The 124,445-nt window shown below is 22.4% G+C and overlaps 1 protein-coding gene and 1 non-coding gene across 3 annotated transcripts; one reads left to right on the plus strand and one right to left on the minus strand.

The window, feature by feature from the left end:
- The first annotated feature begins 31,494 nt into the window (after nucleotides 1-31,494).
- Nucleotides 31,495-31,687, plus strand: LOC122498777. Its single transcript, XR_006301259.1, has one exon. It is a non-coding gene; the product is annotated as a U2 spliceosomal RNA (small nuclear RNA).
- Nucleotides 31,688-41,166: 9,479 nt separating this feature from the next.
- On the minus strand, nucleotides 41,167-121,492 carry LOC122498341 (patched domain-containing protein 3). 2 transcript variants are annotated; one of them, XM_043606036.1, is made up of 10 exons: nucleotides 120,911-121,492; nucleotides 77,182-77,458; nucleotides 76,581-76,791; nucleotides 76,224-76,409; nucleotides 72,659-73,002; nucleotides 56,176-56,376; nucleotides 54,930-55,061; nucleotides 48,387-48,700; nucleotides 43,050-44,410; nucleotides 41,167-42,849 (listed from the first exon to the last, which is right to left on the minus strand). In XM_043606036.1, the coding sequence occupies exons 2-10, from the start codon at nucleotides 77,456-77,458 to the stop codon at nucleotides 42,834-42,836; spliced, it is 3,042 nt and encodes a 1,013-aa protein (XP_043461971.1). In that variant the 5' UTR covers nucleotides 120,911-121,492; the 3' UTR covers nucleotides 41,167-42,833. The 2 variants fall into 2 exon arrangements, with proteins under 2 accessions (XP_043461971.1, XP_043461962.1); XM_043606027.1 differs by having other exon boundaries at nucleotides 41,167-44,410; nucleotides 120,911-121,491.
- Nucleotides 121,493-124,445: the final 2,953 nt, after the last annotated feature.

A 124,445-nucleotide genomic window follows, 5' to 3' on the forward strand; every position in this document is an offset into this window, starting at 1 on the left:
ATGCTTTTTTCAAGAAAATCTTTTTTTGAGTAGAAAAAACTGAATTAGTCAGACAGCGAAATTTTATGGATAAAAAGTAATACTATTGTTAAAATAAAATTGTTTTTTATACAAGAACTTTATTGATAAGTAAAAAAAAAATTGTTTTGTACAAACTGGCGTAAATTGGTTTATAAAGAATACTTTTATTGAAATGAAATTGTTGTTTAAACAAGGAAAATTTAATTTACTATCGAAGAAATATATGGTTTTTTCAAGAAAATATTTTTTTTAATAAGAAAATACTTTTTTGGTGAGACAGTGCAATTTTATCGATAAAAAGTACTATTATTTATTGAAATATAATTGTTTTTTAAATAAGAAATATGCATTTTTCTATTGAACAAAAGTAGTTAAAAAAAATTTATTTTTAAGTGGAAAAAATTTTTTTTGTCAGACATGTGTAATTTTATCGATAAAAAGTATTACTATTGTTCAAATAAAATTGTTTTTAAACAAGAAATATTAAATTTTTTTATTTAATAAATTTAGTTTTTAAAAAAGATCTATCGGTAAGACCTGCGTAATTTTTGGACTATTTGCATATAAACAAGCTTGTATATATATTGTTAAATAGATATTTTTAATTTTCGGGTAAGAAAATGTAGATTCTCCCAGGAAAATCTATTTTAAGTAGAAAAAGCTGTTTTGGTCAGACGGGTGTGAATCTTTCGAGAAAAAATATTTTCATGTAAAGAATATTGTTTTATTCGGAGGAAAAGTTAAATTTTTTCATAAAAAAGTATTTTTTAACAAGGAAATCAATTTTTAAGTAGAAAAACCGTTTTGGTCAGACCGGCTCAATTTTATACTTAAAAAATACTTTTATAAAAATAAGGTTGTTTCTTAAGAAAGATATTTAATGTTTTATTAAAGAAAAGTAGTTTTTCTCAAGAAAATCTATTTTTAAGAAGGAAAAATTGTTTTGGTCAGACCGGCTTAATTTTGTATATTTTCAGATAAACTTGTTATATTAAAAAGAAATTTTAATTATTCTGTTAAAAAAATTATATTTTAGTATGAAAATCTATTTTTAAGTAGAGAAATCTGTTTCGGTCAGACAGGTGAATTTCAGATAAAATTTACCTTCAAGTAAAAAAAAAGAAAAAAAGGGCTGGCGTAATTTGGTCCATAAAGAATACTTTTTCTTAAAATGGAATTGTTTTTTAATCATAAAATATTTAATTTACTTTTGAAAAAATATGGTTTTTCAAGAAAATCTTCTTTTGAGTAGAAAAAACTGTTTTGGTCAGACAGCATAATTTTATGGATAAAAAGTAATAATATTGTTAAAATAAAATGGTTTTTTAAACAAGAAATTTTAATTTTTCTAATAAACAAAAGTAGTTTTTAAAAAAATCTTTTTTAAGTAGAAGAAACGGTTTTGGTCAGACCAGTGTAATTTTATCCATGAAAAGTACTATTATTTAAATTAGGTTGTTTTTTAAAAAACCAGATAATTAACAAAATAATTTTGCAATAAGGAAATTTAGTTTTCGACAAAAGAGTTTTTTGAAGTAGAAAAAAAGTGTTTCGGTAAGACCTGTGTAATTTTTGTAATATTTTTATATAAACAAGCTTGTTTATTATTAACAAGATATTTTTAATTTTCGGGTAAGAAAATGTAGATTCTTACTAGAAAATCTATTTTTTAAGTAGAAAAAACCATTTTGGTCAGACCGACACAGTTTTATCTATAAAAATACTTCTATAAACATAATTGTTGCTTCTTAATAAAGAAAATATTTAATCTTTTTACTAAAGAAAAGTACTTTTTCACAAGCAGAATTAATTTTCAAATAAATAAACTATTTGTCAGGCCGTTGTAATTTTGTTAGTAAAAAATACTTTTTCGAATTTAATTTGTTTTTTATGAAAGAAAACATCATATTCTTCAACAAGGAAATATAGTTTTTTCTAAAAAAGTATGTCTAAGTAGAAATAACTTGTTTTGGTCAGACCTGCTCAATATTGTCTATTTTTCAGACAAGCTTTGGAAAGAAATTTTAAATTTTCTGGAGAAAAATGAATATTTTAGTAAGAAAATCTTTTTTTAAGTAGAAAAAACTGTTTTGTCAGACAGTGTGAAATTGCACTGGTCTGACCAAAACCATTTTTTCTACTTAAAAATAGATTTTTTTGAAAAACTACTTTTGTTTAATAGAAAAATGTATATTTTTAGTTTAAAAATAGCAAATATATTTTAATAAATAGTAGTAGGTAGGTACTTTATATTCATTTAATTACACTGTCTGACAAAACAGTTTTTTCTACTTAAAAAAAGATTTTCTTACTAAAATATTCATTTTTCACCAGAAAATTCAAAATTTCTTTCCAAAGCTTGTCTCAAAAATCGACAAAATTGAGCCGGTCTGGCCAAAATGATTTTTTCTACTTAAAAAATAGATTTTCTAGTAAGAATCTACATTTTCTTACACGAAAATTAAAAATATCTTGTTAATAATAAACAAGCTTGTTTATATAAAAATATTACAAAAATTACACAGGTCTTAACGAAATACTTTTTTCTACTTCAAAAAAATCTTTTGTCGAAACCAACATTTCCTTATTGCAAAATTAAATATCTTGTTTTTCAAAAAACAACCTAATTTAAAAAATACTACTTTTCATGGATAAAATTACACTGGTCTGGCTAAAACTGTTTTTTCTACTTAAAAAAAGATTTTTTTTTAAAACCATGTTTCTTCAATAGTAAATTATATATTTCTTGATTAAAAATCAATTCCATTTTTTGAAAAAGTATTCTTTATGGACTAAATTACGCCAGCCCTTTTTTTTACCTTTTTTTTTACTTGAAAGTAAATTTTATCTAAAATTCACCTGCGTCTGACCGAATCATATTTCTCTACTTAAAAATAGATTTCCATACTAAAATATAATTTTTTTCCCAGAATAATTAAAATTTCTTTTTAATATAACACTTGTTAAGTCTGACCAAAAAAAATTTTTCTTCTTAAAAATAGATTTTCTTGAGAAAAACTACTTTTCTTTAATAAAACATTAAATATCTTTCTTAAGAAACAACTTTATTTTTATAAAAGTATTTTTTAAGTATAAAATTGAGCCGGTCTGACTAAAACGGTTTTTCTACTTAAAAATTGATTTTCTTGTTTAAAAAACCATTTTATTTTAACAATATTATTACTTTTTATCCATAAAATTATGCTGTCTGACCAAAACAGTTTTTTCTACTCAAAAGAATATTTTCTTAAAAAACCATATTTTTTCAAAAGTAAATTAAATATTTTATGATTAAAAAACAATTCCATTTTAAGGAAAGTATTCTTTATGGACCAAATTATGCCAGCCCTTTTTTTCTTTTTTTTTTACTTGAAGGTAAATTTTATCTGAAATTTACCTGTCTAACCGAAACAGATTTCTCTACTTAAAAATAGATTTTCATACTAAAATATAATTTTTTTACCAGAATAATTAAAATTTCTTTTTAATATAACAAGTTTATCTGAAAATATACAAAATTAAGCCGGTCTGACCAAAACAATTTTTCCTTCTTAAAAATAGATTTTCTTGAGAAAAACTACTTTTCTTTAATAAAACATTAAATATCTTTCTTAAGAAACAACCTTATTTTTATAAAAGTATTTTTTAAGTATAAAATTGAGCTGGTCTGACTAAAACGGGTTTTCTACTTAAAAATTGATTTTCTTGTTAAAAAATACTTTTTTACCAAGAAATTTAACTTTTCCTCCGAATAAAACAATATTCTTTACATGAAAATATTTTTTGTCGAAACATTCACACCCGTCTGACCAAAACAGCTTTTTCTACTTAAAAATAGATTTTCTTGAGAAAACCATATATTTCTTCGATAGTAAATTAAATTTTCCTTGTTTAAAAAACAATTTCATTTCAATAAAAGTATTCTTTATGAACCGAATTACGCCAGTCTGATCCAAAAATATTTTTTTACTTATCCACAAAGTTCGACTCAGGAAAACTAATTTTCTTGACTTGAAAATTGAATATTTCTACTAAAAAATATTTCTGTTAAAAATATTTTTGGGCCAAAAATTTACATCTGACCAAAACAGTTTTCTCTCGTTAAAAATAAACTTTCCTGGGAAAAACTACTTTCCTCTATACTAAAAATTTAAAAATCCCTTTTAAAGAAATTGTTACTTATACTTACTTTCATTTTTATTTATCCAATATAGATAATTACACTTAAATAGTAAATACTTTCCTGACAAAGAAACATTATCTCTTGAAAGCAGGCCATGAAAGAGAATGAGAGAGAAAGAGGGAGAGAAAGAGAAATCTACTTGAAAATTAACTATGTCTGACTAAACTACTTTTTTCTACTTAGAAATGTCTTCCTAACATTTTCTACTTAAAAGATGACCTAACACAATATTATTTTCTACTCTAAAATCTGTGTCTGGCTAAACAACTTCTTTTCTACTTAAAGATTAATTTTTTATCAAAAATAAAAATAGGACAAGAATAGCAAAAAAATTATATATTTATCAGAAATTGTAATTTTAAAGAAAGACAATTTTATCAAAAATCAAATATTTTTTTGGTCCAAAAGAAGTAAATACTGCGTACTTTATAAATAAAAATAAATAAAAATTCCTCACTAAAGAACAATGTTTCTAAAATTTTTTAATTTCTATAAAAATGCATAATTTACTCTGACGCGTAAAATTAATGTTGTCATAATATGACATTTTTTTCTACTTAAAAAAATATACGTTGTCTGACGAAACACCTTCTACTACTACTTAAAATAATAGATTTTACTTGAATAGAAATATTTCTCCTATAAAACAGAAATAATTTGAGAAAACAACTTTATCTATTTTAAAAGTAAACAAACGAAGCTATTTCGTCTCTATTTTAAAAAAAGAAAGACAACATTATCTACTTTAGAATAATTTTTTTTATTAATTTTTTTTTTACTTTTTTAATTAAAATTTTTTTTTCCTTTTATTATTTATTTTCTTTATCTCCTTATTTGGAGAATATTTTCTACTTTATTCGAAACATTTCTTTTATTCGAAACCAAATTTTTTTATTATGCAAAACAACACTAGAAAAATTTATTGGTTTCAACTAACTGATTGCTTATCTGTATTATCTAATAAATATTTACTTGAATTAAATAATTTTTAATTTTACTTAAATAAATTTTATTTCAACGAATATTTTTACAAATTGTAACAAATGCCATTCAATTGCTTTAAAAAAATGATTTGATACAAATAAATATTTACTTGATGCAAATAAATGTTTACTTGATACAAATAAATATTTACTTGATACAAATAAATATTTATTTGATGCTAATGAATATTTACTTGATGCAAATAAATATTTATTTGATTATAGACAAGTATTTCTTTCTTTGAATCAAATAATTTTTATTTTAATCGAATAAATTTTATTTCAACCAATAGCTTTAGTATACGTATAGCAAATATCATTTAATTCATTTAAATAGAAATTTGATACAAATAAATTTTAAATTGATACAAATAAATATTTACTTGATACAAATAAATATTTACTTGATACAAATAAATATTTACTTGAAGCAAATAAATATTCAATTGATAATTAGACAAGTCTATTTGAGTCAAATAATTTTTCTCTTATTAAGTAAAATAACCACACTTATAAAAATTGTTCCTTTAGTTTCAATACTACTGAAAAAACAATATTGCCTTGATTTTTTTATTTTCCTCCCTCTCTCTCTGTCTTTCTCTCTTTTTACAAACCTTCAATTTTAACAAACTGATAATCTTAGTGATAATTCAAGTTATATAAAAAGCCATTTCAATGACATTGACACGCTAACGCTCTTACGTTTTAATCTCAACATTTCTTAATCTTTAACTACACAATCGTATAGTTTTATCAGCATCTTTGAAAATCTATTACTCTCTCATTGTGATTTAAGAAAAAAAAAGAATTACAAGACATTTTCTTCCAAAAATAATTATTTAAAGGCCCATATCAACTATATATACAATATATTTTATACATTTTAATAGACACATGACTTATTGTTGCAAATGTATAGATATATACAATAATGCACGTATAATCATTTGACAAAATCAGCAATCAAGTACTTTCACTATCTCGCCATTTTATATCGTCATTATCTTATCGTGTTATATGTGAAAAGGAAAATTCAATCTTTTCTTTGAAAATAATACATTGCGCAAATACGTATAAATACATTCTTATCATTGCACCATTGCAGTGTAATAAATTTATAAACATATCGTACAGCTAGTTCCATATTTATAGAGAGAAAGCAACCTTGAAAACTTTAAATATGTACCTACTTTAAATATAGAAAAAAAGTCTTGATTAATTTTATTTATATTTTTTGGATCTAGAGTGTTTATTTATAGAGTCGAAAGAAAACTCGTATGTTTTTGCAAACCTATTGCAGAGTTTTACCAAAAAATGATACGAAACGAATTTTTTTCACTAAAAGTAATTTTTTTTGCTTTTCATTTTTAAACAAAATTTCCCTTTTGAATTGAATGTGGAAAACATCAGTTTTTGAAAGAATTAAGCTTGATTAAATTTCATAACTAATTAGCAATTAATTAGTAACGAATTTAATTATAGACGTGATGTCTATTATTGAGAGTATATAGTCGCATTTAATTAAATATCTAATTTAATTATTTTATTTTACGAAAAAAATTTACTTCTATATTATATTTTATTTATAGCATGTTGTACATTTTTCCCTTGTTTCCCTTGTATATAAAAAAGCGATATAAAGATAGAAAAATTTTGATATTAAAAAAGTTTAATTAATTTCATTTTTACTGTACATTAAAGTTCATTCAACTTTTCCTGACATGTAATAATTATCATTTTAAAAGGAATATTGTAGTCGTGTTTATTTTAAGTTTCGGGCATTTGATATTATTATGTAAAACGTTCTTATGGAGACATTTCACCCTAAATAATTTAGTAAAAAGAAAATCGATAACTTCTCTAATTATATTAAGGAATGATTGGCATTTAACTGTTTCCCTGAAGGGTGAGAATTACATTTTTTTTAATAAACGAACATTTTTATGTCATGTCTTTCTTTATACTTTTCTTCAATTTTGCTTTTTTGGATTTTTTTCTGAAAATTTTTAATTTAATTTAAATTTTCATTTAACTTAAATTCATTGCCGTAATTTAGAATACATAGCAAAGTAGCATTTAAAGAAAACTACTTTAATGACACAAAAATATTAATATTAAGAAATTATACTTTAATTACATTTTTAATAATTTATTATATTAATTTAATTATGTTTCTAATTTTAAAAAAATTTTTATAGAAAGTAATGATAAAAATTTTTCCTTCAATATAAAAATATTAATTTAAAATTTATACTCTGGCGGTATGTGAGAGAAAAATAAGAAAATGAAAATTCCAACAAGAATTTTTATTAAAATTAAACGAAAAATGAAGTTTTAAGAATGTTTCTTCGGGGTTGAGAAAGGTAAGGGAACTGAGGGAACTGAGGGAAATGTGAGGAAATTTTATCAAAAGTAATGGAAAAATATTAAATTTTTAGAATTTACAAGAAAATTTTAAAGTTTGGTGATCAGCATCTTTTAAAAAAATTATTAAAAAGATTTAATTTTTCTTGAATTTCTTTTTTCTTGCTTTATAAACTTTAAAATCACCGCATGACCTTCAATACAAAACCTTCAATTCTTTTTATTTTTGAAAGTAATTGAACTTTATATATTTCAATTTCAAATTGAATTTATTTTAAATAATTTAATTTTTCAAGAACTAGCATAAGAAGATTACTTGTAAATTATTTAATTACTGATTCATTTTATTTATAAATTTGAAAAATAATTGAATCTTATAAGAGTTGAGTTCACAATTTTACAAATAATTGATTTTCAAAAGTATTCAAATTGAAATTTTAGAAAAAAATTCAATTTTGGAGAAATTACAAATAATTGTAGAAATTCAATTATTTTCAAAAAAAAAAAATTCTTATAAAATTCTACTAGGTTTAAAATTTGAAAAAAATTCTCGTAAAAAACCCAATTATCTTTATAAATAACAAAATTCTTCTCCAAAGTTTAATTATTTTCATAAATGTCAAAAAAATTCTTGTCTTACACACTAAAAAAAAAGTTTTACTTTCAGCCTCTTTTTGAGGCTGAATTTATGATGTAAACGGAGTCAGCCCCGTTAAACAAGGACAGACTTATGTGAAATACATGGGCTGAATTTAAGGTGTAAACGGAGTCAGACTTTTTTTTTCCTGTGTAATTTCAATTATTTTCAAAATAAATTCAAAATTTTATAATTTCAGTGATTTTCAATATACCGTCAACCGGGGCTATTTTGTGCACCAAATAGCTTTTTTTTGATTCAAAGATTTATTTAAATTCAGAATTAAGAGAATAAAGAAAATCAACTTTTGATATATGTTGTGGACATCCTTCTGAAGGTTTCCTATAAATTTTGCAAAGAAAAAAATTTTTTTGTCTTAGTTATAGTCATTGAAAGTCGTGAACACAATAACTCCCGGGATGGGGCTATTTTGTGCATCGAACTTTGTTTTTCTATAATGTTGCGTAAACAATTTTTTTAATCGTTTCTGTTTCATGAAATCCTTTGTGTATATATTTGAGAGTAAATTAAAAAAAGAATGACCTAGTAAAATTTTTTTTGTAGATATATTATATAAAAAATGTAAAATAAAGCACTAAAATTTTGCTAAAATCTGGATTTACTAAAAATTAACAATCTTTCTTCAAATTGTATATTACGCAGATAGTAAATAAATTTTTTTTCTTTTTTAATATATATTTTATATAATAATATACTAATATAATTATATAATGATCGTTTAAACACTTATAAATAACTTTAAAACATCATTTCAATAGGAGCTTTTTTAATGGTTTTGAATGATATTTTTAAAAAACTTGAAATAAATATTTTTAAGGTTAAATAGATAACAATTTAATATCTAATATGATTTTAAAGTAATTTTAAGAGAAACGGGGGTAATAGTTTTAAAACTAATTTGAAAAACTTATAAATATTAATTAAAGTTCATTTTTTGAGGTTACGTTGTGCACCGGTAGAGCTTTTAATCGTTTTAATGATTTTAATTAACGTATTTACAGTTTTTTGACAGAAAAGTAAGACAAAAATGTATAAAAATGATAAACAGAATCTTCTTTACTTACTAAATAAAATATTTATGAAAAATATTTGATTTTTTTAAGTGCACAAAATAGCCCCATGGAATCTTGGTTTTTCAGTTTTTTCCACTTTTCTCTTAAAATAATGAATAAAAAGTTAGCGCATTACGTATGTATCATCACAACACAATTGAAAACAAATATCTAACACAGTTTATGAGACACATTAAAACTCTAGAAGATCTGGTATAATTTTTCCGAACTTTCAAAATTTTTTAAACAAATTTTCCGTTTTTAGGAATTTTTTTCTCTTAATTGCCAAAGAATTAAATAATAACATTTAGTGCTCTCTATTGTCATGTAATCAAACTTTTATTTTACAAAATAGCAGATTAAAATAATTCATTTTAATAATTTTTTTCATTAAAAAACTCGCGTGCACAAAATAGCCCCCGGATGCACAAAATAGCCCCAGTTGACGGTATAGTATTTTAATAAAATTTGCCAAAAAGAATTCAATTATTTAAAAAAAAATTTAATAAAATTGTATGCAAACATTTAATTATTTTCATAAATAATACAAATTTCACAGGAATTCAATTATTTTCATAAATAACAAATTTCTTTAAGGAATTCAATTATTATTTTCATAAAAAATAATTTAAAATTCTAAAAAATAATAATTGAATTAAAATGATGAAAATAATTTTGATGAAGTTACATTAACAATATTTTTATAATATAAAATAATGATTTTATCTCTCGGTCATCTTTAATTATTAGAAAACATGAAGAAATCGATCACTCCACGGAGAAACTTTTAATACCAATAATTCTTAAAACTGGTGAGACATTTTAGTATGTTAGGTTAGATTCAAGGGAAAAACGACATAGGTTATAGAAATTGCTATTGAGACTATCAAAAACACTCATTCAGTATATATTTTACAGTTCTTCATAAGGAAACTAACGAAAATTAGTATGTTGTTTTAGAAAGAAAATAATAATTTTTGCAAAGTTGGGAAAGCCATGAATTAAAAAGAAACACAACAAATTAATTGTCTATAGATACTCATAGAGACGATAGTGATACTTGGATCTGATGGTAGATGGCATTAGTGTATGTCACTGTAACTGTAGGTAAATATATTTAACACGACGTAAGAACCTAACCTATATTATTAACGCACACACGCACACGCAAGTAAAGACTAAAGACACGACGATTGGTCACGGAAACCGAAAGATCGCACGATTCGTTAGAAGTACACAGCTGAATCGTCCTTATATATTAAACGAGTGGAAAAATATGTGCCTTCGAGAGAGAGCATTTTTTAAAATAACTTACTAATCAAATTATGTAAATAAGTAAAAGTCGTGAAAAAAATTATGTTATATTGAGGAACAGTTCTTGAATTTAATTTGGCATGAGGAGACATTCACGTTTATTAATAAAAGGTTTTTTTCTTTCATACACGTGTGAATTTCAACTTCGAAAACATTAGGGTTAGTTCGCGACGTCAGGTGATGGTCTCGGTGATGCTCGGGCGAAATCGGTTAAGTCCGCCCGCAGTCCTTCCAAAATTGGTATGCTACGTTAGAATGTCTGTTATATATTCTATCTATATGTGGAAAAAAGGTTAGAATTACCGTATTATTTCACAAACAAAAACTAGCATTTTATTCTTTTCTAAAGAAAAATAAGACTATTTCTAATGCAGATAGTAATTTTTGTACACCGAAGGTTGCTTAATATATAACGAACTTATCATATTTTCGTATTAATGTTGAAATTATTAGCACAACGCACGAAAAATCCTCACATTCTAACGTACTTTTAGAATAAACATAACCAAATATATTTAATATTATAAGAAAAAGTTTCTCCGTGTCCGAGTCTTCGACTCGGAGCAATCGATATCTTCATGTTTTATAGCAAATACTTTTATAAGTTGTTTAATTTAAAAAAGGTTTGAATTTGAAATTTTTGAATGTCTTAATTCCTGTGGAAAATCCTGTTCCAAAAAAATAAATTTTCTATTTTTTAATAGTTGTTTAATGATAGATCGTCCAACGTCCTTCCGGCAGGACGAAAAAGACTCAGGTGAGTCCCTCCGAAATCACTGAAGAAAATTAACATGGATTCAGATAAATAAAAAATGATATATATCATTGGAAAGGTAACGAAACAAGCTTTCAGCGCATATAAATATCGAGCTTGTAAGTTCAAAACTAAGGGCTGGGTAGTTTGAAGAAGTTACATGTTCCAAAAATTCACATAATTTTTAGTCACAGAATGACGAAGCCCGGTCCTGCCGGCAGGACGCTTTTCGCTTTATTTAAGAGACTACCTAGCCCAGGTTTATAAATTTAAAGACTCCATATTTACATCATTTGAAAGCTTGTTTCATTACATTTCCAACGATATATTTAGTTTTATATTTATCTGCTTCCATATTAATTTTATAGAGCAATTTCGAAGGGACTCGCGCCTGAGTATTACTCAGATATACTGAAAAATATTAAAAATGATTTTTTTTTAATTATAAAATTAGGTTTTATTCTTTGAACGTTTCTGAAGAGAAAGAGACTTGTCCGGTCAAAAAATATTGATTTTTGGGGATTTTACATTAAATTTAGGAAAAAATGTTTTTTTCACTGTTTAAAAACATAGCAAGTTTGAAGGCTTTGAAAAATAGTTTAATATTATTATTTTAAAAAGTCAAAAATATGGATTTTTTCGTCTTTTCGTCTACTTTAACCCCAAAGAGTGCCAGAAAAGAAAAGTTGAATTCCCTTTTTTTAAAAGCTTTTTTTTCGGAACGTCCTTCCGGCAGGATGGGCGCTTGGACGATTTATCATTAACAATTATTTTCTAATTTTGTTTAGAAGTAAAGAACAAAAATCTGCATAATTTCAATTTGACAAAACATATATTTAACAAAATTTTAGGATTCCCTACCAATTGTCCTAATTTGAAATTCCTAATTTCAGAAATTCCTAAAAGTCTTTTTCCTAAAGTTAAAATTCCTAATCAAATTTTCCTAATCTGCTTTTCCTAATTCTATTTATTTTCCTAATTTTTCAAAAAAAAATTATGCATTCAAAAATTAAAAATTTTACACGGAAAAAAAAGTACAACTGAAATAGAGAAATTTTTCGCCATAACAGCTAAACATTTCGTCAAAAACGAGCGAGCGATATTGGCATTATCGCTAGAATCGCGATATTGAATTCTACTTGAAAGACAACCTAACCCTAAAATGATTTTTAATTTTTTTCAATTGTATGTTTCAAATTATAACCATATGAAAGTAAATTATTGAAATTAATACTGTTTTAAAACTAAAAAAACACAAAACTGATATTTATGCTGTCAAAAAAATTTCTGGGTAGGAGCCGTAGGAGCGGCAGGTTTCCATATAGTTCCAATATGGCTGACGAATTGCACTCAACCAAAGCTCACTATCACTGAATTGGCTAAACTTTCGGCTAATGTAGTTAAGCTTAATTCCAAACGTGGGTTATGTTGTTCTTTATTTTAATTATATTCCCAATATTGCTCGTTCGCGTCATGAAATTTTTTTCCGTGTACATTTGATTTTTAAAAAATTCTATTAAGATTGTCGAAAATAATTGAATTTATATTAAAATTCTTGAAAATAATTAAATTTAATTTATATAAATGAAATTGTGTGAAGAAATTCATAAAAAAAATCTGTAAATAATTGAATTCCTGTGAAATGTTTATTATTGTATAAAAATAATTAAAGATTTGCGTAGAATTTTATTAAATTTTTTTTTAATAATTAAATTCTTTTGGAAAAATTTATTAAAATAGTAAATATTAAAAATCATTGAATTAAGGAAATTTTTTGAAAATAATTGAAATTTTGCTAATAATTTTATTAAAATTTTGAAAATAATTGAATTTTGCAAAAGAAATTATTTAGAAATTCAATTTATTAAACAGGTTAAATTGTAAATACAAATTTTGAAAGATGTACGTCAAACTCAACGGTTATTTAAATATAAACATTTACGAATAGAAAGCAATTGAAAATCGAACATCGTGACAGACGAATATCTATTTTCATAATTCAAAAAAATTTGTCTTTTAGGAAAAATTAACCATTAGAAAAATTTATATATTAGGAATTTACAATTAGAAAAATTGGATTAGGAAAACGAAATTAGGAAAAAAAAATTAGGAAAAATGATTTTTAGGAAAATAGATTATTAGGAAAATGCAATTAGGAAAATTAAATTAGGACAATCGTCCGGGAACGAAATTTTAGTCTTTTAATGAGAAGAAGTGAAAAAATTTCTGACGATTTCTATTTGTCATTAAAATTTTGAATTAATTATAAAATAAAAATAATTATAAATTTTTTTTTTTTAAATAAGAAAAATTTATTTGAAACTGGTGATGGTACTTTTTTAATTATCGCCTTTTAAATTATTTTCAACACAAAAAAATTGCTTTCTGAAATTGTATACTTTCTTGCAACTTTTGTATAATTCTTTTTCTCTTCAACTTAGTTTTCGAAATAAAGCACAAAAATAAATTTAAAAGTATTTGACCCACTCTCTTGAAATTTAAAATCCAATAACGATTTTTGCGACGCAATATGCAATTTATAAACATGTATACATGTAAACTATGTTGCTATGTCTCGTCAGCGAGAAAGAAAAAAAAAGTAGTGATTCTTTTGCCATTTTAGTTGCAAGGTTTCTTGTATTTTGGTTTTGTCTGGGACATAAATACATCGACGCGAGGGGCAATGCAAAACGTGAATGCCTTGCGAAAGAGGGAGGGTTGGAACTGAAACAGTAGTTGTAGTGAGACGAGACGAGAGAGTGACCGAAAGAGAGGGGTTGACGAGAGAGCAAAAAACGGAAGGAATGGAGGGAAAAATAAGGAGAGGGACAAGGAGAGAGAAAAAGAGTGATCCGGAGAGGGTTTTTGCTCATAAGAGAGGGTGTGGAGAGAGTGAGAGAGAGAGATTGTTGAGTATGCCAGTTTGAGGGGGTGAGAGAAAGAGTGAGAGGAGGGTTTGGATGGTAGAGAGAGGCAAGAGACGAAACGAGGAAAGCTCTATCGATCGTTAAGTCTGTAGGCCGTCTGCCTCGTGAACGCATAATACATTGAAACAACACCACATACTCACGGATTATAACAATGTATACGTGAGCGTCCAGGTTTGCCCGTTCATTGGCTGAAAATGAACGGTTAGCTCGTGTTACTTTTTTCACAGTCATTTCCGTTTTTATTCTTCCCGGATTTCCCTGTCAGAGGACGTCAACTTCGATTTTCAATTCGAGCCCTCATTTTTCCCCTCTGTTGATTTCATTGCCTTTGATTTTAAAATGAATATTGACATTTTCTAGATTCATTTTATTAATTAAAGGATTACTTTCAAATTATTTCCTTCAGCTACTTTTCTTACGTTTCTTTATTGAATTCAATTTTTTGAATTATAAAATAAGGAACCATTCGTTAATTTAAATCGATTTTGATGAAATCAGAAAAGTTTTTTGTATCTGGGCGGTATGTGGGAAAAAAATTATAGTAAATACAGAGTTGCCACAGGTCAAGGAAGTCAGGGAATTCAGGGAAAAGTCAGAGAAATTAGAATTGGTCAGGGAAAAGTCAGGGATTTTAATTAAAAGTACTGGAAAAAAAAATTAAATTTTTAGAATTCATAAGAAAATTCTGAATTTTTGTGTCTTTTTTGTTTACTTCGTAAACTATGAAATAGCCAATGAATTCTAACACAAAACCTTCAATTTTTTCTATTTCTAACAATAATTTCTTTTTAAATAACTTAATTCTTCAAGAACTATAATAAAATTATTATCTACTTATAAATTATTTAATGAATAATTTTACATAAAAATTTCAAAATTAATTCGATTTCAAAAGAGTTGCATTTACAATCTTCATAAATAGATGAACTTCAAAGGTTTCAATTTGAAATTTTAGAAAATATCAATTTTTAATAAATTAAAAATTTTAAATAGAAATTTTAAGAACAACTGATTACAGATAAATTTAATTATTTTCAAAATTGATAAACTTCTTCGCTTAAATTTAATTATGTTCAAATTTTTTTTTAAATTCTCGACAAAATTTCCATTCTTTTTATAAATAATAAAATTCTTCTCCAAAGTTCAATAATTTTCAAAAAATTTAATAAAATTCTTCGGAAAATTTCAATTATTATCAAAAATTTTCCTCATTTCAATTATTTTTAATATCTACTATTTTAATAAAATTTTCCAAAAGAATTCAATTATTTAAACCAAATTTTAATAAAAATTTCACATGAATTCAATTACTTACGAATTTTTGATAAATTTCTTCGCACCAATTCAATTACTTCAATTCAAAATTTAAATAACATTTTTTTAAAAATTATATTATTTAAAAAAATTGTGACAAAATTCTTTACAAGATTTAGTTAATAAAATTGCAATTTTAATAAAATTTTCCTATACAATTCAATTATTTTCAATACAATTCTTATTAAGAATTCAATTATTTTCATAAATAATAGAATTTTTCTCCAGAATTAAATTATTTTTTAAAATTTTGTTAAAATGCTTTATAAATTTAAAAAATTATAATAAAATTGATCATAGAATACAATTATTTTCGTAAAATATAAAATTCTTCCTAGGAATACAATTATTGTCAAAAATGCTTCTAAAAATCTTTCAAGCAATTCAATTATTTTCGTTAAATAAAATTCTTTGAAGCAATTCAATTATTTAAGAAATTTTAATAAAATTCTTCTCAAGAATCCAATTCTTTTCAAAAATAACATTTTTTACAGGAATTCAATTATTTAAAAAAAAAATTTAATAAAATTTTTTGTTAGATTTCAATTATTTTCAATTTTTGAATGAAATTTCTCGATAATATTTCATTATTTTTAAAAAATTCTGAGAAATTCAATTAGGTATTTAAAAAAATTTAAATAAAATTCTTCACAAAAAATTACTTTTTTTCAGAAATTATAATATTTTTCTCCGAAATTCAATTATTTAAAAAAATTTTAATAAAATTCGTTGCAAAAATTCAATTATTTTCATAAATAACAAAACTTATCGCAGAATTCCAATTATTTTTTATACAATTTTAAATATACTGATAGAAAATTGCATTTATTCTTAAAATTACTTTTTAAATTCGCCAAAGAATTCAATTATTTTTCAAAGTTTTGATAAAATTATTCATAAAAATTCAATTTTAAGAAATATTCAATTATTAAATAAATTATTTATTTTTCCATGTAAATAATTAAATTCTCGGAAAATTTTCTAATAAATTGTTTTTAGAAATAATTTAATTTCGAAAAGAGTTTAAATTAAAATTTTTGAAAATTTAATTTATAGTTACAAATATTCTTATGATATATAAAATAATGATTTTATCACTCTGTCATCTTAAATTTATTATAAAATACGAAAAAATCGATTGCTCCGAGTCGAAGACTCGGAACAATCGATTTTTTTGTTTTATAACAATTTTATGTTGTTTAAATTCAAAAAAGTTTGAATATTCTTCAGCGTCAGGGAAAAAGTCAAAATTTTGACTGGAAATCAGGGAAACGTCAGGGAAAATCAATATTTAAATTTTTGTGGCAACCCTGAAAATTAGAAAATTAGAAAATAACAAATTCAAAAAGTTTTTTTTTTAAATTTATTAAAAACAGAGTAAAAAAATTGTTCTTCGATAAGAATATTAAATGAAAAATCTACGTGGGCGGCATATAAACAAGTTAGTATTACCTAATAACAAATTTAACAAGATTTTTGATTGAAAGTAACTGAAAACAAAAAAAAATTCTTTTCATTAAAATAAATGTGAAATTAAAAATTGTCCTTTAAACGTGAATAAAAATGAGTAAAAATAAAATTATGAAAAATATTTCTTTCCACAAAAATAAATATTAAATCAAAAATTGTATACTTGAGCGGTGCGGTATGCGAAAAAAATAAAAAACAGAAAATTTAACAAGTTTGTTCATTAAAATTAATGAACAGACAGCAGTTTAAATATAATTCTTTCGATAATAATAAATAAAAAAATGTACGTTGCTGGTACGTGAGGAAAAATTAGTAAATTGCAAATTCAACGAGATTTTCTAATGAAAGATGAAACTAATTAAGAACGGAAAATAAAAAATTCCTCTTTCGATAAATATATAAAATTGAAAATTGTACTTGAGCGGTATGTGAGAAAAATATTTAAAAATATAAGAATTCGAAGAAAATTTTCTATTTAAAATTAAATAAAAACGAATATTAAAAAACATTTTTGATAATACCCTTAACTTACTTATAATGAGCAATTTATTTAATTAATGTAAATCGATTTCAATAAAAAGTTACAGATTAAAATAGTTCAGCATTGTAATTTTATGCATCTAGACGGTATCTGAGAGAAGAAAATATAAAACGATATTCTATGAAAATTAAAAATTGAAATTAAAAAGTAACTTAAAAAAAATATTTTCTCCGATAATACTTCTTAATTACAAAAAATGTATAAATTAACACAATGAATTTAAATCGATTTCGATGCAAAGTTACAGATTACAGTAATTAAGTTAATGCTAAATAATTAGTGAGTTTGTCATTAATAAATGCTGAGGGGACAAATAATGAAATGCAATTACTCAAAATAATTAGTCACAAACAGCAATTAAATCCATTAATGAGTGAAAATGTTTAAATATTAAATGTAATTACGTTTACTATGATTAACTACAATGAATTACATTAATTATATTAATCTAAATTTTTTAAAAATGCCAAATAGAACTAGATTTTTAAACCAATTAATATCGACCATTATATTATTTTATTATACATTATTCAGGGTGTCTACTAACCGGAAAAACTGGGAATAAGCCAGGAATTTTATGTCAAACCGGGAATTTTTTCACCAAATTAAAAAAAGTTTTATTATTTTAATTTGTTTTTAAAAAATCGTTTTTTATTTTAATTTTTATAAATATTTATACTGTTCTCTAAATTTGAATTAGTTGAAAATTATTAATTTCATAGTAAAAAATCAGTCACTGATTCAAATATAGTATGTAAATAAATTTAAAAAAAATTATCATATTAATAAAAATTTTGTGAAATTCAACTAAAAATAATTAAATTTGTTTAAGAATTTCATTAAAAACTTTTTAACAAATCGAATTTTCAAAGTATTTTAATATAATAATTGATAAATAATTGAATTTTATAAAAAGTCTCATTCTAATGTATTCATCTTTCTTAGTGCGAAGATTAATAATTAAAATGTTTATTAGTTAATTTTAAAAAATATACACACTTAAAATTTTTTAATAAAATTGAATTTTCGCAAAGTTTTTTTGAAAATTCTGAAAAATAAGATTTTTGAAATTTTTCATTTCTGTTGTTTCAAGATAATTGAATTTTTATAAACAAATAATTGAAAATTTTTTAAATAATTGAAATTTCTTTACATTCTATTAAAAATAATTTAAATTTCTTCGCAATATATTCAATTATTTTTATATAAATAGTAAAACTTATTGCAGAATTTCAATTATTTTTTATACAATTTTAATCGAATTCCTCCAAAAATGTAATTATTCTTAAAAATTTTATTAAAATTCGTCGAAAGAATTGAATTATTTCTAGAAACTGGAAAAAAATTCTAATCAAGAATTCAATTATTTCCATAAATAGCAAAATTCTACAGATTTACTAAATTCTTTTGAATATTATTTTTAAAAAAACATTCTTCACAAGAATTCAATTATTCTCATAAATTTCCATAAAATTCTAGAAAACAAATTCAATTATTTTCAAAAGTAATAAAATTCTTCGCAAGAATTCAATTATGTTTAAAATTTTTTTTAAATTCTCCTCAAAATTTCAATTACTTTCAAAAATTTTAATAAAATTCTAAGCAAACTTTTAATTATTTTCATAAATAATAACATTCTCTGGAAGGATTCAATTATTTTTCTAAATAAGTAGTAAAATTCTTTGCTGAAATTCAATTAGTATCAATAAATTTCAATAAAATGGGATTAATCAAATTTTCAATTATAATTATGAACAGACAAGATTATTTTAAAAAATTGAAAAAATTCTTTGTTTAGTTCAATATTATTTTCCAAATTTTTAATTAAAATTATTATAAATACTTATTTTCATAAATTATATAATATTTTTCTCCGGAATTCAATTCTTTAAAAAAATTTTATAAAATTCGTTGCAAGAATTTAATAATTAGTTTCATAAATAACAAAACTTATCGCGCAGAATTCAAATTATTTTTAATAAAATTTTAAATAAACTGCAAAATTATTAAAAATACATTTAAAAAAAAAAAATTTAAGAAACTCGTCAAAAGAATTTAAATATTCATAAAAAAACCGGGAAAAATTAGGACAAAGCCGGGAAAATACTGGGAATTTGATGAACGAAAATAGATAGTAGACACCCTATGATTATTGTACCATTATATATTAATTACAAAAAAATTGCCGAAACAAAAAATAGTTTAAAAGTAGAATCAAAAAACTTGCGCTAAAATTTAACAAATATTTTATTAATTTGTTAATGAACTTGTATTAGCAACAAGTATCCGACTAGTTACATCTATTAATTAATAGGCGTGTCGAAAGGATATATCCGGGAAATATTGAAACAACTTGGATAAAATTAATAAGTGATGAGTGATTGACAGAATTTAATTATGTTAAGAGATGCTTGTTGGTGAAAAGCAAAAAAAGAAATAGAACGAAATAGAGAATGTTGAAGAGTGTGGGACGTTGTACTGCGTCATAAGGAAACAGTGTTGTGGGTGACCCAAAAGAGAGAGAGAAAGAGAGAGTGTGTGTGTGTCGAGAAGGCGCAAATGATGCAGAGCAACAGAGGGAAACAGGAGCAGCAAAAAGCTTCAAGGCTGGCGACACACTGGCACCGCGGTTGCAGCAGCCGAAATTTAGTCCGGAATACGGTTACTTGGTAACCCGGTGTCTGTCGACAACTGATATACCATCGGATATTGATCGGCGTTGCAAGCTGGGCCACAGCTGGCCGGGATTTCCAATCTCGATTTACTTTCATATTTACTCTCTAATTTCTGGTTAATTCATTATTATTATTATATGGATACAATGTTTGTTAATGAATTCGATATTTAACGAGTATTTTTAATTGGATAAAGGGAAAGAGAGGGTATTAATATTTCCTATAAAATTTATTATTGCTACAGTGGATTATAGACATTCGAGGGGCGAGATTCTATTTATAGGGTCGAACTTTTTTTGTTGGATTCTTGATTAGATTATTGATAAATGTCAACGAATTAGTATAAAAGCATTCATATGCGGAAATATTTTTTATTTCCTAATTGTTATCGTAGTGTCTTCAGGTCAAAGGGCTATTCACTCGATCGTCTGACGAGACTGCAAGGGATCCGGAACTGACGACCAGCGGTCCTAAATAATCCGCTGAGATAATTTTCTTAAGCAAGACTTTTTTATGACTTGTAGATACTTATGTGCTGTCCCTTCCGGTTTGTTACACCTTTTTGAAAACTGTGGTATTTCTATCACAACCGTTTTAGTTAATGACTAACATATGATATAAATTTAAAGTAGGATTTTAACCCTTTTCGGTTTTTCCCCTATGAAAATATAAAAAATTATTGTTTTCATTCAAATGTGACTCGAATCTTAAGAATGCAAAGGAACATTAAGAATGAACATAGAAGGAGCAGTCGGTAGCATAAAAATTTAAGAAGAGTTAGCGTAACAGTGAAAAGGTGCACAGTAACAAAGTTGAATCTGCCTGCACGGAAAAAATTAATTTAGTACATTTTACGAAACTAATTTTGGAATAGCGGATACGGAGAGGAGTTTAGTATAAGATAAAACAGAATCAATAGTAATATATGATGACTGCGTTTCTCGAAAACTCAAAAAAAATTCTATGGAATTCACAAATGATCGGTTGGACGTTCTAATTCAAGAGTTTTGTAAAATGTTTAGCCTGAAGCGCATGCGCCACGGAAGAAAATATTCACGGAGAAAAAAACGAATAAAGCAGAAAAAAGAATTTCTTAATGTACCAATGAGCTCTCAAGACCATTTTTTCTCGTCTTCTATAGGAGATAGATGATTGGTTCGACACATGTGACTGCACTCTACAACGCAATGGTTCGCTTGGATTGGCTTATTTTATTCTGACACTAACTTAACGGAAATACGCATACATATAAACGAATTCTGACGCAACGCACATACAATATAACTCGCACTTGTAGATGAAAGAATTGAGTTTCTTTATATACTAACTGAGGAGATTAAAACTGCGCTTGTGAGAAATGTCAATATACTGAATATTAATTTTTAAAAAAATCATTTTTTTAAAAGTTATACAAAATATTTTATGGTTTTTAAAATAACATTTTTTGATTATAATTAGTTATAAAATCTCTATAAAATTTTTCAATTTTTAGAAAATAATTTTATTCTTAATTTTAAATTATAAATAAAATGACAAAAAATTTTCAAAATTAAATTCAAACTCAAAAAATGTTTATATTAAATTGTCTAAAATTTGAAGTAATAACAGTTAAAACTTGAGAAATTACACGGAGAGAGAATATATATTAAATTTTGTAAAAATATTTTCAAATTGGGGAAAAAGTGCGACAAAGCGAAATTTTGATATCAAAAAATACTAAACTTTAAAAAAACTTATATGAAATTTAGTAAAGTTATATTAGAATTTAATTAATATTCTTGATATTTGATATAATTATACTAAATTTCACATAAGTTTTTTTAAAGTTTAGTATTTTTTTATATCAAAATTTCGCTTTGTCGCACTTTTTCCCCAATTTGAAAATATTTTTACAAAATTTAATATATATATTCTCTCTCCGTGTAATATATATATTGTCATCGGTAAATATTATGATAAACTATAAAATTTATTGGAATGTAAATTAAAAGAAATTAATAATAATTAAAAGTTTGGATTACAAAAGCACATAAAAAATGTTACGAATTTGGAACAATGAAATGTGAAATATGTAAAAGAAAACAATTATCCAAATGTTACCGGCAGGTAAAGCAGTTCTCTTTTTCCTTCCACATATTATCTCTATATACAGCAGACAAATACCGACGCGACGAGACAAGCTTCAACATATCTATTTATAACGCGACTTTTGGTACACCCCGTATAGAATTTTACGAAACTTTGTATTCGAGAATTCCCCGTGTAGAAATGGTGGTCGGGTTCTAGTGGGGACCTCACCAGTTTACCCCATTTGAAAAAGGGCTCCAACTAGAGAAACTGGTGGGGTTCTAGTCGATTTTGTCACGCTCTAGTTGATAGGGCCCCGACTAGAAGTTCTAGTTCACTTCTACCGGTTTTAAAAATTATTATTTTTCAACTTAACTTATTTATAATTGAATTCTCCATTCATATTAACATTATTAATGATTGTTGCACACGAAAAATCTCGTGCCTATGAGGGTTCGAACCTTGGACCTTGGGGACACCAGACGGATACACATACCTCTCGGCCATGATAGGTTGGATGGACTTCCGCTTAAAGTACATCCCGTTTGGAAATTCCGCCATTTGTCCCTATCTCTAGTAGGGCTCTCGCTAGATTCTGACTAGAATCTCTAGTCGAGAAAAACTAGTCGGGTTCCAATCTAATTCTAGTTAGATGATTCTTACAAGCATTATTTATTAAAAAAGTTTGCATATTATTTGATTACTTAATTTTTTAATTATTTAAACAAAATCTTTTATTTATTAAGTAAATTAAAAAAGAATAAACCATAAATAAATATTAATTATGTGGATATAATTAATTTTTATTAACTAAATATTGTAATATATTATTTATTATTATATTATTTATTATTATTATTATTTATTAAAACAATTATAGTAAATATAAAAATATAAAAAGTAATGTAATAAATTAGTTATGTTTAATTTTTCAATAACGTTATAGATATAATTAATTCATAATATTTTGAATTTTAGGGAGTTATTATTCATCACTCTTATTTAACTCTGCATTCCTAATGATAGTTAATAATAATTAATTATGACATTATTGAAAAATTAAACATTACTAATTGCAGTGCTTTTTATATTTACTATAATTATTATAATTATATTATTCAATTTATTATTGTAATTATAATATTATAGCATCTTTTTAATTATTATTAAATACTTGCATTAATTGTGAAAAACATTTTAAAGTATAATTGCACATACATATCTTTTTAAAAAAAAATTATTTTTACGAATAATATTACAATATTTAGGTAATAAAAATTAGTTATACCCACATAATTAATATTTATTTATGTTTTATTCTTTTAATTTACATATTAAATAAAAGATTTTTATTTAATAAAATTGCTTTATTGGAATTTTTTGTAAAAATATTCTACAATATTTAAAATTTTGTTTAAAAAATGTTAAAAAATTAAATAATTAAATAATATGCAAAATTTTTTAATAAATAATGCTAGTAAGTTTTTCTATCTATTAATCTGAATTATTTATATCTATAGAAAGATAATTTATGTATGTCATACTTGTACACTAGTTTGTCTAGTTTGAAATCGATAAGGTCCTAGTGAGTTTTTTCCAGTCTGAATTATCTAACTAGAATTTGATTGAAGCCCGACTAGTTTTTCTAGACTAGAGATTCTAGTCAGAATCTAGCGAGGTCCCTACTAGAGATAGGGACAAATGGGGAAATTTCTACACGGGTCACGATAGACAGCGAAGTGGAAACTCAAACCACGCGTTTTTAGATTGCACGAAACATTTTTACCATTTTCTGATAAAATGTTCACCAGAAAATACGAAACATTTCTACATTCAAGCTTGTTTTATAAATTACAACACTGGTTGCAGTTTCTCGACAATTGTTCTGCTTAAAGTAGTGAAAGTTTCTGGGTTTTTGAAAAACTTCGTCAAGGAATCTTAAATATCCGCTAGTGCGAAATTAGTTTCGTAAAATCTGCTGAACTTATTTTTTCCGTGTGAGATAATTTATCTAGATACGCCAAGATTCCTCCTGCTAGCAAGGAGACTAAATAAAAAATTCCATTAGTATAAAAAGAACCGCGGCATTTCTCCATTCTTTTCTAACTAATGGAATTTTTTAGTTAATCCACTTGCCACCAGGACCCTTGTCATTGCTATGTGAATTATCCTAGGACCTGCCAATTTCTCTTATAGCTTACTTTTGCATGACGTTTAGGGCCACTTTCACCAACAAAGTTCAAGCCTTGAACTAAGTTTTGGATAATAGTCCACTAATTTGATCGGTAATTTATTATCTTAAACTTGCTTCAACTCATGAAGTTCGTTGATGAAATTGGCCCTTAACGTTATAAATGCTTTTATGTAAGGACAGAGAAATTGCTAGTTGATTTAATATAAGGAAAATTAATCTCAATAAAACTTTCTTTTTGTTTTTGCAGGTTCGTGCGGGTATTTTTCGAAAAAATTCGTTTGTTGCAGAACTACTTCTGGAGGAAATCGGATAGAGCTGAGTGCAGTTAAATGTAAGTTGAATTATTTTTATCGAACTTTCATTTCATAATTTGAAAATAGTATATGGCATAGAAATAAATTTTATTTAAATAAATTATAAATAACAAAAATATTAATTAAGAATCCAGGGGCTGGTAATAAATTACGTCACGATATTTTGCATTTTATTTTTTAAAAACCCTTCTACAACCCTCTAACGTTACAAGTTTTACCATTTTTTACGCCATTTTTTATAAAAGTCATCACACTCGGATAATTCCACCCCCTGCCCCCTTCCAAGGCGTGAATTTGATTATGAACGATCACCAAACTAGAAATATTTTTTTATTTAAATAAATTATATAGGTAAATATAAAATTCAATTATTTTCATAAATAATAAAATTAATTGCAGAATTTCAATTATTTTTAATACAATTTTTATTAAATTTCTCAAAATTGTAATTATTCTTAAAAATTTATTAAAATTCGTCCAAAGATTTTAATTATTTAAAAATTTGTTGATAAAATTCCTTGGGAAAATTGAATTTTAAGAAACATTTAATTGTTCAATAAATTATTTATTTTGTATTTAAATAATTGAATTCTAGTAGAATTTTGTAATAAAAATTGATTTAAAAATAAATTTCAGTTGCAGATAATAATTGAATTGAATATTAAAAGCAATATAGCGTGAATTTTAAGAAATAATTGAATTTTGAAATTAATTTTTTTGAAAATTGTCAAAGAACTTTTTCGAAAATTATTAAAAATAATTGCTTAAAAGAAGATTTTTAGTTAAAAATTCTAGAAAATAGTAATTATAAAACATGAAGAAATCAATCACTCCGAGTCTTCGACTCGGAGTGATTAATTTCTTCCTGTTTTATAGTTATGAAAAAATTTAATTTATAGTTTTAAGTAAAATGTTCTGTTATTTGACTCGGACTGGTTATATTTTGTCAGTAATAATTGGTTAGTAAATGGTCCGTAATTTTTCATTTTTGGTCCGTAAAAATTTTCACTGGTTCGAGACCTGCTACTCTGATACTTTTTTCAGATTCTGACACTAAAAGGTACTTTTTTCTTTTTTTTTCACAAATTAAATTATTTTAAATCCGCTAATAATTGAAATGAAGAAATTATTCTCAAAAATTTTAAAAGAATTCTTAGAAACATTTTAAACAATTTTAATTAAATTCTTGAAAACAATTCAATTATTTTTAAAAATTTTAAGAAAATTTTGTTGTCAAGAATTCAATTATTTTTCCAAATAACGAAATTCTTTGCTAAAATTAAATTATTTTTATTATCTACTATTTTAATAAAATTTCAGAAATGAATTCCATTATTTTAAAAAAGTTTTAATAAAATTCTTTACAAAAACTTTAATTATTTTCATAAATAATATTTTCCCAGATTTCCAATTATTTAAAATACAATTTTTATTCAATTTTTTGAAAATTTTTCTTAAATTAACTCAAAAAATGCAATTATTTCTTAAAAAAATTTTTTTCAATTATTATTGAATTAATATTGAATTATTCAATCCATTATTTCCTATTGTATTCAAATAATAGAATTTTCAATATCTACTACTTTAATAAAATTCTTTGCAAAAACTCGAATTATTTGCTCATAAATAATAACATTTTCTCTGATTTTTAATTATTTAAAATCAGGGACTTTCACGAAAAATTCGTGTCGTGCCCGTGCCGTGCCTAGGCACGACACGAAGTTTGCTTGGTAATTCGTGCCCGTGCCAAGGCACGACACGAATTACACTTACTAAATCGTGTCGTGCCTTAAATATTGCTTTTGAGATTCTACACAATATTCCATACGTGCCTTTAAAACGTGCCTTGGCACAACACATTTCAAAAATTTTATTTGTGTCGTGCCTTGGCACGGCACGAATTACCAAACGTACTTTGTGTCGTGCCTAGGCACGGCACGAATTACCAAGCGTTATTCGTGTCGTGCCAAGGCACGGCACGAATTACAAAACGTTTTTCGTGCCGTGCCAAGGCACGGCACGGGCACGACACGAATTTTCGTTTTTTTTCGTGTCCGTGTCGGCCCCTGTTTAAAATACAATTTTCATTAAATTTTTTGAAAATTTAAAATAAATTTCTCAAAGAATGCAATTTTTTTTTAATTTTGTTAAAATACTTTATAAACATTCAATTTTAAGAAATAATCAATTATTCAATCAATTATTTATTTTTGTATTTAAATAATTTAATTTTCTTGGAACTTTCTAACAAGAATTGAATTAAAAATGAATTTAAGAAACAATTTTAGATAAAAATTGAATATTAGAAGCGTTATAACATGAATTTTTAGAAATAATTAAATTTCAAAAGATTTTTAAATGGTTTGTTTTTGGAAATTTTGATTTTTGTAAAACTGTAATGCTATTTAAATATTTAACATAAAAAATTAATTATTATTTATTATTTTCCAAAAGTCAGTGAAATACTGAATCAAATTTTTGTGAATCGATTGAAACGAGTTTTTTTAATCGTTAAATTTAATTTTTCGATATCTACTTTTTTCAGTCTTAAAGCTACTTTTTCCTACATTTTTAAAAGTAATTATCGAGTGCGAAGCTGTATTAATTAAATTTTACTTATAAAAATAAATTATATTATGTTAAATTAAATACAATATAGTTGCAGTGAATATAAATTAAATTCTATATTTATAAAAATTAATTAAATATTTGTTAAGTATTATTTTAGAAAATTGAATTAAATACTAATTAATTCTTATTTATATAATAATAAATTAAATATTAATTATTATACTGATTTTAGTTGTATAAAAGAATCAAATAATAATTAAATTAATATGTAGATTGAATTGATCACTCGTCAGTATTTAATAATTGAGAATTAAATTAATTTTATTTATAAAATTTAATTAAATTGTGCACAGATTCAGGGTCAATTTCACCAATTCTGATTAAAAGTTAATCAAAGATTAAAACCGCTATACAACTGTTCAGTGTTCACTATTAGCCAGTTAAGGATTTAATGATTGATTAACTTTTATAATCAGACTTGGTGAAATTGGCCCTTAATGATACAATAATTAAATATTTAATCAAATTATTTGAAAAATCTGTTAATATTTTTTTTTGTTTTTACTTTTTCAGACAGTTGCTCCAGGAGTAGAAGAACGAAAGTTAGTGTTTAATGATTAGTGACTAGTGTGTAATTAGTGTTTATTGGTATTAAATAGATAAAAATAAATTAGTGTTTAGTGATCAGTGACTAGTGCAAATATCATCGGATATACTTTCAACAACTTGGAATCAAGAGAGGATCTTTAGGAGACAACAATCATCTAGAAAAGAGGCGCTCGATGGCAAAACGTCCGACAACGTGGGACTTACCGGTGAGTCGATTTTTTAATCAAAACAATTACTTCTTTTCTAACTTTTATTCAAAATTTTTATGCGCTATTGCTGACGCAAACATGAAGAAGAAAAACCTTTCTTGCAGTAAAAATACATTCGATATCTTCTTTTCTATTTTGAAACAAAAAGCCTGAAAATTTTCCCTTAACGGTTAAAATTCAAAGTAAATTCAGTCCATACAATATTGAATTGTAAATTGAATATTTCTTCGCACATTCTCTTTTTGAGATAACTCGACACTTTTACATATATTTTATTGATATACATATATGTATATATAAAAGTATAGTTTTGTGTAAGGAGGTCAGTCGCGTCTGAATGTCTAGAGTTCGTGCTCTATTGCATGCGAATACACAGACATGTCAACTTTAAGACTTTTTTTTGGATTAGTGTGCATAAGCAAAAGCTTTATGTAAAGCTTCTGATCGATACCAATTGGCCGCCCTTACTGGCTTCAGTATAGCAGTTCAGTTTTTCCAGGCCGTATACTTTCGCCGTCGCAATAAAGCTTCGCCATATATCGAGAATGCAATTTGTTTCTTTTAAAACTGCAATTATTATTTTTTTACTATTGCCTTCTCTGTTATTTATCGTAAATGCATTGTCGTAAATATTTTTATTTACACATTTACTTTTTTCGAATTTCCCTTCAACTCTCTAAATAAAAGCGAAATTTCACTTATATATATTCGCAGATTTAGAGAGAATAGTCCGCTTCGACTTTTAGGAAGATTGGTAAATGAGAAAAAAGCATGTAGTTTAATTTTATGTTCCTTGTAGTTATTGTATTTTCAATTCTCTTTAAATTTTTAACATTGTTTTCTCGAAAGTATCAAATTGATACTAATGTGCATCAAATTTATATACCATAAATTTTGATCATTTTTTTAATTGATCCACAATTTTTGTTATCAATTCGTTGCAATTTGATACTTTTAAATTAACAGTGAATTGATATTGGTTGATGAGAATGTAATTTTACGAAATAATATTTATTCTGAAATGGATTTTATTACTTTTATTTGTTATATATCAGTGCGTTCGATAAATTTTTTTTTCAAAATATTAATGAAGCCTAAACGGAAGGAGCGTGATATCTATATAGATTGCCTCATTAGAAACCGATCAGTTCTGTAATAATAATAATTGAAATAAGAATAATTCGTTGCAAAATTCTAAAAGAGGAAAGTAATAACAAGTAATCATCTCTTCGACATGTAAGTGCTCTCTATCGCAATTGTAATAGTAATACAGGGGAAACTTGTTTTAAAAACACGATAAAAATACATATATGCGTTGGAAGCATAATTATTATTACCAGATTCTCGTTAATACTTATACAAGTTTGTAATAAATTCCAATATTTCTTCCCTCCCTTTCTTTTCTTTTTTTTTTTTTTTTTTGCTTTGTTTTTTAGTTCATTATAATGAGTTTCGGGACAAATTTCTACCAATTTATATTCTTTCCAATTTGTACTTCTAGGAAAGAAATAATGATTTACAGTCATTATGGGATCATTACAACTCATCTCATCATTTTGTTTTGTATCTCCGGCTTTGCGGTGATGATGTAGAATATTGATCGTGTATAGGCTTTCAACATCAATAAATTTCATGTTTATTAAAGTCGCATTAGATATTTATTTTATAAAAAAAAGAAGTTTTTTTTTCTACTTTAGAAGCGGAAGGCATTTGTTTGTAGTCAATGAAAAAGGGAGGAAGTTGTTTAGAAAAAAAGTTTTAATTAATGGTGATTAATTATATATATTCAGTGGTGATTGTTATAGTTGTGCATTGAAAAGCAAAAGTTTGATCAATTATAGACACACACTTGAAGAAAATTTTCATTTTTATGTCATATTTAAAGTTCTTTGAGGTAATAAAAGTTGTAGGAGGTTACTACTGGTTATGAACACAACCGCAATTAGTGGGATACGTGACCTTTCAGATTTTCTGGACATTTTTTAAACAAGTACTAAATGATGAATAATAATTTATAAATAATTCGAAAAATTAGAAGTGATCGCAATAATAATTATATTTTATGGTATCTCTTCTCTTCCCTTGTTTCCTTCTTAGCCAGCTGACCGAGAAGAGATGGAACTATTCCTTCTTAGCCAGCTTCCCTTGTTTCTTTTTAAACTTAAATCTCTTCTTAGCCAGCAGACCGAGAAGAGATGGAACTATTCCTTCTTAGCCAGCTGACCGAGAAGAGATGGAAATATTCCTTCTTAGCCAGCTTCCCTTGTTTCTGTTTTAGTTTATAATCTCTTCTTAGCCAGCTGGCCGAGAAGAGATGGAACTAGTTAGTTACTAGTATATTGGGCCTAATATATATAAATTCATATACCTTCTTGTACTTAACTCAAATTTTTTTTATTTTAAATAGAACATTCCTCTGGGTGTAATTTAAAAAAAAAAATTTTTTTTAATTGTTCAAATTTCGCGCAAGTAGAGGTGAAAGTGTTCTCTAAGTGACCTGGTGGTGCCTCCTGCTTGTAGAAGTCGCCACTGCCAAGAGGTAAATCCATATCCTTAGGTAACACAGGGATCGCTCTTCGAAAACTTAGAATGCATAACTTATATAACAAATCATGAATAATTTAAAGAAAAATTATTTATTTTAGTATATAATATTTTTGTTAACCTACATTAATATCAAGACATTTTTTTTTACATATGATAAATTATTGCTTAAACATTTTTTAATCTTACACTTTTGATAAACAGATAAATAGACAACAACATTTAAGTATAAAAATAAATTAATTGAATAAACGACAATTATTTATTTATTATAATTAATAAATTAATTTTAAAAACCAAAGCACTGGTGTAAATAATTAATAATTTTGTAAATTTCTAACGTAAGATAAAGTAGTAATTCCTCGTATGGTAAATAATAAATACACTTCAAGTATTGAATACCCTTTACACTTCGAATATTAAATTAAATATAAAATTCACTTTTATAAAAAAAAATAAAAAAAAAAAAATTTAAGGTTAATTTTTAATTAGAATGTCAAAATAGTATAAATATAATAGCCCTCTTGAAGTAGGTAGCGGAAAGTATAACAATTGCAGGCTGTGCGTCATTTGCGTGTTGTATACACTTTCCGAGCAGTCTACGTGTCTCAACGGGAAGTTAGTTCCCTCGAATTCTGTTAGGGTCGCAGGGCACTGTTTTCTAGCGTTTCTCGCAGGAGAAATGAGCGCGGCACTGTATATAAGGGCAGCGAAAACCATTCTCAATATCGCTTCTCGGCCCTATGGCTAAGATCAAAGTGTAGTATCTGTTCTTATCAGCTTGATATCTGATACGCTCTTCATTGAAGAGCCAGAATATCGAACTGATTTTTGGAAATCGGCGGAGTGTCTGGGGCTTGCTCCGACTCTGCCATGGGTTGTCTCTGCATTGCAGTACCGCAGTGAACGGCCCGCTTAATAGAATTTAAACAAAATTCCCCCTTTTTCCCTCTTAAAAATTAAGGTACAAGAAAAATTGTTCTCTTAATTTAATGCCCTAAGTTTGCTTGTAAATTTAAGACCCTAAAAGTGTCTTAATTTTTCTAAGTTCCTTGCCCTTGTAATGAATCCTTAAAAGATGCAATTTTTTCGTTTGTCGAAAATTCTCTTTTTTTGTTGAACTAAAAGAATAAAAATTTTGGTAAAATATTTCATGCAAGAAGGAAACATTAGAAAATTAGATTTTCTTAAATTTGGAAGTTAATTTAAATTAATATGTACATAGAATTCAAACTTCATTTGGACATGGTGACCTAATTTGAGAAGAATTTTGTATTAAGATTGAATAATTTAGCTTAATGTAAGCAACAAGTTGACTTAATTTAAAGAAAAGTTTATCTTAATTTTGGAAAAATTGATTTAAGCAACAATTAGGATTGAATCTAAGGTTAAATTATTATATATTTTACTAAACAAAAAATTTACTCAAGAATAAACAATAACTTAGCTTAACTTTAGCAGTAGATTGTCTCGTTTTTAGTATTAATTCATGTTAACTTAAGTGATAATTTTGCTTAAATTAAGCAATAATTTGGCTTAATTATAAAATTAACTTAATATATCTGAACTAATAATTTGGCTTAATTTTATTAATTTAACTTGAGTAACAGTTTCTTAATTTTTACAATAATGTAGTTTAAGTTAAGAGATAGTTTGGCTGAATTTTATTAATAATTTACCTTAAATTCAGCAAGAATTTTGCTTAATTTTAGCAATAATTTAGCTTAATTTAAGCAAAAATTGCACATAAATATTTATTTTTTGCTGCCACAATATTTATTTAATGCAAATAAATATTTATTAACAACAAATAATTGTTTTGTGAATTAAATACAAATTATTTGGTGCTGCTAAATATTGCATTAGTGTTGGCGAATATTTATTTGGTGTTGCTAAATATTTATTTAGTTTTTGTAACTATTTACTTTTATGTTAATAAATATTCATTTAGACTTGGTAAATATTTGTTTGAGGCAAATAAATACTTTTATTGTAACAAATAATAATTTTTTTAAGTCAAGAAAATGGTATTTAATTCAAATGCAATTATTGTTTTTTCTTTCAATTTCGATTACGATTTGACTCAAAAATTACTTGATGCTTGAAAAAAATTTTTTTAGAACTAAATTGTCGCAAAATAACAAATAATTTGTCTTAATCATTGCAATACTTAGGTAATAATTTATTTTAATGTACCTATTCAATAATTTTTCTTAATTTCAGTAATAATTCAGCTTAAAGTAACTAATAATTTGGCTTAATTATTTTAATACTCAAAGAATAATTGTTCTTAATTAAAGCAACAATTTAGCCTAAGTTAAGAAAATTTTGTAGTTTAAATCAAAGAGAATTAAGATGAAATTAAATAAAAATTTAGCTTGAATAAAGAAATATTTTTAGATTAAATTAAGCACCAATTTAATTGAAATTTGATATAAATTTACTTCGCACGAACTTTAAATATGTACCGAATAATTTTTTTTTGCAAATAAAATCTAATTTCTTATACAATACTTTATTATTATTAATACTCTTTATAGTCTAAAAATAATTTAATCTTCAACCTATATATTTTCCGCGAAATCTTGTCTGGTGGATGAAAATATTTACGTCACAAAGAAAGGTTATTTGCATGATAATGGTTAGTCTGCGTCAACACCAAAGTTATTAATTTTCCCTTATACTAATTATAGCATCGTACGATTTCTAGTTAAATAAAGTGCATACCTGTTGAGATTGAGTAAAGGGTAATTTGAACGTCATTCATTTAGCCGTCTCATGAAAGGTGAAGCACTGGTAAATCAGTGTGAATTCACATAAAATGAGCTATTAATCGTTATTTATATGAAAGGCTCTTTTATTAATAGTTCTTTTTATTCATAGTTTTTTTTTTATTAATAGCCTCTTTTATAAATTTTTTTTTATTAAAAGTCTCCTTTATTAATTATTGTTTCTGTTGTAAATATGTCTCTTTTATTAATAGTGTTTTTTTATTAATAGTTTCTTATTAATCGTTTTCTATTAATAGTTTTTTATTAATAGCTTTTTATTAATAGTTTTTCATATTAATAAAGTATTTTTTATTAATAGTTTTTCATATTAATAAAGTATTTTTTATTAATAGTTTTATGCAATATTAATAATAATTGCCCTTTCTGTTAGCATTGACTTTAAGAAAGTTGACCTAAAGGGTCGACTTTCAGGTATTTTAGCATTTTTATAGCACTTGTTAATGCGTTTTTGCATTAAATACAATTATCGATGGCGCACCTATTTTAATTTTCGAATATATATGCAATAATAGGTTCAAGGTATTGAATCCCTATGTCGCACTTTGTAGGTATAACGTCCACCTTTAAAGACCTGTTGGTCTTGAAACATCACATCAAATCGATTAAATTATATGTTACCTACTGTTATAAAAAATTGTTTCCATTTATTCTGATTGGAAATACGTTTCCACTTTTTTCGTAATTCTTATTATCATAATTAGGAGGATTATTATTACAATTAAAGTATCAGCAACAATTATTATTTTAATAATACTAATTCTGAATTTTTTTTTTAAACTAAATAGTAATTAGTATTAGTAGTATGCAGGCTTCGCACTCATCTACTAAAACCTACTATTTACTACTTTTTTTTACAATTTGATACTATTTGGATACTTTTTTAAAAATTTATGACACTAAAAGCTACTTTTCCTTTATATTTGGTGTAAATTTGCTAATAGTTGAAATATAAATAAAAATTCTAAAAATTGTAAAAAAAATTCTTTAATACGATTTAATTATCATTAAATTTGCTAAACAGTTGAAATAAAAAAAAATTTTTTAAATTCTAAAAAAAATTCTTTAAAACGATTCAATTATTATTAAATTTGCTAATAGTTGAATTAAAAAAAATGTTAATAAAATTCTTCACAAGAATTCAATTATTTTCCCAAATAATAAAATTTTTCACAAGAATTCAATTATTTAAAAAGAATTAAATAAAACTCTTCACAAAAATTCAATTATTTTCACAAATAATAAAATTTTTAGAAATTCAATTATTTTTTTAAAAAAATGATAAATTTTTGAATTCTTTGTTTAATTCTTCACAATTATCCAATTATTTTTCCAAATAATAAAATTTTTCACGAGAATTGAATTATTTAAAAAGAATTAAATAACATTCTTCACAAGTATTCAATTATTTTCATAAATAATAAAATTCGTCTCAGAAATTCAATTATTTTTAAAAAATTGATAAACTCTTAAATTTTTTCTTTAATAATTCTTCACAATTATTCAATTATTTTCCCAAATAATGAAAAATTTTATTTTTTGACGAGAATTTAATTACCTATTTAAAAAAAAATTAAATAAAATTCTTCGCAAAAATTCAATATACTTTCATAAATATGAAAATTCTTCTGAAAAATTAAATTATTTTTTAAAAAATTGATTAATTAATTGAAATCGTTGAAAATTGTAATTGTTGTAAAACTGTATCTAATAAAATTTAAATTTTTACTTTGAAAAATTATTAATTTATTTTCTTAATTCCTGTGAACAAATTAAATTAAATTTTATTAAATAATTTTATTTGTTTACTTTAAAAAATTACTTTTAGATACAATTGTATTTTTTAGGATAAAAATTTAGAAAATAATTGAATTTTTCAAAAATTTAGAATTAAAGCAGGGTTGCTATACAAAAATTTAATTTTGTTTTTCCCTGATTTCCAGACAAAATTTTGACTTTTTCCCTGACCCTGAAGAATATTCTGATTCACTCCAAAAATTATAAGATACTCAAAAAAATGTTCTATTACATTTATATTTACGAATTTCTTTAATTGTAAAATTATTCGAATACATTAATAACTTCTTTTTTAAATAAATATTTAATCATTATTATTTTTCGCAAAGAATTAAAATTCATCAAAACATTAAAATTCAAATCTTTTTGAAATTTTACAACTTAGGAGAATATTATTATAAAACATTTAAGATGAGAAAATAAGTGAATTCTTGCAACAAATTTAATTAAAGTCTTTTTTATAGAATTCCTTTAAAAAAATTTATTTGGGAAAATAATAATTGAATTCTGGAGAAAAATATTATTATTTATGAAAATAATTAATTTCTTGTGAAGAATTTTATTCAAATTTTTTAAAATAAATTAATTTCTCAGAATTTTTAAACACTTTTTGAAAATAATTAAATCCTATCGAGAAATTTCATTAAAAAATTGAAAATAATTGAAATCTGATAAAGAATTAAAAAATTTTTTTTTAATAATTGTATTCGTAGGAAGAATGTCATATTTTAAAAAAATAATTGTATTCTATGATCAATTTTATTATAATTTTTCAAATTTATATAAAGCATTTTATCAAAATTTTTTTAAATAATTGAATTTTCAAGAAAAATTTTATTATTTATGAAAATAATAAATTGATTTCTTGCGAAGAACTTTATTCCAATTTTTTTTAAATAATTGAATTCTTAAGAAGAATTGTATTGAAAATAATTTAATTGTATAAAAAAGTTTATTAAAATTGCAATTTTATTAACTAAATCTTGTAAAGAATTTTATCAAAATTTTTTTAAATAATAGAATTTTATTTTAATTTTTCGAAATAATTGAATTTTTCAGAACTAGTTTTTTCAATTCTCTGAATATATTTGAATTCTTTCGAGAAACTTCATTAAAAAATTAAAAATACATAATTGAATTTATAAAAAAAGTGGTAAGTAATTAAATTCCTGTGAAATTGGTATTAAAATTTTGTTTCAATAATTGAATTCTTTTGGAAAATTATAATAAAATAGTAGATATTAAAAATAATTGAAATGAGGAAATTTTTTGAAAATAATTGAAATTTTGCCAAGAATTTTATTAAATTTACTACTTTTTCAGTTTAAAACTACTTTTTGAAATTTTTTAAAAATTAATTATTGAGTAATTAGTATTGTTACTAGTATTTATCGAAAGTTTTAATTGTCGAGTGACCTTACTATTAGTTATTAGTATTATTACAAGCATTATATTTAAATACTAATTACTATTGGTAAATAGTATTGCTACTAGTATTCTCTCTAAATACACTCGATGTCTCGATATACAACAGAATATTTATGGAAGAGATGTTTCATCTTTTTTATACAGACAGAGTAATTATTATTTTAATTGTTTTCTCATTTGATGATGGTACGTTTCAATTTGGAAACATCAATTCATCTCGTATACAAAAGCCTTGTAGCAAAGTATCGGGCTACAAATCCGCTTGCTCGTTCGATTCGGTGCATCGAGTTTTAATCCATCATTTGTGGTTCTCGTCAGCCCAGATATCTCGTGTTTCAGAAAACCGCAAATCCCGGTGTATAAGCTTTGAATTTTTTTTCTCGTTTATTTCTCTCCGCTATATACATTTAATAATCTTTTCTGTATTATAAGCTTCTTCCTCAATGTTCTTTCACTTTTATTCAAATTAGCTCAAGTACCAACTGACTTTCAGATTGAGAATCAAACTTTAAGACCAAAATTAAATGAGGTTTCAAATTATACACAAGTCTTTAAATTAAATTTAATTTCGTGTTAAAAATTTAATGAAATGAAAAATTAAACAATTAAAACTGAATTTTAAATTTAGTCTCGAGTTAGTAACTTTGTTTTAAATTAAAAATTTAGTTTTAAATTTAAATTTGATCTCAAATTAAAAATCTATAGTCTTAAATTAAAAATTAATCTTAAATTAAAATTTTCTTTTTACTTTTGTAAAAAGTCTATATTTTTTTGTTGTTTTTATATTATGGTTTGTTAGTTAAAGAGTTAAAAAAAACAAAAGGGATTTTTTATTACTTTCTGGTAGTAAAAGACTATACTAATTTAATATTAGAAAACTATTAATTTCTTGGTACAATACCTATTGAACTTTATTAACTTTTTAATTATTAATTTATATCTCATACTCAAATTAGTAATTTTTTGTTAATAAATTAGTAGTTTTCTTACTTTTAAATTAGTAGTTTTCAGTAGTTTTCTACTAAAATTCAGTAAAATTTCTACTTTTTAAATGATTGAATGAATTTACACTTTCTAATTTATAAAATCTCTCAGATTTATAAAGTATAAATATATTATATAATTTTTTTATATAAATATGTGTTTTTAGGTTTTTACACATTAAATTATTTTTTTAAATTAAGTTTTCAAATCCGAAAAGTAGCTCACTCTGTTGGGAAGAAAGAAAATATTCTCGAGAATCTGTTTAACCGACAAACGGCAGTTTTCTTTGTTATCCAGAATTTTTAGAAAGAATATTCTTTTTATTTCTATTTTTTTTTTAAATTTAAATTTCAAATATTTTGAAAATAGCCCTCTATTCAATTCTTTTTTTTATTTATTTATTAATAATATTTTAGAAAATGTTTAGTAAATCAACTTTTTTAGTTCCTAAAGATTCGAACGTTCAAATCAACATTTTTTAAAATCTTTTAATTTGTATTTTTTTAATGAAAAAAATTATTTTGGATAGTCAAAAATTTATTATAATAAAATCTTTAAATAAATTCTTTAACGTCAGAGTGGTTTTAATAATAAGACAGAAAAACAAAAATTAATTAAATGTTAAAAGTAAATAAATAAATAATTATAAATAAAAATTCAATCTTACCAAAAACTAATTAATAATCCATTTAGTAAAAATAATAAATAATAAAAGACGCACATAATAAATAGTACAACAAACAAAAAAAAAATAAGAACAAATAAAACAAAATTAATAAATAAAATAAATTTATTTGTTTATTATTAAAATAATTATTAAAATCTTTAAAATTTATTCTTAACTAATTAAGTGTTTAATTTTAATTATTTTTCTTTTTTTTGTATAAGAGTTTTGAAAAAACTGGAAAAAAGAACGTTCAAAATTTTAGGAAATTGTCATAATGAAAATATTTAGTAAGACATTTTCAATTTTTATTTATCAAACAATAATTTTTTGGAATACATTTACAATATCCGATTTTTTTTCTTAAACCCAGAAAAAGATTCAACTATGGAATAACTATATTTTTCTCTAGAATAGCGAAAGTTTTAATTGAAACAACTAAACATTTCGCTAATAATGTGAAATTTATGTCTGTTCCAGGCGAAGATTTTTTCCGAGAATAATAATTTTTTAGAAGAGTAATTTAATAATTAATAATTTTAATGAATATTTTTTACTTTTTATCAAAACTGTTTTTTGTAATTATTTTGTAATTAAAGGGCGTAAATACAATACTTAGCCTTTTTTGTTACAAAATAATTAATAATGAATGATTATGGTAATGTAATTTTAATTATTAATGAAGAATTTTTTAGAACTCTTCAATTTAAGGTTAAATTTAAATAACATTTTTTAAAACGTGTCGGCTATTAACTTTATTATCCAATTCTCTCCTAAAAGTGTAAATTGTAAATGTAAGAAATTGTAATTGTAAATTCTAAATTTAAATTCTAATTAATTTTCTAAAATATTTATTTTTCTACATTAATATTTACATTCGAAGTATGTTAAATTAAATATTTTGCATGTAAAAGAAATTAAAAAAGAAAGTTACATGCATTTAACATAAAAATCGTGACAAAAATGAATACGAATGTTTTTTTTTCAAACCAGAAGGAAAGTTGATTTGGGAAATTTTTCAAAATAATGAAGAAACAATGTCGTATAAAATTATTGAACACTATATTTCATACACATGTTAAACATAATTATTCTTTCTCTCATTCTCAAAAGCAAGCTTCTGTCTAACTTTCTCATTCATAAATATACAAGTATTTTTAAACAATTATTAATTTTCTTTTTTTTTTTTTTTTTTGTTTAAAAATTTTTCAACGAACACTTTTAATAATTCTAAATGCTTAGTATTAAAATCGAGATTAAAATTTACCTAATAATAATAATAATAATTACGTAGAAAATATATGTATATATGTATATAATATATTTTTACAGACCTTTGGAAACAGAGATTTATAATTATAATATTCCTTTTTTTTCATTATAATCGGTCACAAAATATTTTCGCATTACTATTATTATCTCTCTGTCTCTCTAAAAATTCATGGATTTTTTATCAAGAAAATTGATCATTTAGTAACACACTTAGAAAGTAATATTTATTAACAAACCTGAGGTGATATAACTAATTTGATGCATGGCATATGTTGCAACCTTACATATTCAAAGTGTTTATTTTTTCTTTTTTCTTTTTTCTTTAAATTTTTCACCATTTTATTTTGTCAGTTTCGACACATTTTTGTCTATTTTAAGAAAAGAAAGAAAACATATTCTCTCCTTTAACTTTAATAACACGCGCACTTAATAATTAAATCTTTATACTTTTAGAATGGCCAAAATGAATTCATTTTAGTAGAATTAATTTCAGGTACCCTAGTATAAAACTAAATATTTGACGATTAAATTATTTCGAAAAAAAATTTATTCAATCGCTAATCATACAATGAAACTTTATTTATTCGCGTAATTTTTTTTTCATCGTCGTAAATATATAGAAAATTAATCAATAAAGTGCCTTGTAGTTTTTTTTAATATTTCTTTTCGAACTTAAAAAGTTACTTAACAATCTGTACACAGTATATATTCATCAGTTCTTTTTTTTTTGTTATGGAATTATTATCGATTTGCGGAATCGACTAAACAATTTCATGCAATTACGATTTGTTTTATAAACTATTTGTTTCGTTGGGGAAGGAAAAAAATATATATAAATGTTCGCTGTCGTACATTTTTTTTTCTTTTAGTGAATTAACAGTTTCTATTAAAATATATTTATGCAAAATATAATTTTTCTTTTGATTTATTTATATATATTTATATAGAGATTGAGCATAAAATGTGTATAAATAATTGAACGATTTTTCTTTACAATTGAAGGGAAAAGTTCTGAAACTTTTGGTGTATGAAAAGTTTGTTTCTTACAAGTAAAAAAGAATTTTTTTATTTAAAAACATTTTCGATTAAAAAATCTTTGTTCTGTTTAATAATTGGGAAGTGAAAGTAAAATATTTTATTCAAATCGTCAAATAATGGTTGTCTATTATTTAATAAATATTTATTTGTATGAAATAATTGTTATTTGAGCCAGGAAAATGTTTCTTTTCTACAAAAGCAGAAATTATTTTAATTCAAATACAATTTGACTTGAAAAAAATTATTTGGTACTGGAAATTGTACATTTGGTGCTGATATTATTTATTAATATTTATTTTATGACGAAAACTATTTATATTTTGCAAATATTTATTTATTTGCAACAGATAATTATTATTTGAGTCAGTAAAATTTTATTTGTTCCAAACAAAGAAATTATTCAGATAAAAATAGAATTTGAGTCAAATACAAAAATTATTTGGTGCTAAAAAAATTATTTTATGTGTATAAATATTTATTTGGTGCAAACCATTTTTTATTTGCAACAAGTAATGATTTTTTGAGACAATAAAATTTTATTTGCTTCAAAATAGAGAATCTGTTTTGTTTCGAATACGATTTGACACAAATAAATATTATTTGGTGCTACTAAATATTTATATGGTGCTGCTAAATATTTATTAAGTATTTATAATTATTTATTTTGTGCTAATTAATATTTATCTAGAGTTCATAAATATTTGTTTGATGCAAATAAATATTTATTTTGTGTAAATAAATATTTCTTTTCAAGAAACAATTATTTTTTGAGTCCATCAAATCCCTCACAGCACCGAGAATTTACTGAAAATTTATTAAAGATTTGGGTTCAAACTTGGAAATATTGAGTAGCAAAGCTGAGTAAAGACTGTGTAGGTATGAAATATAAAAATGTCTGCTTGTAAGAAAGTATTTAAAGTGAAAATTTACTGAATTTTGATTGAAAATTTAAAGCAAATGCTCGTTAATCGTTTGGCAAAAATATTTCCGAAAAACAAAAGAAAGATCACAAATATTTTTTATGGAAACTTATTGATTTAGTTGTTCAACTTTCGTGTTAAATATTTTCTCTCACATGTGGACATTTTTCATTCAGCTTTGCAACTCAATATTTCGAAGTTTGAACTTAAATCTTTAATAAATTTTCAGTAAATTCTCGGTGCTGTGTGGGATTTGATGGACTCGAAAAGTAATTGTTTCTTGCAAAGAAATATTTATTTACACCAAATAAATATTTATCAACACGCAAAGAAATATTTATCAACTCCAAATGAATATTTATCAGCACTAAATTCGAAGTAAAAAAATAATTTTTTGTTTGTAAGAAACAATAGTTTGTAAATAAATTTCAGTTCATCAGAGTGTTCGAAACTTTAGGGACATAAAATTATTTGCTTCAAGCACGTAGAAATAATATCGTTTTAATTAGAATTTGACTCAATAAAAAGTTATTTGGAGCTGCTGAATATTTATTCTTAAATAATTATTTGTTTGATAATACCCAACTGATTATTTGAATCTAGTAAATTTTTTTTCATTGCAAACTTTTCCCACAATTCCCATAAGTTTCATTTAAAAAAAAGTAGGTGAAAAATCAAAAACTCATTCTTTTGGCATATTCTTTACGCATAAAAAGAAAAATATCTATAGATTCCTTAAAAAAAAGTGATCAGGAAAAATTGGCCTGAAAATTCATAACGTCTGAACTTGATTATCACAGCAATTAAGTATTATCATGTTCAGAATATGGACAATTACCTCTAATCCAGTCATTGTTATATAACTTTATCGTCAACATTATAAAGTATACACATACAATATAAATTGTCATTTATACAAATATTTCTACATATAGGAAATTAATTCGTCATTATCAAAAAACTTGATTCACGAATTTAAAATTGGGTTCTTATAGTCTTTTAGATTCTTTTTCAGAAATTTTGTTTTTCACATCACACTGATTCGCACACTCGATACACCTTAATATCTACTTGATAAAAATTCAGAAAGTAAGTTCGTCAACATCAACAGTTTACAGGTACATCGCCGCCTGTTCCTTTTCTTAAAAACAGAGATCACTGAGCGTTCTCTACATCACTCTTGTGGACCACTGAAAATTTATGATATCAGTCATAATTGTTACAATCGCTGCACATGAAAATCTATTTGGAAAAACCTAATTTGGTTTCTAGATCGAAATTATCAAAAATTTCAATTCCGGCTCAATTTCGAAAGCTTGAGATTTCAGACGGTTTTTCGAAATTTATTTGTATATTTAATGTTTTCTAATATCGAGGTTCGGTGAAGTACCTTGGGGGTTGATGGAGATTGTGTTGAGATCTACTGCGAGTATACTCCCTTGCTGCGATATTAAGAGAATTGTTTTCTGGATTATTCGCCGAATTTTTTGCTTCTGAATTACCAGGTGCTCCAGGATAATCTGGAGGTGGTGCTATGTTCGCTTGAAATTGCGACAAACCCTGAAGTGTGCCAACCGATCTTCTCCACTCGTGGGCCTTTTTCTGCTCATCCTTCTCCTGCTGTCTTCTCCTGCTCTGCGACGATCCACTTTCAGTCGAATTACTATCCTCACTGGTGCCTAAACCCGGATCTCTTTCTTCAAAATTAGTCAAACTTATCGCAGGACTTTCCTTAGTGCTCGTGTAATAGAGTTGTGGATGAGGAATAACGTACGGTTTCGTTAACTTGCTGATGTCCTCTTTCGATTTTTTATCATCGTCATTGTCCTCGTCGCTGTTAGTGGAGCCTGTGCCAAAAATCGACAACAACACCGGAAGTAAAAGGAGACCGTGCAGTGCTCCCAGGAAAATGACAAGAAACACCATTTTGAAGAAGACCAAAAAGATGTATGTTCCAGCGAACAAAAGTGCGAGTAGTCCGAGAATTGTCGACACCGCACCCTGGACAACAGGAAGACCCAAACTGTACAAACAAGCCTTGACCCTCTCCTCGGATGTTTTGAATTTCGAACTCATGTACGCGTAACAAATATGCGCTGTAAAATCGATACTAAAACCAATGCACATGATGAGATTAATCATTGATATACTGTCGAGATTAACATCCCATAGAGCCATGTAGCCGGCCACTCCTACTTCGATCGAGATAATGCACAGGGCAACAAGGAAGCAGCACATGATGTCGGGAATAAAGATATAAGTGATTACCATCATTGCCACGGCTCCTATTATCATTGATTGAATGCTGATTGGAATAACGAGATCGAATTGATCGAAGAACACAAAATATGGATGAAAAACGCTGGCATTTAGCGGTGAGTCGTGACAAATTTTTCGCAAATCTCTCACCATTTCTTTCTCCTGATTTGTACCGCTTACATTCACTGCTTGAATGAGAAATCGACTGCCAATTATCCTCTTGCCGGTGTCGTCGAATTTGACATCGAGGGAAAATGGACTCGATGGAAAGAGCCAGTAGTCTTTTAGAGTTTTTATGAAGTTCTCCTCGCTGTCTATTGTGACGTTTAGGTAATCTTGATTCTCCGTGATGTAGCTCAAGAAACTACGTAGCCAACTTTCTGAATAGAGAGAGTTACTTATCCATTTTGTTTCTTCGAGGGTTCTGGTTAGATTTTCAACTTGTGACTGGATTACGGGATCGCTGTAGTCGTAGTCTCCACTTACTATCACCTGTAATTGGAAAAAAAAATTTGTTAATTGGAGGGAAAAATTGAGGTGTGAGAATAAATATGTCGTTGTTGTTAGCGTCGATAGTTAGTGTCGAAAACTGTTGTTTAAAGTTTTTGGTGATAAAAATGGCACTAATTTCACCATTTCATTTAATTAGGGATTTAAAAAATTTCTCAGGACAGTTTTTTAACCTGAATGCTTCGAAAAAATTGTTTTATTCTTTTCGGTTTCGTAAAAATAATATTTTTTGACGATCAGCGTCGACGCTAACTTTAGGAACCTGAATAAATCTCAATGGGTTGTTTGGTAGAATTTTTTGGTTATAGAATTTTATTGACAGAATTTTCTTTTTGCAGAATTCTTATTTGACAGTATTTTCTTTTGGTAGAATTTAGCAAAAAGAAAATTCAAATTAACAACTAAAATTTAAAAAAGTTTTACTTGCTGCAATGAATTGACAAAATTTTTATTTGGTAGCATTTTCTTTATGCAGAATTTTCTTTTTGCACAATATTTATTAGGCGGAAATTTTTTTTATGCTAAAGTCTTATTTGCGGTCATGAATTGTCAGCATTTTCGTTTTGCAGAATTTTTATTAGGCAGGGTTTTCATTTCAGAATATTTTATTTGGCAATGAATAATTGACAGAATTTTTATTATGCAGAATTTTCTTTTCACGTATAGGTTTTGGTTAGCAATGAGAGTTGTTAGACTTTTCTTTTTGTAGAATTTTTTATCAGGCAGAATTTTCTTATTCAAAAAATTTTATTTTGCAGAATTTTCATCTTGAATGATTTTTATTTGACAGCATTTTTTTACTGAATTTGAATTTTACAAAATTTATTCTTTAACCGAAATTAAATTTTATTTAAATTTGTTTACATTATAAAAATTCAACACAACTTGTAAATAATCGAATGTTTGTTTGACTGAATTTTCAATTAAAATTTCTATTTAAGGCTCTTTTTATTTAGAAGAATATTTATTTAGAAGCATTTTTATTTAAAAGAATTTTCATTTCGAGAAATTGGTAAATTAAGAAATTTTTATTTAAACGAATTTTCATTTAGCGGAATTCTTATTTAACGAAATATTAAATGAATTGAATTTCCCAAATTTATAATTTAAATTTTAACGAATTCAATCAAAAGATCATTTCTGAAAATAAAAATTCGCTAATATAAGAATTCTGCATTTCTGAAAATAAACACTCTTTTATCAAAAAATTTCATTTCCTTAAATAAAAATTTGTTTAACAGAAAATTTATTTCAGCTTTAAATTCTTTAAATTACTTAAAATAATAATTGCTCTGTTTAAAAATCCATTGAAATAAAAATTCTTTTAAACAGAAATTTCTTTATGTAAAAATTCCTTTAAATAAAATTATATTTTCCCTCAATAAAAATAATTTTGTTTTAAAATTCCATTAAATAAAACTTCTTATTTTAAAAAATTTCTTTTCGCTAAATAAAAAATTTGTTTAACCTAAAATTTGTTTCAGCTTTAAATTCTTTAAATTACTTAAAATAAAAATTCTCGTATTATTTGTTTAGATAAAAATTATTTTGTTTAAAAATTCATTTAAATAAAAATTAATTTACTTAAAAATTTCTTAAAATAAAAATGCTTTTAAATAGAAATTTCTTTATATATAAATTCCTTGAAAATTAAAATAAACTTTTATTTTGCCTGAATAAAAATTCTTTTCCTCAAAAAATTCATTTAAGAAAAATTTTTTTCTATAAATATTCTTTTATAAAAAAAATTCCTTTTCGCTCAAGAAATATTCCTATATCTAAAAATTTCTATTTAAATAACAATTATTAAATAGAAATTCGTTCTATTTAAAAATTTCTTTAAAGGAAAATTCTTTTGCCTAAAAATTAGTTTTAATAAAAATTATGTTATCTAAAAATTCCATTAAATAAAAATTCTTTTATAAAAAAATCCCTTTTCGTCCAATTAATATTAATTTATCTAAAAATCCGTATAAATAAAACTTATTTTATCTAATAATTCGATTAAATGAAAATTCTTTTAAATATATATCCTTTCATCTAAAAATTTAAATAACAATTATTTTAAATAGAAATTCGTGACATGAAAATTTCTTTAAATAAAAATTCTTTGATCTAAAAAGTAGTTTTAATATCTAAATATTGTTTTATCAATAAAAATCCCATTAAATAAAAATTCATGTACATAAAATTTCTTTAATTAAAAATTCTTTTATGTCAAAATTTCTTTAAATAAAAATTCTTTTATCTAAAAGTCGGATTTAGTAAATTTTTTTTTCTGGGAATGGGGTTAAATAGAAATTCTTCTAATTGAAAGTTCAGTCAAATAAAAATTCGATTACATTCAAATTTTATTTGGCAAAAATTCCACTTAATTTAAAGTCAATTAAAGAAAAATTCTGCGAAAGAAAATTCTTTCAAAAAAAATTCTATCACTGGAAACATCTGGTAAATTCCTAAAAAATTCCTCCTAGGGAGTAATAAAAATTGCCAATAAAAATATTTCACTGTCGCAAGACATTATTATTTCCCCCATTCTTCTAATTGTTGCTACGTTTATACAGAGTAAAGAATTTTAATAGAGAACTTATCTTCAAGATAATATTGTCCATTGAATATATATGATGTGAATCAATAAAAGAAAATTTTACATTCATGACGATCTAAAAATAAAAGGTTTGTGCATTGTTTTCGATGGGTTTCTCGGAATTTCCTTGGCACTTTCTCGTCGATTGCACGAGTCATGACAAGTTAAGAGAGAAAATTATTGTGAAGGTGAGAGGGAACGTATTTTTTCCATTTTTTTTTTCCTTTATATTTCATGTTTGAAATTATTTGCGTCACTTCCGCTTGTTATTGTCTCATTATTAAATAAAAGAAGAATCGAGAGAAAAATTATAATTCAATAAATATCTATATATTATATATAAAATAAATTTAGCCACATTTATTATATTATATTTTTTATTTTATCGTAGGACGCACTTTATTAAACTTTCAAATAATAACGACTTTATGTATGTTAATGGATAGAATGAAATTATCATTTTTTTAAATCGGTTACATTTACGGAAGTATATATCTATGTATTTATATGTATATTCATTGAGTAATGAAGAATTAATAATACTTAAATTCACCTCTTCATTTCATAATAATTTTCTAAGTTTCCATATAGAAAAGTAGTTCCTGATTGGGTGAACTCAATATTCTTTTATGGTCTTTTGAAGTGTTTTTTCTTTCTTTTTTTCGCAATACGCATATCTTCCACTTTGGGAATTCCATCCTCTTCCATAAAACTGACGCAACTGATACGTTTGCTTTTCTTAAAATCTCAACGTTGGAGAAAGTTGTTTGTACGATCAGGTGGAAAAGAAAGAGAGAGAGAGAAAGATTAAGTGATAGAGGGAGAGAAAGATAGAGAGAGCACGTGACATAATTACATACACAGGATTACGTTCTTCCAACATAACTATTAAGTATTTTTTGCTCTGTTGTACAATATTCTTTTGACCATTGGGAAAGTGTGCTTTAAAGAGACAAACTCAACAAGCGAAGATAGATTTTAATTCATCGCAGGAATTTTAGAATAGAGAAATGTAAAATTGAAAAATTGTAGATCGAAATTCAATTGGACTTTGTTACAATTTTTTTTGCTTCTTTATTTTTTTTTTCTCTTTCTCTATTTTTTTTTTAGAAATGAGCTACAGTCGACACATTTTATTCACGAGAAAAGAATAAACAATTATTTTTTTGAATTCTTTACGTGAAAAAAGTACTTTGGTAAATTTTTTAGCTCCCTTGGTGAATAATAGGTGATATTAGTTACATTTTTATCTCTAAAAACCTTAAATTTTTCTCGCTGAGCGTCGACGCTAAATTCGTTTCGAGATGAAATGAAAATAGAGTAAATAATTTTTTTAATGATTTTTTTTATGATGTTTAGATGAGAACTTACCTGAACTCGATAGGGAAATTCTCGGAAGTACTGATCTTGGAGATCGTAGAAGGTGACTGAATAGGAATCTTCCTTTGATAATTTTCGCCTCTCGAGGCCTTCTTTAATTTTCGTTAATCCGTAACAAGCTCCGGCCAAATATGCAGCAAAGATAATTATAACGAGAGCCTTTACGGATTTCATGTTTAGAGCTGCGCCCAAGTAATCTCTGAACCAACTCATGCATCCGTGCTCAGGATTGTCAACTAAATTGCAAGGATTGTCGGGATCGATTCCTCCTGAGCATAGGACACGATAAAACCATGAGCGATGACCTGTAATGAAAAGAAAAAAAATTGATTTTTTTATTATTTTCGTCGCTAGGCTAATAATTATATGGATTATTGTAATTAGTGTCAGTGTTGTCTTAAATTTGTCAAAACTTACACCAGGCTTCGCACTTATCTACTACAACCTACTATTTACTATTTTTTTTTAAATTATGCTACTATTTGGGTACTTTTTTTAGATTTCAGCCACTAAAAGCTACTATTTCTGTTTTTTTTTATTTTTTAAGAATTTCCACTACTTTAAATTAGCTAATACTAGAAATCAAAAAACTATTCTCAAAAATTATAATCAAATTCTTCAAAACGATTCAATTATTTCAAAAAATATTTGAAATTTAATTGTTTTCAATATCTAGTATTTTGACACAAAATTTCGCAAAAGAATTCAATTATTTTCAAAAAAAATTGATAAAATTCATCCAAAATTCAATTATTTTCATAAATAATAAAATTTTCACAGGAATTCAATTAATTTAGAATAGCATTTTCAAGAAAATTTCAAAAAAATCAGTGATTTAACAAAATTTTTATACAATTCTTCACAATAATTCAATTACTTTCACTAATAACATTTTTCATGGAAATTTAATTATTTAAAAATTTTTTTAAAAAAATTCTAAGCAAGAATTCAATTATTTAAAATAAACTTTTCATAATATTTATTATGTTTCGTAAAAATTATTTATTTCAAACAATGTTTATAAAATTTTTATAAAGAATTCAATTATTTTCAAAAATAACAAAATTTTTCACAGAAATTCAATTATTTTTGAAAATTTTAATAAAATTCTTCTCAAGAATTCAATTATTTACATTAGCAATTCTTCGAAAGAATTCAATTATATCGATAAATAACATAATTATTCTTCGAAAATTCAATTATTTTGAGGCATTTTAATAAAATTCTTTGCGAAATTCAATTATTTACATAAATAACAATATTAAGCAATTATTATCAATTATCAATTATTCAATTATCAATTATTTTTAAAAATTCACGCTGCAATGCTTTTAATATTCAATGATTATCTAAAGTTTAAACTGAAATGCTTTTTTAAATCAATTTTTATTAGAAAATTCTACGAAAATTCAATTATTTAAATACAAAAATAAATAATTGAATAAATGAATGTTTCTCGAAATTGAATTATCATAAAGAATTTTATGATCATAACTAAATTTTTTCGATGAATTTTAATAAAATCTTCAAGAATTATTACATTTTTACAGGAATTCGATTAAAATTGTATTAAAATTAATTGAAATTCTATATGATGACTTTTATTATTCATGAAAATAATTCAATTCTTTTAAAAAATTTTATTAAAATAGTTATCAAAATCATTTAATTGAGTAGAATTTTTGAAAATAATTGTTTTGCCAAGCATTTTATTAAAATTTTTAAAAATAATTTAATTTTAGAGAAGAATTTAATTATTTCTAATAATTTTAATAGAACATTTTTCAATAGAATTCTTTGTAAAATTTAATTATTTTTAAAAACTTTTCGAAATTCAATAATTTTCAATATCTAGGTACTATTTGCAAAAAATTTCCAAACAGAATTTAATTATTTAAGAATTTTTTGTAAAAATCTCTGTAAGAATTCAATTCTTTTCATGAATAATAAAAATTTCTCAGGAATTCAATTATTTAAATAATTGAATTCGCAAGAATTAAATTAATTTTATAAATATTTAAATTCTTTCACGATTATTAAAATTCGTTGCAGGTCAATTCAATATATTAGCAGGATAAGAAAGAAGTAAATATTTTTCATGAAAATTGGGAGAAAGTTAGGAAAATAAAATATAGAATGAAATTTTTGTTAGTTTTGTGAAGTGTCAAAAACGAGTTTTTTTGGTCGTCAAGTTTAATTTTTCGATAGCTACTTTTTTACTACCTTTTTTAGTTTGAAAGCTACTTTTTGCTACTTTTTTGAAATTAATTATCAAGTGCGAAGTCTGTGATACCGAAATTTGTTGCTAATTGTTGGTAGCAAATATTTTTTTGCAATATTCGTTGCAAATTGATACTAAAATTTGTTACTAAATATTGATGCAAACATTTTTTGCTAATATTAAAATTTATTACTGAATATTCAGTATCAATTCAATGAAAATTGATACTGGTCAATAACTATAGCGGGTATTAATTAAAATATTATTAATAATGCTGAGATTTTTGTAATGTTTCTAAATGCGATTTTTGGAATTTTTTTCGTTTTTTGGTTGAACTTGTGAAGCTGGAAAATTTTAATATTAGTCACCTATCATTTGAAACAATAGTAAATGGAGTTTTTATATCTTCTTTAATGAGATATTGTACATTAATAACAAAGAAACAGAAGCATAAACAGTTTTGATAAGAGGAATGCAATTATATTGTTTCCTGCCTGACGCATTTTAATGCCCGTCACTGACCTTATAGGAAAGGCGTTTTGAACGTGATTAAAATATCTTAAAAAGCAAGTTTTCTTATTATTCTGCTTTTTTGAAAAATGTAATTTTTTCCCAATTTTTTTTTTATATTATTTTTTTAATTATTCGTTATTTTTGGTATTTAGTTTTTGAATCATTTTTACAATCACTAAATTTACTAATCACTTTATAATTTGCTGGATAGGTAATTTTACTAAATATAAATTAATGCCAATTAGTACTAATTAATGCTAGTAGTACTAATTAGGGGTACTAATTAATGCTAGTAGTATTAATTAATGGTACTAATTAATGCTAGTAGTACTAATTAGTGGTATTTAGTCACTAGAATGAGTACTAATTTAAACTGAAAAACAATAATTCAGATTTAAAGAGAATAATTTTTTTTCCATTGAATCGAATAATTACATTTACGAATAAATTACTGAACTATTCAAAAGAGGGGAAATTCCCTATAAAATTAGCGATACAGTTTCGATAAACCAGTGAAGCGATGACGTTTATAATAACATTAGCCACGCGGAGGGAAAGCAACTCACGATTACACAAGTTTATCCGCACGTTAAAATCATCTAATCCTATAACAAATTAACTGTTCTTTATAAGCGCACAGTGAAAAAGGAAAATTTCCTCTAACGACTTCTTGCAATAATTTTATATACCGAATATTTCATTTATTTCCTACTTATAACAATTGAAAGTATACTGCAATGGACAACAATTGAATTGTACATGTTATTTATTTGTCATAATAATACTAATATTCATAAAAAAAATATAGACGCCCACGAATAACGTAACTTGATTTCCAAACTTTGTATTGGAAAAAAAAATTATAGACAGTATTCTCAATCACATGGAAGATATGACGTAAAATCCAAATTATAAGATGGTCATTTTGTTTTCCTAATATATCAAAAGTGAACAATATATGTATTTATATCTATTTGTACGTAGTATGTATCCATTGAAAGCGTAATACACAACTGTCGATTTTTTAGTCCGCGGAATAGTCTCGGTTGACATGATCGCTTGGAGAAAGCATTTTCGCGGAAATATATTGGCATAAAACGTATTCATAACGTGTATATCTATATACATATACATATAGTGATATAAATACAATATAATATAATCTTGTCAGAATCTTATTGTTTGCATTTAGAAAACAAATGAAAAATGCTCAAAAGAATATTTTTCTTCTTTTGTATATAAAATTTAAATAAGTGAAATTTTGTTGCTTTTTTCAAAATCTGTTTTAGTAGAGAAATGATATATACACTTCTGGGTTGTTTGTAACTGTCTATTTATGTAAAAGTTAAAAATAGATTTTGTTCAGCTATAAATAATGATTTTTTTTATTTATCATATTTAGTAATCACCTTCATAATAATAAGCGATGGTTATTTTTTTATAGGGAATTCCAATCCTTTTTTTTTATAAATGCCAGACGAGCATTCATTCACAAAGGAAAAAAGATGCAGTCGATTTGTATATTATAGAGAAACAGGTTGAGAGAACTAAAATTGGAATAAAAATTCTTTGGATCGTAAAATTATTAATTTGACAAACTTCAAAATTTAATAATATTTTTTAGAATTTGCTTTTTGTTTATTAAATATTTTGTTGAAATTTTAAAGAATTTATTATTTTGCTTAACAAAACCATTTGCAAAAAAAATTTTACCATAAAACTTTAATTTTGTTTTTCCCTGACTTTTCCCTGATTTCCAGAAAAAATTTTCACTTTTTCCCTGACCCTGAAGAACATCGATAACTTTTTTTTTAATTAAATATTTAATCATTATTATTTTTCTATAGAAATTAAGATTCTCAAATTCAATAACTTATGAGAATATTTTTATAAAACACATGAAGAAATCGACCACTCCGATCCTTCGACTCGGAGTGATCAATTTTCTCATGTTTTATAATAAATTTTAGATGACAGAGTGATAAAATCATTATTTTATATCATAAGAATATTGTAACTGTAAATTCAAATTTTCAAACATTTTAATTTTGAACCATTTTCAGAATTCAATTATTTCTAAAAATTATTATTAATTAATTATTTCTAAAACACAATAACTCTTCTAATATTCAATTATTATCTAAAATTTTACCTGAAATCCATTTTTTAATAAATTTTTATTAGAAAATTTTTTGAGAATTCAATTATTTACATACTAAAATAAATAATTTATTCAATAATTGAATATTTCTTAAAATTAAATTTTTATGAAGAATTTTATATCAATAAATTTCTAAATAATTGAATTTTTTCGGTGAATTTAAAAAAAAATGGTAAGAATAAATGCAATTTTCTATCATTACATTTAAAATTGTATAGAAAATAATTTAAATTCTGCGATAAGTTTTGTTATTTATGAAAATAATTGAATTCTTGCAACGAATTTTATTATATTTTTTTTAAAGAAATTGAATTCCTGTAAAGATTTTATATGTAAAAATAATTGAATTGTGGAGAAAAAAATTATTATTCATGGAAATAATTAATTTCTTGTGAATAGTTTTATTTAAATTTCTTTAAATATTTGAATTTCTCAGAATTTTTTAAAACTTTTTGAAAATAATTAAATTTTATTAAAAAGTTGAAAAATAATTGAAATCTGGCAAAGCATTAAAAAAAATTCTTTTTTAAATAATTGAATTCCTGTGAAAAAGTTTATTTTTGAAAAGTATTGAATTCTTGCAATGAATTTTATTATAATTTCATAAATAATTTAATTGCTTTGAAGATTTTTATTTTTTACAAAAATAATTGAATTCTTTCGGAGATTCTTACAAACATTTTTGACAAGAATTGTATCCTTAGGAACAATGTTATATTTTACGAAAATAATTTTATTCTACGACCAATTTTATTATAGTTTTTCAAATTTAAACAGCATTTTATCAAAATTTGTTTAAATAATTGAGTTTTTAAGAAAAATTTAATTATTTATAAAAATAATTGATTTCTAGCGAAGTATTCTATTCAAATTTTTTTAAATAATTGAATTCACATAAAAAATGTATTATTTGTGAAAATAATTGAATTCTCAAGAAGAATTGTATTGAAAATAATTGAATTGTATAGGAAAATTTTATTAAAATGCAAGTTTATTAACTAAATCTTGTGAAGAATTTTGTCAAAAAATTTTTTAAACATAATAGAATTTTTAAAAGAATTTTATTTAAATTTTTAGAAACAATTGAATTTCTCAGAACTATTTTTTTCAATTCTCTGAATACAATTGAATTCTTTGGAGAAATTTCATTAAAAAATTAAAAATTATTGAATTTTAATTAAAAGTTTGTTTAAATAATAGAATTCTTTTGTAAAATTTTATTAAAATAGTAGATATTAAAAATAATTGAAATGGGGAAAATTTTTGAAAATAATTGAAATTTTCCCAAGAATTTTATTAAATGTTTTGAAAATAATTGAATTTCGGAGAAGAATTTTATTATTTATAAAGATAATTGAAATTTTGACGAAAGTTTAAAAAAAATTTTGAACATAATTGAAAATACTGTTTTGATAATTTTTACCTAAAATTAAAATTTGCATGTATTTATTTATTTAAAAAATGGATTAAATTTAAAATTTAATAAAAGAATTTTTATTCTAAATTTAGTTTAGACTGTAAAAAATATCGACTACATTTGCATATTGTAAGAATAGAAAACAGAGAGAGATTTATTTTTTTAATTAGAATATGCAATATGAGGTGCGTAATTAATTAATAAAATTCTAATTATACTGACTTGATTTTGAAAGAGGTTGAACTTTACAACAGAAGACACTGTGGAGATTTTTTTGCTCGCAGTATCCACTTATCGCGAGGCATCCGGTGAAAAAGGTCAAATGAAACAGGAATGTAAACACCACCGCAAAACCTATAAACATTAATGTTTTAACAAATTGATTATTAATTGCACACTGAAAAGAAAATTTATTTTGTTCAAATAATCGATTTCTTGTCTATTAGCAAATAAATATTTACTTGAATCCAAAGGATATTTACTTCAGTCAAATATTTACTTGAATCAAATGAATATTTACTTGAGTCAAATATTTACTTGAATCAAATGCATATTTAATTGACTCAAATATTTACTTGAATCAAATAAATATTTACTTGAGTCAAATAATTACTTGAATCAAATACATATTTAATTGAGTCAAATATTTACTTGAATCAAATAAATATTTACTTGAGTCAAATATTTACTTGAATCAAATGAATATTTACTTGAGTCAAATATTTACTTGAATCAAATGCATATTTAATTGACTCAAATATTTACTTGAATCAAATAAATATTTACTTGAGTCAAATAATTACTTGAATCAAATACATATTTAATTGAGTCAAATATTTACTTGAATCAAATAAATATTTACTTGAGTCAAATATTTACTTGAATCAAATGAATATTTACTTGAGTCAAATATTTACTTGAATCAAATGCATATGTAATTGACTCAAATATTTACTTGAATCAAATAAATATTTACTTGAGTCAAATATTTACTTGAATCAAATGAATATTTACTTGAGTCAAATATTTACTTGAATCAAATGCATATTTAATTGACTCAAATATTTACTTGAGTCAAATATTTACTTGAATCAAATACATATTTAATTGAGTCAAATAAATATTTGCTTGAGTCAAATATTTACTTGAATCAAATACATATCTAATTGAGTCAAATAAATATTTACTTGAGTCAAATAAATATTCACTTGAGTCAAATAAATATTTACTTGAATTAAATAATTTTTATTTAAATCAAATAAATTGTATTTGAATCGCAATAATTTCAGTATTTGAAGCAAATAACAATTAAATGTCTTTAATAAAAATTATTTGCTACAAATAATGAATATTCATTGAAATAATGAATTATTTATTTGTTTCTCTATAAGTAGTTTAATTGGTAATGGACAATTAATTATTTATTTGACCAAATAAAAAAATTATATTTGAAAATTAAATTATTTACCTGAGTAAATGCAGAATATTTGAATCGAAGGGAACTGTGTGAATATTCCTATGAAAAAGGAAACCATATTAGTTAAAGATGTAATTGTGACGGAAACTGCAGCTTCACTTAAGGTCTCTGCCATTCTCAAAGGCACTGGACTTGTGAAATCTGTTCGTCTCCAAGCTGCCAGCATCACAAATGTATCATCGATTCCGATTCCTGAAAAGCATTACAAATATTTTTGTTAAATTATAAAAATTTAAAAACAAATTCTCTATTTTATGAAATTATTTGTTTTTTTTTTAAATTAATTTTACATTTATTTATTTAAAAAAATAAAAGGGACGAGGCCTTTTTTAAAACAAAATAAAGTAAAACTAAATTTTTATTTTTTCAAATTGAATTTACTGCTTTGTGATAATTTTAATTAAATGATAAACAAATGCAGCATTAAAGTTAATTGAAAGTCACTTTAATTTGGTTTTCATTTGAAATAATTAATTTTTAATTTTCTTTATATATTTTGTTTATAAACACTGTAAAGTGACAAAATCCTTTGTTCAAATTAAAGAACTCGGATTAAATATGTATATTTGAAAGCATGCGCATATTTTCTTAACAGTTTTGAATTGCAATATACTAGGCAATGAAATAATCTTTAAATTACACGGATTAGTCAGTCTATATCAAACACATCTTTTATATCTGTGGCTTAATAAACCACAAAAACTAACGCGCAATGAATCATCTCACTTATAACAAAAGGGAAAATTAATAAATCATATCTCATTATACCGCACTTTTAGTGTGACTGGACTTAACTCGATAAATTACGGTTTGCTGTTTTTTTTCTTCCCGTTTTTTTTTAATATAGAATTTAATAATAATTATTATCAACTGACGCATTATAGTGCGAATACTTCATTTTTATTTTACACTGCTTTTTATGTATATGAAAAGAAATCAGTTTTCATGACATGAGGAAAAATTTTTATGTGAATAATTTTGTGGAAGAGAAAAAAATTTTATGACCCACTTTGTGGAATTAATATCTTTTAAATTTGCATTCTCTCTTTTAGTCTTTTTTAAATACATTTTTTATCGTTTATTAAAAATATTATCTTTTAATAATTTTGTTCAGAGATTATTATATTTAATTTTTTAAAAATATTTTTTTCATTTTTGGTTTAGAATATTTTTTTATACTTTGTTTAAAATATTTTATTTTGTATTTTATTATTTTTAGAGAATATTTTCTTTAGGATATTTTTTTGGATAGTTTTTTGAAATATTCGGTTTAAAATATTTTTTGTATTATTCTAAAAATAATTAATAATAATAATAAATAATAATAATAATAATAATAATAATTTTATTATTAATAAAATATACTAAAAAAAATTATTATTCTAAATAAAATTTATGAAAAAACTTCATGAATTTTATTTAGAATAATTTTTTTTAGTATACCTATTTTATTTCATATTTGGTTTAGAATATTTTATTTTATATTTTGATAAGAATATTATTTTTACATTTTGTATATAATTTTTTGTTTAGAATAGTTTTTGTTTATAAATTTTATTAAGAATATTTCTTTAGAATAGTTTTATTTATTAGTTTATTTATTTATTTTAAAAAATTAATTCTTGAAATATTTTATTTAAAATATTTTTTTAGAATAAGTTTTTGAAATATTTTGTTTAGAATGTTTTTTTATATTGAATAGAATTTATTTCTTGATGCACAAATTTTGTTTTACATCTCTTTAAATTTTTTTATATTTTTTCAGAATAATTTTTTTTATACTTTGTTTAGAATATTTTATTTTGAATTTAATATTTTTAGAATATTTTTTTTCTCATTTTTTCAGAATAATTTTTTTAAATATTTTGTTTGGATTAATTTTTTAGAATAGTTTTTTGAAATATTCTGTTTAGAATATTCTTTTTACATTTTGTTTAGAATATTTTTTGTATTATTCAAAATAAAATTCATGAAAAAACTATAGTTTTATAGTAAAAAATGTTTAACTATATTTTTAACTATAATTTTATTTAGAATAATTTTTTAGAATATTTTATTCCATATTTTGTTTAGAATATTTTATTTTATATTTTGTTTAGAATTTTTTTTCGAATTTTTCATTTTACATTTTGTTAAGAATATTATTTTTACATTTTGTATAGAATTTTTTTTAGAATAGTCTTTGTTCATAAAATTTAGAATAGTTTCATTTATTAGTTTATTTATTTATTTACAAAATTAGTTCTTGAAATATTTTCTTTAAAATTTTTTTTTTAGAATAATTTTTTGAAATGTTTTGTTTAGAATTCTTTTTTGAATTTTTCATTTTATATTTTGTTAAGAATATTATTTTTACATTTTGTATAGAATTTTTATTTTTTTAGAATAGTTTTTGTTCATAAATTTTATTTAGAATATTTCTTTAGAATAGTTTTATTTATTATTTTTTTTACTTATTCACAAAATTAATTCTTGAAATATATTGTTTAAAATATTTTATTAGAATAATTTTTCGAAATATTTTGTTGGGAATATGTTTTTAAATAATTTTCCGTCTAAATCTGAATTTATGAACAGTCATCATCCACTAATTAAAAAATAATTTCTATTAATTCCTGGAGTACAATTTTTTATAGTTTTAAATTTGTTTACTAAACTTTAGTAAAAATTACAAACAACTATAGTAGAAATTTCGACTAATTTGAAATATAAATATGGGACATTCCACGTCAACACGGACAGAGCTCTAAACAAAAATTGCTTTGATGGATTTAAACGTTCTAGGGCTTAAAAGATTTCTACGTTCATGTACTTTAAGATGCCGATGGGCGTTTTTTGCAAAATTCCATTTCCGATGCCAATAGAACTGTCAAAAGTCAAAAGGTCCAAAAATCTCAAAATACTTTTATGAATTAAAAGCAAAAAACGAGGTAAATTATTCTGTAACTCATTCTTTATCAGTTTTTAGGGTTCCCGAATATAAATCTAAAGTTTTTTTTTAAAAATCCAAAATGGCGAATTCAATATGGCGGACAAAATTCAAATTTGATCAGATTCGATTAAAACTTGTTACTCGGGGGTTTTTAGGGTCGCTGATTACGAATCTGAAGTCACTTTTTAAAAATTCAAAATGGCGGATCCAATATGGCGGAAAAAATTTTCAAATTTGATCCGATTCCCTTAAAACGTGTTACTCGGGGGCTTTTGGGGTCGCAGATTATGAATATGAAGTTACTTTGTGTTTGAGACTTCAAATTCATAATCAGATACGCTAAAAACCACCGAGTAACACTTTTTAATTAAATCTGATCAAATTAAAAAATTTGATCCGCCATTTTGAATTTCTACAAAGTAACTTCATATTCATAATCTGCGACCCCAAAAGCCCCCGAGTAACACGTTTTAAGGGAATCGGATCAAATTTGAATTTTGTCCGCCATATTGAATTCGCCATTTTGGATTTTAAAAAAAAAACTTTAGATTTATATTCGGGAACCCTAAAAACTGATAAAGAATGAGTTACAGAATAATTTACCTCGTTTTTTGCTTTTAATTCATAAAAGTATTTTGAGATTTTTGGATCTTTTGACTTTTGACAGTTCTATTGGCATCGGAAATGGAATTTTGCAAAAAACGCCCATCGACATCTTAAAGTACATGAACGTAGAAATCTTTTAAGCCCTAGAACGTTTAAATCCATCAAAGCAATTTTTGTTTAGAGCTCTGTCCGTGTTGACGTGGAATGTCCCATATATATTTTTTTTATAATTTTTTTTAAATATTAAAATCGCAAGAGTGATTCATTAATTAATTTCTCTAATTTCACAAATTTTTCTCGTAGAGAAAGTGGAAAAAAATGTACATAAGGGAAGTAGGTATCAAAATAGGGGAGTTTAATATGCGCGCGTCAAATAAAAAAGAAGAAAAAAAATGAAATAATAGTCTCTCGATACATATATATTTCATATCGCGCGGGCGTTTATTGTATCGAACTCGCGAATGAAAGTTTATAAAAGATGAAATTAAATTCATAAAGCATTTATATTTATATATACATATATATACATATATATATTTATTGTAAGGAAGCTTTCGTTTTCCTATACTTTGAATGCTTATAAAGATAAAGCGAACTAACAACTTTAGTTCACTATACACATAAAGTACGTCAGATCAGATCAAACGACTTCCTGCAATGCACAACTGGGGATCAAGCTCTCAGTACAAAAAGAATTAAGTAATATACGTTGAACGATAGGAAAATGAGCCAATATGATTTATTATTCTATTTGTGCTCAATGAACCACGTGCATTAAAAAATTCACGCTCAAAATTGACCAATCAAATGCGAAAAATTTTATATTTTATTTCGGCACATAAACTTCTATAAAGATTTTGTTGCGAAAGAATAATAATATATTCTGCGGAGGAATTTCAAATAAGACCATTATTTTTTTTTTTCTCTTGTTAAGAGAATCGGGACATTATACTCTTATATGTGAAATTGAGTAATTCAATTAGGAAACGTACAATTGTAGTGAAAAATATTTAGCGAATACGAATAATAATTTCCACTAATAAATAAAAACAATATTTTTCAAAAAAAAAACTTCGAATCACTAATTTTTTATTGTTAAGAGAAATAATAACAGTGAATTTAACTATAATGATTAGTCATCGTTATCTATTTAATAAATTTAATTAAATGTACTGTTAGGCTTTGTAATTTCAAATAAAGAAAAAAGTAAAACTATTATTGAATTAACTGACTGAATATTAAATAAAAATAATTTTCCATTTTCGTGATAATTTCGCAAAAGCGAAAGTTTTTTGTCATAAATTTGACCGAATGATTTGATTAGAAATATTGCCAAATTATTTCGAGAATATATCTAACGTTGAAGAGTTGAAGGAAGAAATTCTTTTTCTTCGGTAATTGATTATGTATCGAAGAAATATTAAATTTAATCATAATATATTCACGAATCCTTGAAAATAAATGATACCCAATGGGCATATTAGATAACTTTATTAATTTGATCAGAATTTATTTAATAGTAAGTTGATACTTTCATTCAATAGTTCGAATGTTAGAAAGAGTTTTTTTTTATCCAAAACGAACACGTGTTTATGTCAAAGAAATTATGATATATTTTGCATATTTATTAGAACAGTTTTTTGAGTTAGAGATTTATATAGTCGTATGTTGAAATTTATTTTGAAATTACAGAATTTCTTCCATATTTAGCTTACTGCGTATGTATAATAATTATTTTGTTTATATTATATCAACTGGTGCAGTAGTTGTGATTTGTTATAACGTTATTTGCAATATTACCAACGACATTGGCATGATGATGAGTGTTCATTATAAACGACAAGGCGTTCGTTCACACATGACTGTTTGTGTTGGTCACAAATCTCGCGGTGTTATTGCAACATTTATAGACCTTTTTTTGTTTTTTTTTTTCAATTTTAATCTTATTTTGTAATGATTATTAATCCTGCTTTTCAGATTTGTTGATTTGTATAATTATGTTCAAGGTTTAATTAATTCGCGATTAGAAATTTGTTCTATTATTTGGGAGATGGTAATCTCTCTATTTTGAATAATTAAATACTTGTTTTTTCATTTTAAAAGTGAAATTAAATTTTCTACTAACAATTAGTAGTTTTTGAAACTTAGGAAAACATTAATTATTAATTCTATTTTAATCTCCGTATTCTTTTATTCATTCTGTCCGCAGTTTGAAGTTAGTTTGTGTATTCCCTTTTTTTTCTTTAAAAAATATTGTTTGACAAATCGAAAATATGCAGGTATTTTTTCATGATTTAAAATAATATTACAAATTAGAAAAATTAAAAAAAATTATGATTAACAAATAAAAAATATACCCATTTTGTTTGTTATATGCTTTTTTCTATAACAAATTTCGTTTGACTGATCTAAATTATTATGCAAATTTATTATTCTTCATTTTATTTATAAAAAATACTAGAGAATTGTTAATTGTTAAAAAATTTTTACTAAGAAGTAGGAAATATACCCATTTTATGCATAATTTTTATTTCTTAATAAAAATATTGTTTACAAATTCATTTTTTTTCTTTTGGGAAGAAAAACATTAGATATTCCCGTTTCGTAATATTTTTGTAGAAAATTCTCAATTTTCATAAGGAAATAATTTCCATCAATTCTATTTCTTAATTTTAGTTATTTTAATAAAATTCAAAGTTTTTCAAAAATATAGGAAAAAAATGTTTATAAATTATATTTGTCAATTAGAAAATTTTATTGAAAATGAAACTGAAAATTTTTGAATTTTTAGAAAATAAAGGAAAAAATTTTATTGAAAAAAGTTGAATTTATTTACGAAAATCTTTAATTCTAAAATTATTCGAAAACAATAATTTCTTTTTTTAAATATTTAAAATATTTAATTATTATTATTTTTCCATAGGAATTAAGGTTTTCAAAATTTTCAAATTCAAACCTTTTTGAAATTAATCAACTTTAAAAATATTGTTATAAAACATGAAGAAATTAATTATTATTATTATTATTATTAATTATCCGAGTCTTCGATCCGGGTGATCGTTTTTTTCATGTTTTATAATAATTAAAAAGGATCGAGTGTTAAAATCATTATTTTATATTATAAGAATATTGTTACTGTAACTTTTTAAAAATTATTTTCATATTCTATTTATTATTTAAAATTTAAACTAAAATTCATTTTCAAATCAATTTTTATTAAAAAATTCTATGAAAATTCAATTATTTAAATACAAAAGTAAATTATTTATTGAATAATTGAATGTTTCCTAAAATGTAATAATTATAAAGAATTTTGTTAACAACTTTTTAAATAATTGAATTATTTTGACGAATTTTAATAAAATTCTTGAGAATAGTTACATTTTTCAAGGAATTTGATTAACATTGCATTAAAAATAATTCAAATTCTGTGGTGACTTTTATTATTTCTGAAAATAATTGAATTATTGAGAAGAAACTTATAAAAAATTTGTAAATATTTAAATTCCTGTGAAATTTTTATTATTTATATGAAAATAATTAAATTTTTGCGTACAATTTTATTAAAATTGCTTTTAAATAATTGAATTCTTTTGGGTAATTTTATTAAAATAGTAGCTATTGAAAATCATTGATATGAGGAAAATTTTTCAAAATAATTGAATTTATTTAAAAGTTTTGAAAATAATTGAATTTTATTAAAAGTTTTGAAAATAATTGAATTTTGAAGAAGAATTTTTTTATTTATAAAAATAATAATTGGGATTTTGTCGAGATTTTCTTGTAAATTTTGAACATAATTGAATTTTGTGATATGAATTTTATTAATTTTAAAAATAATTGAATTTCTGCAATCATTTGTAACTTCTTCAAAATTCAATTTTTTTTAGTGTTTTTAACTAAAATTCTTCTATAAATCCATTATTTTTAATAATTAATTAAATATATATTGACAAATTTAACTAATTTTAGAAGATTTTGAATTATTAAAATTTTTCAAAAATCTAAGTTCATTAAAATTTCTAATTAAATTCATTCAAGATTGAAATTTGATAAAATTTCAAATTGAAACCGTTTGAAGTTAATTTATTTATGAAAATTGTAAACGCATCTCTTTTAAAATTGAATTAATTTTGAAATATTTAAGTAAAATTATTCATTAAATAATTTATTTATTTTGTGTTTGTTGTTCAATATTTAAGTTATTTAAAAAAAAATTTTTGTCAGGAATTGAAAAAATTGAAAGTTTTGTATTAAAATTCGTGGTAATTTTAAAGTTTATGTGTCAAACAAAAATGACACAAAAATTCAGAATTTTCTTATGAATTCTAAAAATTTAATTTTTTTTTCAATAAAAAGAAAAATTACCCAATAAAAAAATAAATAACGAATATAGAAGTTAAGTGAATAATAAATAAAAGTGAAGAATACATAGTTAGTAAAATAAATAAAAATAAAGTAAACAATAAAAAGAAATAACAAAAAATAAAGTAAAATGTAAAAATAAACAAAAATAAATAAAAAAAAAAATTTATAAAAATAAAAGAAAATAATGTAAAAATAACTATAGTATAAAAAAAAAGTTTATAAATAGTAATCAGCATAAAAAAATAAGGGAATTGGCTGCAAATTTGCAAAGATAGACAATCTTAAATTTTGCTTATTATTTTTCTTTCCTTTTTTTGCTATATACTGGATATTCGCGACAGGATATAAAGATCGCAATCCATACTATTTTGTCAAAGCAAATGAAATTATACACATATTTCTATAATGATAACTCTAGTAATTTTGTAATTTCCTTTTCACTGTATTAGAGAGTTTCAAAATCCTTTCCTTATTTATATTGCGTTTATCGATCTTTATGCACTTACAATTAGTACATATATATAGAGAAATGACAATATGATAATTTATTTTTCTAAGAATAATAAAATTTCATAATTGACGCAATTAAAATTTTCTTATATTATTTTTAATTTCGTGCAAGAACTTTTATTTATTTATCAATTAAGAAAAGTTATCGACTTCTCATTGATTTATTTATGAAAATATTATTTATTTAATTTAAAAATTTAAATTTTATATAATATAGGTAATTATTTATTTATTTATTTAATTATTGATTGATTTATTTATAAATTGATTTATTTATTCTCAAAGTGAGCAGGCTGATAAATAGAAAAGAATATTCAAGACATTTTTTTCGGATCAAGCTATCACGTGTAATTTTGATATTCGAATTATAGGTTTTCATTAAAAAATTTTTCATTAAACGCTATGCCCGCCCACTTAACAAATGTGCACTCTATGTACACAAATTACAGTGTTAAAAGAGGAAGACAAAACATTTCTCTTCTAATCGACGAATTACGTGGGATGGTGCACGGATCTAAATAGAAATTTTCATTTCCTCGCTGTTACATATTATTTCCTCTTGTACTTTTTCTATTTGAAGAAGTGTAATTAGAGAATGAATTTTGATTGCCAGCAAAAGGTCACAAACATTTTTTTGTTAGAGTTTCTATCTCCCTATAAGTTTTCCACGTTCAAATGAATGACATATTTTAATATTTTTTTCTAAATTAAAAGAGAAATTATATTTGTGTCAATTTCATTTTTTTGATAATAATTTTCCTTTTCTTTTTGTTTCAGGTAAGTTAAACAACATTATTTCCCGACGAATTTATTTCGTAAGTAAATTTATATTGAAAAAAATATAATTATGAATTATATGTAAAATGTAATTTTAATTTTTAAATTTTCGAATTAGAATTTTAAAATTCTGATTCATTTATTTAACGAAAAATATCAGCATCGCTTTATTTTTTGTAGAATTGATAATTATATTTGGAGAAAATATCAGAAAATATATGTTCGTTTTGCAAAATTTCTTTTCAAATATTTATAAGCGTTGTAGTCTAATTTAAATTGTCATTAATATTTTTCGTAATTCGTGACTATAAGCTATCGGTTATTTTTTACTTAAATTGAAAATTTCCCGTTTTAAAATTAATCTTATTTTTAAAAATGAAAATCCCCTTTTTCACCTAATATTATATGTGAAAAAATCCCTTTGATCCCTGATATAATAATACTTATATTAATTATTTTAATATTAAATATTTCAATATTAAATATTTGATCAAAAAAGGTTCCAAACTTTAGGAAAAAAGATTTAATTATTTCATAAATTAACAAAGTTGTGAATCACAAAATTCGTTCATCTTACCAAATGAGATGATTTTTCTAGTGTTTACAATTTATTAAAATGTTTACATAAAATATTGAAAAAGAACTAAAGTCGAAACTTAGAAAAGGAATAAATTAGAAAGCATCTTGGAATAAAATTGGCACGTTTTTTTTTCAAACGAAGGCACGTGTTCCTTTATATTTGACCCACGAAATAGTTTCCACTTTTAAACAAATTAAAATTTCAATGTTGTGAAAAAGTATTTTATTGAGAATTTTTTTTTATTTTTCCTTTTTGTCGATTAAATTTTGAAAATAGAGAAAAAATTTTACTAAATAATAATTTTATTCACTAATATAATTTTTCCTCTCTTTATATTGAGTTTTTCTATTTTTTTTTATTTAATTTGCAGAATAAAGAAAAAATTTGCTTGATTCAAATAAACGATTATACTTGTCTATTGTCAAAAAAAAAAAATTTGTTTTTATCAAACAATATTTATTTCAATTATGAAAATTAAATATTATTTAAATTACAACAAAAATATTTATTTAAGTCTATTATATTATATTTGAATCAATAATTTCAGTATTTGAAGCAAATGGCATTTAATTGACATAAAAAATTATTTCATATCTAAATAAATATTTGTTTCATAATAGATACAATTAATCGTTTATTTAAATCAAATGATTTTTTTTTCATTCTATAAATTGAAGAAAATATAGAAAAACGCAATATTTGTTTCAAATACTGAAATTATTGTATCGAAGACAATTTATTGATTAAAAAAAATATTTGATTCGAATGAATGTTTATTTAAACAGAAAAGTTTATTTGAATCAGACAAATTTTTTGTTCATTGTATAAATTATTGTACAAATTATTAAATAAATAAATAAATAAATTGCAAAACTGTAAAAACGCAATATTTGCTTTAAATACTAAAATTATTGGTCTAAATACAATTTATTTGATTTAAATTTATTTTATTATTTATTTACATAAAAATTATTTTACTCAAGTAAATATTTATTTGATTTCGTTTTATTAAAAAAAAGGGTCCGTAAAGTCCGTAATTTGATGGAAAAATTACGAAAAGTTCGAAATAATTAAATTCTTTACCGAAATTCCATTATTTTCAATAATGTTAATAACATTCATGACAAAATTTCAATTATTTTTTTAAAAAAATTCCTCATTTCAATGATTTTTAATATCTACTATTTTAATAAAATTTTCCAAAAGAATTCAATTATTTAAAAATAATTTAATAAAATTCTTCCTCATTAATTCAATTATTTTCATAAATAATAATTTTCGTAAAAAATAAAATTCTTTTTTCCTATGAATTTAATTACATATTTTCATAGATAATAAAAATCATTGCAGAATTTCAATTATTTTTAATACAATTTTAATTAAATTTCTCCAAAAATGTAATTATTCTTAAAAATATGATTATTAAAATAAGTTAAAGGATTCAGTTATTTAAAAATTTGTTGATAAAATTCTTTATGATAATTCAATTTTAAGGAACATTCAACTATATTCAATAAATTATTTAATTTTTTGCATTTAAATAATTGAATTCTTTTAACTAACAATTCTGTAAAAGAATTATTTTTTTCGAAACAATTTATTTGAATTTTATTTGAAATTATTTTTATCAAGTTTTTATTTTCCAACATATATTTAATTATTGAAGAATATCCGAATAATTGAAATTTAGTAAAATTTAATTGTATGTATACAAATAAATTGGAAAATTCTCAAAGAACTTTTTCAAAAATTATTATAAATAATGGATTTAAAGAAGAATTTTAGTTAAAAAAATATTTTCAAAAAATTCAGTTTTAGAGAAGTTACAAATAAATTATTGCAGAAATTCAATTATTTTCCTAAATAATAAAATTTTTTTACAGGGATTTTAGTATTTTCATAAATATAATCTAATTCCTTTTAGGAACTCAATTATTTTTATAAATATTAAAACTTACCGCAGAATTTCAATCATTTTTAATACAATTTTTATTGAATTTTTCAAAATTGTAATTATTCTTTATATTAAAATTTGTCAAAAGAATTCAATTATTTAAAAATTTGTTGATAAAATTCCTTATGAGAATTGAATTTTAAGAAACATTTAATTATTCAATAAATTATTTAATTTTTGTATTTAAATAATTGATTTCTAGTAGAATTTTCTAATAAAAATTGATTTAAAAATGAATTGCAGTTAAAATTTCAGATAATAATTGAATTGAATATTAAAAGCAAATATAGATTGAATTTTAAGAAATAATTGAATTTTGAAATTAATTTTTTTGAAAATTGTCAAAGAACTTTTTCGAAAATTATTAAAAATAAATAAATAATTGATTGAAAGAAGAATTTTAGTTAAAAATTCTTCATGTTTTATAGTTATAAAAAAATTTAATTTATAGTTTTAAGTAAAATGATTTGTAATTTTACTCGGACTGGTTATATTTTGTCAGTAATAATTGGTCCGTAAATGGTCCGTAATTTTTCATTTTTGGTTCGTAAAATCCGTATTTTTAAATACTTTCACTGGTTCGAGCCCTGAATAAATTTTTTTTAGTGTATATGAATTTTTTAATACTCTCTAATAATAAATGTGAATCAATTAAAATTGTAACTAACTGACTTTTTTGCATTCTTATCAGTAAAAAACTCAAAATTTACTGGAAAAATATTTTTACTCTTAAATCAGTAAATTTTAACTGCTTTAAAAATCAAAAAGTCAGTCACTAACTCAAATTAATTAAAATTAGAACTTATTCAAGTTTAGAATAATATTTTTTTTTTTTGAGTTCATTTTGAATATATCTGGGTCACTGAAATTAATTTCGATGCTGTAACCTTTTTTTATTTTTTGTTGATCCATTTTTTTTTTAAAGAGTAGCATTACACGAGCGAAATGACCTTGATTTGTGTGTTAGCAAAAGTACCATTTGTTGAGGCCCATTATAAAACATCGCACCTTTTATTATTCAAAAAGCATATAAATTCATCGTCACGAATACGTTTAACCCGTATTGGTACTCATCGCCATTCAAGAAACAAAAGCCATGAGTGAGAGAGACGTTGTGCGACTATTCTTCACTTTTATGATACATAAACTTTCCTTCCAATCAATTTGAGATCACTCATTGAGGTCTTATCCTTGATGATAACTTTTGCAGGTTTTTCCTCAAGGAAATTCATTTAATTCTTTAGAAATACAAGTTTTACAGAAGGAAGGACAAAACTATTAATAGAGATTGTAGAAAAAAATAATTTCTATTCTAGGAATTAAAAAAATTTCTTCTTCATTTAAATTTTCATCTTACACACTGAGGAAAAAATTTATTTTTAATTCAAATAACCGATTACTTGACAATCTATTAAATATTTCCCTAATTCAGATAATTTTTATTTGAATCCAATTGTACTTTCTTCAAATACTGAAAACAAAATCATTGAAAATTATTTTTCAATTTCATTTAAGTGTTTTTTTCATCGAATATTTTTTCTAAAAAATGTTTGAAAAAATCTCTTCGAAAAATGTTCGAAGGGAAATATTTTTTACGTAAAATTATCTTCACCTTTTTTCTTCATTCATATGGGAAATTTGTATCGTGCGTCAGATATTTTCGTTTTGTTTGATTTATTTTTGATGTGTCAACTTCATTTGCATAGGTATTTTTCAATTATATAACTTCTTATATTAAATTTACTTTCTATAGTCGCCTTTTTGCAACGAATAGAAAGAGGGGCCCGGGTAAATATTATGTAAAATCTTCGGTCCTCCCAAACTCCTCGAAATTATTTCGACAATAGTGAGAAAACTGGGAAAAATTGACTAATGGAGAGAGAGAAAAAATTTTTGTTTAAAGAAAAAATAAAAAGAGGTACAAAAAATTGTTTGAAAGAAAATTAGAAAAATAAATAAGTAGTAGAAAATGAATAAAATTAATAATTTAAAAAGAAATTATTTATATACGTTAAAATTATTTACGTTAATAATTGTTTATGTTAATAAATACTTATGTTTAATGACAATAATTTTTTACGATAATAATTTTTTTTATTAATAATTACTTATGCTGTATCAGATATTTATGTTATTAATCATTTATGTTTATAAATATTTATAATAATAATTATTTAATAAATAAATATTTTTTATTTAATTATTTACGTAAATAATTATTATTAAATAATTTTTTATGTTCATTTTCCTTTTTTTTATTAACTATTTATTCTAATTACTAATTTAATTCAGATTTATTCATTAAGAAAATTTAAAACTTAAATAAAAAATCACTTTTCTTTACCAAAAGAAGATTTTCGAAAGTAGTTGCAAGAAAGTAAATATTGTATGAAAATTATTGAAGCTTTATCAATATATAGGTCTAGTAACTGAATTTATTGTCTGGAGTAAGTGGATGGTAATTAAAAGAGAGAAAAAATGTATTATTGTAAATTAGTAAAGTGTCTATAAAAAGAAATAAATTTTGTATTAATGTTCACAAGACTGTAGTTTTGTGTACTAAATAAAAGAAAATCTTCTTTTGTGTCAAAGATCAATTCTAGCACACAACATATGTTGTATCTTAAGGACATGCAGAGAAAGCACATAAAATCGATTGACTATCTCAGATAGACAGTTAGCAACTTTCATTGTATATCATGCTGTGACCGTGGAATAATTAGAAACTCTGCATTTCACATTGTTTACATATATACAATGCCCAAAAATTAATCCTCTCATTGTTTTCGCCAGCGCATTATCATAATTACCTTCCATTATCTTTATTCCTTTATTATTTATTTCTTTTCAAAATCTTTTTTTTTTTTAAAATGTATAACTTTTGTTTTCTCTACAGTACAAAATTTTTGTATTATCCATCTATTTATTTCTTTCTCTATTTATTTTTTTATTTAATTACTTATTCAATTGCTTCTTTTCAATACAATTTTAATAATATTTTTCAAAAGAATTCGATTATTTTTAGAAATTTTAATAAAATTTTTCGAAAGAGTTCAAATATTTTTCAAACTTTTGATAAAGTTCTTTATGGACATTCAATTTTTTTTTAAACATTTGTAATTAAATTCCTCAAAGGAACTTAATTACAATTTTCAAAAATTTTAATTAAAATTTTTTGAACCAATAACATTGAATTATTTTCATAAATATAGTAAAATTATTCGCTTGAATTATCTAAATTATTTTTATAAATAATAAAATTTTAAATTTCTGACAAAAATTTCTTTTTAAATAACTTTATTGAATAATTATAAAAAAAAATTATTTAGGTAATGAATAATTTTACTTAAATATTTCAAAATTAATTTAATTTTAAGAAAGTTGCGTTTACAATTTTCATAAATAAATGAACTTCAAACGATTTTGAATGAATTTAATTAGAGAAATTTTAATGAACTTAGATTTTTGAAAAATTTTAATAATTCAAAATTTTCTAAAATTAGTTAAATTTGTCAATATATATTTCATTAATTATTAAAAATAATGGATTTATAGAAGAATTTTAGTTAAAAACACTAAAAAAATAAATTTTGAAGTAGTTACAAATGATTCCAGAAATTCAATTATTTTCAAAAGTAATAAAATTCTTATCACAAAATTCAATTACTTATGTTTAAAAAATGTACAAAAAAAAACTTGACAAAATCGCAATTATTATCTTTATAAATAAAAAAATTCTTTTTCAAAATTCAATTATTTTCAAAACTTTTAATAAAATTCTTGAGAAAATTTCAATTATTTTCAAAAATTTTCCTCATTTCAATAATTTTTAATATTTCTACTATTCTTAAAAATTTGGTAATAAAATTCTTTATAAGAATTAAATTTAAGAAACAATGAATTATATAATTTACTTTTGTATTTAAATAATTGAATTCTCATAGAATTTTATAATAAAAATTGATTTAAAAATGAATTTTAGTTAAAATTTTAGATAATAAATTGATTATGAAAATAATTTTAAAGAAGTTTCAGTAACAATATTCTTACAATATAAAATAATTAATTTTTATCTCTCGATTATCTTTAATTATTATAAAACATAACTTCATGTTTTATAACAATATTTTTAAAGTTGTTAAATTTCAAAAAGGTATGAATTTGAAATTTTTCAAAAAATTTGCATAATTTTTATCGGTTAAACGTAATTTGTTAGAGAAAAAAGCATTATAATAAACAAAAAATTGACAATTGTTTCGTGAAAAATTCTGGGAAAATTCAAACAAAATAGGTATATTTTTCATTTGTTAATCATAATTTTTTTTAAATTCTTTAATTTCTAATATTATTTTATTATTAATCATGAAAAAATACCTGCATATTTTCGATTTGTCAAACAATATTTTTTAAAGGAAATAAAATAAAAGCATTCCCAAAAATTAACTTCAAACTGCAGACAGAATGAATGAAAGAATACAAAGATTAATATAGTATTTAATAGACAAAAATCACTATTAGTTCAAAATTTCGAGTTAAATTGCAAGAATCATTCGAAAAAATTACAGTCATGGTATAATTATTAAAGAAAATTCTCTCTCCTGGAATGATTGTCGATGAGGGAGAGAAAATTGATGGAAAAAAAGGGTCTTCTCTTAATTTAAAAAAAAAAATTATGCCCTCAAATATCGGAGAGCAGGTATAAAAAAAAATCGTTGAATTATATAAGACTTTGTCTGTCATCACTCACCTATCATTAGGAAGGGTGCGGCTAAATTGAGACCTATGAAATCCACCCCCAAGTAAATGCAGAATCCAAAGGCACCGGCGGTCGCTGCAATTGCCGAAAGATTTCCCAGGAAACCGAGCCACGGTTTGCTTCGAACCCAATCGGTCATCATGCAGGTGATTACGGAAAAAATGGCCATAAATAGAAAGGCACTGGTAAAATAAGGCACCACTGTTTTTGTATTCGCCTCCAATTCCAATTCCAATGATCTCGAGGCAAATCTCGCAACTCTTATGTGCTTGAACATGTTTCCATTTTCTGCATTGCCAACAACCTCTAGGAATTTTTCTTCCCATGTTGAACCACTAAATGCGTGTAGACGAGAGAAAAATGGATTGTAAATTTATTTTTTGAATTTATTTCGTGGGAAAAAATGGTAGAGTTACTTTTAGTAATTTTTTTTTTTTTTGAGTAAAACCGAAGAGACTGTCTAGAATTTTTACTATAAATATAAATATTGGGGTAAATTTGAATAGGAATTATTATTAAAATTTTGAAAGAAAATTTTAATATTTCCGCTTGAGTAAAAATATATTCTTTGGGAAATTTTTCTCAGGGCGGAGTAAATTTTATTATTTCTGAAGTAAATTTTAGTAAAATGTTAGGAAATTTTATTATAAACATTAGTGGGAATTAATAACTTAGGAAAAATTTTTACTTCCTTTACGCTCTTGCATTTTTCTAAACAGGGTTGTCACAGTTCAGGAAAATCAGGAAAAAGTCAAGAAAAGTAAAATTAATTAGGGAAATTAGGGAAAAGTTAGCGATTTTTATTAAAGTACTGGAAAAAATTTAATTTTGAAAAAGTTACAAATTCAATTATTTTCAAAAGTAATAAAATTCTTCTCAAAAATTTATGAAAATTGTCCTCAAAATTTCAATTATCTTTAAAGATAATAAAATTCTACTTCAAAATTCAATTATTTTCAAAAATTTTAATAAAATTCTTAGCAAAATTTCAATTATTTTCAAAAATGTTATTCAATTCAATGATTTTCATAAAATAATAGGTTGCAAAAATTCAATTATTTTCAAAAGTAATAAAATTCTTCTCAAAAATTCAATTATCTTAAAAAATTTATGAAAATTCTCTTCAAAATTTCAATTATCTTTAAAAATAATAAAATTCTTCTTCAAAATTCAATTATTTTCAAAAATTTTAATAAAATTCTAGGCAAAATTTCAATTATTTTCAAAAATGTTATTCAATTCAATGATTTTCATAAAATAATAGGTTGCAAAAATTCAATTATTTTCAAAAGTAATAAAATTCTTCTCAAAAATTCAATTATCTTAAAAAATTTATGAAAATTCTCTTCAAAATTTCAATTATCTTTAAAAATAATAAAATTCTTTTTCTAAATTCAATTATTTTCAAAAATTTTAATAAAATTCTTAGCAAAATTTCAATTATTTTCAAAAATGTTACTCAATTCAATGATGTTCATAAAATAATAATTGCAAAAATTCAATTATTTTCAAAGTAATAAAATTCTTCGCAGAAATTCAATTATGTTAAAAAATGTTTTTAAAAAATCTCGTCAAAATTTCAATTATCTTTAAAAATAATAAAATTCTTTTTCAAAATTTAATTATTTTCAAAAATTGTAATAAAAGTCTTGGCAAAATTTCAATAATTTTCAAAAATGTTACTCATTCCAATGAATAATTACAAAAATTAAAAAAAAATTCTTGTCAAAATTTCAATTATCTTTAAAAATAATTAAATTCTTCTCCAAAATGCAATTATTTTAGAAAATTTTCTAATTATTTTCAAAAATTGTTCTCAATTTAATGATTATTATAAAATAATAATTGCAAAAATTCAATTATTTTTCAAGTAATAAAATTCTTCGCAGAAATTCAATTATGTTCAAAATTTACAAGAAAATCTCGACAAAAACCCAATTATTATCTTTATAAATAAAAAAATTATTTTCCAAAATTCAGTTATATTTTTAAAAATTTTAATAAAATTCTTGGCAAGATTTCAATTAATTTCAAAAATTTTTTAATACAATTTTAATGAAATTCTTTATGATAATTCAATTTTGAGAAACATTCATTTATTCAATTATTTATTTTCCTATTAAAATAATTGAATTTTTGTAGAATTTTCTAATAAAAATTGATTACAAAAAGAATTTCAGTTTAAATTTTAGATAATAATTGAATATTAAAAGCATTGTAGCATGAATTTTTAAAAATAATTAATACATAATTGAATTCTTTCGAAAAATTTTAATAAAATTCTTGTAAATAATTACATTTTTTGAAGACTTTACTTAAAATTGTATTAAAAATAATTGAAATCCTGTGAAGAATTTTATTATTTATGCAAATAATTGAATTCTTGCAACGAATTTTTTTATAATTTTTTTTAAATAACTGAAATCCTGTAAAGAATTTTATTATTTATGAAAATAATTGAATTCCTGCAACGAATTTTATTACATTTTTTTTAAATAATTGAATTCTTTTCAGAACTTTTATTAAAATTGTAGATTTTTAAAATATTTGAATTTCAACGAAGAATTTCATTATTTGTGAAATCTAATTGAATTCTTACAAAATATTTTTAAAAATTATTCCATTTTTCGAGGAATTTATTTTAAATTTTGTATTAAAAATAATTAAAATCCTCTGAAAAATTTTATAATTTATGAAAATAATGGAAATCCTACAACGAATTTTTTTTTTTACATTTTTTTAAATAATTGAATTCGTGTGAAAAATTTTATTACTTGTAAAAATAATTCAATTCCTGCAACAAATTTTATTACATTTTATTTAAATAATTAAATTCTTTATAGAACTTTTATTAAAATAGTAGATTTTGAAAATTTTTGAATTTCAGCGAAGAATTTCATTATTTTGTCAAATGTAATTGAATTCTTGAGAAAAATTTTTGAAAATAATTTTATTTTTCGAGGAATTTGTTTAAAATTGTATTAAAAAATAATTGAAATCCTGTAAAGAATTTTAATAATTATTGAATTATGTATTAATTTTAATAATAATTAAATTCTCACAACGAATTTTATTATAATTTTAGTAAATAAATAAATTTTTTTTTAAAACATTTTATGGAGTTTTTTTGAGTTTCTAATCATATTTAGAGTGAATCAGAATATTCTTCAGGGTCAGGGAAAATGTCGAAATTTTGTCTGGAAATCAGGGAAAAACAAAATTAATTTTTTGTGGCAACCGTGCTAAACTTTACTTCCTTATCATGAAAATTAATAACAACCCAGTAAAAGAAAGTCTTATTTGCGTAAATTTTTATAAGAAAAAATAGAAATTATAATTTTAAATGCAACATTTTGTGTTTAAATCAATTTTTTGCTGAATTTATTTTACGCAACGGATTTGACAAAAGAGCAGAGTTTGAATATACATATATACATATAATAGATTAGCGACGCTAAATTTCAGACTCATCTTAAAGTGAAAATCCCATTTTTTTTCTCTTATATTTTCTTCTCGGTGATTATTTTATTTGGAGAAGAAAAATAATAATACTCACATTGCGTCCTGTCGTTTACTACCGGCAATGAGGAAGTACGCCAATTGCAACGACGGTACTGACGTAATTGTCAAATCTTTCGTTATAACACTTCCTCCAAAATAAATTGGAAAAAGATGCGCGTCCCATGTAACCGGATTAAACATCAACGGAAATGTTAAATTCAATTCATGACTCTCTACTTGTCTGGAAAAAAATAAAATTTCCACACTTATTTCCGCAATTCGCCGGAATTTAAACATTCAAAATTTTATGACATATAATTAAATTATACACAAAAAATTAAAAAATATAAAATTTAAAAACTTAAAATTGTAACTATTTAGTTAATTAACTATTAGTTGGAAGACAACTCACGGGATTATGTGACGGAGATTCAAAATATCATTTTCAACGCATTTATTTTGCCATCGAGCACAAACTTTATCGAAAGTGTAATTTTCATCCTCAAATGTTATAGTTGCATTTCGAATAATTTGGTCAAGTAACTGTAATTCATCCCAAACTGCAGTTCGCAATAAATTTGGATCCCCATCTTTCGGCGTCACTATCACGTGACCAAATCGGCCTAAATTCAAAGTGAGAAAAGAAACATTTAACTTCAAGTCGTTTTTTATACACTTGACAAAAATAATTTTGTCACTGATCCAAAAAAAAAAGAAAACAAAAACTTTACACTCAATTAGTAAATAAATTTTCCTAAAGTTTCTGTTCTTGGCAATTTTTCAATTTCAGAATATTTCTTGTTCCATTGTAATTTTATTTCAAAAATTCGTTTTAAATTTTGTTTTTTAAAAACTATATACTTAATTGTATCTTTTTTAATTTTACTCAATCAGTAAATAAAGCAATTAATTAAAATGGCAAATAAGAAAAATAAACCGTGAATAAATGGAGAAAAATTTATAAAAGAGACGAAATTAGTGTAAAGTAAATAAAAATGAATTAAAATTTTTACCTGCTCGCGTAATGCGACCGAGATTAAAATTATGAGTATAATTGACATTGAAATATTGTTCAACAACAGCGCGTTCAATTTTTCCGGGACCATTTATTGGGGTAAAAAGATATTCGGGATCGATTTCGTATTCAATTCTTTGGTATCCTGTGAAACAAATGCAGGCGAGGAGAAGGGGAATTATTATAAAATATCCTGGATGTTCACCAACAATATAGCCAAGTTTGTAGAAAGATCGATTTAAAAAGTTGTCCATAAATTTTTTCGAGCACCCCATCTGAAACAGAAAAATTAAACCATGTTTACTTGCGAGTATAAACAATTATTCATTAAACTATTAATTATTTAATTACAGGGTTGCCACTCAACCTGGAAACCTGGAAAACCTGGAAATGTCAGGGAATTTTATAAACCTTGAAAAAACCTGGAAAATTCAGGGAATCCTGGAAAATTGTTATTTTCTAAAGTTTATTCTTGAAATCTAATTTTACATAAATATTTCAAAATTAATTAAATTTTCGAAAAAAGTTGCGTTTACAATTTTCATAAGTACTGATGAATTTCAAAAGATTTTAATTTGAAATTTTGTAAAATTTCAATTTTGAATGAATTTGACTAGAAATCGTTTTAAAGAACGTAAATTTTTGAGAAATTTTAATTATTCCAATTCTTCTGAAATTAGTTAAATTTTTTAATATATATTTTTAATTGAATATTAAAAATAATGGATTTATAGAAGAATTTTAATTCAACACTAAAAGAAATTGAACTTTGAAGCAATTACAAATGATTGCATAAATTCAATTATTTTCCAAATTAGTAAAATTCTTCTTAAAAATTTAATTATTTACAACAATTTTAATAAATTTCTAGATAAAATTTCAATTACTTTCAAAAATGTTACTCAATTCAATGATTTTCATAAAATAATAATTCCAAATATTCAATTATTTTCAAATTAATAAAATTCTTCACAGAAATTCAATTATGTTTAAAAATTTTAAAAAAAATCTCGTCAAAATTTCAATTATCTTTAAAAATAATAAAATTCTTCTTCAAAATTCAATTATTTTCAAAAATTTTAATAAAATTCTTGGCAAAATTTCAATAATTTTCAAAAATGTTACTCAATCCAATGATTTTTATAAAATAATAATTACAAAAATTCAATTATTTTTAAAGTAATAAAATTCTTCGCAGAAATTCAATTATGTTCAAAAGTTAAAAAAAATTCTCGTCAAAATTTCAATAATCTTTATAAACTTTTCTCCGAAATTCAAATTAAAATCTTTTAGAAAATTTGAACTTTTCATACTTTTAATTAACAATTCTGTAGAATTAATTTTTTATCGAAAAAGTTTAATGGAATTTTTCTTTAATTCTTAAAGTTTTTATTTTCTAATATATATTTAATTGAAGAATGTCAGAATAATCAAAATTACGTAAAAATTAATATTGAAAATAATTGAATAATTACGAAGAATTTAATCATTTTTGAAAATAATTAAATTCTTTTGAATAATTTTTTAAAGATTTTTAAATAATCGTGTTCTTTAAAAATTGCAATTAAAAATTTATTTATTAAATTTTATTAGAATTTTTTTAAAATAATTCAATTCTTCCCAGCATTTTATTAAAATTTTTGAAAGTGTTTGAATTCTTTGGAGAAATTGTATAAAAATTCTGCTAAAAATAAATTGAATTCTCGCGCAGAATTTTATTCAATTTTAAAAAAATAAATAATAATTAATTAGGTAATAAGAGAATTTTTTTTAAATTTTGAATCTTAAATTATTCAAAGATTGAAATTGATATTTAAAATAGCGCGTAATATATTTTCTAGTAAATAAATAATAAAATAAATAAATAAAACTATTACCTAATTATTTAATTTTTAATAAACTATAAATTAATTAGTAATTAAACCATTAATTTTTGATTTATTAAACTTTATTTATTATTAATAAACTTTATTAATCTCTAATTTTTGTCAAATTTTTCCCACTTTCTTGCTTACAATAATTATTTTAATTTTTCCAACATAATTTTGTTATTTGTTGCTAAAAATATTTTACTTGTGTCATTGAAGTATTGATAAATTTATATCTCTACGGGTCATTAAGTTCATTAAATGAAAATGCAAAATTGCATCTGTAATGAATTAAAAATCTAAAAGTGCAGTTATATGAGAACAAAAGTTTTATATTATTAACTGTCAATAATTATACGCGTTTTTACACATTTTCAAGTATAATTAGAATATCATTTATTTATTTAACAATGATTTTATGTTTTATTTGATGTTTTCATTATTCGATATTGTAAACAAAATTACATTTTAGTCAACTGATAGTACATATAAATTTATTATCAACCTATTTAATATTTATTTTTTTTTATCACTTTTCGTTTCTTGTTTTTGGTTTTACTCTAATTTATTGCCTTGAATGAAATTTTTCTTTATTGTTTATTTATTATTTTTGATATTTTTATTTTCTCTTTCGAAATCGTTAGTTTATTAAATTATTTTACTAGCTGTTAATTTTTATTATTTATAAATTATAATATTATTTTATATAATTAATATTATTAATATTTTATATTATTTTATTTTACAATTTACAATTTTATATTTATCCTATTTCTATTACTTTATATATTTATTTTATTTCTATTATTTTGGTAATTTATTTTATTCATTCAATAAGTAGTTTTTTGTAAATTCTAATGTTTTTTGTGATTGTAGTTTCCTTTTGTTTATTATTTTTGTTTGTTTGCTTATTTTTCTGAACAAAAGGGTAAAATATTTATTATTTAAAAATATCTGTAAATCTAAATACAATCCGTAAATGCAAAAACAAATTTCGAGAGGCATTGAAATTTAAAAATAAATTCATTTTATAATGTGAACTATTAAAAGTCCTTAATTATTAATCAGTTTGCTGATTCAACTTTTCCTTGGACGTTGAATTACTTTGACCATATAAACGAATAAATAATATTGTAACCTCGAGAATTTTAGGTTTACAATTAGTTTAACTAATTATCATAAATAATAGTGACACTAAAACATATTTACAATAAACGAAATAATAATTTATTAACTCTTTTAATCATTAATATTACTAATTAATATCTAATAATTAATTATCTTTTTTTATTAATTATCTAATTAGTTGCTAATTATTATTAATAATAAATATTAATATTAATTAGTAATACTAATACTACTAATTAATATCAAAATTATCAATATTAGTTATTGGTAAATATTAATTTTGAATTATTATAATATTAATATTTATAAATTAATAATCAGTACAAAACTTACAGTAAATTCGCAAATAAAAATTCATTACTCTACCAATGACGACACAATTATAATAATACGAAGAAAAGTATTGTCTATTTTTTATTAGTGCATTGTAGCTTTCGCAGAATTAAAATTTTATTAATCAATAAAATCTTCAATGCTAAATATTAATAATAATTGTATAAAAAAAAGAGAATAAAATATCTGAAAGAATTTTTGACAAAAACAGTTTCTCTTTAATCGTGCACTAAATTTGCGATTATTCTTTTCGCAGTCTAACTGTAATTGAAAATATTGAATGTTTATATTATCCAATTATAGGATAATTAAATGAAGTTTACAGTGTATACGATGATAATTGATTCAGTTTAATTTAGCTCGAGAAGATGTTTACCGCAGGTCTCACTTCGTAAAATGCATAAAATATTTCTTTTGAGAAAGAAAGGAATTTTCTGAACATTTTTAATGCCGCTCGCGCAAAACTAAGCAATTAGCCTCAATCAGTTGAAATAAAGTTGCAATTAAAAGTGTTTTTAAGTCGAGAAAACAGAAGGTTCAGAAAATTCTTATCAGTCATCATCTCGTGAATTTCATTATTTGTTAATTTAATTTTTACTTTTTACATTGATTTTAACGTACAAGACACGTGGCTGTGGAAAAATTTCTTTTTTTAGTTCTAGTTTCTTCTAATTTTCTTGGGTAGGAAAATTCAGAACATTCTTTTCTTTTTATTCTTTTATTTCTTTTTCCTCTTCTTCTAGTTCTTCTTTTTTTTCCTCCACTTCTTCTCCTTCTTCTACTTATTTTCCTTCTTCTTCTTTTCTACTTCTTTTCGTATATTTTTCGTCCTTTTACTTTTTCTTTCTGTATAACTTCTATTTTTTCCTTTTTCCTCTTTCTTAATTTCCTTTTATTTTTATTTCTCAATTTTTATTTTTCTTTCTCTTTATAACTTTATATTATTTTCTTATTTTTTCTTACGCTTTTTTAGTTTCTTTCTATATTTATTTATCTTCTTCCTTAATTTTTTTTATTCTTCCTACTTGTTTTCTTTGTTCATTCTTTAATATTTTTTTTAATTTTCCTACTTTTTCCCCCTTTTACTTTAACTTCTCTTAATTCTTCTTTCTAAAGAAAGAAGAAGAATAGAATTAGAACAAGAGACGATAAACAATAAATTGTTTTCTTTTTCCTATCGTCTTTTGTTCTAATTCTTCTTCTTTTTTAACTTCTTTCTATTTTTATTTCTCTTTTTCTTTTGCTTTAATTTATTTTTATTTCTCTTTTCTTTTGCTTTGATTTATTTTAATTTTTCTTTCTCTTATTTTTTAACTTTTTAACTTTCTTTCTTTATCGTCTTTTGTTCTAATTCTTCTTCTTTTTTAACTTCCTTCTATGTTTATTTCTCTTTTTCTTTTGCTTTAATTTATTTTAATTTTTCTTTCTCTTATTTTTTAACTTTCTTTCTTTATCGTCTTTTGTTCTAATTCTTCTTCTTTTTTAACTTCTTTCTATTTTTATTTCTCTTTTTCTTTTGCTTTAATTTATTTTAATTTTTCTTTCTCTTATTTTTTAACTTCTTTCTACTTTTATTTTTTTTCTTCTTTTTTTCATTTTATTCATGTTTCTTTTTCTTCCTTTCTTTTAACTTCATTTTTATTTCCCCCTTCTTCGTCTTTTTTAACTTCTTCCCTTTTTCTTAAATTTCCTTTTATTTTTTTCCTCTTTTTCTTAAACTTTTTTTTTAGTTTCTTCATTCTCTTCTTTTTTCAAGTTTTTTCTCTTTTTCTGTCCCACTTTCTTTAACTTCTTTTTATTTTTCTTCTTATTCGTTTTCATTTTCTTTTTGTTTTTCTTTATCTTTTGCTTCATTATATTGAATTTAATTTTACTTTTCATTAATTTTTTATTTTTATTTTTCTTCTTATTCGTTTTCATTTTCTTTCTGTTTTTTTTTATTTTTCTTCTTATTCTTTTTCATTTTTTTTCTGTTTTTCTTTTTCCTCCTCTTTTGCTTCAATTTTTTTTATATTTTTCTTTCCTTCATTCTTTATTTTCTTTCTCTTGTCTTTCATTTCTATTTCCTTCTCTTTCCTCCTTCGTACTTTTTGCTTTTGAATTCCGAAATATCACGAAACAATTTTTAAAAAATTAAAATTCGATTAATGAGAGCAAATTTTTATTGGTTATAACAATAAAAAAAATGTTCTTTGTTTCTCCTTTCATGAGTGATTTATCACCTGAATTTTACTCTTATCACCAGGTAATGAACACGAATAGTCGATAAAGAATTATAATTTCGAATTTTACTTTTCAAAAACTTTGTAAACTTGAAAATTAATTTTTTTAAACCTCACTTTATGCAAATCATCTATTTTTCTGTATTAGCTTTATTTATTTTATTAATTTGTTATAATTTTCGTATTTTCAAGGACATTAATTTTTGTTAAATATTGTTTTGTTAATTGTGGCCTTAGGTCCAAATAATTGCAAGAAAGGTTTTTAATTTATTATCACTATTTATTTATTTAGTACCTATACGGATAAAATTTATTTCATTATGAATTATTTACGATCCCGTTTTATTTTTGTAAATAAATAAATTCTATTTCACTTTTTCTTCTCGTTTACAAGTGTGATTTATTTCATTTTCTGCAATTTTTCCATCACCAATGAAAATAAAAATATTAATTTGTAAACATTATATAATTTCCATTCTTCTTTTTATTCTTCACATTTCATAGGGATTCCACAGAAAAAATATGACATAGACTTTGCCATATATTTTTCATTGTAATAAAAATTTACGTAACCATTATTATGATTATCTTATTACATCATTTGAATATGGCAAAGTATAATGGTTTATGATAAAGTTGTTTTAAAAAAGAAAAAATAGTGCCTTTTACTATAATACTAGTTTCGTGTGTGCTTTTATATATTGAATTGACGCTGCGTAGAATAATCCTTTTTTTCATATTGTATAGACACTTTATTTTTAGAATATAGAGAGAGATGCGATGATAAAAAAAATTGTATTTATTTTCAATGCATGGCGATGATGATAATAATTGAGATTGAGAATTCAATCTCGCAAGTACTTTCGCAGGTACAATAAAGAATAATGGAATGAGGATGTTAATGTTGATGCGGCTAGTTTTTAAGTTCAAAGGCCGCTGTCGGGTTTGACGCCGCTCTACTATATTATAGTTGTATATATTCCTGAACGGTGAAAGTTATTCAACTTCATTGGGTAACAAGCCTACGGCCTTATTAAGGCCTAACCTATTGAATAACATCTGTAACCATATAGTCTCACTTCCACCAGATTACGGAAGTAAAATGCAAATGACTATATGTCTATTACTCATTTCTTCACGTCAAATTATTTTCGACGAATATTTCCCATATTTTTTCTCACATTTCTTTTATTTTCGTCATTTCATTGTTTTTTTATTTATTTCCTTCTTTTTTTTCTTTCTTTCTTTTTTCCTTTCTTCCTTTCTTCCTGACTGTCTTCCATTTTATCTCTCTTTCTTTCACTTTTTCCTTGTATTTTTATTTCTTCTCTGTTTCTTCCCTTCTCTTTTTCTTTAATTTTTCTTTTTTTTCTCTTTTCTTACTTTTGTTTCCCTTCTTTGGAATTTTTTATTCTTCTTCTTTTTCTTCATGTTTTTTACTTTTTATTCTTATTCTTCTCCTTTTTCTATTTTTTACTTTATCATTTCTTTTTTTTATTTATCATTAATTTTAATTTCTAGTTATTTTCATTTTCTCTTATCAACTTCTTTTTATTTTTTTTTTATTTTTTTTCTTTAATTTCTTTTTTATTTTTTATTTTCTTCCTTTTGTTTCCCTTTTTTGAAATTTTTTATTCTTCTTCTTCTTTTACTTCGTGTTTTTTACTTTTTTTTATTTTTCTTCCTAATCTTCCCCTTTTTCATTTTTTATATTTTTTACTTTATCATTTATTTTTTTTTATTTATCATTAATTTTAATTTCTAGTTAGTTTCTTTTTCTCTTATAAACTTCTTTTTATTTTTCTTCCTATTTTTTGCTTTAATTTCTTCTTTAACTTCATCTTATTCTTTCTTTTTTTTAATTTTTAATTTTTTCCCTTTATATTTTTATTTGTATTCTGTTTCTTTTTTTCTTTAACTTCTTTTTGTTTTTAATTTTCTTTTTCTTACACTTTTTCCTTTTTTTTGTTTGACTTTTTTCTGTTTTAATTTTTCTTTTTCTTTAATTTTTTTCTATTACGTAAAAGAAATTGTAAAATTCGGTTGAAAATTAAATATTAAAAGTATAATGTCTGATTAATATTGACTTGTACTACTGATAATTTGTGGGATAATAGGGACATTTATGCCTATATTTACAAATATTGTTTCATTTTTATACTGTTGAAAATTAATTACAAATAGTAATGTCTGATTATTACTGACTTTTACTACTGATTATAACGAAGTAGAGAAATAAAATAGAAAGATAAGAAAAAAGGAAATTAATGAAAAGAAAAAAGTAGAAAAATAAAAGTAAAAGAGAATTAAAAAAAGAATTGAAGAAAATTTAAATTAAATTTAAAATTTAAATTAAAAATTAATTAATTAAATTTAAAATTTAATTTTATTTAATTCTTCTTATTTTTCTTCTTGTTTTTTTAATTTTCTAATTCGTTTTTCTCTTCTTTTCTTCATCTTTTTCTATAATTTTTTTTATATGTTTCTTCCAAGTTTCCTGGAACATTTTTATAATTTTTTTTTCCTTCTGCTACTTTCTTATGTTTTTCTTTAAATTATTTTAATTTTAATTTTAATTTTTCCTTTTTCTTTAATTTTCTTTTTTTTTACTTCTTTATATTTTTTTTCTGTTTTGCTTTTAAGACTCAAAATTATCACGAAACATTTTCTTAATTTCCTTCCTCTTTTCTTTAAATTCTTTTAATTTCTATTTTTTCTCTTTTCTTTAACTTTTTTTTCTCTTACTTTTATATATTTTTTAAGGCTCAAAATATCACAAAACATTTTATTCAAACCAAAAAGTTGATTTCTTTATTTCTTTATTTTCTTTTTCCCTTTACTTTTTCTTTCTTATCTTTCTTTCTTTAATTAATTTATTTATTTTTTCAATTTTTCTTTTCTCTTTTCATTTTTCTTTTTTTTTATTTCCTTTCTTTCTCTTTTCTAATTTTTCTTCATTTTTTCTTCTTTTCTTAATTTTCCTTTACTTCTTTCGTTTTTTGTACTCTTTTCTTCGTTCTTTCTTCCTCTTTTGTTTTTTTTGGTATCTTTCCTTTCTTCTTTCCTTTTAATCAGAAAAAATTCTCTCTTTTTCTTAATTTTGTCTTTCCTTCCCTAAAATACTTTCATCAATTTCTCAGAAATTTTTTTCTCTTCTAAATTTTTTTTTTTTTGCTGCACTTTAAATCAACAAAAACGGGAAATTACAAAATTTCGCAACAAAAAAGTAATGAAACGATTTTCATTGAGGCGTGAAAATTTCTTTGGCTGTTACGTATTGCATAGAAATTCTTGACACCGGCGGCAGCATCTCTTCATAGTTGCAAAATTTCACAGTTTTTATATACCCGATGTATAATTTTTCTTCTTTTTGGCACATAAATATATCTTGCCTTCGATGTTCTTCTAATATTCTAGAGAAAATAATTTTTTTGTACTCATTTTTTTTTTTGCTCTTAAAATTATTATTCATTTCGTGCAGTGACTCGAGTTGTTTATTATGAGCTTCCATAATTCTCGATCTGCGTTGAAATGTCCTTGCAACTCTTCTTTTATTGCATCAATAAATTTTTATACAGCAATAAGAGAAATGAGACCGCGCAGTTGCAATAAAATCTTATTTTCTTTTCAATGAAAATGAAACTATTTTCCGAGAGAATTCTTTCTTTTTCAAACCGTTTCGAATACAATTTTCATTTTTTTACGATTTTTAATTTTCAATATATCTAGAATATAAAATTTTGTTATAGGGAAAATAGAAGAGTAGAAACTTCTTTGTATAGTAAAAGTAAATAATAAAGAAATCGTGTAGAAATATTTTTTTAATTAAGATATCAATTTTTCTTCCATTTATCTCAATTGATTGGGCACGTGGTTTTATTGCGAACATGTTTGACCTACAAAAACACTTTTCAATAATAATGGAAAAATTGAAAAAAAAAAAAGAAAAAATGTTGAAAAACTTTTATAAGTCAAAGATACAAATCGATAAGAAACAGTGTTGACTTGCACTTATGACCTAGTGTATAGTGATAAGTAATAGTTAAGCGACTTTAATGAAAGAAACGACCAACTGATCTTTTTAAAGGTCAAAGTTATTGATATGGTGTTTTTTTCTAATTTTATATGCGCGCGAACCTGTCCTGAAAATTCTTAAGGGAAATCCATTAACATGTATATAGACAATTTAATCTCACGATCGTGAGTTCTTAGATCCTGACCCTGTCCTCCAGACTCGTGACTTAACAATCAAGAAAGAATGAGAAAGAGAGAAAGGTCGCGTAAAAAGATCATTGATCCTTCGAGAGTTGTACACCTTTTTGCAATCTCACTTTTCAGAAATGAAATTTAAATTTATTTTTTGAATTTTTGCTTTCTAATTTCGAATTAGCGATAAATAATTAAATAATTAGTGCAAGAAAATTTATTTTGATTTTTAGTAATTTTTTTTAACTGCAAATTTAGCAGCTAAGAAAATATAAAAGAAGTACTGATGATGATCCACAAGTTAAATGTTCAAATGAACGAAATATTTTTTATTAATAATATTTTTCTTAATTACTGATTGTAACGAATAAATTCTTTCTTCGATCGCAAAATTTGTTAAACTCAACTCAACCAAATATTTATTTGTTTTAACTTAAAAATTTGCTTCAGATGAACTAATTCTTTCTTCTAACGCGAAATTTGTTAAACTCAACCAAATGTTTATTTAAATCAAAAAAATATTTTTTCCGTTTAAACAAATTTTTTTTAACAAAACATAAAAATATGTTTTATACAAAAAAATTGAGTATTTGATTCAAATATAATTTTTTTGAGTGTACAATTTTTTGACAAAAAACTTAAATAGCAATAAATTCACAATATTTATTTTATTAATTTGAATAAATAATTTTAGAATAGATTTTATTTCTTGATGATACAAATTTTGCTTTACAAAATAAATAATAATAAATAAATTTAAGAAAATTGTTGCCTATTACTTTATAAAAATAAAAATATTTATTTATTAATTTGAGTATAAATATTTTGTGTTATTTATTGCTTAAAGTAAATAATAAATAAAAAAAATAAATAAATAACAATAGGAATAAAAAACAAAATAAATAATTAAAGGAAAGGAAGTTTTAGAATAAAAAAATATTTTTATTTATTTCGATTTATTTTTAATTTACTACAAATAAATATTGTGATTTATCACTTTAAATATGCCTAAATATTGATATTCATTTAAAAATTTGATATCGAAAGTCGTCATCTCCTTTTTCTTTCTTTTTTTTATGAAGCAATGTAGATTCATTATTTGGATGCTGTATTTAAATCTGATTTAGAAATTTCACTTTTTTATATGTATATGAGATCGTGAAATCTTCCTCCCAAATAGTTTCATTATACTTTCTAAATTTGAATGAGAGAATACAGGTTGAATAGAAAAAAAAGAAGAAAAAAAAATAGTCGATAAAAATCCACGAGAAAACAAATACCATAAATAATTATTGTATGATTTTTACATTCTTTTGAAAAATTATTATTATTTAATAATTGTTTTGTTAAATAATAATAAACAATTATCTCTGCGCAGAAAAACCATTTCCAGAAACTCATTAAAAGAAGCAAAGAGTATGCAGCAAACAGAAATGAAAAAAAGTATACACAAATTATTCATTCTGTAATTACATTTCTTCTCTAAATTTTAAAGACAAGACTTTTTTTTGTTATTCCGATTGTTGGAGTTGTAAAAAAGTTGTAAAATAATTAATGAATTATTTTTTGAAAAAAATCAAAATATTACTAATAAATTAAGAAAATAATAGTTAATTACTAATTAATTAAGAAGTTGATAAATATTAATTAGTTATAAATTAGTAATTTATAATTAATTAATAATTAATAATTTACTAATCGTTGGAAATTAACAAAGTAATTATTTACTAATTAATCATAAACTTATTGATTATTATTTAGTTATAAATAAATAATTACTTAATGAATAATAATTATAATAATAATAATTTATAATAAATAAATAATTTATAATTAATTAATAATTAATAATTTACTAATCGTTGCAAATTAACAAAGTAATTATTTACTAATTATTCATAAACTTATTGATTATTATTTAGTTATAAATTATAACTATTAATTAGTTGAAAATTAATAATTATTTATTAGTTGTAAATTGATAATTGGTAAATAGTTGTAAATTGATAAATATTAATTAGTTGTAGATTGATAATTATTAATCATAGTTACAAATTAATTAACTACTTAATATTTACAAAGTAATAAATTATTAATTAATTCATCATTAATTAATTAATTATTAATTAATATAAATAAAATTAATTATTATTAATTTATTAAAAAACAATTCTTTTTCCATATTTTACCCTTTAATTTCGAAGCCAAAAATTCGCGCCTTTCTCTTATAACAGCGACAGGACGAATTAAAAATTCTGGACTTGTAAATATATTAAAAATGGGGGGGAAAAAATTAGATTAAGGCTAACAGCAAAAGTAGAGCATTAGTGCGAAAAAAACGATTAGTAACTTGCGCCATGAAGCATAAATGCACTAATTCAGTTTCTCATAAACATAACTATCACGAGCAATCGTTATACATTCGTTTTCTTGTATACATGAACGCACATTTTATAAAGTTATAGAGGAATCAGCACGCGATTCTTATTAATGAGGAACAAGCTCACATTATCTTTCTTTCTATATATATATATATATATATGAAAATATATACAATTTTTATTTTAATGAGAAAGCAAATAATACAACGAAAGGAGTATTTTTCAATTTTATAAGTAGTGTAAGATTGAAAAACTCATTTCCTCTCCAATTAATTTTTCCTCTTAAGCTTTTTTACTTTTCACTTGTGTCTTTTTTGTTTAACATGTTTTTTAAAGAGGGAAAATTTTTATTTTTTTACAGTTTCACTTTTCTGAAAAGTGTCTTCACTTTTTTTTTAAGTTTCACTTTTAAATGTGAAAGAGAAAAGTATCTATAGAATATTCTACGCGATTCGCTAATCTTCCAGTTTTTTTCTCGATTTTCTTTCCTTAATTTTTTATACGTTTTTTTTATTGATTTTAGATTTTTTCAATCACTCTTTATTTATTTATTATTTATCTATTTACACGAGTTTAAACAATTTAAATTATTATTTATAATTTATTAGTAATTAATGTATTTTTTACATAGTTTATTATTTATTTATTTATCTATAAGCGACCTGACGAAAAATTGAAAGAATAATTATTATTTATTCACTATTCATTAAAATATGTATTAAAATTATTATTTACTACTTAATATTTGTTTATTATTTGCTTATTATAATAACTTTTTCATTTTCTAAAGAAAAAAACTTGAAGGCAATTATTATTCATTAGTGAAATATTGATATTCTATAATTCTAATAATAAAAAATTATCCATTGTTATAAATTCTTGATTCTGTTGATTTTATTTGTTGACATTTAATAATAAATTAATAATGAATTCTCTTCTCGTATTTGTCACTGCATATTGGCTTCTGTAATGCAAAACTCAACTATCGCAATATTGAATAAATGATTCATTCCTCAAGACTAATGACAATTAAGAAAGAATAACAAAAATTTATTGATTAAAGTCCTCTTTATTTTTTACGAGATTATTGACACCGAGCAATTTTTAAATTACATTTTCTTTTTTCTATTATCGCACAATACAGAAAAACTGTCAAGTAATTATTAATCATGACTTAACGATTTTAGAAATTACTTTTTATTATTTATTTATTGTATTTTTGTTTATTTTTAATTCAAACTGTTTTTATATTGAAAGTTGACTTTAATTAAAATTTTTATTGAAAACATATAATATTTTTAATAATTTCGAAAAAGATTTCTTTTCAATATATTTGAAACTAAATAAATAAATAAATTAACTAAATAAATATTTGAAAACTTTTAGAGTATTTTAGTATACGAAAGGGCAAGTACCGTTTATATTGAAATAAAAATACTGATTTAAGAAAATGTATAAATAGATAAATACATAAATAAATAATAAATAATAAATACCTTTAAAAATATGAACTGAAAAAAATGTATTTCGTTGAAATAACCAATTACTTGTCTATTATTATTAAATAAATATTCACTTGAGTCAAGTAATTTTTATTGAAGTCAATTGAATGCCATTTGCTTCAAATACTGAAATTATTGTTTCAAACAATAGAATGTATTTGATAATACAAAAGTAATCGATTATTTGAATCAAACAAATTTTTTCCCATGTTAATGAATAATAAGTATAAAAATATAAATATCTAAATAATGTAAGTATAAAAAATAAGGAAATAATTATAATATAAATAAATAAATAAAATATAGATAAATTCTCCTTCAAATATATTTATTTAAAAAATCGTTTTTTTATAGACATTAGTGACGAATGCAAAAAAAAAAAAAAATTGACGAAAAAATGAAAAATCATGTGGAGTTTCTCAATTTTTCTTAATGTCACGTTTGAAGACGTGATGTTTGTTGAAAATTTGGGGGAATTCATTGAAGATGAAAAGCAGGTCAAAAAAGGTGTTTCATTGGATACTAGATATATCCAACGGAAAAAATTGATGATCATGATGAACACCTGACACTGCTTTAAAATGGGCACAAAGGAAAGGCGCACAAAGAAAAAAGTTTTACTCTCGTTTTCTAAATCTTATTGACAAGATTATTTTTGAATGTAGCAAAAAAAAAAAAAGAAATTCAAGAAGTTTCATTAATCGTTAAAATTTTTCAGTTCTAAAAAAGAAATCAGTGACATTCGATCATTTATAATATTTATTTATTATTATTTTCAAATATTTCTCTGAATTATTTATTATTTTTAAGAAAGAAAATTTTTAGAAAAATATTGAATTATAATTTCATTTCAATTATAGATTTATTTATTATAATTTAAATAATTATAACTATTAATCGATGATTTTCTTTGTTATTTTCTCTTTTTTTTAACTCTATGCAGTAAAATTTGTCCGAATTTGATTATTTTTAATAATCGAATTATTAAATTTGATTATTAAAAATTGAAAAAATATTGTTCATTTAAAATTTTTAATTAGTTAACTAATAAAAATGTGTAATGATAAATTTTTAGAATTGAACTGCAAGGTAAAAAGTTTTTTTGTCTGTTTCACAAAAATTTTTTAATTCTATGCTGTAAAATTTAGCCGAATTTAATTATGTACAGTCACTAAAATTTAAAAAATTTTTTTATTAATTGACTAACAAAAAATATGCAATAATTCTTTTTTAAAATTCAACTACAATAAGGAGAGAATTTTTTTTTTTGGAATACACAATTTTTAAAAATTTTTTGCTTTAAAATTTAGCCGAATTTTATTATTTTTAATTAGTAGAATTTTTAAAAAATTATCCATTAAAAATTTTTTATTAGTTGACTAATAAAAATGTAAATTTTAATAATTGAAATACAGGGGGAAAACATTTTTTGTTCGCTATACACAATTTTTTTATTTTTATGCAGTAAAATTTTTTATTCGGACGAATTTCATTGTTTTCAATTAGTGAAACTTTTAAAAATTATTCATTCAAAATTTGTTAATTGTCAATAAATAAAAAAATGATTTTAGCGGATTTTTGGTATTTGATAAAGAAAAATTAGTTGTACTTGCAATTTTTTGAGCTTGTGTTAGCTAAAAATAATTATCTAATTTTTATAAGCAACAAATGAGTTGGATATTAAATTTTTTTTTCAAATTTAAAAACTTTTCTTATTGCTGATAAAATTTAGTAAATTAGTAAATTAGTAAATTAGTAAAATAGTAAAATTAGTAAATAGTTGCTTAAATTACCCTCTGAATTAATTACTAAAATCCAATTTGTTTCAAAAATCGCTAATCATTTTAGAAAAAAGCTAATCAGTTTAAAAATACAGAGAATTAAATATTAGCAATTATTTTTCCTATTCAAAATTGTTTAAATTAATTATTAATTATTATTATTATTATTATTATTATTATTATTATTATTATTATTATTATTATTTATTATTTTATTAATTATTTTTTATTTTAATTGTTTTTGTTTGTTTTGTTTTTTTAAATCTAAAAGCTAAAGCTTTTAGATTTTTTAGTATTTTTTTTTAGTATTTCTTTAGTATTTTAAAAAATTTTTTTCTTTACTATTTCTTTTATTGTGATTCCGAATGTCTTATCGAAATCGTGTGTATTATGTCATAAATTGCACCGCATTTGTTTCAGTATTTACACAATATGACAAAAGAGTGCATAAAACATTTAAGCAATTTATTCCCAAAGATCGTGAAATTCTCTCTTAACTTTACGTATTATTCACATATTTTTATTTCAAAAATAATAAAATTTGACGGTCCAGAATATTGTAAAATAAACGCAAAAGGAAAATATTCTATATATGAAAACGGAAATTTAAATGAATTTCGCGTGTAAACATAAAATTGTAAAAGTAGATTATATGAAGTAATTTTCTAAAGAGAAAGAGACATACACAGAGAATAGACTTTTAAAAGAAAATGCAAATTTAATGTATAGATATAGTTATATATTTCAACAAGTGAGCAATTACCTTTTACTATTTTATTATTGTCTTTTCAAACTTATATATAGGTTTTCATTTATAAATTTTTCAATAGCTTATTATTTTAATACTGAGCGCGCGTATTATTTATTATAAAAATATTATGTAACGCAAAAAAGAATATATTTATATATTGTATATATATTGTTTAAGAAAACGACTTTTCAAAAGGGGGCAAAAGTTACAAAATATTTTTAATTATTTAATGTATCTACCTACTTTTCTTTTCACTTGTATGTATGTATGTATACCCATTAATATTTTTATATTCAGGTCGCATTTCACGATACAAATTACATAAGGAACCTTAACCCAAACAAAAATTTATTATGCGAAATTAAAACCGGTTTATTACTTATTTAACCAAATTTACAAAAAAAAATGGTTTTGAGAAAACAATTAATCTACTTTTTTTATTATTTATTATATTATTCCTTACAATTAATTTTTTATTCATTATCATGATCTTTATCGTAGAATTCTTCGTATTTAGGCCTCTTATTACAAAACAAAGAAAATGCTTGTTTAATAGTATATTAATTTCATATTATTTATAAATTATAATCAAATAATTAATAATATTTAGTAATAATTAATTAGTAATTATTAATTAACTAGTAATAGTTTGTACGATTAACTGTAGTACAATAAATAGTAATAGTTTATAACTTATATTATTTTTTACACTTGTGACGTGGTTACGTGGTTATCGTGCTGTTCTAGAATGTGTTATTAGGTCGTGGGTTCGATTCCCGTGAGGGGAAAATATTTTCATATTATTAATTATAAAATAATAATCAATAATAGTTCATGTTCGTTAATTATTAAAATAATTAACAGTTTTTAGTAATTGTTAATGAGTAATTATTAATTAATATGTAATAATTAATTAAGTAGAAATAGTTCACATTGTTGATTATAATAAAATAATAATTAACAGCAATTGGTAATAATTTATGAGCAATTATAATTATAATAAAAAAATTGACAATAGTTGGTAATAATTTATGAGCCATTATTAATTAATTAGTAATAAATAATTAATAATAGTTCACTTTGTTAATTATAATAATAATAAAGAAATCAACAATAGCTTCATGAGCAATTATTATTACTTAAATAGTAATAATTAATTAATTACGTAGTAATTGTTAATTATAATAAAATAATTATTAATTAACAATAAATAGTAATAATTTACGAGTAATTATTAATAAGTAACAAAATATTAATCAGTGAGTTCATATTATTACTTTTATGAAAAAGTATAACTAAAAAAAAATTTGATAGAAAATTTTCTTTCTGATTTTTGAAAATATTGTCGAGGAGGAAAAGTAGTTGTAACCTAGATCTAGACATTGTGTGTAATATTAATTACCACAGAGGTGAACAATAATTTTTTTTTGACTGCCTTGACTGTCACTGATCTATTGCAATCCAATTTGAATGTATGCAGGTATTTATATTTTATGCAGCTACACACAGATTGCAAAATAACTGCACGACTCTATCATATGCAATAAGCAATGACGTACAAGGTTCGCGACCTCTCTTTTATAGCGACAAGATATAGAAATTTTATCCAGGACATATTCTAATATTTCTCTTAAACAAGAACACAATTTTTTTTATATTATCGAAAAATATTATTGTTAGCCGACTGGAAAGAAACAGTCTCCTCTTATTCCTTTCAAACTTAAAGATTATTCTCACTGTTTCAAAAAAAAAAAATTTTTTTGTCTCAAAAACGATATTTTTTACTGTATCAAACAATTTTTTTTGGTCTCAAAAACAATATTTTTAACCGTTTCAAAAAAAAATTTTTTTTATTGTTTCAAAAATAGATATTTTTATTATTTCAAAAAGGATAGTTTTTGATATTTTTCTTACTTTTTTAATTCTCTTTTTCAATTTAATTGTTAAAAAATAATATTAGAGTAAGGAAATTTTTTTATATAAACTTTTTTCTGCGTGTTAGAAAAATAAAAAATTATTATTAAAGCATTAAATTTTTAATTTATTAAATAAATAATTTCTTTACTTGATAAATATGTAGATTTATTAATTTTTTTTTTTTTTTTTGCACTGCACTGAAAAAAAATTAATTTTATTCAAGTAACCGATTAATTGACTATTATCAATTAAATATTTACTTGAATCAAATAATATTTATTGAAGTCAATTAAATGCTACTTGAACCAATAATTTCCATATTTGAAGCAAATACCATTTAATTGACTCCAATAAATATTATTTGATTCAAGTAAATATTCAATTGATAAATAGTCAATTCATCAGTTATTTGAATCAAATAAATTTTTATTTCAGTGTGTAAAAAAATGACCAAATTCTTTTTTTTAATAAATTTAAAAAAAGAATCTATTAATTTTTGCAATTGGATGGAAATTATTTTTTTTTCTTTTTCAAAAAAGATATTTTTTAACTGTTTCCAAAAAAATGTTTTTTTATTGATTCAAAATAAATATATTTTTTACTGTTTAAAGAAATTAATCTACATTTCAAATACAGAAATATTTTTAATTTTTATACAATAAAATTACCAAAATATAGATAACTTTTTTGAAGCAATAAAAAAATTCCGTTTTAGATAAAGATAAAAAATATTTTTTTGATAAAAATACAAAAATATTTTTTCTTGAAACAGTAAAAATATCTTTTTTTGAAACGATGACAAAATATTTTTTATTCAAAAAAATATTATTGCCATCAAATTGCAGGAAATCATAGACTCCTTTCTTTATTTCATTTACAAAAAAAGAACTTGTTTATTTTTGTGTCAAGAAAAAGAGGAAGTTAATAAATCTACGATTCAAATAAAAGAATTATTTATTTTTAATACAAAAAATTTGATATTTAAAATAAATGAAATAAAATTTAAAAATAATTATTTATTTTCATATGTACCTAGAAAATTTTACATAAAAAAATTTCTTTACTTATAAATGGTGATGATTGACATTTTGAGTATTTTCTATTTTGACATTTAAAATGCAAGTTTTAATTTAATTTAGGAGGAGAATAAAAAAAAAGTGCATAAAATAGCGAAAAATTTTGAGAAAAAAAAATGAAAGGGTGTAATTTTCTAAGCAAACAACTAATTTTGTTACTAGAGTAACTATTACATAACATATATTTATATCTAAAATTCTAAACATAACGTACAGTTAGGGAAAGTTTCAGTATCAACTTCCACTTTTTCCAAATATAATGAATAATATAGTGACTTAAATTCAGTTCATGATATCAAAAATAAAAAAAAAAGTTTATACCTTTCATTATGGAATAAAGAAAAACTAGGTGTATTCATAATGAAATTATTTGACTATTTATCGAACCATCTCTTTATTATATAGAATTATATACACGTCACGCATAGTTTCTTCATTTTAATAACGCAGAATAAATAATAGAATTTAATTCTTGCCAATGTTATATAGTTTTGCACTTCGACTATATATACAGTAGGAAATAAATAAAGAAAAGACATAGAAAAAAGTGGTAATAAATTTTTTTTATCCAACTCCCGACTTTGGAATTAAAAATATTTTCCCTCGCTTCCTGAAACAGTTAAGTAAATAAATACAAGATGTAACAATGCCTACATTCGAAAACTATTATATTTTTACTTTTTAGCATTTAAAAGTTACAAGGAACAGAAAGTGTTGTATATATCTATATATTTCATGATGGAATAACATTAATACAGGAAGAACTCTTTGGAGCGCTTTTTAGATAATAGAAAAGTGCAAAAAACAATTCATTTCATGGAAAATAAGTCAATATAAATGAAAAAGAAAAGAATGTGATGATGATAATTTCAATTAAAATAATTGAAATTTTATCCTGGTTTTTACTTTTACTCTTATAACAGTGAATGGATTCGAACTTTATTCGCATTTTATGATAAAATGAGGAATTTCAAAAATAAATTATTGCGGTTTAAAGTTTATTTTCAAAACGAAAGTAGAAAGAGTGAAATTGATAAGACATTTTTACTGTGATTTTGTTTTAATTTCATTTGGATTAAAATATGTTAGGTATTTTTACTTTTATTATTTTAATTTTATTCATTACTCTATTTTTACTGATTTACTTAAAATATTTTAAATTTATGGAATTCTTTTTATACATTGTTGGTAAAATGTAATTTCTTACACGAATCCTTCTGATTGTTTGAAAAATGAAGTGAAAGTAAAATGACATTGTCAGTTCATTATCAAGGTAATTAGTTAACATCGGAAACATTTGATTGAAATGAAGAATTTAATAATTTAAAACCCAAGACTTTATTTCTGTAAATAGAAAATATCGAGGGAAAAATAAGCAATATCTTTTAAAAGTTAATAAATTTTGAATAATAATTTTATTTACATAATATTTAAATAAAGTTAAATATTATGTAAATTATAATAATTAATAATTAGTAAATAATAAATATAATTAATAGTAAATTTAATAAACTATAAAAGTAATGAATAATAAATGTAATTGATGGTAAATTTAATAAATGACAAATATCATTAATAGTGAATTTCGTAAATAATAAATGTAATTTTGATGGTAAATTTAATAAATAACAAATATCATTAATAGCAAAATTTTGTAAATGATAAATGTAATATTTAATAACTAATAAGTAATAGGTAAAATTATAGTCATATAAATTTGATGAAAGTATAAAATTTATAGTTATGAAAAATACATTTAATAAATAATATTAAAAAAATGAATATATTGCCATAAAAATAATCTTTATATTTGAATATCGTTAAAGAGTGCGGACACTTTCAGAACGATGAAATGACGCACATCCAACCAGTCATGAGAAACGAAGTTTCTAAACGTAAAATTTAATTTTTTTTTTTGCAAATAATAAAAAAGTAACTAAAAAACCAGTTACATAAATCTCACCAAATTAATTCTCTTAATTCTTGTAATAAATGTAATGAAAAGTCAAGAATTATTGAATAATAATTATTTTTAAAAAAGTTAAAAGATGTATTATTTTTTTCTTCAAGTTTCAATCGCTGAATGAAGATAAAAATTATAAATTTTTAAATCTTATTTTAAGCCGTAGCTTAAATTAATTTCAGTCTTTGAAATTAAATTTTGTCCTAATCTTAATTTATAAAATTGTTTCTGTGTCGAACTAGAATTTTTAACTTTACAAAGAATATTAAATTTCGACTCGCATTTTTATTGTTTTATAGTAATTATAAATCAAGTTTCATTTTTATTTAAAACGCTCTCTAAATTTTAATTAGTAAAAATGTTTACTAATTAGTAAAAATTTTTACTAACATCGTATTTCTAAGAATATCAAATTCAGACAAAAAAGGAATCAAAACGTTGCATCGCAACATTTTTCATACATTTTTTGTCTTAAATTCGATATTCTTAGAAAAACTGTAAATTTAAATTAGTGACTGACTTTTTGCTTTTGAATTAGTAAATTTTACTATTAAATTAGTAAAAATTAGTATTTATTAGTGACTAAATTAATTACTATAATTTAATTACTATTTACTATTTGCAATTGGATGAAAATTATCTTTTTTTACTTTTTCAAAAAAGATATATTTTTTAACTGTTTTCAAAAAAAAATATTTTTTTTATTGATTCAAAATAAATATATTTTTTTTACTGTTTAAATAAATTAATCTACATTTCAAATACAGGAATTTTTTTTATTTTTATACAATAAAATTACCAAAACATAACTTTTTTAAAACAATAAAAAAAGTTTCGTTTTTGATAAAGTAAAAACTATCGTTTTTGAAACAGTAAAAAATATTTTTTATACTGAAAAATATTTTTTTTGATAAAAATACTTTTGAGTTAGTAAATTTTACTATAGTTTTTAGTAGAAAACAGATAATTTAAATAGTACTCTCTAAATTTGAATTAACCCCTTAACAGTCCATGGCCCATATATGGCCACGAAAAGTCGTGCCACCTTCGCGTCTGTGGCCATATATGGCCATCTCAAAAAAAAAATACTAAACATGATTTGATTTTAGTAGCGAAGTACATACTACTGTTTTTGGGGTCGCTGAATCCGAATCTGAAGTCAGATTTAAAAAATTCAAAATGGCGGACTCAAAATGTCGACTTCAAAAAATAAAAAAATTTCAAATTCGCTTTAAACTCGTTACTTGGGGGGTTTTCGGGGTCTCTGATTACAAATATCAGGTCAGATTTTCAAAATTCAAAATGGCGGATCCAATATGGCGGATAATTTCAAGATTGATGCGATTGGATTAAAATTCGTTTCTCAGGGGTTTTTGGGGTCGCTGAATTTGAATTTGATGTTCGTTTTACAAAATTCAAAATGTTAGATCCAATATGGCGGATAGTTTCAAAATTTATGCGTTTCGATCGAAATTCGGTTCCCGGGGTTTTTTGGGGTCACTGTATTCGAATTTGATGTTCGTTTTTCTAAATGCTAAATTGTGGATTCAATATGTCGATCAAATTTTTTGAATGTTGACAAATTTGTCTAAAATGTTTACTCAGGGGTTTTTGAGGTAACTTCATATTTTTTTCGCATCAATCTTGAAATCATCCGCCATATTGGATCCGCCATTTTGAATTTTGAAAATATGACATCATATTTGTAATCAGAGACCCCGAAAACCCCCGAGTAACGAGTTTTAAGAACATCTGAAAAAAAATTTTTTTTTGAAATCGCCATTTTGGGTCCGCCATTTTGAATTTTTTAAATCTGACTTCAGATTTGGATTCAGCGACCTCGAAAACCCCCGAGAAATGAATTTCCCTTAAAACTCTTTAATTTTAAAATTATCCACCATATTTGGTCGCCATATTGGATCCGCCATTTTGAATTTTCAAAAACTAACCTCAAATTCGAATTCAGCGACCCCAAAAACCTTATATATGATGAAATCATATTTTTTTGTAAACTTTTTTTTCGGACCGTTTTTGGACCACAAGCGATTTTCAACTAGACTGCGAAGGGGTTAATGAAAAGTCGTCCACTAAGTTAAGTTAGTAACAATTTTTACTGATTTTTAGTAAAAATTTACTCCTTAATTTTAAATTAGTCACTTCTAATTAATAGCACCGATTTTTTTATTAAGTGAATTAGTAACTGTGCTGATTAATATTTAGTTAAAAGTGACTAATTTAATTTAATTTTTAACTTATATTAAATTACTAAAAAAAATTAGTAGACTTAAGTCTGACAAATATTTTAATAATATTTTCCAGAAATAATAATTTGTAAAAAAAAATAAATAAAAATATATAATAAATATATAATATTTAATTATAATTTTTTTTTCAAATTTAACTGCAGAATTAGTTGTTTTTACTAATTGAAATGGGGCCGATTTATTCACGGTTTTACTGATTTTTAGTTTTCAATATCTACTATTTTAATAAAATTTTCAAAAAGAATTCCATTATTAAAGAAATTTAAATAAAATTCTCCTCAAATATTCAATTATTTTCATAAATAATCGAAAATATTTACAGGAATTCAATTATTTACCAAATTTTTATAAATTTTTTCGCAATAATTCAATTATTTTCATAAATAATAAAATTTTTACAGGGATTCAATTATTTTCGTAAATAATAATAAAATTCATCGCGGAATTTCAATTATTTTTAATACAATTTTAATCAAATTCCTCGAAAAATGTAATTATTCTTAAAAATTTTATTAAAATTCGTCCAAAGAAGTTAACTATTTAAAAATTTGTTGATAAAATTTTTTATGAGATTTTACTTTTTAAGAGACATTAAATTAATAAATTATTAATTTTTGTATTTAAATAATTGAATTCTGGTAGAATTTACTAATAAAAATTGTTTGAAAAATGAATTTCAGTTAAAATTTTAGATTATAATTAAATATTTAAAGCATTATAGCGTGAATTTTTAAAAATAATTAAATTGTGAAAAGGTTTTAAATTAAAATTATTGAAATTTTGAATTTTTAACAAACAATTCTGTAGAATTAATTTTTTTCAAAAAGTTTAATTGAATTTTTTTAAAATTATTTAAAGTTTTTATTTTTTAATATAATATATTTAATTGAAGAATTTCCGAATAATTGAAGTTTTATAAAATTGAATTGAAAAACAAATGAATTTGAAATTTCTCAAAGAACTTTTTCAAAAATTATTAAAAATAATGGATTTATAGAAGAATTTTAGTTAAAAATTCTAGAAAAAAATTTAATTTTGGAGAAGTTTCAAATTATTGCCGAAATTCAATTATTTTCAAGAGTAACAAAATTCTTTTTATAGATTCAATTATTTTTCTAATAATAAAACTGATCGAAGTGTTTCAATTATTTTTCATACAATTTTAACTGAATTCCTTGAAAAAAGTAATTATTTTTTTCTTAAGAAATTCAATTATTTAAATTGAATTTTGAATAATTGAATTTACTTAAGAATTCAATTATTTAAAAATTTTTTGAGAAAACATTCAATTATTCAATAAATTATTTACTTTTGTATAGAAATAATAGAATTCTCGTGAAATTTTCTAATAAAAATTTGTTTTAAAAATGAATTTCAGTTAAAATTTTAGATTATATTAAAAGCAATATAGCGTAAATTTTTAGAAATAATTGAATTTTAAAATTAATTTTTTTTTGAAAAAGCATTTAATTGAAGTATTTAGGAATAATTGAAATTTCCTGAAATTGAATATTCCAAACAAGTGAATTTGATAATTGCCAAAGAATTTTTGCGAAAATTATTAAAAATAATTGATCTAAAGTAGAATTTTAGTTAAAAATTTTATCGATATCTTCATGTTTTATAGTTATGAAAAAATTTAATACTTTAACTGGTTCGAGCCCTGGATTTACTCTTAATAAATATTTTACTATAGCAAATTAGTAATTTTTTACTAATAGTCATTTTCTGAAATCGTAATTTTCTAAAAATCGTAATTTACTAATTAGTAACTTTCTGCAAATTAGTAGTTTTTACTAATTTTTCTACTAATTTACTGAAAAAACTAGAATATTACTAAATTTTCTATATTAATTAGTAATTTTCTACGTGTTAGTAAAATCTTTGCTAAGTATTCAATAATTGCTAAACGATTCCGCACTCTTCAATTAGTGGAATACAATTCTAATTTAAATTTAGAGAGTAAATAATAATAATAATAATAAAAATAATAATAATAATAATAATAGCAATAAAAATATAGTTATTGTGTTACAAACATTACGTTTTCAATTTTCTGATCTTTATCCTTTTGTTAGAATTAAAAGCAGAAGAAACAGAAACAAAAACAGAAAAAAACTGTAGAAATTAAAACAAAATTGAAACTCGGTCAAAATAGTAAATTAAATGGAAAAAAATTTGAAAAAAATGGATATTTATCAGAGTTTCTTGTTAGTTTAGAACAATGTTTTCTCTTTTCTCTTTTATAAAGAATAAATCTACGTTGACAGTCTATATTTTGCCCTACTCTTTCAGTAACAGCATTTCGCAGTCAACGTTATAAGATGCAGCATCTGTTTTATATAGTAGCAGTTTTACAGGTGGAATTTCTCATCAACTCCGCTGACACTGTCTTACATCGAAAAACACGTAACTCGTGCGTATAACTGTATCAGTTATGCGGTTTAAAAATGGCCGTGATCAGTTATGCTGAACTTCTTTCAGTTCACAGTGAAAGTCTTTTCAAGAAATTTTGCCCCTGCCCCTTTTTAATTAATTCAATAAAATTAATTAGTTACACACAATTTTTTTTCTTCAATTAGAACTTCTCTATGGAAACAAATTTTTTTTCTCTTCCTTCTATGAAAAAACTCATTGCAAATTTTTAATCATTATCTGATTCTTCAGAAGCGTAAGCTTCTGAAGAATCAGATAATAATAATTTTTTTGTTCAATTAAAACTTTTATAGAAGAAAATCATTTTCTTCCTTCTTTTAGGAAAACTTATTCTGATTTCCTTATTTTTCCAAAAATAATTCATAAACTTTACTCGCATCTAAAAAATAATAATAATAAAATAATAAAAAATAATTTTCAACTAGTAGTAGTTTTTAGTATTTAGTAATTAGTAGTAGAAGTCGTAGTAGTACTAGAAGTAATTAGTAGTGAAAGTAATTAGTATTCACGACGAAATATTTATATATAGAATTATTTTCGGTACCAATTTTTTTTGTTATATTATAATTTTCAAATTCGTTATTTTGATTAAGAAGAAACGATTTTTTTTTGTCGATTGAAAAGTAGATCAGAAAGTAAAAAAAAAAGAACAAGGTTAAAAATTTTAATGAAATGCGCGTATTATATGAGTAAACGGTGATTTGTTTATATATAGTTTAATATTCCAGGACATAACGGAACATTGACAAATAAAACTAGAGTAATTTCATATACAATTATATCAAAGTTAAAATTGTATTTGAGACAATATGAATACTAATGTGGAGACATGAAAAATATTAAATTCTTTCCTCAAAATACCGCGTGTCCATTATTATACTATTATGCAAGAACCATAAATCTGTAAACATTTCGAACCAAGTTGTATTAAATCTAGTTTTTATTTAAAAAAAAAAAATTATACTTTTTCATCTATAATAATTGATAGCTGTAAAAAATTACTCTCCAAATAATTTTTACATTTTCAAAAAATTTTTTTGCAAAAGAAGAAAAGAAAATTTTTTCTTTTTTGACAAAAAAATACAGAATTACAAATATAAAATTACAATAAATTCTAAGTTGAATATTAGTTCTAAATAATGGTTGTTTTATTTTGTACTAGTAGTTTAAATCGTTGAGAGTTCGAATTCATAAAAGATTTAATTGATGATAGCTTCAAATGGTGGTAGGTTTTAGTTAGAATTGTTTTTCAACTAATAAAATACAAAAAATAATAAAATAATAGTAAAATTTTATTAATAATAATAAAATAATAAATTAATTAATAATAATTAAAGTGATTTTATTTGGAGACATTTTTAAATGGTAGTAGTTTTAGTTCGTAATATTTGAAAATAATCGTATTTTTTTAGATGGTAGTATTAATTGCGGTGACAGTTTTAAACAGTGGTAATTTTTATTTGAAAGTAATACGATGAGTTGATAACATTTTTTATTGCTGATAATTTTAATTTCTTTTAATTTCCATAGCTAGTAATTTTTATTCCTTAGAATTTTTTATTGATGGTAAAAATTTAATAATTATAATTTTAATATCAGTTCTAATCATTTTTAATTGAGAAAAATATTAATTAGGTATAAGTTTTTTAATTGAATGTATGTAATTATAATTACTAGTAATTTTAATTGTTGGTACTTACAATCATTGTCAACTTTTATTGCTGGTAATTATAATCACTGGGAATACTCATTGCTGGCAATTTTTTCTGTTGATAATTATAAATATTAGTATATTTAATTACTGGTAATTATAATTGCTGCCGATCTTAATTGCTGGTAATTTTAACTATAGTAACTTTAAGTCCTGGTAGTTTTTTATGATGGTTTTTTTAATTGTTAGTATTTTTAATTATTGTAATTATAATTACTATACTATAATTATAATCGCTGGTAATTATAATTACTAGTATAATTATAATCGCTGGTAATTATAATTACTAGTATAATTATAATCGCTGGTAATTATAATTACTAGTATAATTATAATCACTGGTAATTATAATTACTAGTATAATTTTAATCGCTAGTAATTATAATTTCTAGTATAATTATAATCGCTGGTAATTATAATTACTAGTATAATTATAATCGCTGGTAATTATAATTACTAGTATAATTATAATCGCTGGTAATTATAATTACTAGTATAATTTTAATCGCTGGTAATTATAATTACTAGTATAATTATAATCGCTGGTAATTATAATTACTAGTATAATTTTAATCGCTGGTAATTATAATTATACTAGTAATTATAATTATACTAGTAATTATAATCGCTAGTAATTATGATTACTGGTAATTATTATTACTAATATTAATAGTTGCTGGTAATTATGATTACTGGTAATTATAATTGCTAATAATTATAGTCGCTGGTAATTATGATTACTGGTAATAATCATTACTGACAATTTTAAACGCTAGTAATTCTAATTGTTAGTATTTTTGGTAATTATTGTAAACATAATTACTGCTGATTTTAATTTCTGGTAATTTTAACTTCAATATATTTAAGTCCTAGTAGTTTTTATTGCTTGTAATTTTAATTACTGTCAATGCTGATTGCTGTCAATTATAATTGCTGCTAATTGTAATTATTATTATTATTTTTAATTAATTTTAATTATTTTTAATTATAATTGTTGCTAATCCTAATTGCTGTTAATTTTAACTATAGTAACTTTAACTCCTGGTAGTTTTAATTGCTGGTTATTTCAATCATTATTTTTTTTATAATCGATAGTAATTTTGATTATTGCGTTAATTTTTAGTATTAGTTTTTTTTAATTGAATGTAATTATAATTACTAGTAATTTTAATTATTGGTAATTACAATCATTGTTAACTTTAATTGCTGATAATTATAATTACAGGGAATACTCATTGTTGGCAATTTTCAGTGCTGGTAATTGTAAATATTAGTAATTTATTTTCAATAAAAGTATAATTATAATTGATAATTTCGTTGTAAAAATTTTAATTATTAGTATTTTTAAATTTTAACTGATAATAATTATAATTACTAGTTACTATTATTGCTGGTAATTTGAATTGTTGTCAGTTACAATCACTAGTAATTTTATGTTCTAAATTTCAATTGCTGAGAATTTTAATTCATAGTAATTTTGATTACTAATTAATTTTAATTGCTTCTATTTTTAACTGACGATCATTTTTGTTAATGATGGTAATTTAAATTGCTGGAAACTTTAATTGAAAGTATTTTTAAATGATGGTAATTTTGATTGCTGTCAATTTTAATTACTAGTATTTTTAAATGATGCTAATTTTTTTAATTACTAGTGTTTTTAATTTGTACTATTTTAAAATACTTATAATTTTAATAATGATTTTTTTAATTACTGAGAATTTTAAATTATTGAAATTTTGCAATTGCTATTAAATTTAATTAGCGATACTAGAAATTGCTAATAGTTTTATATTATATTTCAAAAAAAAAATACTAGAACTTTCAAACAATAGTAGTAGAAATAATTCACAAATTTGACAAAGACAATTTATTTTTGCACCGGATGTAATCTAAAAAAATATTCTTTTCCAAAATATGATTATTTTAAATACAGTAATTTACTTTTACAATGAGGAAAAAGTTTTTGCCTGTTGAAAAAAAAAATCCGGTAATTTTTTTTTCGTTGATTATTCATTTTTAAATTAAATTTCAATGTCATTTGGTATTTCTCATTATTTTTATTATTCATATATTATATTAAAATATATTAATATTAATATATTCATATGTTTATTTTAATTTTAAATTCGCAATTACATTTCCGGATTATTTTGCGTAAGGAGGAAAAAAAAATTTGTTGGTTTATTAATTATATCAAAGTGAAAAGGAGTATATATATATATATTTAATTATAGAAGTGAGCATTATAGAGCCAAAAATAAACTTGAAGAATGAAATATAAGGTTAAATTAAAATTTTTTGCTGACTATTCACATTCATTAAAATATATATGAGCAATCAAAATTAGAAATAATTATCGTCTATGGAGTTATAGGAGGTATATAGTATATTGAAATTCTGTGGACTATATGCGGTTATATATGTTTATGTAAGATATTAGAAAAAGTGCGGATATCTCTATAATTATTTATTGAGGGTATGAATGTAGAAAAGAAATTATCTTCTTGGATTTATAATATAGCTTATTTTGGTTTATTGACCGCGAAATGATTTTTGTATTTCGAAATTTTATCAGAATAAATGAAATGGCGCGTGAAGAGGAATCGGCAAATTTTTGTTTGAGTGATTAATGAAATTGTTTTTCCTTATAACTTGAGTAATTAATTAGTTTTTTTTAATTAATTTTTTATTGGCAAACTTATTTTTTGAGTTGTTGCTTAATCTTAATTTTTATTTTTTTTATTTATTTTTTTTTATTTTATTATTAATTTTAATTCAATTTTAAATATGAGAATTAAATAGTAATAAATATTTGAGAAGTTGTAGTAAAAAATATAGTAATAAATATAGTAAAAATTTTAATAAGAAATATAGTAATTATTATGATAAAAAGTATAGTAAAATTTACTCGGAAAATAATAAAAATTGTCATACAGAAATTTCCAGAAAGTTGAAAGTTAAGATTTTATTTTAATAAAGTACAGAAAAGTTAATTAATAAATTTTTCCACCTATAAACCTTTTTATTAATATTTTTTGCTACAATTTATTTAAAGCATACATTATTAATACTATATTTAAAAAATATAAAATTTATTCAAAGAATAAAGAATTGTGCAATAACAAAGGAGTATACAAGATTATTCCGTGTATATTCTTAAACTAATGAAAGCAGGGGGAAAAAAATAAATAAAGAGTGTAAACTATTTTTAATATGACATAGATTCATGGTATGTAATCAACTAATGCAGTACTATACATATGTGTGTAATAATCAAAGTATATTATCAACTAAAACGAGAATTATTATCATAATTATACGTTTTGGCTATAAGATACATTTATACTCTAAAGTTGCGAGAAGTAAGAAAAAAAAAGGAAAGATGTTTGTTACAAGATATTAAATAGAAAAAAAGAAGAAACACTTTAGCAATTGCTGTGCATTCGCCCACGATGAGTACGTATGTTCTTTAAAATCTTCATCGTAACGGACAGATTAGCGCTGATTCCTCTTCCGGTATAAAATCAGGGCCGTGACAAGTGAAGGTTGAATATAATTTTTCTCTTCTCATAATTATCAATTTTTCCTTTTCCCAAAGTTTAATTGATCATTATTTGCTTTGTATTATTCAATCATCGCGTGTGACAAATTTTTTAGGTCAATGGGTTTTTTTTATTTATTTGTTTTTTTTATACTTCAATAGATTCTAATATTCTTTTCACACTTCGGGAATATTCTGTGGGAATATTAAGAATATTTCATTCTTATATTCATTAATTTTTATCTTCGGAACCATTTTTAAAACTTTTTTATATTCTCAATTATACATTTTTTATTCTTCTCTCCTCTTTATACTGAATTATTTTTACTTTATTATCATTTTTAAAACTTTTTTATTTTCTCAATTAAACATTTTTTATTCTTCTGTCCTCTTTATACTGAATTATTTTTACCCTATATATTATCATTGATTAATTGGAAAATTATACCAATTATCCGGAAAATTATTTTCTCTATTTAAATTCGATTGAGTTCTTCTCAATGGAATTTAAATATGGAAAATAATTTTTGAAATATTTTTATAAATTCTAGAATAGAGTATGGAATACTTTTCCAGAGATCACAGTGTTATTTCCCTTTTTTTAAACCAAACCCTCTTTTTTATCCCCTTAAATTAATAAAATCCTCTAAAACACCTAAAATCATCCCCCTTTCCCCCCCCCTTTTTTTTAAAGAAAAAATTACAAAAAATGAAATTCTTTTTTGCACAGGAAAATTTTTGGTTCTTTTTCAAACTTTGGATAAATTTTAGTTCTTTGAAACTTAAAAACACATTCCTATTGATTATTATATCCAGAGTAAAGTTTACTGCTTCTGAAGTAAATTTTTTAAATTTTTATTTGTACCCATTCAGAAATTTTTTCAAAAATAGTAAAATTTATTCTGGATATAAAAATTTTTAATGGCAAATTTTCAGGGTGGTCACAAATTTCAGTTTATCAATTTCCCTGACAATTTACTGACATTAAAATTACTTTCCCTGACAAAATTCTTTTTACAGGAAAATATGAATGTTTATACGGAAAATGAGTAAAATTTATGAATTTTCATACTTTCTAAAAATTACAATTATTACAACCCTTCCTGAATTCAATTATTTTCTACAATTTACAACTAAACTTCATCTCTGAATCAATTAATTTAAATAATTTTCCAAAAGTTCTTCTAGAATTCAATTATATTTTAAAATAATTTTTGAATGATAATAATTTTGCAATTATGAAAAATTTCCAAACAATTAAAATTTGGTACAATCTTTTAGAAATAATTGAATTTTCGAAAAATATAAATAAAAATGATTAAATTTTTGAAGAATTTTAATTATAAACAGGACCATGATTTCTCAAAAACTTTATTAAGTCCAAAGAGTAAATTTTCATAAATTTTTATTTACATTGTTCGAAGATAATTGAATCTTAAAAAATTATTATAAATCAATTCTAATAATTAGTTTTTAAAAATATTTTTTAATGTAATTTTTCGAAAATAATTGAATTTCTTAAAAGAATTTTTGTATAATTTAAAAAAACCAATTAATTTTTTTGATGGATTTTAATTAAAAATTTTGAACATGATTGTTTTTTCCGAAATGTTAAAAATAATTCTAAAATGTTATTATTTTTGTATGTATTTGAATTTTTGGAAATATGTATAATTAAAAATACTGAAAATATTGAATTTTAAAAAATTAGAAGCTAATTTTTATTAATTTTCATTTTTAAATTTACCTTTAAAGGTTTTTTATTCTTCAAAAGTTGATTTTTAAAAAATTGTAACAAAATACTTGAAATAAATATTCATTATTTTCAATTAAATTTTACAAAATTTCAACTAATGCAAAAAGATTTTTATTATAAAATATATTTGAAAAATTTAATTATCTTAAAAAAATTATTCAAAAACAATTTTCGAAAGATTTGTTTATAGTTATTTTTCGCATTAGAAAAATCAAAATAAGTAGCACTTTTTTTACTAAAAATTGTGGTATTTTGTTGCAATGTTTGGAAAAAAGGTCGAAAAAAGTCTCAATTTTCTTTATTTTCTTGACAAAAAATTTTTTTCCTGCCATTTCCTTGATATTACTGACAAAAATTTTCTTTCCCTGGCATTTCCCTGACTTTACTCTGACAAAAATTTTGTTTCCCTGAAATTTTCCTGACTTTACTGACTTTACTGACATGTGGCCACCCCTGATTTTACTAATTTTTACTGAAATTTAATTCGCTAATAAATAAATTTATGGAATTATTTTTAAAACAAAATTAGTGTTTTAACAAAAATTTTGAATTAGAAAAAAATTAAAAATGATGCAATTAACAGAGAAAGTAGAAAATCTTTAAAATGAAAGGGAAATGTATTGATAAATTATAACTTATAAATACAGTTATACAAATTATTATTTAATATTGATTAATAGAAGTAATTTAATAGAATTATTTAATAGAAATTATTATCGGTTTTCAATTTTTATTTTTTTGATAATAATTCTAATAATTATTAAGTATTTTCTTTCCTTTTTCTTTCAGAGTTAATTGTAATTTGTTTGTTTTTATTTTCAGGTGAGTTGAACAATATATATATGATTCCTGTCGAGTTAATTTTGTAAGTAAATATATTTTAAAATATAAATAATTATATATTACAAATTATAATTATCAAAGTTACTATTTTTTTCGTAAGACATGACTTATATATTATATATTCGTAAAGAGGAATTTTTGCGATTATAAAAAATATTCGGCAAATTCTTTTTCCGGTTTCGTGAGCAGATAATTTTATATAATAATTATAATTTTGCTTTATATATGCGTTTTTCTTTTTATTACGACCACCGGGTTTGCAAATTTTAATGAACCCAGGGGTCATAGAGCTACTGCGAACACTCATTGAATACTTAAAATGTTAAAAAGGCTATTTACTGCGTGCTAAGCGCAGACTTCTAGGATTTATGTTGTAAATGAGAGGACAAAAGGCAAAAGATAATCTCTGATGATGTAATCTTCATACTTGCCTGTCAAAAAACTGTCATTTCACTCCACATCATTTGTAATAACAAAATTTTCTTCACGCCTCTTGATTTAAAGGAAGGCGACAATTCTTGGTTTAAATTGCAATTCCTCAAGCTAAATTAGAATATATTAAAATTACTCGCTTTTTAATAATGTGTTCGTTTTAAACAAAGTCTTCATAATAATAAATAACAAAAAATAATAAATAAAAATAAATATCACGAATAAAAATTGTTGTAATATTAATTATTGAAGTAATTTTAATTATCGTTTATTAAATTTTTGTATTATTGAATTTTTTATTTATCTATTTATTTATCTACTGGCTTTTTAATAATTTGTTCGTTTTAAACAAAGTATTCATAATAATTAACAAAAAGTAGTAAATAACACAAATAAATTATTGTAAAATTAATTATTGAAGTAATTCAGGGTTGTCACAGGTCAGGGAAATCAGGGAATTCAGGGAAAAGTCAGGGCAAGTAGAATTGGTCAGGGAAATCAGGGAAAAGTCAGGGATTTTTATTAAAAGTACTAGAAAAATTAATTATTTAGAATTCATAAGAAAATACTGAATTTTTGGTGTCTTTTTTGTTTGCCTCATAAACTATTATGAAACTACCACGAATTCTATTTTTTTCTAATTCTGACAAGAATTAATTTTGTAATATTATTTAATTAATTCAAAAGATTTAACGCAATTATCTCGATACATAACAAAATTATTCGAAGAAATTCAATTATTTTTAAAAATTTTAGCGAATATCTCGTCAAGAATTCAATTATCTTTACAAATAGCAAAATTATTCGCCAAAAATTCAATTATTTTCAAAAATTTACAGAAAACTCTTTGCAAAATTTCAATTATTTTCAAAAGTTTTTCTCAATTCAATAACTTTTGATACTTACTATTTTCATAAAATTTATCCAAAGATTTAATTATTGAAAAAAATTTTTGATAAAATTCTACGAAAACATTCAATTATTCTCATAAATAATAAAATTTATTTAGCAATTCAATTATTTTCATAAATAATTTTTAATTCATCGCAGAAAATCAATTATTTTAAGGAATTTTAATAAAATTCTTTTCAAAAATTCAATTATTTTGATAAATTTCAAAATTCATCACAAGAATTCAATTCTTTTGAAAAGTAATAAAATACTTTCCAGAAATTAAATTATTAGAAAATTTTTTTTTTAAATTCTTGTCAATAATTAAATTACTGTCAAAAATTTTAATAAAATACTTGGGAAAATTTTTAATAAAATTCTTCTCAAGAATTCAATTCCTTTCAAAAATAAACATTTTCATAGGAATTCAATTATTTAAAAAAGAATTTTTTTTAATTCTTTGTCAGATTTCAATTATTTTCAATTTTTTAATGAAATTTAATTATTTTCAAAAAGTTTTAAAAAATTCTGAGAAATTCAATTATTTTTACAAATAAACTTCTTTACAGGAATTCAATTTTTTAAAAAAAATTTTAATAAAATTCGTTGCAAGAATTCAATTATTTTCATAAATAACAAAACTTATCGCAGAATTTCAATTATTTTTTATACAATTTTAAATATAATGTTAGAAAATTGCATTTATTCTTAAAGTTTTTTTTTTTTATATTCACCGAAAGAATTCAATTATTTTTAAAAATTTTCATAAAATTCTTCGTAAAAATTAAATTTTAAGAAATATTCAATTATTGAATAAATTAGTTATTTTTATATTTAAATAATTGAATTCTCGTAAAATTCAATTATTATTTTTCGTATTTTTAACTAATAATTCTGTAAAATTAATTTTTTTGAAAAAGTTTTTGAAAAAACAAAATTGAATATTTTTTTTTTGAAATTATTTAAAGTTTTTATTTTCTAATATATATTTAACTGAAGAATTTTCAAATAATCGAAATTTTGTCAAATTGAATTGTGAAAAGATGGATTTTGAAAATTTTCAAAGAACTTTTTCAAAAAATATTAAAAATAATTGATTTAAAGAAGAATTTTAGTTAAAAATTCTAGAAAATGTTAATTTAGTTGAAATAATGAAAATAATTGTGCAGAAGTTACAGTAACAATATTCTTATAATATAAAATAATGATTTTATCAGTTGGCCATCTTTAATTATTATTAAATGTTTTATAATAATATTCTTAAGAATTGTTCAATTTGACAATGTTTGAATATAAAATTTTTGAACATCTTAATTAAAAATAAATAAATTATTATTAAAAAGTAATAATGATTAAATATTCATTTAAAAAAGAAGTTATTGATGTTTTTGAATAATTTTACTTTTGAAGAAATTTGTAAATAAATGTAATAGAAGATTGTTTTGAAAAAGTCAAAATTCTGTCTGGAAATCAGGGAAATGTCAGGGAAAAACAACATTAAATTTTTGTAGCAACCCTGTAATTTTAATTATAGTTTTATTAAATTTATTTATTTATTGATTGTTTTATTTATCTAGTTAGATATTTATACTATTTTTACATTTATAACTGACTTAATTTTACTATAAATGGTCTTCTAATTAATAAACAATTTAAATTGTTGTGGTAAAATTAATTAAAATTAATTATTTTTATTAGTTTACTATTATTCATTTATTATATTATTATTAATTTATGACTAGCATATTATCCTTAATATTATTACTAATTAAAGTATTTATTTCATTGAAATTAATTACGTAATTAAAATAATTGTTTTTTCAAGTTTATTCATTTATTAAAGTTTGACTAAATTGCTCCATAATATAAGGAATTAAAATTTTCCTGTAATAGAATTAATTACAATGCAATTAAAATATAGTTCGTTCAATTTACTATCTGTTTATTTTAATCTAAATTTATTTATTGTTAATTTAATAAATAAAAAATAAATAATAATAAACAATAATTAATAAATTTGATAAATTGATCTCGCAATGGTTTTTAATAGATTTTCTAAAAAAAAAAAAAACAATTGTGCAATTTTCTTTTCGTTTCTTAAAATATAAATTGAACCAATAAAAAAAGGTGACTTTTAGAAATAAAATAAACTCTAACAAGTTGTTTCTGTTAAGACAGTGGGAGAGATCTGATGGGGTTCCATTAATAAACCGAATCAGGTCCCCCTCTGTCAACTAATAATTTCTGTTACTATATTAAGCCAAGGGGACTTCTAGAGAAGAAAATATATAGTTGATTGACCCAACATAATCATTCTTTTGTCTACTTGCGTGTGTATTTTTCAATTAATCTCATCAATTGTTTATAAAGACGCGAGAAGTGTCCCTTTTCTCTTTGCTTTTTTAATTAACAACAAATTTTTTTTATAAATAATTACTGCAATTAACATTTACCTCGAATTATAAAAGAAACTTTAAAGGAACTTTTCTGATAATAGAAATAACAATAGTAATAAAAAATATAAATAATCGAAAAGTAATAATAAATAATAAAAATATCAAAAATAATTAATTAAATAATTAATAATTAAATGAATTATTAAAATTAACGAATAAAAAATGTTTGAATAAAAAGAAGTACAGTTTAGGAAAAAAAAAAATTCTTTCTCTTTTTTTGTATGAATTTTGGAGAAAGAAAAGGGAAAAAGTTTGATATATAAGATTCGGGAAGATTGTTATGTAAAAGTAATTGCGAGTAATTAAATATATTATTGAATCATTGATGCCATGAAGGCGTTGAATATTCACACATGTTATTTGCCGCATTACCCAAGAGCACTCACCCGTATCTCCATAAAAAAAATCTAGGAGCAAAAATAGTGCAAAATATATTCTTCGAAAATAAAACTAATAACATGTTTCAAGGCACTTTCCTCCGTTCTTATCGTCTATAATTCTACTTTGCCCTCGAAGATTAGTTTTATTGATATTAGAAAGAAAAGACCAATCAAGAAACGGGGAATTCCTGGTTCAAAGTAACGTTACTCAAATTTCTTCAGTTTCTTTGGAAAAAATGTTTATTAAAAAGAAAAGAAAACAAACAAACAAAATATCAAGAGAGAATATTTTTATTGATTACTAATATTGATCTTTGTATTTTTTCCTGTTGAAAAACTACTCTACACATGTTCCTAAAGATTCGAACGAGTTTTCTTTTTATATCATCGTTAAAATCTAAATTTTGTTAAAGAGTAATATTTTTTTGACAGATAAGAAAATTAATTCCTAACTATAAAAATTTACTTCATTTTAAATTTTATTCTAGGAATTTTCGAAAATATTTAAATAGAAAAAAACATATTATTAGTTCATTTGAACTTCTCGAAAATTTTCTGTTTAAGATTTAAAAATTTTTATCTACTTTTAAAAATGATATTTTTATCTCTTAAACCTAAGGAGAGAGAATTTTTTTTTCTAAACAGAACTCGGTAGGGTTTGGAATTAGAAAAATGTCAAAGTTTTTGAGACACTTTATTGGATAAATGTGGATGATTTCTTGAAAAAGAATTTTCGGAGATGCATAAAAATAGTATTCTCACTTTCAAATTAGAAAAGCTTATATGCTCGATGCGGATGATATTTTTTTTCCTTTTGAAGTCACATAGGGAAATCGTGAGAGAATTATATATTTTTCTTTTTTCGCAAATATAGAAAACGCATTTTTTTAAGAACAAGTTTACTCAATTTAAATACATTTTCTTAAATAATCGCGCAAAATCATGTGTGTATTGAAATAATTCATTTTTATATCATTTCCTTTCCTTCTTTACATATTATATACAACTGGATCAGTCACTATATTTGATAACCTAGAACCGGTTGCGATATAACTTTTTTTTCTAAACTTTGATACCACAAATAATCGCAATTTACTTTATATTCAATATCGCTCTAAACTTCTCATTAAATTTGATTATAAGCATTTATAAATTCGTTTCTAAGCACATCTTGCGAAAATTTATATTCTCTCTTTATTAGTAGTGATAATAATAATTATTATTGTCATTTATATTAATAATTATTGTTATTATTGTCATGTATTAGAATAATAATAATTCGTACTGTCAGCATTTATTGTAGTGATAATTATTAATATTACCATATATTCTATTTACTTGCTTTTCTATCACTCTCTAAATCTGAATCAGTTAAAATTTTAATAAATCTGTGAATTAATTTTTGTTTTTGAATTAGTTGAAATTTACTGATTTTGCAAAAATTTGAAAATTAGTTGAAATATTTTTACTCCTGAATCAGTAAATTTTAACTGATTTGAAAGCAAAATGTCAGTTACTGATTCAAATGAGTTAAAATTTTAATTGATTTTTGTATAATTTGAAAATTTTGAATAATTCTTATAATTACAAATTATTTAGTAAAAGTTACTAATTTCACTAACTAACTTCACTAACTTCAGAAAGAATGCACTTTAAATTAATAAAATTTCAATAATTTGCATAAGGATATCAATAATGTTATAGGTAGTAAACTTTACTATTTCATTTAATATTTTTTATTAATTTTATTAATTTTTTTATTTTTCCAGGTTTTTAAAACTACATTTATATTTTACAAAATTAAATAATTAGTCACATAATAATTTTTCCATAAGAATTAAGATTTTCAAAAATTTTAAATTTAAACCTTTTTGAAATTAAATATCTTTAAAAAAAATTGTTATAAAACATGAAGAAATCGATCACTCCGAGTCTTCGACTCATCGATTATTCGGAAATTCTTTAATCAAATATATATTAGACAATAAAAGTATATCAAATAACTTAAACAAAATTCAATTAAAGTTTTTAAAAAAAAATTAAAACTGAATAATTTTCAGTTAAAAGTATGAAAAATTTAAAAATTCAAAGATTATAATTTGAAACCTTTTCAAAATTCAATTATTTCTAAAAATTCAACTATAATACTTTCTCAGTTTCTCTCTAAATTTGAATTAGTAAAAATGTTTGCTATACTTAGAATTAGTGACTGAATTTTTGCTTTTGAATTAGTAAATTTTACTATTAAATTAGTAGAAACGACTATTAGTAAAATCTGCTAATTCAAAAGCAAAAAGTCTGTCACTAATTCAAAGTAGAAAACATTTTTACTAATTCAAATTTAGAGTTTAATATTCAATATTAGAATTATTATCTAAAATTTTAACTGAAATTCATATTTAAATCAATTTTTATTAGGAAATTTTACGAGAATTCAATTATTTAAATACAAAAATAAATAATTTATTGAAGAATTGAATGTTTTTTACAATTGAATAATCATAAAGAATTTTATCAACAAATATTTAAATAGGTAATTAAAAATCTTTTGACAAATAATTTTAATTTTCGAGAAATTAAATTAAAAATTGTATTAAAAATAATTGAATCCCTGTAAAAAATTTGATTAAATTGAGAAAAGTTTTTGGAAATAATTGAAATTTTGACAAGAATTTTATTAAAATTTTTGATAATAATTGAATTTTAGAAAAGAATTTTATTATTTATAAAGATAATTGAAATTTTAAAGAGAATTTTTAAAAATTTTTGACCATAATTGAATTACTGCGAAGAATTTTTTTTTTAAATAATTGAATTCTTGAAATGAATTTTATTGAAATTTATTTTTAAGCAGTTGAATTATTTTGTGGAATTTTATTGAAAATAATTGAATTTTGATAAATTATTGAAATTAATTAAATTTCTACGTAGAATTTTATTAAAATTATTTTGAAAAAAAATTGAATTGTTAAAAAAGAATTTCATTAAAATTTTTGAAAATAATTTAATTCTTTCAAGAAATTGAATTTCTTTAATGAGTTTTAATAAAAAATTTTAAGAATAATTACATTTTTCGAGAAATTGCTTTAAAACTGTATTAAAAATAATTGAATCTCTGTAAAAAATTTGATTGAATTGAAAAAAGTTTTTGAAAATAATATTGGAATTTTGCCAAGAATTTTATTAAAATTTTTGAAAATAATTGATTTTTATTATTTATAGAGATAATTGAAATTTTGATGAGAATTTTTTTTAAACTTTTGACCAATTGAATTTTGATAAATTATTGAAATTAATTAAATTTCTACGTAGAATTCTATTAAAATTATTTTGAAAAAAAATTGAATTGTTAAAAAATTTAAAATTGAATTAATATTGAAATATTTAAGTTAAATTAGATTTCAAGAATAAGCACAATTAGAAAACAATAATTTTCCAGGATTCCGATCATAAAATTTCCTGACTTTTCCAGGTTTTTTTCAAGGTTTATAAAATTCTCTTACATTTTCAGGTTTTCCAGGTTGCGTGGCAACCGCCTGTAATTTTTAAATTAGTAAAATTTGCTAGTTTTTAAATTAGTTAACTTTACTAGTTTTTAAATTAGTAAAATTTACTAATTTCAATAAAGATACTTTTTAATTTCCCCAAATTTTACTAATTTCAGTAAGGAAAGAAAAAAGTTAAATTCAAAAAAATTTTAATAATTTTCGTAAGGATACTACTAAACTTAGTACTTTTTACTAATTTCAGTAAGCATATCTTTTAATTTAGCAAACTTTACTAATTTTAGTATATGGACATTATTTAACTTAGTAATTCGTACTAATTTCTGTAAGGAAACTTTTTAATTTTGCGCACTTTAATAATTTTGGACTAAGAATATTATTTAATTTATCTAACTTTATTAATTATTATTAATTTTTTCGTAAAAATACTATTTCATTTACCGCAGACTTTTCTAAATAAATCAGTAAATTTTTTTTTCATAACAATTATTATCATAATCATTGTTGACTAATCAAAACCATGACTAATTAGCTACCAATTCTTTCAATAATACTGCACTAATATTAATTATACAATTAATCGCGTTTGGTGTCTCAATTTCTAATACTTAGATAATTAACAATCGCGTACGTGTTGAAACAAATGCTACAAATTTCATTATAAGAATCCACTTTGCCACAGAAAAATCAAGAATTCCGTCATTTCTTGTGAAAAATAAATATTTAAATTGAACTACGAGTATTTTAAGATTTTGAAGTGCATATGTACTTTTTTTTGTTTTTCAGAACAATTTTTTCTTTCTCTTGAAGCAAAAAACGTGGGAACTGTTTCTTTAAATGTAAATTAACTTCTTTTTTTGAAATGAAGTAAATTAAATTTTTTTCTTAAATGTAAATTAATTTTCGATTGCGAACAAATTTTTCCATGCAGATGCATCTTAAATAACTTAATAATACTTGATTAATTAGTTGAAGTTAATTAGTTCACTAATTAGGTCAGATATCAAATTTTTCGAAATAGAAAATTAGCAAAAATATCAAAAAGTGGAAAATTGGTTTCTAATTTCATTTTTGTGACAAGTTTTTAGTAAATATTAAATTCTGTTGATCAATGTTAAACAAAATAATTATTTAATTGGTGAAATAATTAAGTTAATTGCTAATTAATGTTAATTATAAATAATGACAAAGGTAAACAATAATTAATTTCTCATCTGCAAAATGGAATAATTAATCACATTATTATTTAAATTAATTAAAAATTAAATATAGGGATTAGTTAATTTAAGATACTTTATTAAAAAAATTTATTAGTTTTAAATTTCAAAATTGATAAAATTAACTATATATTTAGACTTTAGAACTTGTTAATTTTACCATACTGTCATGGAATATTTTCCATTTAAACTACTTTTTCTATAAAATTTTTTTATTTTCCTAAAGTGAACGTTTAAATGAACATCGCAATTTTTGTTACTAATTTTAATTCATATTTTATGATTAAAAATTATTTTTTTCTTACATGTAAAAATATTTTTTTTATGTTTAAAACAATTAAGTTTTAACGAAGTTAATGTTCATTTTATGTTATTTTTCAATTCAGTGAAGTAATTTTTGAAAATATCTAAACAGAAAATTTTTTTTTCGTTTATTAAATAAATAAATAAATAAATAAATAAAAAATCGTTTCGTTTATTTGAACGTTCGAAATTTTCGTAAAGTACTTATTTCTACAATTCGAAAAAACGTTTTTTCGATTTAAATAACCGATTATTTGGCTAGCAAACTGATATTTACTTGAACCAAATAATTTTATCGAATTAAAATAATTTTTTGTTCAATTCAAATAAATTTTTAATTTTTATTGAACCAATAATTTCAGTATTTGAAGCAAATAAATTTTATTTGAACCAATAGTTTCGGTACTTTAGGGAAATACCATATTACTTGATCCAAATAAATATTTGTTTAATAATAGAAAATTATTTATTGGAATTAAATAAATCTTTTTATAAGAAAAGTTTTATATTAAAAATAAAATAAAATCAAATAAAAAAAAATTAAGTGAATATTAAATTAAAATTAATGAAATTATTAAAATGAACTGAATTACTAAAGTTAATTTAATTACTAAAAATTAATTTAATAAAAATAGAGTTAATTATTAATTAATGTAATCTTTCTTCATAAAGAATTTCCTTTTCTTTAAAAACTTTGTTTTCCTTTCGTTTCTTCTAAAAATTCTTTTCATTAAGAAATTTTGATTCTATTTTTGAAAAGAAAAATTTCCTCCAAAAATACATTCTCTCATTATTACACACACACAAACAGACGCAGTTTTTTTTTTAAATATAAAAGTGAAAAATAAAATAAAACTTGCCTTGAAATTACAAGTTGAACGAAATAATATTCAGATCCAAATTGCGAAAATTTTTTGCATCCACGCCAAAAATTTTGAAACCACGTGCTTAAGAGAATTCTCTCACACTGCTCAATATATATATATATAAATTTAATTATGAAAAAAAAGAGAAACAAGAAGCCACTAAAATTCGATGACGATGTTTTAAACAGTAAAAATAAATCTCATCCTCGTCTTTAATTGACGAATCATCTTGTCTCAGTTGCACTCACTTTTTTTCAATTCTCCAAATCGTCTTAAATTTTTATACGCGCGAATTCGATGCACTTATCATTTACGAAATTGAGATCGTTTGCGCGTATTTTTCGTTCGAATTTTTTTTTTGTTTTTCAACCACCGAAAAAAATTTTGAGTAATTAAAAAAAAATTGGAAAAATCAATATAAATATAAAATTTTAGAATGTGACCGATTTCGGTGGATCGTTGATGGACACTGAGCTCTCTTTGGTGCTTTCAGCTCGAGTCTCGAGAACACTATAGAGAGAGAGAGACTGTCTCTGACTTTCAAAAGTGCGGTGTTCCCGCCACATGAACTATCATACACTGCATGCAGCTTCCACTCTGACCCCCCGTTAAAGAAATGGTGGTGGGGGTGAATTAAAAAGTTTTTGCCTCGACAATAAGGGTTTTTTTTTTCATTAATTAAAATGATGTGCAAACCTGCAATAGTGCGATAAACTGTCTTTGATATTTATTTTTATGATGATGACAGATCGACGTTATGTTATTTGACACTTGTCCGCATGTTATATAGTTTCCTTTATTCTTTCACGACATTTTATTTGCGCAAATTGTTACATATTAATTATTGGCGTAACTGAAATAATTTTCCCTGTTTTTTTTTATAGTGCCATGAACTTTTAATGTTTATAAGAGATTATTAATGATAAGCGTTCATGAAATTCATCGTCGGCACTTTTACGCGCACTTATTGGCTCGAATTTATTTATTGCATTTTTCAGGAATTTTATTCAATTGGTTTCACTTGTTAGATTATATTCATTTAATTTGTTTCAATTAATTTATTAAATTAGTGAATTGATTCAATAATTTTTTATTCACTAAAAAAATGTATTTGATTCAAATAACCGATTATATTGTCTATTATCAATTAAATTTTTAATGGAATCAAACAATTTTTATTTAAGTCAATTATATGGTATTTGAAGCAAATACAATTTAATTGACTTAAATAAAAATTATTTGATTCAATCAATTAATTGGTATTTGAAGCAAATTCCATTTAATTGACTTAAATAAAAATTATTTGATTCAATCAATTAATTGGTATTTGAAGCAAATTCCATTTAATTGACTTAAATAAAAATTATTTGATTCAATCAATTAAATGGTATTTGAAGCAAATACCATTTAATTGACTAGAATAAAAATTATTTGATTCAAGTGAATATTTTATGAGCAATTTTTCAAAAGTTGATAAATCCATTTTTCAAAAAAATTCAGATAAACACATACCTAAAATATTAAAATCCTTAGAAATAAATTTTTCACTGTTCAATATTTTTAAGAAAAAAAATTTATTGTCAAAGAATTTTCAATTTAAAAAATATTTTGGCCATACCTTGATGATTTTTAATATTAATTTTTTTATTAGAAAAAAATTATCAAAACCTTTAAATTTCCTTATTACAATAGACTTTAATTACAAACAGAGCGTTTTAAATAGAAAAAATATTCAAAAATGAATAATTTATTACAATTTTTCTATATTAAAATTAATTTTAATGGTTATGTGAGAATTGTCATTTGTTTAAATTTCTCGAAATGACAAAATTTGGATTTATCAGGTTTTGAAAACTTACTCCTTATTTATTTGATAATAGAAACACTGAAAAAAAATTTGTTTGAATCAAATAACCGATTACTATTACTTGTCAAATAAATATTTACTTGGATCAAATAATTTTTAATTGAATCAATTAAATGATATTTGCTTTAAATAATGGAATAATTGATTTCAAATACAATTTATTTGATTCAATAATAAAATAATTGATTTAAATACAATTAATTTGATTCAAATAAGTTGTATTTGATTTAAATACAATTTATTTGATTAAAATAAATATTTATTTGATAATAAACAAGTAATCGGTTATTGAAAACAATTAAATTTTTTTCTTTGTAAATTAATGTAAGTCTTCTAGCGAAAGAATAATTCGTCCAAAAGTAATTTTTTAAAAATGAAAATTTCTATATCTTCTAGATACTCTCTAAATTTTAATTAGTAAAAATATTTACTAATTCTAATTAGTGATTGATTTTTTGCTTCTCAATTAGTAAATTTTGCTAATAAATAGTAATTTCTACTAATTTTTTAGTAAAATTTACTAATTCAAAAGCAAAAATTTAGTCACTAGTAAATAGTAATTTCTATTAATTTTTTAGTAAAATTTACTAATTTAAAAACAAAAAGTTAATCACTAATATAAATAGTAATTTCTATTCATTTCTTAGTAAAATTTACTAATTCAAGAACAAAAAGTCAACACTAATTAAAATTACTAAACATTTTTACTAATTCAAGTTTAGAAAGTGTTATTTTGTATTTTACATTTTTCAATTTGTTTTTAATTTTTTCACTGAAAAAAATTAATTTGATTCAAACAATCGATTACTTGTCTATTATAAAATCAATATTTACTCGAATCAAATAATTTTTATTTAATTAAAAAAAATTTTTATTGAACCAATAATTTCAGTATTTTAACTAAATACCTACCATTTAATTCATGTAATTATAAATTATTAGACTCAAAAGTAAATATATATTTGATAATTATCAATAAATTATTTGATTCAAGTAAATTGTTTTTTAGTGTTTATTTATTTTAATTAATATCTTTATTTTTCCTTTTTTTTCTTTAATTTCATTTTTAAGAAAAAAACGAGATTAAATTAAGTTTATTTGTTTCAATTAAAAGAATATTTGATTTAAGTACAACTATTTTTTGTATCGAATAATTTTTAATTCAATTAATTCAATTGTATTTACTTCAAATATTGCATAAATAATTGATTCAACAATTCAATTTCAAAAAATCAGTTTAAATTAAAATAATTAATTCACAGTTTATTTATTTTGAATAAAAAATTGTTTGCTCCAAGTATAAATATATTTATTTGTATGAAATATATTTGATCGGTTTTCTAAATATTATAATTAATTATGGCTTTAAGAAAAATCGCAGTTTCAATTAAACGATGAATTCACAAAATTTATTTGATTTGAATAAAACATTATTTGTATCAAGTTTATATGTTTATTTTTATCGAATAATTTTCAATTCTGTTAATTTAATAGTATTTTTTCTAAATGTTGCAAAAATATTGGTTTGAAACTAAAATAATTAAAATTTATTATTTATTTGTTTTTAATAGAAAATTATTTTAAGTATAAATATTTATTTCTATCAAATAATTTTTAAATTTTAATTATAGTTGTATTTTTATAATAATAGTAGAATTTAAA

Source organism: Leptopilina heterotoma, unplaced genomic scaffold (assembly GCF_015476425.1).
Source record: "Leptopilina heterotoma isolate Lh14 unplaced genomic scaffold, ASM1547642v1 Lhet_10, whole genome shotgun sequence".
In the NCBI taxonomy this organism is placed as follows: Eukaryota; Metazoa; Arthropoda; class Insecta; order Hymenoptera; family Figitidae; genus Leptopilina; species Leptopilina heterotoma.

Bases quoted from the DNA above. Each gene is read 5' to 3' on its own strand.
- LOC122498341 (XM_043606027.1), bottom strand. From the start codon at position 77,458: ATGGGGTGCTCGAAAAAATTTATGGACAACTTTTTAAATCGATCTTTC. The intron at 76,792-77,181 runs GTAAAAATTTTA...CTTTGAATTTAG, and splicing joins CGGTCGCATTACGCGAGCAG to GCCGATTTGGTCACGTGATA. The intron at 56,377-72,658 runs GTGAGTGATGAC...AATGCTTTTCAG, and splicing joins CGCACCCTTCCTAATGATAG to GAATCGGAATCGATGATACA.